Source organism: Neofelis nebulosa, chromosome 9, assembly GCF_028018385.1.
Source record: "Neofelis nebulosa isolate mNeoNeb1 chromosome 9, mNeoNeb1.pri, whole genome shotgun sequence".
NCBI lineage: Eukaryota > Metazoa > Chordata > Mammalia > Carnivora > Felidae > Neofelis > Neofelis nebulosa.
The window spans coordinates 104664525-104808703 of NC_080790.1; the positions used below are offsets into that span (position 1 = coordinate 104664525).

General features: G+C 37.1%; 2 long non-coding RNA genes across 3 annotated transcripts; one reads left to right on the forward strand and one right to left on the reverse strand.

The window, feature by feature from the left end:
- Positions 1–14873: 14873 nt before the first annotated feature.
- On the reverse strand, positions 14874–96377 carry LOC131485408 (uncharacterized). Of its 2 annotated transcripts, XR_009248825.1 has the most exons (4): positions 96223–96377; positions 68945–69088; positions 41989–42050; positions 14874–15061 (listed from the first exon to the last, which is right to left on the reverse strand). It is a non-coding gene; the product is annotated as an uncharacterized LOC131485408 (long non-coding RNA). The 2 variants fall into 2 exon arrangements; XR_009248824.1 differs by lacking the exon at positions 68945–69088.
- LOC131485409 (uncharacterized) lies at positions 22951–82158 on the forward strand. Its single transcript, XR_009248826.1, has 3 exons — positions 22951–23105; positions 29851–29957; positions 82016–82158. It is a non-coding gene; the product is annotated as an uncharacterized LOC131485409 (long non-coding RNA).
- Positions 96378–144179: the final 47802 nt, after the last annotated feature.

Below are 144179 nucleotides of genomic sequence, written 5' to 3' on the forward strand. Positions count from 1 at the left end.
TCACCTATTTCATTATTTGGCACTTAGTAGTCCCTCAGTTTCTATTTGTGGGATTTAGGAAAGAAGAGCCAAGAAGTTCTTGTTCTGAAAACCAAAGGACTGGGCCAGTAAGGGAAGAGCTACAGCTATCATGAAAAATGAATCCCCAAACACTGAAGACACATAGTTTATTGTCCTAGTGAAAATAAATAGATGAAAATAAGCAGATGGTGACTTCACTTCTTATTGCAGAAGACAGTTATGTTTTCTAATATTTTGGGGTTTCCTGACTTGTTTTTTTCATTTAATGTTTTTCTTCCTCTTGGGGTCAGGTAGGGCAGGGACCCTCCTATGGCACTCCATTGCAGTGGTGGAAATATCACTTGAAAATTCTTTTATTTATCTCTGTTGTCTTAGTGTGATGCATTTCAGTCTCTCTCCTTCCTGTCCTTTTCCATTCTCTCCCATGGGAATATATGATGGTTGTTCATTTTTTGTTAACATAGGCCAGGAACAATGCTCCAGAAGTAGAAGCACCTGAGGATACATGGTTTCTATGATCAGCATCTACTGGCCACAGGATAAAAATACCCAGGCTGCCTGCATGTACTGAAGGTTAAAAACAACCTGTCTGTTTTGATTGGTGAGAAAGTTTTATAAATGTAATGCTGTCTTGGGTTTCACAAAAGCAAACACTAGGACTTGTCATCCATCCTTTTCATTTCTCCTGTTAGGGCAGCACATCTTCCCTCTCCTCCTTTCCTCTCCTAAGTTGAGTGACATTTTGGGGGGCAGAGCTCTTCCTGTGGTCACTTTCCCAGGATTTTCAAGTGGTATTTCTGTCACTGTAGTGGAACATCATGACCTGTTTATTTTTATAGCTCTGTCACTACAAGAAAAGAGATCTTCAGTGCTTTCAATTTTTTTAAAATCAAGGTTCTAGTTATTCTCTTATTGACTCAGTCCTTCAGTTTTCAGAGCAAGTATTTCTTTAAAAATAAGTTTATTTATTTGAGAGAAAGAAAGCATGTATGCATTCATGCATAAGTGGGGGTGGAGCAGAGAGAGAGGGAGAGCGAGAATCCCAGGCAGGCCCTGCATTGTCAGCACAGAGCCTGACACAGGGCTTGATCTCATAAACCACAGGATCATAACCTGAACTGAAATCAAGAGTCTGATTCTTAACCAACTGAATCACCTAGGCATGCCCAGAGCAAGCATTTTTTGGCTCTTCTTTCCTAAATCTCACAAAACAATTTCCTACAGAAAGCAAGGTTGTAAATGTAAGAATATGGAAGAGCCACCCAGGCACCCAAAGAGCAGGAAAAAGATCTTATTTTGCCTTAAATTCCACACTTCTATAGGAGAGAATACTCTGGGGATGGCTGGAGGTGGGAGTTACTTAGCTCCTTCCATAATCTCTTAAAGTAACCCCAATTAAACACAATCTCAGTAAGAATAGTGTGCTCACAATGCTACACTGCTTCGAGTCACTAGGAGCAAGAGTGCATTTTGACTGTGTCAAGACAGTTAACTCGTTTTAGATGAACAACTCTGGGGTAGGGGGCTTCTGCTGCTCTGCCTTACCCCTGGAAGGATAGAGCATCTAAGGGGATGAGAGGGTGAGCCTCAGGTAAATAAGATAGAGCCAAAAATGTAAACACAAATAGTGGAAGCTGAAATGAGCCAGGGTAGCAAGGACTAGAAAGTTCATTTTGACTTGAAGAAAGTAAGCGAGGTCTGAAGACACTAAAACTGCAACCAGAAACAACCGCCTTAAAAAAGCATTTGGAATTTTATCAAAACAGAAACATTGAATATATCATAATCTTCCAACTTATTATACCAAAGTCAGCTACTGCCCAGTTGAGGCTGATAGGAATAGATTTGATAAAGAAAACTCAAGAAAAATTGTATATGGTATTTCAGTGGAATGTGGTAATAGGCTTTTTATGTGAAAGCATCCAGTTAAAGGGGGCAGTCCTGCATCATCTTTGATTGGATACATCTGCAATATAACTTTAAATTTTAAAATATAGTATAAACACAGTTTCTTCTCAAATGGTTTTTAGGCTTTAATTTTCAAGAAAGCATGAGTAAATTACTTTGTATAAAGCATGAATGAACCATGACTACTACAATCTTTGAACATCATCTATGGTAAAGCTTTCTGAAAGACAGTACAGGTGGGCTGCTAAGTTAGGACTGTACAACAGAAAGACTCCCACTAAAATGCCATCATACAGCTGCAATATTAGAAATATCAGGAGAATCAGTAACTAATTTTAGTCCTACTTTCAAAGCTTAAGTGCTTTAGAAAATTTACCGATTTTTGAATCTCTGAACAATTCTTCCAAGTAAATAGACAAAAGAACATCAACACCTAATTGAAGTTTGAATGTCTCCTAAGATAAAAACAGTACTATAGTATATAACTGCTTTGGTTTCCTAGAGCACTTTCACCTATATTGGTTTATCTCTTCTTCAGGACCACTCTTTGGGGTGTGTGTGTGTGTGCATGTATGAGATGGGGCCTCCTTTAGAGAAGTATAACTCCAATTCTTCTGATGTCCCCAAATCATTTTTTTCCACAAAGGATGGTGAGTCCTTCTACATGAGGTATAACATAAGAAGAGATCACCTGTCCCAGTGGTTCCCAAAACTTACTTACATTCTGAAATTGCCTGGGAAACTTCAAAAAATGTGGCATCCTATGCTTTTCCCCCTAGAGATTGTGATTTATTGGTCTGGATGCGGTGTAGGCTTTGGCACTTTACAAAGATCCCTATGTCATTCTAATATGCAGACAAACACAGTAGCCATCAAGCTAGACTCTTTGGATCTCCTTTCCCTCACCTGTAAAGTGGATGTGTAGGTGGAGTTGAAAGGGCTTGAAGGTGTGGAGTAATAATTACAGTATTTCCTGAAGTAGATTCTGGGGAATGCTGGTCTTCTCTGATCCTCATGAAAAACCAAAACGGCTTCTCTGATAAAATCACTTTGGGAACCAATGTGTAAACTACATTAGTTGAATGAATAATAATTGTCTTAATGAATGAACCAATCAATCTATCAAGAGTGCTGGTTCATATTCTACCTTTACGACCCACTAGCTATGAATCACTGGATATGACTTACCTCACTGGGACTCCGTTTTCTCATCTGTAAATAAAAGGGGTGACCAGATGTCTTATGCTTCTAACATCCCATAACTCCGTAACCAGAAAATTTCTGAGATCCCTTTTATTTTAGGATTGCATGAGTCAAAAGGAACCAATGATCTTATCTAACTCACTCAAGACTACAGAATTGGGGGAGGGTGCTTAATTGGTCTAATTTTACAGTGAATCATCATTAGGCCCTGAAGCAATATAGCTGCAGACTGTGATTCTTCTCTCTAGTGGTTAAGACTCATTTTATTCCTAAAAGCTTTTTAAAATATTATCTTCCTTACTGTTGCAAATAAAGACAGCTGAGCCTCAGACAGGCTGATTCATAGCTACTATTTCTCAGGCTCATAACTACAGACGACAATCGACACAGGCCTTCCTTTGCCTTTAGCTTTCTTTCTGCCAGCAGACTGTCTGGACCTTGCCCGGGCTGTCTCTGGGCATTAATGAATGCTGCATTCACCCCGCTGGAAATCCAAAGTGACTAATGGGTAGACTATTTGGGATGCCTGCAGTCGCATTCAATGTCCTCTTATGCCATCTATCCCCTTTCCCTCATTTAGCCTGGAAATGGGAAGGGCACATAAAATGCAGCAAGGCCAATAGGAATTTACTGACAGGGAGGAGAAAAGTACTAAAGGCTGCCTCGCCCTAGAGACCGTCTATGTATCGATAGCTTACCAATAGAACAGTTCTGATAAATAGAGATTCCTCTGAGCTGACCCTCCAAGGAAGTCTTGCAAATCATCCAAATACCTGTAAGTTAAACAGTTACTGTGAAAATAAAGGATTGCCCTTGATGCTTCGGTTCAGCAACTAGCAAACTATGGCCCACAGACCATTTCTGTAAATAAAGCTTTATTGGCACACAGCCATAATCATTTGTTTATACATTGTCTATAGCTTTTTTTGTTCTAAAATGGCAGAGTTGAGTAGTTATAACAGAGACTGTATAACTTCAGGGCTTAGAATATTTACTATCTGTTTTAGATTTATACATGTTGTTTGATATAAGCACATTTTGCATTCACTCATTCCTTTATTCCCTCACTCTGTATATTTAATAATGAAAGCAAATAAATAATATAAAAATATAAAGAAGCATAAAATAATTTCCTGTCCTTTCAAAACATACCTAGACATCAATCGTCATCTTGTTGCAATTATTGACGTACAAAATCCTTTAGAAACTCACCCCTGCATACACTGTCACACACATGGCTTCCAGGAGGGAAAGAAAAGCATGCATGTGACTTGATCGTGTATTCCACCTTATTAAGTCAATCAGATAGGATATATATAAATTATAAAATGATGCAACTTAAAGCTAAAGAGGTGATTATTTCTAGTCCATCCTCTCTAGTCAATGTCACAAAACTAGAGTTGGTAATAAATCTAAGTTTTATAATATGCAAGAATCTTGGCTCTTGTGCTATCATTATAATATAAACATATATATGTACATGTACAAATAAACAACCCATAATACATAAATATTTGTGGTATATTTCTAAGTGTTTCAACATGCTAGCTTATTTTTCAATGTCTCCCTCTTAGGACAACTGTTGCCAGAATACAGTTTCTCCTTTTGTAGTTCTGGCATGGACAAAACAAGTAAATACAAGAGAAGTTTTATCTGGGATTTCCTCACTTGAGAGGGAGGAAAAGATTCTAATAAGAACTTAGTTCTAAAGAAATACTAAAACACACCCTTGTTCAACTAACTCAATCCTGTATATTTCTATCCTGAAGCTATAAGATATATTGGAGTCAGGGTTGGTTTCGATAAGATTGATTTTGATTTTGAAGTAAACTTTTCTTCCCCCAAGACAATAGCAGGTCAAAGCCACCTAACTGTATACAAAAACAAAAACAAAACAAAACAAAAAAACAGAAGCCGGAACGAATTCAGAATTAAATATGAATTGGCAACAGTTATAGACTGCTTTAAGCAATGCTGTTTCTACAAATCATTCCCAGGAAATATTTAAGTGTGTACATGGAGAATGTAATTCCACTAACAACTAACACAATGGATGAACCTTAATAATGATGACGATAATGATAATATTATTATTCTATTCCTGGGATACTACTTCTTGGCATCTGAAACTCTCAGTACACATTTGCTGAGGACCAATATTTTCCCTTTTCTAAGTCAGCCCCATATTAGGATTTCATGAGCTAGAAGATCAGATTACTGCTGCTTACAAAAAGCTGCTGGAAAGTGCAAACTAAAGTGCTGGAATTTTAGTGCCATATTTTAGTGGAGTGAGTGCATGGCAGGGGAAGATTAATTAGATTTAAGACAGAAGGAGAGTCCAATTTAATTTTGCCCCATTACTTGACTTGCCTGGAAATTATACTTAGTGTGTGGGATTCTTCCCCCTGAGGGGAATAGCACCAGAACCTTCTCTCTGCCCTGTCAGGCTTTGGGGAGACATGCACAGTTCTCCATCTGCTCATCCTGCTCTGTGCCCTCCGGGGTTTGTTTGTGCCAGAAATGCTCTGGAAGCCAGTGGGAGTTCTTTTTTGGCACAAGATTTTCAAGATGAGAAATGAGCCTCTATACTTAAGATACGTTGGCATGAATCTCCAGCTCTGATCAAAAATTCTCATGGAGGCTTAGGCTCCAATTCTGTGTCAGGAAGGAAAAGCAGAGAGAAGCATATAGTCACATTTCAACCATTTGAAGAGATGTTTGCTTTTGCAAATTAACCCTGGATTAACCAAATAAGGACTTCCTGGGCTGAATCAGGAAGTGTTCCAGACAAAGCACTGTGCCAGGAATGCACCTTGCTCTTCCCCCCCCTCAAGATTTTCACATTTATTAGCCCTTGAAAAGCTCTGTCGTAACCTATTGAAATTCTTTAAGCCCCAACTCCAACTCATTAGTCCTCCATAGTTCTTTTCAATCTCAATCCTCTAAATTTTTAGAGCTTTAGAGCATATAGTGTGTTCTATAGAACTTGACAGTGAAACTCCACCACTTTCCACACCTTCCAAGTTACTTTGAAAGCCATAAGCAAAACTCTGTGATGGGTCAGAGACAGACATATTGACTGCCTACTACCAACAGAGGGTGTGAGCATTTGGAAAAGTTGTCTCATGAATCAACCACTTACATTTGCTAGACAACATTCTCATGGTATATTATGTTCTTAGACTGTTTCCCATAGTAGAGCATAAGCTTTTGAGAACCAGAAGCAGTCATCTTCAACACCTTGATTGTGTTAAGATCTATAATTTCAGTTCTGGTCTGCTTTTCCTTTCAATGACCCCAAGTCTTCACAGCTAACTCTAATGTCAGTTCTCACCCATGGTCCAGTTCCTGAGCTAGTCTAGAGAACCCTGGAAACACCATGTGTTCCTGAATCTAGAATGTCATAAATTTTAAGATAGATCATCAATTTAGTAATAATAATAAAAAACGCTATGTTAAGTGTATCCATTGACTAAAAATGCACTGCAGTTTCAAAAGCAATATGGCTTAAAAAGTAATTGTTACTGGGGCGCCTGGGTGGCGCAGTCGGTTAAGCGTCCGACTTCAGCCAGGTCACGATCTCGCGGTCCGTGAGTTCGAGCCCCGCGTCAGGCTCTGGGCTGATGGCTCGGAGCCTGGAGCCTGCTTCCGATTCTGTGTCTCTCTCTCTCTCTCTCTGCCCCCTCCCCCGTTCATGCTCTCTCTCTGTCCCAAAAAAATAAATAAAAAACGTTGAAAAAAATTAAAAAAAAAAAAGTAATTGTTACTGTAGGACTGATAAATAAGATTTACCAGTAGTATCAGCCCCAAGTCTAGTGGAACTTAGAACTGGGTTGCATTGATAATAGATGGATTTGTGCTTGTGATTCCCCAGAATGGCAATAATTCTGCCCACTGAAATTGGAAGCTCTGTTTTAAGCATCACAGCAAATAATTCTTGGTTTTGCTCTTATTAATCTTGCTTCCCTATAAAGCTGGGTTTCTCTCTGAACCCTGACCTGATTTACTGGGATGTTGTGCCTTGTCAGCTTATCCTGATCTTGTCCCTTTTCCCCTATTGGTCTTATATTTCCCTCTAATACAATCAAGAGAACTTATACAAAAGGGTGAAGCTCCTCAAAATAATTTCCTGTCTATCTAAGGGTATCAAAGGCCCCAATTCATCAGTGCTGAGGTCGGTCAACTGTCTAGGACCTTCAGGTTTTCCCAACTGCCTAAATCAGTAGTTTTCAACCCAGGGCTGCACATGAAGACTCATTGAAATAGCTTTTTAAAGACATCACTGCCTAAGCCCCACTCCTAAGATTCTGATTTTTTGTTCTAGACTAGAGCCTATAACTCATGCTGATTTTTTTCCCTAACTACCCCAGGCAATTCTAGATGCAACTGTGATTCCTTTGGACAATAATTGTGTATAAGGCACAATGCATATAAAACTTAGGTCCTTGAAGTTGACCCTAACAAGCTGATGCAAGAATATAAAAAACACTGTAACTGACAAATATCAAATGAATAAAATAATATTTCTCTCTTCTGCAAAATATCTCAGTTCTATATAACAACAAATACCATACCTTTAAATTCAAAATTGTGCATCTAATTCTGACACTGCAGATTCAGGGACTCAAATCTCTTCTTCTTTCTTATATATCCTATCTTTAGATACAGGACTTTAGTGACTGTCAGAGCTTTGTTTAAAATTATTTAGCATCAGTGAGCAATGACTATAAGCCACATATCAAGAACTTTTCATGTATCTGGATTTAAGGTCACCTTATCCACAGCCCATTTCACTTAGAATTTCCTTTAAAACTCAGTTGATAGAGGAATATATATCAGGAGATTATAAAGTGTTACAGAATGTTATGATATTATTCAATTATTATTTAAAGGAACAGAATTTAAAATGTGATTATTGTAGTGAACCAAAGAGTTGATTGGCACTAACTCTGAGTAATGAAGGATTGGTGACTACAACTGACTTCATTAAAAATTATTGCTGAGAGACTCATACCATTTTAATAATTTAAAAAAAATTAGCTGTCAACGTGTTGATCATCTTAAAATCTCATTAGGAGCCAGATCTCAGGATTTAAGGTATAAAGCCTCTCAGTGGTAAATAGATTCATGGTGGGGACCATTTATTTTATCAGTGTTTAAACTCCCTTATATAACTTCCAAGAGTAATGCTACAGCCTGCTGAAGTTTATTCCTGAGGATTAGAAAAGAGGCTTCAATTCTCTACTACCATTTTGATCCACACCTTTTCCTCTAGTCAGAAGATGGGATCTGTTTCCCTACCCTTTGAATCTAGGCTGGCCTTGTGATTTGCTTTAGCCAAAGAGAAAAGTAAAAATTACCTATGATCCTACCATCCAAAATTTTTTTTTTTTATCTGCTTAGATTTCGTTCTATATTTATAGAAATCTGTCTCTCTCCATACAAAGGAGCATATATTTTTCCAAATGGCAGCACACTGTATGTGGTTTACAAGCTCTCCCCATCCTTTTTAAAAATCCATATATAACAAGGTATTGTAAAACATTTTTCATTTCAGTACATTTACCTCAGCACAATCATTTCTAAAAACTTCATTGTATTCCATTCTATGACACCATAATTTATTGACCTAATGCCTCTGTGGCTGGACATTTATAATGTATGCTCAAATAAAAAATAAATGGAAAAATAAGTGGAAAAAACATGAATTTTTGGCTCACTTGACTCTATTGCCTTAAATGTTCAACAGTAGTTTCATATTATATTTGGTTCAGTCCTTTCATTTTTGTATAAATAACTCTGGAATATGTTTGTGCCACAAGGTTGTGCATTTAGGCACAATTTCTTAGGCAAGTTTTGAAGAATTGAGACTAGTAGATAAAAGTGTATGAACATTTTAAAGACATTTCACAATTGCTTCTAAAATTTAAACCACTCTCAGTTTCCATTAAGTGTATATACAAGTTGTAAAATACATAAGGTTTTATATTTCTTGAGAGATTTTACTTATAAGTTACATTTTTTTCTTAAGAATTTTATTTAAAATTTCTATTTCATTGACATGTGTTCATAATTTCTTAACAGTGTATCTATATTATTTGTGCAATGTTTCCTTACCCCTTCATGATGTTGGTTATTGGTACCTTCTTTCCTTTTTTCTCTTTTAATTTTTCCATTAATTTGTCAGATGTTTTTAAATTTTGTCTTTTAAAGAAACCAAATTTCAGTAATGTTGATCTTCTCTATCATGTTCTTATCACTTTTATTGCTTTTTTTTACTTTGTGAAACTTTATTAGCTCCTTGTAATAAATGCCTAGTTCATTGATTTTCAGCCTCTATACTTTTCTTTACTGATTTTTTTTCTGCCTGTAGGTCTATCAGCTACTTAGAGATATGACAAAACCCTGAGTAGTTATTTTGGGGTGGCTTGATCTTCCAGTTCCTGAGAGTTGTGTTGAAGTCTCCTATTGGATCTTTCTTCAGTTCTCTTGTCTATGTCTTCTTGTGGTTCCATTAATTTCTGATTTATATATTTTGAATCTTCATCATCAGGTACATGGATATGTAAAATAATTACATCTTCCTAGAAGTTGAACTTGTTATGAAGTGTTCTCTAACTATGTCTTTTGCCTTGAATCTGTTATTTAATATTAAAATAGTTACACCAACTATCTTTTGTTTCTTATTCACTTAATGTGTATATTTTTCATACTTTCACTTTCATCCATTCTATTCTTGGATCCAGGACCACATACGGATGTGCACTGTATAACTTTAGGAATACCATCCTCATAAACTATGATATTAATGCCTCTCCTCCAGGAATTATGCTAAGCCAGATTTCATTGGGATTTCCTTTAATCCAAGTTAATGCTCCTTACTTTTGACTGTTTAATCAATCTGTTCACATTTAAATAATTACTAATGTAAAATGTACCATCTTAATATTCTTTCTTTCCTACTTGTTCTGCTTTGTTTCTTTCCCTGCTTGTAATATTTTGGTTTATTTTTTATTCTAATTTTTCCTGATAGTCATATAGAAATGATACCCTAGAGATTAAAATATGAATAGTCACCTAAGTATAAAATTAATCAAAATTTTTATTAACTTCTAAAAAATACAAGGCCCTTAAAATATTTTATTTCCCTTTTATCCATTCCAAGTTAATCTTTCATTTTAATTTAATTTAATATTTAATAAATTATTACTATGTCTAATTACTGTGGGTTTTTTTTATATTTTGTTAAATTTACCCACATATTCATTATGTTCTCTGCTCTTCATTACCTCATGCACTTTAGATTTCTCTGGATTCAACTTGCTTCTGCTTTCAGAACATTTGTTAATAGTTCCTTTACTGTGGGTTTGCTAGTGGCAAATGTTCTGAATTTTTGCTTGTCTGAAAATTATCTTAATTCCTTCTTCATATGAAAGATATTTATATAGGGTATAGATTTTCAGGTTAACAGTTACCTTCTCAAGCACATTAAAGACATCATTCCATTGCTTATTGGTTTTCATTGCTACTATGAATTCATCTGTCAGTCCTTTTTTAAAATCTGCTTTTCTATTGTTTATTCCAGGACTTTTTCCCCCTTTGTCATGATTATATGTAAATAACATTTTATTTACCTTACTAAAGATATGCTAGGCTTCTCTAATCTCTAAATTAGAAATGTCAGTAGTTCTGGAAATTCCTAGTTATCGTCTATTCAAATATTATTGCTCTTTCGTACCCTCATTCATTTCTTAACTTCAACAACTCCAACAGTAGACCTTCTCAATGTCTGCCTTGCCTCTTGGCTTCCTTTCTGTATTTCATCTGCTGTCTCTTCATGCTCCATCCTGGATAATTTCTTCAAAAGTTTCTTCTAATTCTCATTATCTCCTGGATTATATCTAATCTGTTTTTAAATCCATACTTTAAACTTATAATTATTTATCAGATTTTTAAATTCTAGGAATGTTAATTTTAAAAATATGCTGCATCACTTCTTATTTCTTGCAGATATTTTCAAACTTACTTCTTTAATCAAGCAAATGTAGTTGTTTTATAATTTTTCCAGTAATTCCAGTAACATTTTTGTCATTTTTCTTTCTGTTTTTATTTTTAATTTCCTGCCAGTTCTTGCTCCTGATTTTTAGTTTCCTTGGATGCTTAGAAATCTTTGACTTTGTATTCTCATTTTACTTGAAATTTATTTTTATAGAAGTATTTTGAAGCCTATGATAATGATATCTTTCTCTAGTCAGGGTTTGCATTACTTCTTCCATCTGCTTATTGTTATTATGAAGGCTAGTACTCTTTAATGAGCTTAATCTCGGTGTGTGTGTGTGTGTGTGTGTGTGGTGTTTTTTTTTTTTTCATAAGGGAATACCCAGTAATTGCAAATCTGTTGGCAAATCCATGCAAGAGCCACCTTATTTTTGCCTTACCATTTTCTGATCTGCATTCCTCAGATTCCCAACTGAATTTGATGATTGCACAACCTACAAGAGCTCTGGGTTTGATTTCTCTCCTCTCCTTTCCTCCAAGGCTAAATTTCTCAAAATGAAAGTTGACATTTGTCAGTTTTGGCAACTGCCTTCAGTGTAAAATCAAACTTTGCTTTTTGCCTATCTCTTGAGTTACATCTTTTTCCTACAATTTTGGCCTTGTAAATCTTTACTATGTTCTATCAGTTCTTTCACACTTCATAAAAATGATCTTTAAATATTTTATCCATAATTTTTATTGTATTCAGCAAAAGACTGATATGAGTATAACCTAACCTCATATTAGAAACAGAAGTACTACAATTATGTTCTTCATAAGTTAACATTATTAGTCTCTTGTCTTCTTGCCATAAATACTTCTCCAGGTGGTTTTTTGCACATCTTTACTTTTATAGTTGTTTAGCAGTGGAATAGATCGCTGCTTCGTGAGTGAATGAACTGTGAAGCCCATGAGAAAATCACTCACTGATAGGCTTTAATAAAGATTATAAAAAAGATTCCTATAATAAAAGATTGAACTAAATTACAACACTGTCTAAAGTGCTATCTAAATCAACAAATGTGATTCTCTTTTCTCCCTTAAAATATGTTTTCAACAAATTATGTTTTCTTGTTAATACATTCTGAAAAAGGATCCACCTATTACCCCTCTATTGAATCAATATTTCTGCTTGATTATATTTGTCATTTTTTAATATTTGTCTTAGATTTTTTACATGGGCAAGCCTTCCTCCTTAGCTATGTTTTAAAATAAGGAATTGCTTTTACATATACCTTTTTAAATATCTCCAAATCTCTGTCCATTTTTTTCTTGCATGTTAGTAGATATCTAGAAAATGCTCAATTTTATTTGAGTTGAAAAAAATTTATAATAAGACATTGATTTTCTATGTGCTTTACATGAATTATCTTAAATAATCCTCGTGACAATTTTATGAGCTCTAAGTTGTTATTATTTCCATTTTATAGATGACAAAGTTAAGGAATATGAAGTACCTAGACCAAAATTAGGAAGTGGTGGAACCTGGGTGTGCTTTCAGGATGTCCGACTGCAGGACTCCCATTTGTAACCACTGCACAATATGAAATTGTGGAAAGTGATTAACAGCTTATAAATAATTTCAGGATAATAAAAAGAGAAACAATGAAAATACAGTGAGTAGTCAAGAGCTAGAAGGAACCAGCCTTTTTGGCAATGGGATGAAAACAGTATCCTATATTCCTTGCAGTCAATACTCTGTTCTCTGTGTGTTTGTGTGTGTGTGTGTGTACGTGTGTGTTGATGGTTATGTTTGTTTCTTTTAACAATTTTTCTTTGAAAAATTATGTTTCCTCATTCCCTTGTCCTCACCATGTGAAAATAGTCATGCAGGAAGACCCAGTGCCCCTCCCTGGCTGCTGCAGTCCCACTTCCTCTCCCTCCCTGGTTTTTCGGTGCAGTTCCAGCCCTTCAGCATGCTCTAACCTTGACAGCACTGACGTCAAGAATTGAGGGAGTATGCTGAGCCAGACCCAAGCAGGCGGGTTTTGGCTACCAACATTTCCTCTAGAAGCTGGCTTCTTTCTGGCTTAGGCATTCTTCCCCTTCCTGGCCTTATTCCTCCTTGCCAACCAGCCCTCCTCTCTGCTTACACATCATGTGAACCTTTACTAAGCCTGTGATGTTCTTGTCATCTGTATGGTCAGCATCTATGTTAAGAGTTCTGTCACTCTAGGAGGTTTAAAGAGATGGCAACCTACCCCTCTCTACAAACATCAGAGTACCATTTTGTTGCACATCCACAAGCCAAGGTTTGCCATGATTTTTCTTGACCACAGGCGTATTCCAGTGAGACCCTGATTGGTGGAGAATGAGTGAAGGGTCAGTGTGGGTGCTCTACCATCCCAAATTACCACTAGCAGTGTGTTCCTATCATTCAGGGATACTCCAGAGCCCAAACTGAGGAACAGTGTAGCAACTTTGATGTCCAAATCCTACACCATCCTTTCAAAGTGGGACTTGGTGGATACCCAAAAGATCAAAGCCCTGTAGATTTAGGATAGTTCATGAACAAAGCAGACTAGCTACTTCCGGATTTGGGCAGAGGGTAGGAGGACTTGGTAGGGGAGAGAAAAGGTATTGTTCAGGATCCTACAATGTGCATTGTTTTGTACCACCACCTTGCATTATCCTTTCTTACTCTTTAATCTTGCTGAAAAATTCAAGAAGATTATAAGTGACTATATGAAGGGCAATATTATTATCATTATTATTTCTTCTTTTTCCTGCAAAGGCTAATTCAGCACCAACTGTATAATCTCATAAAACTATGGGATGTTAGACCAGCTGGTTTCTTTACATCTAATTCAACCCCCTAACTTGACAAGTGAGAAAAAATCCAGCTCAGAGAAAATAAATGACTTTGCCAGAGTCACATGATTTCCTTATGGCAGTGTAGGTAGATAGGAGCATCCACACCTGTGGACTCCAGACCCAACAGGTGCTTGTTGTAGGTCTGATATCAGAAGGATTAAACATGTGAAGGACTGCAGGCCCTAAAATGCTGTTTCCTTCCCACAGTGACTGTGGACGAATAGCACTTCACTGGTAGGCCATGGTGGCTTTTCGTAAGTCTGCCTATCTATCCTTGAAGTGGATAACTGGGGAAATAATGTCTTTGTGTCCCTCATCCCTTTTCAGTGTGGTCTAGAAAAATTCACCCAGAATTTGTTCAAGTGTCTGCTTCTCAGAGAAGCCTTGTCTAATGAATCTTCTGAAACAGCAGTGTTCGTGCCCTGCCTAGTCCTTTTCCCCTCAACACTCAATAATTGGCTTATGCTGCTTAATTTTTCTCCATAGCACCAAGTATCACCTCACACGGCATAGATTTGTTTATTTTTTTATTTTTGTTTCTTTTTCTTAAATGACAGAAAGAACCCAAAAAAGGGAAGATGCTTGTGAAGAACTGAGAAAATTTTCCTGCTACTGCTATGGTTGTCTAGTGTTGATTTAAAATACTATAGGGAAAAAAAGTTCTGATGAGAAGAGGGTAGGTATGGGAAAAGAGAGAATAAATGTAAAGCAGAAGGGGGAATAAAAAACAATGTAAGGTAAAAGGGGACATCGGACTTGCTCACTAGGAAAGATCTGAATGGGTAACCAAAGAACAGAGACAAGGAAATAGAACATTAAACAGAGGGCAACTATATCAGCTATTTATTGCTACAATCATGCTGTATAACAAACCACCCCCAAACTCTGACTCAAAACAGTAAGATTTATTGAGGCTAGGCTCAGATGGGCCCATTTACATTCTGGAGGTCAGTTAGCTTTTGGCTGATTTAAAATGGTCTCATTTAGGACAACTGGGTAACATGTCTCTGTCCCTCCTGTCCCAACTTCCAGCAGGTTATTCAAGGCATGTTGTCTCACGGCCATGATAGAGGGAACACTGAGTGAGCAAGAGAAAACATACAAGTCACTTAGGGTTTAGACAGAACGCACACAACATAATCCACAACTGGCCCAGGCAAGTAACAGGGACGGAATCGAGGGGTAGGGATATAGACCCCATCTCTTGAAAGGGAGAGCTTCAAACAGTGTACATAGAGGGAGAGGTAAAGAATTGGGTTTTGATTACAGTTTACCAGAGCAACCCTGGAGCTCTTGTGGCACAGAGTGGGGAAAATCTCTGGTTCTCTGTAGTGCCTATCCTTGAAGGTAGGAATGCTCCCCAGGGTACCTGGATTTTTGAAAACTCTGATTCTGCATTTAACTAAGTATGCTGTATGTATGTATAAACAGAGTTTTCAAAAATAAGTTCCCTGGGGAGTATTCTACACACATGCGCGCGTGCGCACACACACACACACACACACACACACACACACATCATTTCCTTTAACACTATCTTACAGCCCCTCATTCAAGTGTATTCTCCAAAGATGTTGAGTGGGCTTCAAGCCCAGTGAAATGGTATCATAAGGAAAATGTAACTTGGATCTATTCTGGCAACACCACAGAATAACATGAGGAACCAATGTATATATGGGTGAAGGGCACTCTATCATCTCAGTCTCCAGAACTCTTCTGGGGTCTAGAAGCATTTGCTTTCCTCTTAGGTTCCCTGCTCCTGAACCTCCAACAACCTATAACAAGCCTATTTATTTATTAAAGAGACTGTGACTATATTGACCCAGAATCCCAGATGTCCTTTCAAGACTTTGGGGAACAGACCCAGTCATTCTTTCCCTACTCCAGTGAAGTGGCTGGCATCAGGGTACACCCTGGATGTCCTTCTGGTATCCTTATAATCAGGCCAGAACCCAGATAGACCCCACCATCCAGACATTGGCATTCTTTAATAGTCCTCAGCTTGGTGTAGAGCTCATCATTATTTAGAAAGGAAAAAACTTCATGTGGACACCTCTGTCTCCCCTCTGTAAGTGTATTATTCTAGGTGCAAAATAAACTATAAAAAAATGAAAACCAAAGTCTTGCTCATCCCCTATGACTCTAGAGGGGAATTCCAATCACACAGAGAACACCCTGTCCCTTCCTCCCACCTTTTCCACCCAACAGAGGAGGAGGAACTAGCCTTGGGGAGGGAATTGTTTTCCTGTTTCACTGTCTGTAAGCACATTTTCCAGATCATTCCTGACTTTTCAATTTCAGAAAGGTCCACTCTAAATGAGGCCTAGTGTTGGACCAGATTCATGATGTACTTCCTACTTCTCATAGGTAAAATGTTTATCAGCCTGAAGGGAAATGGCAAATGCACAGGGCAATAGAGAGAACATGCACAATGTTGGCTGATAAACAGAGTTTTGTTCATGGCAGCTTTGGGGGCAAGCAGTTATTTTCCATGGGCTGTTATCAACAGGAAATCTAACTGTAGTTAATGCAGCAGGAGATTTTGGCTAGTCTCTTGAAATGAACTTTTGAGAGCCCTTAAGATAACTGTCACTCACCTTCCAGACTCATTAATCATTGACAAGCTGAAGCTATCCAGTTAGGAGGAAATGAAGAGGGGGGCGTTGAATACATGTCAAACAAATCACACTCTCAAGCTAGCACCAAACTCAAGAAACTCCATGAGAGACAAAATGTAAGCTAATGTGCCAGATTAATACTAGCACAGTGACTGTGGCTAGGAAAGAAGAAGGAATTGAAGGGTAAATAAATACCATGGTTCTGAGATCAAAAACTTGAAACCTTAACTCTCACTTCTCTTCCCTTTACTCCCATCTCCAAAGAGAATATATTACCCTCCCTGTCTGGGGGAAGTAGAGTGGGAAGGTGAGGGAGACACAAAAAGAGATAAAGCTATAGAATCCTGTGTTCCTAACTTCCTTAGAGACCAAGGTACATCTTGAAAGACTTAATTTTTCCCCATTAACTTTTATGAAGCCTGACTTGGCTGTAATGTTTCTTAAATGCCAGCCAGTTTCCAGCCAGGATTTTCCAAGTGCATCTAATTGCCCACTTTATCACAGGCACTATCAGGTAAATGGCGTTTCACCTCCGCTGGGCCTGCCTAAGGTTGACACCCAGGACTTGTCAGGCAATGGATCACAGAGCCAGTGAGGGGCCCCTTGCACTGCATTCCTGCATGAGGGTGACAGTAAATTATGACATCTGCCAGGAAGATCGGAACATGGCTGTGCTACCGGATGCATCTAAGCTACACAACCAGGAAGGCTTTTAGGATGTAATTGGAAATGCATCTGAGAGCTCTTAAAGGGACAAAGAGCCTCTTTCTCTGGCAACAGTGGATCAGAGATAAACCCTGGACATTTGCTTTTCTCTTTGATGACATTTAATGACCTATTTTTATGTTTGCATACATAATGCTACCTGGAAATTATAAAGTGCCCCAGAATTCAAATTGTGCTTCTGTCCATCCTCTCCAGACCCTTAAAGACACTCGAATAGAAAAGTTCATCATGCCCATAAGTTTAGGATAAAGAAACTGTGGTGGAGCCATGCTAGGTGACTTGGCTTGGATCAAAAGAAATTGATAGAAAGTGTGCCATTGCAGAGGTCTCAAATGTAGGTCTTCAAACCCCTCAAAACAGCCTTCTTCAGTTTATCAAGACATTTTCTACCTTCTTCCTTTCTAAAAGTCTTTTTGTTAATTGTAACTTTAGAAGTACGGGGTTATATATTTGTACACGTATGCCTTTTAAACTTAAATTTTTACAGGACTAACACTGAAATGTGATATCGAAAAAGACAAAACAGACAGAAACAAAACACCAAAACCAAAATGGGAAAAAAAAATCATCTCTTAACTAATTAAACTAGATTTTTTTAAAGGAGCTCATGAGAAGAATAAATGAGGATAAATGACTGGAAGCATGGAATTATGAATGCAAACAATAATTTATTAAAACTTTCAGTGGAATAAGTTGATGTTACAGACAAATTCTACACAAGATGGGAAGGGTAAAGATGTGACTTGAGATATTTTGGGACTTGGGAACTTCCTTGAGTTTGCATCAAAGACTTAAGGAGGCAGCAGAGCAAAGAATCTAAGCCTGACATCATTTGAGATACAGTGCAGAAGATGTTTTTCATTTCAGTGAATTTTTATAAGACAAATACCCAGCTCTTAAACATACAAATAAAAAAGGAGGTGGTTATAAGTGTAGATAACATAAATGCTGATCTAAAATGGTGACTATATACAAATTGTCCATTAGCATCCCAGCTTGTAAATGAGAGACATTTGCCTTATTAAGGCTACACAGAAATTTTATGGTGCAAAGAGACCAAGATTTGGTTTGATTTTCAACATGGTGACTTATTTTGTGATGACCCTGTGCAAGTCCTATAACTTCTCTGTGCTGAATTTTCTGATCTTAAAATATAAGTGGGAATATCTAGTTTGTGGGGCAATAATGATTAAATGAACAATTGGGTGTAAGAGCACTTTGTAAACTAATAAAATGCTATTATTTTCATCTGAAAAGAACCTAGTATTTATTGAAAGTTATGCTATACCCTTCAGGATTGAAAGAAAAACGTCAGTACTGATTTTATTCCACATTAAGTCACCATTTATTGGGTACTTGGCATATGCAAGGTTCTGGTGCCCTCTAAATAGAATATGACATGGTTATGAATCCTAGAATGTTAAATTCGTCTAGGTCAAAACTACCATATATGTATGCATTATTTCCATTCCTTTCTTCCAATGTTTATTGAATAATTTATTAAATAAATTTATTTATTTAATAAATAAATAAATAAATTCCCAGTCCACAAACTGCCAGTCCACAAACTGCCTTAAGAAATTTACAGTGGCTGATGTGTGTATGCATATGTGCACATATGCACAAATAAGCAGATATTACATTGTGACATGTATTATGACAAAATAATTTTATGAGTCTGTCTTATGATAAAATTTTCTGGAAGGAAGTTTCCAAAAAGTTTAATATACACACTTAGTTCTACACCTAGAACTATTTATACATAAATACCATTTTTTTAAATAATAATAGTTCAACATATAATGGCTGGGATAATGTTTTTGCTCACTGTAGTTTTTGGCAATATCAGAGGTAAGTAAAGAGATGGATAACTTAAGTGACCAGGAAATGAAAAGCTGACATGTCATCATAAGCAGGAATGACTGGTAGAATGAGGCTGTTTCGCCATAATTAGAAGCAGTAAAATTCTAGAAAAAATATGAATGGATGTGGCATCTTCTAACCTTCTTACGTCACAGTCAATATTTCAAAACCACTAATACTACCTATACTCAAATGCCTGGTGGATGTATTGAAGTAAAGAGGTATTTTGGCTTTTTTGTTTGCTTGTTTGTTTTTAATGATTCAGTGGTTTCCTTGACATTCACTCTCAAGTTTGAATTCTGAAGTAAGTAACTGAAACCTCCTTTTTTTCTCTCTTCTATTAGTTAAACCTTTCCAGAAAGAGATGTTATCATTGTTTCTGACATAGACAGAAACTACATAATAAATATAATTTGTGTAAATCAAGTAAAAGATAATTATAAATATATTTAATAAGTAATATGTTTTGTACTTTATTATAAACATTCATTTGTTTGAAATTTTACTAAATAATTACTTGTCTGCATTCTTAAGATACATCATGGGCATTATTTTCATGTTAAACATGGGCTTCCCTAAAAAATCCTGTGAATCCTGTCATTTAGGAGCCTGGAATTTCATTGCCAACATTCCACTCCAGTCCACAAGTGCTGATGTCCTTCATTACAGTTGTTAACACATCACGAAAAACACAATAACATAACCAGAATGGACTCTTCAGTTTTTCAAGTGGTTTAAAAAACATTGTCCTTTGATTCTTTTATGAGGATTCCATAATTTCTTGGGGCTTTCCAGCTGCTTTTTGATCACTGGTCCTGCCAGCCTCTCTTCCCAGACAAAAACTGGGACACTTGATGGTGGTTGTGGTGAATTAATAAGGAGAAAAAATAAACAGAAGGCCCTTTTCCCATGTGTTTTTTTTAACTTTGCAAATCTGTTCACTGTACAGTTAATTTGGAGCTTGCAATGCAGGAACTCTGTCTGGCTCTTCTAATTCATCATTCCCTTCTGATGTTATTTCATCCTTAGAGAGTCCACAAGTGGAACTCACAGCAGGCAAATGAATAGATGGTCCTCTCTCCAGGTTCCCACATTCTTCTAGGACATCTGGGTAGCTGGATGCAAAGGCAAAGCAAAACTTTCTAGGATTTCTACCATCCAATCCCATAGGTTTGATATCTAAATTAGTGGTAGGCAAACATTTTCTGTAAATAGCCAGATAGTATATGTTTTTGGTTTTGCAGGGCATATGGTCTCTGTCACAATTACTCAACTCTGCGGTCATAGCATGAAAGGAGCCATAGATAATACATCAACGAATAAATGTGGCTGTGTTCCAATAAAGCTTTATTTATGGACACTACAAATTGAGTTTCCTATAATTTCATGTGTCTTAAAATATTCTTCTTGTGTTGATTTTTTTCCCAACAATTTAAGTCTGTGAAAGCATTCATAGCTTGTGGGGCCATGCAAAAGAGACAGTGGCTAGATCTGGCCCACATGCAGTAGTGTGCTAACCCCTGATTTAAATTATCGGTTCTTCAAATTTATGTCTCAAGCCAGTGCTTACCTTTTGGATCTCACAGTTCATATCTCTACGTATCTGTCCCTCGAACACCTTCAGCACCCAGAATGGAAATTGTGATTCTCTTCTCCCATTGCTTTGTTTGCTCAGGTTTTATCCATCTGATAAAAATAATTTCACACCTACAGCTAGAAAACTGCTAACCATTCTTGAGTTTTCTTTTATTGTACTCCATATCCAGTCCATCACTAAATTCTGTGCATTGTACTTCCACAACTGACCTCAGATCTGCTTGACTCTCTCCTTGTGCTCCAAGCTACTCCCTCCTATTAACTGGATTCCTTTCATAACTCCCTTATTGAAATCTCTCCTTCTCTGTCTTTCCTGTTAGCTAAGTCATTGGAAAATGAGTTGTTTTCACTGTTTCTGAGGTGTATAGAAATTGTGTCATCGATACTGACAGTATGTTAGGCAAATTAGAAGTGTCTACATCTCCCTTCTCTCAGTGCATTTTGCTGTACAAAATCTGAAGTGAGCTTGCTAAATCATTAGTCATGAAATCACTATGATGGCTGTCCTTTTCTCTGAAAAATAATCCATACTTCTAATTGAATTCTTCAAGGTTCTACCTGAGACAGATTCTACTTTCTCCTCCATCTCTTCACCACCTCTGATCAATCTCACCCTTGTTCATTCAGCACACTGGCCTTCTTTCTGATCCTGTCCCTTCCTGGCTCCACACTTTTTCCTCACTCTTCTCTCTAAGGTAATTTTTTCCTAGTTCTTTGCTTGGCTGGCTTACCCTCATCCTTTAAGTTACAACTTAATTATTACTTCTCCAACTGTCCACTTTACCCAAAGTAGGCATCTCCATCTTCTTAGCCTTGATGACTTTCTTTATAGCCTGTATCCCAGTATTTAACAGTTTTGATTGTCCTTTTTTTAAAAAAAAAACAGTTCACTGTCTGTCTTCCATATAGAATGTAAGTGATATGGGGTTCACTATATCCAAAGGCTCAGTCAAGTACATAGCAGCTGCTAAATAAATGACTTAGTAAATGAATCTGTCAATTTAAACCTGTAGCATCACTGTTAGGTGTATGTCAAAAAGATTTTTTTTATGTTTTATTTTAGGGAGAGAGAACACAAGTGGGGGAGAGGGGTGAGGGGAGAGACAGAGATAGAGAATATCAATCTAAGCAGGCTCCACGCTCAGCACAGAGCCTGATGCAGGACTCAATCCCACAATAAGGGTCGGATGCTCAACTGAGTCACCCAGGCGCCCCAAGTGTATGTCAGTTTTTACTTGATATATAAGTGACATTTGGAGAAATGGATCATGGCATGTTTTCATTTTATTTTTAAATGTTTTATGCATTTTTCAATTTACCAAAAAAATGAGTACTTTTGTTAGTAGAAGCAACAGAAATGAAAATATTAAATGGAAATCGCATCCTGCTAAAATTTTTGTCTGTAGTTATCTAATTCATGTTCTTGAAATCTGCATAGTTACACTGGAACATAGAAAATATTCAATGTCTAAGGTAAATAGAGAAGAGTAGTATACTACCAGGAGGCTGTCACAGAAAAACCATTAAGGATCAATTTATCCCTCAAGTGGAGCTCTGGGGAAGACATGGGAGGACTTTGGTTGAGTAACTATGTCTTCTCTGTTGAATCACATCTCTCTCTAACCGATTCTAACTGCTTTTTCAAAAACATCATTTAATTTGAAGGATGATTAAGAAGTGATTTTTAAAAATGTGCATGGATAGGGGCTATGGCATTGGTTGAAATACTGTGTCTTTGTGGCCTATATAATGTGAACCTCTGAGCCCCGATTTCCTTCTCAGAGTCCAAGGATAATTTCTCATTATACTCTTATTTTGAAGACTTGAAATATATTTGTAAGCACCTGGCATGAAATACGACACAGACAAGGTATATATAAAAATAAAGTCTCAGTTTGTGTGTCATAAATACTAGATTTTAAAGGAGCAAGCTCCATGAAATGGAGATGTCTTGTATGTTTGTAATAAAAAGAAAAAGAAATTTGGCTTGGGGAGGATTTGGGCTATTGTAAGTTCCTGAGATGATTTTTTTTCTCACTATGTTCAGAATCCTTACAGATATATAAGATAGTATTACCACATTATGCTGCAATAACCAACAGCTTCTGAAATCCAGCAACAAAAGTTTATAAATGTTTATTTCCTGTTTATTTCATATTCAGGTTGTGGTAGCTGCACATTAACTGTGACCCTGCTCCACATACATTCTTCATCCCAGAACCTAAGGAGAAGAAGCAGCCTTTCCTTGCTACATATCTTTCTCATTGCAGAAGAAAATGAAGACGGTTGAATCGTACATGACTCAAAACTTCAGACATGGTATGTGTTACTTCGCTCACATTTCACTGATGAAAGCAAGTCACATAGGCAGAGTGGTATCACTGAGCCAGGGAAGTCGTTCCTCCAAGGGAAGTCCCTGAAGTTCACATGGCAACACATAAGAGATTTATGATTCTCCTACAAGAGGGGGCTGAATAATTGGTTATAATAAAACAATAGACTTTCCCACCCTAAAATTTAAAGGAAAAAAATAATTAGAATGCCCTCTAGAGTTGGGTGGACATATTTCCTCCACCTGAAATAAAACATTGCTTTGTGGAGCCAATGGGATATTTAGCATAATAGAAAATGCTGATTTTTTAAAAGAGCAAATGAAATAGCACAGTCTAAGAATACAGTTTCCAGTGACTGATATGGCCTTAGCATGACTGGTCAAATAGGTGGATTTAATGTTAGATGGATAGGTCTGGGCAATACTGATTATCACTCTCCCAGGACAGCAGGCAAATTCACAGAACCACAGTAAGCATGATTGCATTGAGCCTCAGACTAAAGGATTTACAGTCTCCCTTAGTCCAACTACAATATATTGATTAAATAATCTGCCAGAGTTTATTAGATTCAGGCTACCCCGAGTTGTCTGTATTATTAGCTAGCAGACTGAATATTCTACTTATATACTCAGTCATCAGTAAACAATGGGAAACCCTCTTCCCCCCCTCCCCATATTGTTTTTCCACCATAAAAATAACATATTTCAGCTCTCCAAGAAACTAGCACTTTCATTCTCATTTTTAAATTGAGAAACTGATATTGAGGGAGTGAGTCTTGTCCTCCGACTCTCAGCTGGTAAGAGAAAGACCAGGAAGGTGCCCTGGATTCTTCATGAAGACCAGTGTACTAGTATGGCTTAGCATTTGAGTTTCCATGTAATTCCACAGTGGTGGAAACCTAAACAGTTTTATTATGAAGAATTAACAGATTTTTGCACAGAGAAGAATTAATCAAAATAGTTTCTTCCCTCCAGAGCTTAACACACTCATTTATAATTGTTTTTGTTGTTGATATGGTTTGTTTTTCATTTTTAATTTTTTAAATGTTTATTTTTGAGAGAGAGAGAGAGACAGAGTGCAAGGTGGTGGGGGGTGCGGTGCAGAAAGAGAGGGAGACACAGAATCTGAAGCAGGCTCCAGGCTCAGAGCTGTCAGCACAGAGCCCGATACGGGGCTTGAACCCACAGATTGAACCAAAGTTGGAAGCTTAGCCAACTGAGCCACCCAGGCACCCCTATGTTGTTTGTTTTTTAAAAAATACTTCCACTTGTGTGGATAATGCAGTCACTTTAGGCCGAGCTGGTTCAAACCCTTAATTAAAAATGGGCATCCGGATGTCTTCTTTAGAGAACATCCGGATGCCCATTTTTAATTAAGGGTTTGAACCAGCTCGGCCTAAAGTGACTGCATTATCCACACAAGTGGAAGTATTTTTAAAAAAAAACAAACAACATGAAAAGATGTTCAACGTCGCTCCTTATCAGGGAAATACAAATCAAAACCACACTCAGATATCACCTCATGCCAGTCAGAGTGGCCAAAATGAACAAATCAGGAGACTATAGATGCTGGAGAGGATGTGGAGAAACGGGAACCCTCTTGCACTGTTGGTGGGAATGCAAATTGGTGCAGCCGCTCTGGAAAGCAGTGTGGAGGTTCCTCAGAAAATTAAAAATAGACCTACCCTATGACCCAGCAATAGCACTGCTAGGAATTTACCCAAGGGATACAGGAGTACTGATGCATAGGGGCACTTGTACCCCAATGTTTATAGCAGCACTCTCAACAATAGCCAAATTATGGAAAGAGCCTAAATGTCCATCAACTGATGAATGGATAAAGAAATTGTGGTTTATATACACAATGGAATACTATGTGGCAATGAGAAAGAATGAAATATGGCCTTTTGTAGCAACGTGGATGGAACTGGAGAGTGTGATGCTAAGTGAAATAAGCCATACAGAGAAAGACAGATACCATATGGTTTCACTCTTACGTGGATCCTGAGAAACTTAACAGAAACCCATGGGGGAGGGGAAGAAAAAAAAAAAGAGGTTACAGTGGGAGAGAGCGAAAGCATAAGAGACTGTTAAAAACTGAGAACAAACTGAGGGTTGCTGGGGAGTGGGAGGGAGAGGAGGGTGGGTGATGGGTATTGAGGAGGGCACCTTTTGGGATGAGCACTGGGTGTTGTATGGAAACCAATTTGACAATAAACTTCATATATTGAAAAAAAAGGGCAATTATTAAAATGACAATTGAAACCTGACTTCTTAATCAAGTTTAATAATAGTTTACAAAGCAAATTAATGATTTTCTTCAGTAAAAACATTTGAGTCAGTTGTGCACATGGATACAATGGTAAAATTCATTTTATGTAGAAGTATGTATTTTTAGGCTTGAACAACCAGAAAAGCAAGAAAATACATGTGGGGTATTTGTCTTTTTATGCATACAGAAAAAAAATAGCAAGGATTATATCTGAAAACTAAAGGTCTCTCTCCCTTGTTTTTAGCAACCCAGTTAACTTTGCTAGAGTCACTCATTTCTCATGTAGACTTCCGGACATAAGCCTATACATCAGTGTTAACTATTGCTGTGATACCTGCTGAAGAGTGCTAAAAGAGGGTAGGGATTAGGCAAGCATTTCAATTTTTCCAAATGTTGCCATCAAGGGCTGGGAAACAGGGGAGCGTGAATAAAAGAAAAAGACCTAAGAAACAGAGCAGCGTTCTGAAGCATTTCTATGCCATTCTGGGTCTCTTGTCACATTATTTGGTATTTTCATTGGGCTCAAAAAAAACTGGGGGCAAAATATTTCTTTTCCAAAATGTTACGGATTTAAATTACAGATTTAAAAAGGGGAGCCGATAGTATCCATAGAGAGAACAAGGAATATGTAAGGCTACCTTTCTGTTGAGAATTGAGAATAAGATTTTAGAAAGAAAGAAAAGGCTACTTTAATTCTCAGGGGTCCTGTCTCTGAGATGAGTAGAGATGAATTTAAGCTTATCCATTCTTTCATAGAAGGAATATTTATTGAACACCTAATATGTGTCTGGTGCTGATGATGTGAAAGTAAGCAACATAAATATGACTCCTATGGCCTTAGATATTCCCCAGATTCAATTAGTCAACAGCCACATGATGAATAGCCCATTTGCTGAAAGCCTACTGAAACACTATCTTGCAAAAAGACCATTCATTCAAATTATACATTCATCAAAAATTACTTTTAATTAACAATTGCTATGTAGAATGTGATAGATTATGAAAATGACAACCAGGAAAATGTAAATAAAAATAACAATGAGATAGCACTACACATTTATTTGAATGCTGGCAAGATTCTGAAGCGAACAGAACTCTCATTCATTGGTGATGTGATGCAAAGTGATACAACTTTGGCAGTTTCTTACAAAGCTAAATACACTTTCCTGTCTTCTTGATGTGGGACCTAGTTATGTGACTTGCTTTCTTCAATGGAATGTAAACTTTCATAATGTATAAACAGAAGTATTGGGCTATAAGGTCGGCTTTAATTCTCTACTTTCTCTGAGCATGGCACAGCTGAAAAGGTCTTCTCCTTCAGCCTTGGTTCCAGAATGAGAAGACAGAGAAGAGCAATATCAAATCAGCTGACATAAAATACGAGCAAGTCATAAATGTCTATGATTGTAAGCCACTGAATTATGGGGAGTATTTGTTACCTCAGCAATGCTGACTGATACAACCTTCCATCTGCATATAAAATAGTAAATAAGAGGTCATAAATCCAAAATGTACCATACCAAATCTGCATTCAACTGTGTCTATTAAAAATATGTAGAAAGTCAGTGACTTGGATTTAAAATGGTGTGTGTGTGTGGTATGTGATGTGTTATTCTATAGTATCCTATTCTTCACTTTGGAACACTGACTTTTCCTTACCATTTCTTGTATGTATGTATGTATGTATGTATGTATGTATGTATTTTCTCTTTATTTTTTATGATATACAGATCACATCACAATGGCAAACTAGTAAAAAAAAAGTGATGATATGAATAATGATATAAGTAATAAATATTACTATTATACTTTGTAAAAAATAAAGTACAATGAAATTACCTAGATTTGGTAGCAATTCACAGATGATACTAGATAAAACAAAAATAACTTCTCACCTTAAGAGCCCAAGATTTCTCGAATGATCAATGTGCATATGCATATGGCAGGCAAGTTGGCTTTCAGCAAATTGCTTGGTGCGTGGGTTTTTTCAGTCAGTTGGTATCCTTCCCCATTTTTGCTGCCCTAGAACTTATATTCTAGATTCAGGAGGAACTGAGCTTAGTCCAAGGATTTTAAGCAGTAAGGAAATATTTGATGTGTTCAACTGTATATTTTTACTTATATAATCTCTAGAACTATCTCTAAGAGAACCTAACCTACATTCACAACGAGTGACCCTAAGAAATGGAAACATGAGTCAAATGTGAGTGGCTATACTAAAAGAATTTAAATGAAATTAAGTCATCAAATCTGTCAGGGACCTGATCAGGGACTGCCATACTAGAGGAAGGAGTCTGCCTTCTCTTACCCTTAACTTAGTAATGTGACAATGAAGTGGAAAAGGTCCAGGACCACAAGTAGGAAATAGATGGAAGTCAGCCTGGACTAACCATATAAGTTCCGTAATGTAAAGAATGCAAAAAATGCTGTCAGCAAGACTGACGTGCTTGGGATTATATTGCTGGAGATCCAGAATGAGCATCTAATGTTTCTATCAGGGATATTACCTGACGATATCGTGCCTTCACTCTAGACTCTAGAGGAGGGGAAACTTGAGATGTGGTTTAAGTTGTAATAAACGATGTCTTTTCTGGTCAGTATGAATTCTAGATTACTATCTGATAACTGCACACTTCCTAGAATTCATAGGCCAGTGGTCCAGAATGAGTAAACACTGAATCTCTGAAGAAAATGACAAGAGAAACATGGGATTTTCTTTGATTGATGATAAGAGTAAAATATCTCCTTACTGTGTGGTGACAGCACACAGACACAGTACATAAAGAGAGGTCTTAGAAAGGCAAGACCTAACCTGAGCTTGAGAATGTTACAAAAGCAAGGAAGTTTGCCACTTTCCTGGGAAGCTTGAAGGGCTACAGTAGATGGCCACTTCTCAACACCTCTGGCCAATCATAACTTTAAACGCCTACATGAAAAATGTATCACCCTTGAGAGATTGTTTGGGACTGGAGTACATATCCCCTAAAATCAAGGTCTCCCATGTGCTCAATTCAGACTGTCAAAACAGTTTGAGATTTAAGTATCAGCATGGACAACCCAAGGTGACTATGGAATAACAAAATTTTTCTGGGTTATATGGACATTATGAACATCTGATGCTATCATTTATGGGTTTATGCTCAGTGGCTAAGAAACGTATGAGAAAAGGAAAAGTTTGGATTAAGAATGTTCAGAAGCCACAAATTCCAGATAGGAGTTTGGTACACCCCTACCTCTCTTAATTTAAAGACAAATGTAAGGATATGTATCAGTGTTCTCAAACTTCTAAGAATAATATCATTCTTGGAAATTTCAAATATTAAATTCTCCCCAAAAAACTATTTTCGGGTTATCTCTACTTGGCTGGTGCAATAAGTATGGCACTAGTCCACCCATGTGATTATCTAGCAGTGAGACAGGCTCATAAATCTTGGCCACTGGTAACATTTGCTGTGAATTTTGTTTCCACAGATCACTGAGCTTGTCTTTCTTGCACTGTAGAATGAGGCTAAACCTTCACAATGATTTCTGAAGTTTTAAGAGAAAAGACTACAAAGATGAACCCATGTTGCATAAAGGCTGACAAGTCTGTTTCTATAATATCCTGAATAAATTTTTAAACCCGAGAGGAACAGCAGAGTTATGGGCTACCTGAGAGAAAGAGGCAGTCAAGACTGAATCACAGTGACTTAGAGATGGGAATGAGCTCAGGCCAATCACATAATACTTGCTATTGTGCTCTGGCTTAGTCACAGCCAAATTCAGGAAGCACATTCCATTAGACTAAATAAAGCCTCGATCATGTGTAAAATTTCCAGCTTGAATAGGCAGCCATCCTATCACTCATCGGGCTAGATGCATTTAATGGGTGTAATTTCTTCCTCATATTTCTATGCATTTATTGTTTCATTTTTATTATAGGAATTTGGACATATTATTAAGTTTATTATTTTGTGTTAAGCCTAGGCTTAAGTAAATACTGTTCTTCAGGGTGTACATGAAAATATGTTTCCTTTAGATTGTCAAAAGAATGGGGCAATCTGATTCAATTTAACTATGAGATTAGAAGAAAGGAAAAGTGAAAAAAACAAAAACAAAACACAAAACTTATCCAGCACCAAGCCAATGTTTGAGAGCTTATACACATTATTTTAGAGGGGGGTTGTAAAAGGTAAATTCCTCAATTCCAGAAGTTCTGATTCTGTAGACTTAAGATGGAATTTAGAAAAAAAAATATTTTAAGAAAGTTTCACAAGTGATTTTTATTTGGTGAACACTGCCTTGGGCCTCTGTAAACTGCATTAAACTTAATTTGCTTAAGTCCTTACATTGCTTAGAGTAAAAGGAAAGATAGAAGATGAATGTTCTTTTTATTCTATGCAGGCCAATTATCTGAAAAGCTTAATGTCAGAAATTATCCTTGCAACATTTTAATTTCAAGACTGGACTTCATTTTTCAGACCTGCTGAACTGCACAGCTCTAAGGACTATATGAGCCAGGCTTCAGCTGGCTGCTGACCAGAGCTTCAGTATGAAGCAAGTGCTCATTAAGCACAACGAAGTTCAGGTGAGTGTAATTACACACACACACACACACACACACACACACACACACACACACATATATGCTGGAAGATGTTCTATGTATATTTTTTTTCTGGCAGATTTTCCAAAGTAATGGTATGCCCCAAACAAAAGCCTAGAAAATATGCCCCAAAGTAGAGATTTAGACCTTCAATAACAGGAGATAGGAGGTGACTTAGTTATTTGGGGAGTTGGAGGGAAGTCAGGTTGAAGCTGTTCCTATTAAAAATTCTCCAGAACTCCCCCAGAAGAGGGCTCTGAGACAAAGATTTAAAAGTAAATTGTACCAGAGGAGATTTCAGGAAGCACTGATAGAGGAGTGAGGAGCAGTGAGACTAGCAATACAAGGCAGCCAATAAGGATGCTTTATCAAGCAAGTGATTGTGGACAACTGGGGCTCAGTTCTAACTGGAGAACTCTGGGAGACAGTGTAAAATACGTGCTTCAGGATTAGCTTCCTCAAAGGTAGCAGGAGCTGGCATATTGAACACTAACTCCCATCAGTCATTGGTTGAAGGCTGCTCCAGGGGAATACTCATTCCCAAGTACTTCCAGTTTCCCTCTTGCACAGGCAAATCAAGCTTCAGAGCAAGTCCTCTGGCCAAGGTGTAGTCTCTGGAATTTGGGATTCCAGCATGTATACTGAGATGTAAGGGCCAAGGATGCAGGAGGAGGACTGAAAGCATCAGCTAGAGAGATCTGGAAAAATTAAATCTTTGAAGCCAGCTACTCTTCCTAGGGTAAAGAACAATGGAAAAAAGGACTTAATAGGCAAGAGGCAAGCCTTATTATGTTTTTCTGTTTTATAAAAACACCAAACCAGGTTAAAGGGCAGGGAGCTACTGGCTGTCCTGATTACCAATCCATGAATAGGTATAAAATTATCACAGTGATGGACTAGAGCTATGGTACCAGTTTACTTGGATTTCCACTTTAGAGTCCTTCTGCCATAACTGGTGAAATGTCAAATTTTCCTTATACCCCAAAGTAGGGAATAGCCTCAGCAGAAATTTTTAAAGCACCTCTTGTTTGAATTCCCTAGCTATGTTAAATGTTTTTGCCTCATTTAAGTGTAGGTTTCATGGTGTAATCTCAGGTGGCTGAGCTTCACCAGGAATATAAATAAAGTGAGCAGAAATTCTAAAACTGAATGACATGTAACAAAATGCTGTTCCCCTACAATTAGTAATTTGTTTTCTAAATGAATATGGATTCATATGCCTCTTATTCAGTTGCCTATGTAAAAATTATGAATTTCTCATTTTAAACAAAGTGAAATTATTTTTTATGAATTTAACTTTCTGCCTCCAAAATACAGAATTATTGAATATGTAAAAAGTATCATGTTTGAAGGAACACCAGTTTTTTAGACCACCAGGAGAAATCTCATGTGGTTTCATATAGCATTTAGGAAACCACCAACTTTGGCTGACCGAGAAAGTGAATAAGAATCTTGTGTTATTTTAAATATGTTCAGTACCTTCTCCCAAAATGTTGAAGGAGTGTCCACAGCTGCACAAACTACAGCTTTGCAAAGAATTAAAACCACCCCTTTGTTCATGAAGGTCAAACAATTACAGTGCTTATAGACATGATGCCCTAAAGCTATATGAATGGAATCATAGAGGGATTTTTTTCCACTGGAGATTTGCAAACTCATCAGATGGAGACAGTGTAGAAAGTAGCTTGCCAGATTTAGATTTCATTCTGCCTCTGGTCTATTCTGAAATTCAGAAGACTTCCTCTTGTGTGCTCTGTGGATCAGAGCAAACCTCTCTCTCTCTCTCTCTCTCCCTCCCTCCCTCCCTTATACACACACACAAGGCATGATTGTTTGTGTCTTTAAATTCAATTTATTCCCACTTCCACATTTTGCCTTACAGCAATATTTACAAATTGTAGAATGATTTCCTGACTATAGTCATGCCTGGGACTACTTTCCAAAGCAACTTAGCTTAAATCTACCAGGTTGGCACTGGGACAATTACATTGAAAGATATCCTAAATTGAGTGTCACTTTCTCTGGTTTTTTATGGTGTGGTCTCTGACACATAAGAGACTCTGCTGTCATTACAAACTATTGTCAAAAACATATTTTCGAAGAGAAAAAGTACTTAAATACCAATATTGTAATTTGAATAGGGGCACAATTTAGCATCTTGGATTTACACTGCTTATTTGGGTACTTTCTCTATTTCCCTCTGGTAACCATCAGCACTCTATAGTCAAGACTGTTTCTTGGTTTGGCTTTTTTTTCCTGTTGCTCTTTTGTTTTGTTTCTTTAATTCTATGTGTGAGTAAAATTACATTGCATTTGTCTTACTCTGACTTATTTCACTTAGCAATATCCTTTCTATCTCCATCTGTGTTGTTGCAAATGACAAAATTTCATTCTTTTTTATGGCTGAATAATATCCCATTGTAAATATACCACATCTTCTTTATCCATTCAACTATCAATGGACACTTGGGCTGCTTCCATATTTTGTAAATAATGCTGCAATAAACATAGGGGTGCAGATACCCCTTTAAATTAGTGTTTCTCTATCTTGGGGGTAAATACCTAGTAATGTGATTACTGGATCATAGAGTAGTCTTATCTATAACTTTTTGAGGAACCTCCATACTGTTGTGCTGCTTGTGGTTTTGATTTTAGCCATTCTGACAGGTGTGAGGCCATATTTCATTGTAATTTTGATCTGCATCTCCCTGATGATGAGTGATGCTGAGCATCTTTTCATGGGTCTGTTGGCCAAATGTAAATCTTCTTTGGAAAAATATCTGCTCATGTCTTCTGCCCAATTTTTAGTTGGATTATTTGTGTTTGGGGTGTTCATTTTTATCAGTATTTTATACATTTTGGATACTAACCCTTTACTGGATATGCCACTTGGAAATATCTTATCCCATTCAGTAGGTTATCTTTCAGTTTTGTTGATTGTTTCCTTTGCTGTGCAGAAGGTTTTTATTTTGATATAGTTCCAATAGTTTATTTTTGCTTTTATTTCCCTTGCCTCAGGAGACATATACATTGCTATGGCCAATGTCAGAAAAATTACTGCCTGTGCTGTCTGCTAGGATTTTTTATGGTTTCAGGTCTCACACTTAGGTATTTAATTCATTTTGAGTTTATTTTTGCGTATGGTATAAGAAAGTGGACCAGTTTCATTTTTTTGCATGTAACTTTCAGTTTTCCCAACACCATTTGTTAAAGAGACTGTATTTTTCCCATTGGATATTCTTTCCTGCTCTGTCAAAGATTAATTGACCATATAATTGTGGGTTTGTTTCTGGGTTTTCTATTCTGTTCTGTTGATCTATGTGTCTGTTTTTGTGTCAGTACCATACTGTTCTGGTTACTAAGCTTTGTAATATAACTTGGAATCTGGAATTGTGATACCTCAGCTTTGCTTTTCTTTTTCAAGATTACTTTGGCTACTCGAGGTCTTTTGTGGTTCCATACACATTTTAAGACTTTTTTAGTTCTGTGAAAGATGCTAGTGGTATTTCAACAGGGATTACATTAAATCTGTAGCTTGCTTTGGGTAGTGCGGACATTTTAACGATATTTGTTCTTTCAATCCGTAAGCATGGAATGTCTTTTCATTTCTTTGTGTTATCTTCAACCTCTTTTTAAAAATATAATTTATTGTCGGAGGGCACCTTTTGGGATGAGCACTGGGTGTTGTATGGAAACCAATTTGACAGTAAATTTCATATATTAAAAAATAAAAATAAATTAAAAATTAAAAAATAAATAAATAAAAATATAATTTATTGTTAAATTGGCTAACATACAGTATCCAAAGTGTGCTCTAGGTTTTTGGGGTAGATTCCCGTGGTTCATCGCTTACATACAACACCCAGTGCTCATCCCAACAAATGCCCTCCTCAATGCCCATCACCCATTTTCCCCTCACCCCCCCATCACCCCTTAATTTGTTCTCTGTATTTAAGAGTCTCTTATGGTTTGCTTACCTCCCTCTCTGTTTGTAACTATTTCTCCCCTCCCCTTTCTCCATGGTCTTCTGTTAAGTTTCTCAAGATCCATATATGAGTGAAAACATATGATATCTGTCTTTCTCTGACTGACTTATTTCACTCAGCATAATACCTTCCAGTTCCATCCACATTGCTGCAAATGGCATGATTTCATTATTTCTCATTTCCAAGTAGTATTCCACTGTATATATGAACCACATCTTCTTTATCCATTCATCAGTTGATGTACATTAGCCTATTGTTGAAAGTGCTGCTATAAACAGTGGGGTACATGTGCCCCTATGAATCAGCACTCCTTTATCCTTTGGATAAATTCCTAGTAGTTCTATTGCTGGGTCATAGGGTAGTTCTGTTTTTAATTTTTTGAGGTGAGGAACCTCCACAAAGTTTTCCAGAGCAGCTGCACCAGTTTGCATTCCCACCAACAGTGCAAGAGGGTTCCCATTTCTCCACATCCTCACCAGCATCTGTTGTTTCCTGAGTTGCTAATTTTAGCCACTCTGACTATATCTTCAGCCTCTTTCATCAGTGTCTTATAGTGTTCAGAGTACAAGTCTTTTACCTCCTGGTTAGGTTTATTCCTAGTTATCTTGTCATTTTTCGTGCAATTGAAAATGAGATTGTTGGGGCGCCTGGGTGGTTCAGTCGGTTGAGTGACTGGCTCAGGTCATGATCTCACAGCTTGTGAGTTTGAGCCCCTTGTTGGGCTGTGTGCTGACAGCTCGGAGCCTGGAGCCTGTTTTGGGTTCTGTGTCTCCCTCTCTCTCTGCCTCTAACATACTCTCATTCTGTCTCTGTCTCTCAAAAATAAACATTTTAAAAAAAGAAAATGAGATTGTTTTCTTAATTTCTCTTTCTGCTGCTTCATTATTAGTGCATTCATTTATCAGTTCTAGTAGTTTTTTGGTGGAGTCTTTAGGGTTTTCTATATATGGTATCATATCATCTGCAAATAGTGAAAGTTTTACTTCTTTCTTACTCATTTAGATGCCTTTTTATTTCTTTTTGTTGTCTGTTTGCCATGGCTTGGATTTCTCGTACTATGTTGAATAAAAGTGGTGAAAGCGGACATCCTTATCTTGTTCCTGACTTTTGGGGGAAAACTTTGTTTTTCCCTATTGTGTATGATGTTTGCTGTGGGTTTTTCACATAGGCCTTTGTTATGTTTAGGTATGTTCCCTCTAGACCTACTCTGCAGAGGGTTTTCATCATGAATAGATGCTTTATCAAATACTTTTTCTGCATCTGTTGAAATAATCATAGGATTCTTATCCTTTTTCCTATTGATATGATGTATCATGTTGATTGATTTGCAAATACTGAACTACCTTAGCAATTCAGGAAGAAATGTCACTTGATTGTGGTGAATGATTTTTTTTAATGGATCACTGGATTCGGTTTGTTTGTATTTTGTTGAGGATTTTTGCATGTATGTTCATCAGAGATATTGGCCTGTAGTTGTTTTGTGTATATGTGGTGTCTTTCTCTGGCTTTGGTATCAGGATAATACTGGCCTCATAGAATTTCGAAGTTTTCCTTCCTCTTCAATTTTTTAGAATAATTTGAGAATAGATATTCACTCTTCTTTAAGTGTTTGGTAGACTTCACCTGAGAAGTCATCTGGCCCTGGACTTTTGGGAGTTTTTTTATTCTTGATTCAATTTCTTTGCTGGTCATCAGTATTGCTCCAATTTTCTATTTCTTCCTGTTTCAGTTTTGGTAGATTATATGTTTTGGTGGATTTATCCATTTCTTCTAGGTTGTCCAATTTGTTGGCATGCATTTTTTTCATAATATTCTATTACAACTGTATTTTTGTGGTGGTAGTTATTTTTTCTCCTCTTTCATTTGTGATTTTGTTTGAGTCCTTTCTCTCTTTCTCTTTTTCATGAGTCTGATTAAAGGTTTATCATTTTTGATCTTTTCAAAGAAACAGCTCCTGGTCTCACAGATCTGTTATATTGGATTTTTCTAAGTTTATCATTTCTTTCTGCTCTCATCTTTATTATTTCTTTCCTTCTTCTGGTTTGGGGTTTTTTCTGTTGTTCTTTTTCTAAGCTTCTTTACATACAAAATTTGGTTGTTCACTTGAGATTTTTCTTGCTTTTGAGGTGGGCCTGTATTGCTATAAGCTTCCCTCTTAGAATGGCTTTTGCTGCATCCCAAGGGTTTTAGACCACTGTGTTTTCATTTGTTTCCCTGTAATTTTTGATTTGTTAATTTCTTGGTTGACCCTTTCATAGTAGCATGTTATTTAACCTCCTTGTATTTGTGCTCTTTCAAGTTGTTTTCTTGTGCTTGATTTCTAATTTCAGTGTTGTCAGAAAAGATGTATGGTATGACATCAGTCTTTTTTAACCAGTTGAGACTTGTTTTATGGCCTAATATGTGGTCTATTCTGGAAAATGTTCCATGTGCACTTGAAAAGAATATGTATTCTGCTGTTTCAGAATAAAATGTTGTGAATATATCTGTTAAGTCCATCTGCTCCAGTGTGTCTTTCAAAGCCACAGTTTCCTTATTGACTTTATTTGGATGATCTGTCCATTGATGTAAGTGGGTAACTTACACTTTTTCACATGTGTCTCCCTTTGGATACAGAAGTGGAGAATGATGAGGGAAATGCAGAGCAAGAAAGGGAAAAGAAAGAGTAAAGTAAAACAAAAACAGGCATCACTGAGGGTTCCGAGTGAGAGAGACAGTGAAAGAATAAACAATCTTCTTGGTCTTAGTACCCTCCCCTGTGAAATGTTGGTTGACTAGGACAGTCTCTAAGAATTTAAATAGTTCTAAATATTTTAATTTTTTTAAATGTGTTTATTTCTGAGAGAGAGAGAGACAGAGCATGAGCAGGAAAGGAACAGAGAGAGCGTGAGACAGAGTCTGAAGCAGGCTCCAGGCTCTGAGCTGTCCACACAAAGCCTATTGCGGGGCTCCAATTCCTAAACTGCGAGATCATGACCTGAGCCAAAGTCAGACACTTCACTAACTGAGCCACCCAGGTGCCCCAATAATTCTAAATAATATTAACAGTTCCTCAGTTCTTTGCTTTTAAAGTGAGAATGTGATTTTAGCCACCAGCCATTGAAATATCTCAAAATGACTATTGTTTGGATAAAAATAACTCCTTGTAAACTGATTTGTGAGAACTGCCTTACAGCTTTTTGGCATTTTTTTTTTATGTACAAAGATAAAATTATCAGGTGTTCAACCTTTATTACCAAGTGGCAGAAAACAGGCTCCAGGTCATTCTAGTTACTTTAGGGCTGCATAGGCCATGATGCCTGCTGATCCTGTCACTGCTCACAAGTTCAGGTATTACCTGCACATAGTCTCCAGGGTGAGTTTGCTGCAATGGATCTGGGATTTGAACCAAGAACTTAAGATTTCTCAGCCTCATGATGCCTTTATTCACCCTCAACATAGCCCTAATAAAAATACTTTATACTGGATAGAGATTCTTTGTACAATAACTTGGTTTGTTTTAATCATTGTTTTAGAGTCCAGATCAAGTTATGTTATCCCCATTTCACAGATGAAGAAAGACAAGCCCTGGAATATTTTTTTTTTATTTTTTATGACCAGTTAGCCAGTGGGAGAAACTCATAGGGGAATACTAACATATTATCTTCTTAAAGTTACCAAAAGCTACTAAAATAGAAGTGCTCAGGAAACAGAGCATATGCATCCATACATACTGAGATGGTTCTGATGGAATAGTAATCATTGCTACAATCTTAAAGGTTCACATTTCTCTGCCTTGGTTTGGACTCAATTTCTTCCATGTAGCCAAAGAAGTTCCGATAATGCTAGCATTATAAACTTTTGAGGCTCAGATATGGAGCACTTCCATACTCAAAATACTAGGAGCTCCTCTGACTTAAGCAAATCTTCCTTGTTGTCACAGGTCCTTCTCTACTCCACATCTGTTAGTAGTAAATAAAAATGTAACTATACCTCAACTAATGGCCACTTGATGAGTCTAGGCTTCCAAAACATAAAGACAAAAAAACAGATTACCAATTTTTATATAAAAAATGTCAGCATCAGGTGATTTAAAATGAAATTTAGGCCTTTCTTGTTTCCTCCAGATTTTGTTGTTTGGAGTAGGATAGGTAATAGGAAAAAACTTTATGGACTACAGGAGGTGGTTCTAGATGTAAAGAAGAAAAAGTGTTTCCTAATTTCAAGGCCAAATGACAACAGAAAAGCTGTATTGTTTGTCTTGTTGATCCTTCCAACTGTGCTACAAATCCCAAGGGGAGTGTCAGCCCAAGCAAATTAAGCTCGTGTATCCACTGTTTCACAGAGTCCAGGTTGGAGTCAGCATCCTGCCAAATGAATATGTCTCGTTAGAGGGGTTTGCATTAATGTACCATCCTCATGTGGTTTGGGTCACCTCAGTGGCCAACCACCACTCCTACATACTAGCAAAGTACAGACACCCACCAGACCACACCATAACATCCCCTGGACAAAGGACAGGGGAAATATGTCAGAACTATACATTTTCGGTTAATTTGTTGTGTAAATTAAATGTATGGCTCATAAGTATGTCAAAAATGGATAAATGTTTACTGGTGGTTTCAGCTCAGTCTCAGGCAACCTAACTGGAAATAAAAAGAACAATTTTTAAAACTCATCCAGACAGAAATTTGAATATTAATTTGTAAAATAATTATTTGTAGACAGGATAAATTTCCCTTTTGTTGAACCATTCTTGTACATTTTATATAGGGTTTGATTTGTCCAGATCTGGTTTAAATGCATTCTTTACAAAAAAGATCTATGACACAAATTTCTTTTGGGTCTTAGAGGAAATAATTTATATTTAACTTGAGTCATAAAACCAAAGCTCCAATGAATTGGAAATGCAGTAAAACTTGTTCCTGTTCCAAAATATGTCTGGAAATCAGGAAGCAAAAGTAGATTTCAGTTGATTGTTGAAAACAATATACCTTGATATAGATTGAGAGAAATTTCATCATGTTTGGTTGTTGAATAATGAATTCCTTATTATCTATAAATGTACAGCATATCTCTCAAAGACAGAACAGGATAAATACAAGACAGACTAGAACAACATCTGGGTAGAGATCCCAAAAGAACAAACTCAATGTCCACAGCATCTTATCACAGCCTAAAAGAGCATGATTAGGTGAGAAAAGGCATTCCATTTGGGAATTCTAGAGAAATGCAATCTTTACATTGCTTACACTCTTTAGAGACTTTTTTTAAAAAGCAGGGTAACAAGCTGAGGCCGTATTTTAGAAATGTTCCTTGAAAGAGCAGTAATTTAGATGGGAAAGAAGTCCTAGGTGGCATTTATTTGGTCACTCAGTCCTGTGTGCATCAAAGCACATAGAATGAGCAAAAAACAACAACAAAAAAACCAACATGAAATGTATAAACTGTGTCTTACCACTATGAGTGTTTTTCTTTTTTGTGAGAAAAAAGAGAAATTCTCCTCAAAGGAGATAGTCCAAGCAACTTAAAGGAAAGAAAACAAGGTTCAAAGCAGCAATACATTAAGTACTTCAAAAGTAGTAATAAGATTGACTTTAGGGCTTGACTTTGCTTTTGTGAAGGGCAAAGTGATATTTGTGTTAGAAAAAGCCAAAAGAAAGCCATAAGAGTCAGAATTATTACATGTGAAAGGAAATGGGTAACAATAGGTTTAAATAGATTTAGAGAACTCAGAAGCAGGGAAATTTGGTGGTTAATTTCAGAAACTAGGAGTCTCAGAAAATGGATGAGATATCACAAAGAAAAGGGAATAATGTAGCATCCAACTGATGGTGGGGTGGGGGGAGGATGGAAAAACTTCTTTCCTTCACTTAAAAAAATTTTTTTTACATTTATTTATTTTTGAGAGACAGAGAGAGAAGGAGACACAGAATCCGAAGCAGGCTCTGAGCTGACAGCACAGAGCCCAACGTAGGGCTTGAACTCACAAACCGTGAGATCATGACCTGAGCCGAAGTCGGACGCTTAACTGACTGAACCACCCATGCGCCCCTTTCCTTCACTTTTTAAAGGTATTACCCTCTTAAAGTTCCCTTAGAATGACCATCCTATTTAAGATTATCACTCATCCTAGCCTTCTTCCCTTTACATTCTTTACCCAGCCTTGTCCGGCCCTAATTTTTTTTTTCTTTTTTGATAGTACAATACCTTCTAATGTATTATATTAGTTTTTCACTTATTTTCTTTATTGGATGTCATCATTTCCCTACCTAGAGTGGAAGCCCACTGAAGGCATAGAGTTGCTTATTCAGTGATGTAACTCAGGCATCTGGAGCTGCCTGTCATACAGCAAGCACTTGAAACACATTTGTTGAATGCATGAAGGAGTGAGCAATATAGTATTCAAGAGGCAAGGTTGCATACTGAACTTGAACTGTGAGATTTCCTATTATAATATAGGGACACTTGATAGTGATACATAGAAGATAGAAGCCCTGCATTACATCTTCTCTTAGAGCCAACCTAACTTTACAGGAAAGTGGCAAACATTATAGACAGAAGATTGCATTAAGTGTCATAAAGAAAGAATATGAGAACTGGGAGTTTATGACATGGCAACTAAAGGTTAAACTTAGGAATCTGCCTTTGTGGTGGGTGGTCTAAGCTGTATAGAATTCTAATAGACCTCTTTCCAATAAACAAAACAAAACACCCATCAAATTTGGGAAACTTCTTCATAGCACCTGGTATCCACAACTTTTATCAGTTAGTATAGCACAAATACAGTGGCATTAAATCTTGATAAAATTTAGTTTTAGGAATACCTGCTGACTTATTGCCTTAGGCTCCTCAGATTTTATAAGACCTCTAATATAAATATGTGTTTAACAACCCCATTTACACCACTTCTTAGTCATTAGCAAACAACAGATCAGTCAAACCAATAAAGATGTTACTGCATGTCCCCTGTAAACTGGAATGGTGGATTTGGATACATATATGATTCTTATCATCAGAAGCTGAGGTGGGTCAGTGTCCCACCCATATCTCCTTGGCACTCACAGCTGACATATTATCTGAAGGCCTCTCTGACTGTAATCAGCTACCTCTTTTGGCTGGAGAGCACTCTCTGGTAGACAGAACATACTTGGTCTGTACATTCCCAGAAGTACCAGGGAGTTAGCTGCTTCACACCAGGCACCACTCAATGATTGACAAAAGTTGGAGGATAAACGTCCCATTTCCTTACCCCTAGGGTGGAACAATTCTGACGTGTGCTCTGCAGATTCTCCCAGAGGTCCTCAGTGGAATCACGTTCCAGTTGCTGGCAGTGGTTCACCTCAGTAATGTGCCTCAAACTTCCTGCCTACTAGTCCCTATCTCACTTCTTCATTCCTTTGTCAGTGCTCCCTGGAATCACATCCTTAATACTCAAACCCTCATCTGAGGTTCTGCCTTTGGGGAATCCCAACCTGAGACAAACTCACAGCCTATTTATGAAGATAGAACAATAGATCTTGAAAGCAAACACCACCAGTAATTAAATGTTGGACTGTGACAGGAATTAACTGCCATGAAAGAAGAGGATAAATTAGGCTGAAGATGACAGATATATTTTGTACTTTGGGGAGGAAATGGGATATTTTTCCAGACTGTGGAGTACATAGTGGTTTTACAGCTGGATATGAGTGGTAAGAGGTATTAAGAGTCAGGAAAAGAGCCTAGAGTGAGGGATTGAGTGGGGACAGGTTGTTTCAGAAACAAGTCTGATGAAAATTGGCCCAGATACCTATTGCTAAGCAGAAGATACCATCATAAAGTATCCTCTGTTATTTCTTGTATGGCCAAGATACAGGTTTAGAGTTTAGAAATAAATGATCCCTCTACTCCCACCACTCTGTGGCAAATCTCCAGGAATCACAATTTGTGTGTAGTGAATACTATTGGTGTACTCACCTGGGTCTGTATTACTGACTGGGGTATTAATTCCCTAGCTATTGCTGGTTACTAATTGCTCTCCACTGCCCCCTTCTCTGAAGTAGTACCTTTGGCTGAGTGGGAGACTCCTTGGCCTGGGAGATTGCTCATTGCTTCTCACAGTGACTTCCTGCAATAGATGATTGACATGAATGAGAAGGGGGTACAAAATGCTGGAACCCCAAGCCTCTAGGTAGTGCATCTCATATTCCAGGGCCCCCGTAGGATCAGGCAAGATGATAGGATCAGGGTAAGATGGCTTACCCTGCTTCTCTGGCCCACTGTTCATTAAAGGCACACCTTCAGTAAATCACATGCAACCAAATCCCTTCTCAGGCTCTGCTTAGGAACCTGATCCAAGATCCCACGTGTATGATAGGAGAAAGCCTTCTTCATAAGCCCACTGGGAAAGGCCTTATGGCTCGCTTAGTCCTTTTCAGACCCCTGTTGGCTCTTTACAGAAGATGAATGACTTTCCACCTTTTTGAAGTAACTACTTAGTCAGCTGCAGACTTTCTCATAATCTGCCATTAACCTAAGCAGAATGCACTGCCTAAAATGACCCCATCCATTCAAGGTCTAGCAGGCTACCGACTGATAAGGTGGACGTGACCTCTGGCAGAAACAAATTTCCAATAATAGTAGCACAAAGACATCGGAACTGTTTTTTGGGCCAAACTACTCCACCCACACACAGTGGAAATAATGAGCAGGTGACTTTCTGAGACGCCTAAAAATGGATCCTGCAGGAAGGCTTGGAAGAAAAGAACCATAAAACTTTTACATACCAAATCCCAGGATCAATTTAAGGGACTGATGTGTGGGAGGCCCTTGTCCCAGGTCCTAAGTGCATTGCCTGAGCCCTCCATCAAACTAAAAGCAAAACAAAGCACAGTCCCACTGTGCCTAATACTCCCCAGATGACTTTAAATGAATACACACGGATTATTAGAACATGTTTTTCTTTCCTGTTTTTGTTTTTTTTCTTTTAAAAGGGCATTCTTCAAACTCATTGTGACACTGTAGTGCCTGTTGTTACTATGTTGTATAATAGGATGTCTCTGCCTCTGCCACTATGGGTTTTTGTTCAATGAACAGAAATGTGCTTCAACATTACCCTTAGCAGGCTAAAACAGGAAGTTTATCTGTAGCTAAAATATACATACATGGGTACTTACTGCATTTCTAATCCAAGAATCAATGGTTTGGCCCCTTGAGGGTGAGAATGTATTTGAGACCCCAGCACCAAATAATAGGCCATTTACATACGAAACATTCAGAGAAGTGTGTTATATAAAACAACCCAACAATTCAGCTCTAGGAATATGTTATCAAAAGACTTATATCAGAGCAGCATTATCTGTAAGACCCCCAGACTGGAAACTACCCAAACGCTAATAAACATTAAACTGTTATATTTGCATACAACGGTTTACCCTACAGAGTGGGTATGAACAGTGTCCACATGTATCTTACTGTCTCAATGAATTTCAAAACAATGTTTATCAAAAGGAGACAGATACAAATAAACAGTAAAATAGGAACAAACTAATCTGTAGTTTTACACTTCTGGATAGTGGTTTACTCTTAAGGGAATGGGAGATAGGAACTGGGAGCATGACGGGGTGGCACTTGGGCACCAATAATGTTCTGTTTATTGTTGTGAGTGCTGGTTACATAGGTGTGTTCACGTTGGAAAAAATCATCAAACTTCATAGGTACAACTTTTACACCTCTGTGTGTGTTATTCTTCACAAAAATTAAAAGTATGTGTCAAATGAACTGAATGTTCTGTTATTTTGGGTCATTCAGACTTCTCTTTCATAAATATCAATAGATTCCTGTTTTAGTTTACACTAAGAAACACTGGTGAACCAACATAAATGATTGATTCATAGGATTCAGGGAAAAATAGGACAACAGAGTAATTGGGTCGGGGGGGAGCAAGGATAACATTAAATTATAGGTCTTTAAGTTGGGAGGAGACTTGGAGAATAACTAACATAGCCCATGCATTTTACAGATAAGAAAACTGACCTCAAGAGGTCAAATAATAGGCCCAAGGTCACATGTGTGCTTAGCAACAGCCCTCAGAGGAGGTCCAAGGTCCTTTTTCTCTAGACCACACAGCGTCCTTGTTTTCCAAACCTTCTAAGAAAGTTTGTGAATACATTTAAAATGTCTGTTTTCACAGTTTTTAAAAATTGACTCATTTATCCCCTATTGGTGCAACATGTAGGATATGATCTGACTCAACACCCTGTGCTCCAGTCTGTCAACAGCCAACAAGTCAGCAGACTACTGGTATTTCTGCTTCAACTTAATAGTTGATTTTAATTAACTCATGGTTTCTGTGCTCACTAAAACCCTTTATTCAGCTCACCCCAACATGCTTAAAATCAACAAATATTCCTAGCAACTAAGACGGTTGAGGCACTCAGGGTTACTTTTCAAAAGCAGTAACATTTTCACAGTTCTTGAGGGAATCACAAAGTCCTAGAGGAAAATATGTCTCCGAAGTTTACTACAGAGATTCACAACCTTAACTTCTTTCAATTATTAAGTGTAGAGAGTTTTAAGCACTGTGATCCTGTAGCCCTCATAGACCTCCCAAGTCAGATTCTCTAGGGACAGGATCTGGGCATCTGAATATTTTAAAATCCCATGAGTGCAAATCATGGTTGGAAAAGGCTGCTCCATTGCTCCTCTATGGTATAACTCTCACCATTCTCTCTGTGATCACTCAAATATGTGAATATTTAACAAGTGAAGCAGTAACTGGCAAATGGCTGTCTCAACGGAACCAAACTAGAGTGTCTATTCTTTCCCAAAGTTCACTGATTACATACCACAGGTTGGTATATTGCCTCCTTGACTGACTGCATCTAGCCAACAGACCAATTAGTGTTTTATGGATTAGTACTGTACATTTCTTAACAATCCACCAAACTACTCCTTTGGGAAGCTTATAATAGCATCAGTAAGGATCATACACAAATTAAAAGGAAAGAAAAAGCAGGATATGAGAATGGTCAAATTAACGGTAAGAGATTCAGCCAGGACTCAGAGTCCAAAGTCAGAGTGGTCTGGGAAGGTCAGAGAAGGCTATGTGAATGAAATAAAAATGGATTGTCAAACTGAAAGTCATCATATTTGAATTTTTGTTACAGAGACATTTCTGCTTATATAAGTAAATGAATGTTACCTTATGTAACTAAATCAGTGTTACTACCACAATATAGAATAATTTTAATTCTATATCTGAGAGGTATAAAATACTGGAATAATTAGTCATCAATAATTACTGCCTTCACTGCATTCCACTATACAGAAGTTTTAAATATAACTGAAATTTTTTTAATGACTCTAAGAATTTTATATGTAGTGGGATGGCAGATGATTAAGTAGGTTCTGTAATATGGTGCCAAGATAAAATTCAAAAACAAGGGCTAAAGATGTACAAAGGAAAGATCCTGTCCCAGAGAGACCTGGTCATGTGAAGTAACTCCTAAGTCAAGTCTCAGGATAAGCAGGAAAAGGCAAAATGAAAAAAAAAAAAGGAGAGGCATCTACTTATGCATAGGCACAAACCCTAGAGCACAGAATTAGGAGGATGCTATTGAGTTTACACATTGTCAGAAAGTTCAATATGATATGAACAGGCTCATGAGTTCAGAAAACTCATCTCCTTAGCTCATCATTCCCATCTTATGTTATCTCTCATCTACACTGGACACGTGTTTTATGAGTTCCTTTTGGACAGGTACCATGTCTACCTGGTTTGCAAATATATCCCATAGCTTACTGTATGGGAGATTCTCAATACATACTTCTGAATGAATTTTTTCCAGCTGCATTCTATTGTAATTGAGGAAGCAAAAGTCCAGGGAGATACAGTGGACAGTCTAAAATCACATACAGTTTAGGGGGCAAAGCAGATATTAAAACAATCTTGGGATCCACTACTATGTCTAACTCTGCCACAACAACTGCCATTCAAATCCTGAATTGTAGGGCTCTCTTCAGCTTTCTGTGAGTGTATCCAAAGAATATTGACAATGGAAAATTTATTTGAATTTTGATTTCTTTTTTTTTTTAACTTTTTTTTTTTTTTTTTTGGGACAGAGAGAGACAGAGCATGAACGGGGGAGGGGCAGAGAGAGAGGGAGACACAGAATCGGAAACAGGCTCCAGGCTCCGAGCCATCAGCCCAGAGCCTGACGCGGGGCTCGAACTCACGGACCGTGAGATCGTGACCTGGCTGAAGTCGGATGCTTAACCGACTGCGCCACCCAGGCGCCCCGAATTTTGATTTCTTAAAGTAGGTATTGGCTATTGGCATTATTGAATTCACCGTAGAAAATGTCTCTAATGAATACATGATTTGGGAATATTATAATAACCAAACCCATCTTGAAGAGGGAGGAAAGCAGGAAAGTAGGAGGATACTAGGCTCACCTCAGCCCACAAACACAACTAGATAACCATCAGATCATTATAAATACCCCAGAAATCAATCTGAAGATTGGCAGAACAAACTCCCAAACTAAAGGTAGAGAAGAGGCCATATCACAGAAGGTAGGAAATGCAGAAATGCAGTTTGGGAGAGAAATCGATCATGGCCACTGCGGTGGGGAGAGAGCCATGGTTGTGGATAGTAGCGAGAGACAAACTAAAACACAGGGGAACATAATGAAAAAACAAATCCCTGTTGCAAATGGCTTGGAAAGTAAGAGGGCCTGAATTTCATGAGTTCTTGTAACCAGTAGGGCTTAAAGCCTGAAGTTTTTAAATATCTGTGTGCTTGGCTCCAGAAGAACTAGGAAGACACTAGCAGAGCTCTTGGAGAGAAGGCAGGGCAAACAGCCCATGGACATATGGCATGGAAACAGTGATCTGAAGAGCACCTAGGGCACACAGTGGGGTGTTAGCTGCTTATCCTGAAGCATGTCCCAGAGAGGCAGCCTTCATAGAGAGACTCTCCTAGGAACAAAGGAAATGGAAGGCACCATTTCCCTCCTCTGCCCCTCCGCATAAGCACAGGGCCACCTGCAGGAACCAGTGCAGCATCAACACTTACTACCTAACTTGCTTACTTCAAGCCCTGCTCCCCCAGACCCCCGTGCTCCAGAAGCACCATGCTTCCCAGTCATGCTTGCCTCAGTCCCAGTGCAGCAGGTACCCTCCCCCAGAAGACCAGCCAAAATCCTTGCCAACACCACATCTCCTGGTCTGGAAGTTTTGTAAAGCCTCAGTTCTGGTGGCAGCAGTGGTGACAGGTCTCATTTCACAAGCAGACTACAGCACACCTAGTTAAAATGTGCCACATTCATGCTAGGGACCAAACATTTCTCAAAACAGGCAGAAAGCCTCTGCAGACAACTGGCCTGAAGGATAAAGCAGCCAGGATACACAGCAGAGCTCACACAGTACACATTGGAGACACTCCCAGAAGTACTTGCTGGGGAATAAGAGGTACCACACTCCAGTGAATTCCAGGACCTCTTCCTCATAAAACCATTCCCCTCAAGAACAGGAGATGTAGCTGATTTTCCCAACACACAGAAACAGTCACAGAGAGTTAGACAAAATGAGAAGACAAATTTGTCCTAAGTGAATAGGAGATGGCCACAGCCAGAGATTTAAGTGAAACAGATATAGGTAACATACCTGATGAAGAATTTAAAGCAGTGATCATAAGGATACCTATTGGACTTAAGAAGAGAGTGGAGTACATCAGTGAGACCATTAACACAGAGATAATAACACAGCAGAGAGAAAGGACTCAATAAATGAAATAAGAAAAACATATTTCATGGAATAAACAGAAGGCTGGATGAAGCAGAGGAATGAATTAATGACCTAGAAGCCAGAGTAATGGAAAGTAATCAAGCTGAAAACAAAAGAGAAGAAGGAAAGTCAGTGACTCCATTAAATATAGTAACATTCATATTATAGGAGTCAAAAGAAGAAGAGAGAGAAAAGGAGGCAAAGAATTTATTTGAAGAAATAATATCTAAACACTTCCCTAATCTGGGAAAGGCAACAGTTATCCAAATCTACCAGACACAGACAACCCCCTACAAAATAAAAATAAAACAAATTTTTAGAAAGATTCACACCAAGATATATTGTAATTAAAATGACAAAATATAATGATAAAAAATATTAAAAGCAGCAAAAGAAGACAGTTACATACAAGGAAACTCTGCACGGCTATCAGCAGGTTTTTCAGCAGAAACCTTCCAAGCCAGAAAGGAATTGCATGATATATTCAAAGTGCTGAATGGGAAAAATATGCAGCCAAGAATACTATATCCATCAAGGCTATCACTCAGAAGGAAATCAACAGTTTCCCAAACAAAAACTAAAGGAATTTATGACCACTAAACCAGCCCTGCAATAAATATTAAAGGGGACTCTTTGACTGGAAAGGAGAGACCAAAAGGGACAGTATAAAGGTATAAAACACAAAAGCAATAAAAATGAATATTTCTATAAAATATTCAAGGAACTCATAAAAGGATGCTAAATAAGAAACATGGGGAGGAGAAGAGTAAAGAATGGGTCAAACTTAGCTATTGTCAACCTAATGTACACGGCTGTGTGTGGAAGATGTTATATATATATACCTAATGGTAATCACAAATCAAAAGCCACTACTAAATATGCAAAGAATAAAGAGAAAAAAATCCAAATATATCACTAAAGAAAACCAGCAAACCATGAAAAAGACAGAAAGACAGGGATCAGAGAAAGTCTTCAGAAATAATCACAAAATGAATAATAAATTGGCAATAAATACATATCTATCAATAATTACTTTGAATGTAAATGAACTAAACACTCGAATCAAAATATACAGAGTGACAGGATGAATAAAACACAAGATTAATCTATACGCTGCCTACAAGAGACTCATTTTTGACCTAAAGACACATGCAGATTGACAGTGAGGGAATGGAGAACAATTTACCATGCAAAAGGATGTAAAAAGAAAGGCAGAGTATCAATACTTATATTGGAAAAAACAGACTTTAAAACAAAGATTGTAACAAGAGACAAATAAGGACAGTATATAATAATAAAGGGGACAATCCAACAAAACAATATAGCAATTGTAAATATTTATGCACCCAACATGAAACACCCAAATGTATAAAACAGTCAATAACAAACACAAAGGAACTAATCAATAATGCAGTAATAGTAGGGGAATTAAACCCCTACTAACATCAATGGACAGATCATATAAACAGAAAATCAAGAAACAATGGCTTTGAATGACACACTGGACCAGATGGATTTAACAGAAATATTCAGAACATTCCACCCAAACACAACAGAATACACATTCTTTTCAAGTGCACATGGAATATTCTCCAGAATAGATCACATATTAGACCACACACACACACAAAGCCTCAACAAATTCAAGAAGATAGAGGTCATACCATTCATTTTTTCTGACCCAGTGCTATGAAACTAGAAGTCTCACACACACACACACACACACACACACACAACCTGGAAAGAACACAAATACATGGAAGTTAAATACAAGCTACTAAAAACAATGAATGGGTCAACCAGGAAATCAAGAAGAAAATTAGAAAGTACACGAAAACAAATGAAAATGAAAATACAATGGTTCAAAACCTTTGGGTTGCGGCAAAAATGGGAGTAAATTAGAGCAATACAGGCCTACTTCAAGAAGCAAGAAAAATCTCAAGCAACCTAACCTTACGTCTAAAGGAGCTAGAAAAAGAACAGCAAACAAACCTAAAATGAGCAGAAGAAAGGAAATAAAAATTAGAGCAGAAATAAATGATATAGAAATTAAATAAACAATAGATCAATGAAACTAGGATCTGATTCTCTGAAAAAAAAAATAAATGAAATTGATAAACCTCCAGCCAGACTTATCAAGAAAAAGAAAAAGGACGAAAATAAACACCATCAAATGATAGGGGAGAAATAACACCCAACACCACAGAAATACAAACAATTATAAGAGAATATTATGAAAAACTATATGCCAATGAATTGGACAACTTAGAAGAAATGGATAAATTCATAGAAACATATAACCTACCAAAACTGCAACAGGAAGATATAAAGAATTGGAACACTGACTACCAGCAAGGAAATTAAATCAGTAATCAAAAAATTCCCATAAAAATTCCAGGGCCAGATGACCTCACAGGTGATTTCTACCAAACATTTAGAGTTAATACCTATTCTTCTTGAACTATTCCAAAAAATAGAAGAGGAAAGAATACTTCCAAATTCATTCTACAAGGTCAGTATTATCCTGATACCAAAGTCAGAGAAAGACACCACAACCCACCCCCAAAAATCTACAGGCCACTATCGCTAATGAACATACATGCAAAAATCCTGAACAAAATACTAGCAAACTGAATCCAATGATACATTAAAAAAATAATTCATTTCAATCAAGTGGGATTCCTTCCTGAGTTGCTAGGATGCTTCAGTATTTGCAAATCAATCAACATAATACATCCTATCAATAAGAGAAAGGATAAGAATCATATGATTATTTCAACAGATTCAGAAAAAGCATTTGATAAAGTACAGCATCCATTCATGATGAAAACCCTCTGCAAAGTAGGACTAAAGGGAACATACTTCAACATAACTAATACCCAGACATTAATGATATATTTCTCTCAGATCCATTGTGTCCTGGAAATAACACTGCAAAATAAGAAAGCTGACAGGAATCTTCAATTGGTGTTTAAAATTCTCAGTGTTTAACTTAGTTCCTTTTCTTCTTGGTTCTGAATCTGGTATGCATAGCTGTATTATTTACAATTGGCCCCTCCCACCCCCAAATATTTTAAAGTGATTTACAACAAAACCATCCATTACAGTCCTTCTGTTGCCTCCATCAGTGTGGCCATGCCCTGGTTACTAACACAAACCATGTGACCAGGCACTGTGGGGGTGCTGGCCATGTTCAGGCTCTATCTAGACTGGGATTGTAAAAGTAGACCCTCAAACAGCTCTTCAGAGCAGAGGGATGTACAAACACTATCCATGAATATAAAGGACTAAAGGGATTTATCAAAGGTATAAACTAGGAACCAGTGTGCAAAGGGGTAAATAAAGCTTACCAGGAGTGGAGGAGATATGGGGAGTCATTTGCCTAGTCTTTAAATATTTAATAGGATTTTAAGTAGAGTGCCCCAAATACTCTGTAAACATGTTTGGATTTTTTTCTATAAGCTGTGAGGAGCTATTAAAGATAAATAAGCATGATTTTTTTGGGGTAATAGCTCTGGCAGTAGGGACAACTGGTGAAGCCAGGATGAAAGGCAGAGTGAAGAGTTAAAGGTTTCTTTATGAGATGTACAGTCCTTGGCACTCATAGCGGCATCTGCATCACCTGGGATTTTGTTGGAAATACAAAATTTCACACTCCATCCCAGACTTACTAACTTATAATCTCTTGTTTTAGTGAAATTTCTACTGTAAGCATCAGTACTCTAATTGACAATGTTGTATATGCCCCGCTTGGCAAGGCTGCCTCTCAAAGAGTTGAGACTGGCCCAAACAAAACCTGAAGTTGATATATGGTCAGGGATAAACTCTGGAAGTGGAGGATTATTTAAAGATTCAAGGCCCCCAAGTGTACATGAAATAGGAGAACTTGCTCAGAAATGAAAGGGCCACAAAACTGCGTAGGCAGGACCAGGTTGTAACTGGATTTAGTCTCTGGACAGATTCCAAAAGGCAACTGATGGAGAAGAGAAACCTTCTATAGAACAACTGTGAAGGAGGCTATCAGTGAGAGGAAGGTTCAGATGAGGTGGGAAGTGGGGGTTTGGGAGAACTTAGTAGATCTAACCTGGGGAACAGAAAGCAGGAAATTTCAGACTTATAATGGAGGAATGATTTATAAGTTTGAGTGACAGATTTCATGCATGGAGTGAGAAAGAGATGCTGAAGATGACACTTACGTTTCCAACCTACTGGATTGCAGGGAGGTCATATCAACTACATGTAAAGTTAAATACCTGAAACTCAGTTCTATGTAACTGATGAATAAAACTGTAGGATATTTTGTTTAGAAAGTGCACACAGTTTGCACCAGGTTAATTTTATGTGGGAATCTTTAAGAATGAGCAGAAATATCTATTTTGTTGAGCATTTTCTAATATGAAACATGATTTCTCAAACCTTTAAGTACCCAATATGAACTTCATAACAACCTCATGAAGAAGGGATTCCAAAGATTTCACAAATGAGGAAACAGGAATGTAAAGGGTTAAAGTAAAAAATTAGTGTGAAAGCCAAGATGTGGACCTGATTAGTGATGTCACAGCCCGTCATTATCACTATGTTGAGCTACACTCATTCCTACCCCACACACGTTGGTCCTGTGGCCTCACTTACAGGGTATTTCTAAGTTCCAACAGGTACCCAATTTTTACTATACCAAAAGTGATAGACAATATTTCAGTTCTTTGGAACAGAGTATATATCTAAATTCCAGGAATTATCTTTATGAATGAAAAGCATTAAAGGGGAATATTTCTTAGAAATAACAAGCCAGCTTGACCTATTGAGATAGAGTCAATTCCTGATTATCTGTGTTAATTAGTGACAGTTTTAGCAGGGGCACTGAAATCCTCCAATATCCCACACACTTGACTCTGATCACCCAGATGGTTAATCTCTTACTACCCTCTAATTTAGATCCCAGGCATTTTCAAAGGTAGCCTAGATGAAAAAGGGAAAACATGAAGTGATATAAAGATACAAAGGTTGGGATAATAAAAATATTGAGTAAATACAAGGTATGGTACTTGGAACCAGCGTTCCTAGTTCATATCCACTTGCCAGCCATGTATCCATGAACTAATCACCTACTGTCTATGCATCAGTTTCTCCATCTGTAAATTGGGGTCAGTGGTAGTATGTACTTCAAATATTGTTGGAGGGAATGACATCATTCAGGAGGAGCGCATGGTAAATAGAGAATGATACAATAATCATCAGATCAATAATCAAACCAACACATAAAACTTAAATTGAAAATGGCTCTTTTATGAACTGTCTGCCAGACTACAGTCTATCTCCATCCACTCAGTCATGGGTTGAAAGATGAAGCCCAGGTTGGCAGGAGAAATCTCCATTCAGTTTTCTTTAAATAAGCTCCAGAGGGCTTTTTTTCTCCTGGCCACTACTGTTTACTCTGGCACTCAAAGTTAGCAGCAAGAACTATTAGCAAAACCCCCCAAATCACATGGATATCAATACAATAAAAATCTTCCAAGATTCCATATCCTGCCTATGCTGCAAATCCAGAAACATCCACTGACCTCCTTTTTGCACTGACTGATGACAATGCAGATATTTCAGGCTGCAGTTCCCTGTTCACTGCAGTCTGTCTGAGGTTGTTTTACCCCTAGACTATTTTTGCTCATATGGTTGCTCTTAGCCACAGACATTCAAATAGAAACCAGAGAGATCCAAATCCTTGGGAGGAACCTATAAACAAATGCAGGAAGAAGCATCCAGTCTGACCATGGCGCCCATAAAAGTTTCTGTAGACAGAATATAAGGGGCTGGATTCCCAAAAGCTACATTTGAGAACTTGCCTAAATCTTTCTTAGAAACCTAGCTACTTCACAAGGATGGAAGGATGGAAATTGACAGGAGCAGGTTGGGGAAAGCTTATTCGTTGTGTGTGTGTATACAAAAGATTTCCCTTTTGGGGGCTCAGAAGAGCTGAGGACAGCTGGGTATCTGCCATTTTGTCCCTAGGTTCTAAAACATAGAGAAAAACATCAGCCAAGTTAAGGTATATTTCAATTAAGAAAGGAAAATGGTAAAAATAGATTTTTAAAATATTTATTTAAGAGTGTGCACGCACATGCAGGTGTGCAAATGGGGGAGGCACAGAGAGAGAGGGAGAGAGAGAATCCCAAGCAGCTTCCATGCTATCAGCATGGAGCCTGATGCAGGCTCGATCCCACTAACTCATGAGATCACGACCTGAGCTGAAATCAAGAGCTGGACTCTTGGGGCGCCTGGGTGGCTCAGTCGGTTAGGCGGCTGACTTCGGCTCAGGTCATGATCTCGTGGTCCGTGAGTTCGAGCCCCGCGTCGGGCTCTGTGCTGACAGCTCAGAGCCTGGAGCCTGTTTCGGATTCTGTGTCTCCCTCTCTCTCTGACCCTCCCCTGTTCATGCTCTGTCTCTCTCTGTCTCCAAAATAAATAAACGTTAAAAAAAATTTAAAAAAAAAAAAAAAAAAAAAAAAAAAAGAGCTGGACTCTTAACCGACTGAGCCACCCAGGTGCCCCAAAATAGACTCTAAATACCATGAGCAGTATCTGTTTGGGGATCAACAAGTAACACCAAACCCAACTTACAAGTATCCAAATACCATTAACCACTAAAAAACTCTCTAATTCTGTAGAACCCTGAAATGTAGTATTCAACCATGTATAAGGCCTTCCAAATTTCTATTCTTTCTCTCAGAGTGTCAGGTTCTTTCTCTTCTCCTCCCCACACCATCCTGATTGATCTACCATCCACCAAGAAATTGACACAAAATAAGGAAAGGAGGGAACCCAAACCATGAGGCTGCTCTTGCAAAATTCTCTGATTTGAGTATAAATTCAACTTACCAGCAGTTTCATTTATCACAACCCTAGGTCACATGAACTAATTGGCACGTTATCACCTTTGAAGGATTTTGAGCCATAAATCCCCAATGCTTCAGTGCTAGAGAGAAACAGAACAGGCAATATTATCTGGAGCCCTACTGTCCTAACTTAATGAGAACACTGAGCCACTGGATCTAAATACATAAAACAAGCAAACAAAAATATCTTTCCCCAAAGCAATAAGAAAACTAGAAAGAATTCTTACTTTCACAAGTGGCCAAATCTTTAAATGTGTGCCTATTAAATACATCTTCTAAGACTACCTGGAAAATAATGTGCAGCTTGCCAAAACAAAATCAGCTTACAGAACATTTTCACCTTTTCGCCTTCCAACGAATTTCGTGTTTTCCCATCCAAACAATAACCTTATTGTTTACACTGAAGTACAGTACATGACTAGTCATGTTAGGAAGTGAATGAATTGTTGTCCTGTCAACAGTTTTTTTTTTCCCCACATACCTATTATATCTAGGAATTCCTTCTGAAGTTAGAAACTTTGAAGAAAATATACACTGCTTTCATCTGTTTTCATTATCCTGAGTTCCACTGGCATATAGACTAGGGTTGCTTAGCAATGTGAACTTAGTAGTAGTTGTAGTATTTGTACAGGTTTCTGAGTATATACTGTTGTATCCTTGTCAAATCTGGTGAGAATTTTGGTCCACAATGCTTTCCGTGTTTTATTTAAGCTCAGGTTAAACGCATGAATGCTCTGTACAGGTTCAGTTTACTTAGTGTCACACGAATATATGGAGACACAGTAAGGACTGAGGCCTGAAACGGGACACTCTAAAATCCTTCCTTTCCCTTTCCTCTCTCACAGCCCCTTGAAACTCAGGAGCCTATTGGTGAAGAGGAGCTAGCAGATGTCCATCCCTGTATGATCTGGATGACATTCCCTTTTTAATTAACCCGGAAAAAGTGAACATAAATAAGATCTTTTCACTGTAAGTCAGAAAAAAAGTTCAGTTCAGTAACATGCAGATGTGAGACAAAAGCTCAATATTCTGTCAATCACAGCACAAACAGAAAAGCACTCATGTCTTCCTATCCTGTTCAACAGCCATAAAGAAAAAGTCTATCAGAGAAACTGATGCATGCAGTTGGATGAAATAAGTTCCATGCAGTATGCATTTCCAGCCTCCTCCAAGGCCATGCCTACACTGACAAACACCTAAACTTTGCCTTCATATGTTCAACTTAAGTGCCCACAAAACTCTTATCATATGGACCAACCAGCTTTCAGCTTCACCCTTCATTTCTATTTGCTTTTTATCCTATTGTCTTCCATTTCTTTGTTTTTCTTAATTGTGGAAGGGGTGACATAGTATGAAAAATAAAGTTTATCTTTAGTTCCTTAGTGTGCTCAGAATTCTAAGGCCAAATAAAATTTTGCCTAAGACACCTATATTCATGTATGAATATGTTTTCTCAAAAGCTTGTTGATGTCTATGTACAAATGATTAATAATGATTCTTTAGGAAAAGTAAAATATTTCAATCTGATTGTTTCCTCTCATGGGTGAGAGACAGGAATACACAGAAACTAAATATCTTTCTCCACCTTACTCTCCCATCTTTCCAACAGGCTAGCCAGGCATGTTCTCATGATGAAGGCAGATGTGCACCAGTGTAACCAGAAACATGTCAGTACAACTGACTTTCAAGGCTCTGCATGTGTCCCATCTGCTACCGTTTCAGTGGCCAAACTTAGTCACATGGCCACAGTCAAAATCAGGAGGGACATAAATAGACTCCATTACCTTATACATCAAAAGGTATGATTACAAGCAGAAGAGAATGGGAGTCATTAAGGCAGTGAATCTACATCAGTCATAGATGTATTCACAGTCACTGATGATAATATAGAGACCCAGAGATTGTGTCAGAGATGAAACTAGAACCCAGGTCTCTCGACTTATGGTTTACTCCTCTTTTTAAGACATTCACTGCCTTTATTAAAGAGCAAGGAAATGACTGACATAAGCATCCCATAATCAGCTTCAGTATTATCAAATATAACCCATACTCTCCAAAATAGTGCCTAAGAATACTGAATTTATGAAATACATGTGAACCAGACGCACCTGGGTGGCTTAGTTGGTTAAGCATCCAACTCTTGATTTTGTCTGAGGTCATGATCTCACGGTTTGTGGGATCGAGCCCCACATCGGGCTCTGTGCTGACAGTGTGGAGCCTGGCACCTGCTTCGAGTTCAGTGTCTCCCTGTCTCTCTGCCCCTCCCCCACTCATGCTGTCTGTCTCTCTCTCTCTGAAAAATGAATAAACATTAAAAAAAATTTAATAAAATAAAATATATGTGAACCAAACATAAAACCTTCATTCCCTGGTCTGGTGTTTTAGGAGTTAAAATATTATGCTATTAGCGCAATGTAGGCAAAGCAACTATTAGAAAAAGAGAACAAACTATGAAGGCTGGAGACATACTCTATTAAGAGTTGCCAGGTGTAGCAAATAAAAATACAGGATGCAGGATGCCTGGGTGGCTCAGCTGGTTGAACTCCTGACTGTTGATTTCAGATCAGGTCATGATCTATGGTTCATGACTCCAAGCCATGAGTTGGGCTTTGCACTGGCAGCATGGAGGCTACTTAGGATTCTCTCTTTCCCTCTCTCTCTGCCCTTTAACCACTTGTGCTTGCTCTTTTTGTCAAAATAAATAAATAAACATTTAAAAAACATTTAAAAAAATACAAGATGCTAAATTAAACCAGAATTTCATAAATAGGGGTGCCTGGGTGAGTCAGTTGGTTAAATATATAACTCTTGATTTTGGCTCAGATCATGATCCCATAGTTCATGAGTTCCAACCCTGTGTTGGGCTCTGTGCTGCCTACTTGGGATTCTCTCTCTCCTTCTCTCTCTGCCCTTCCCCTGCTCATGCTCAAGCTGTCAAAATAAATATTTTTTAAAAATATTTAAAAAATACAAGATGCTAGGTTAAATTAGAATTTCATAAATAGGGGCACCTGGTTAAGTGTCTGACTCTTAATTTTCACTCAGGTCATGATCTCACAGTTATGAGATCCAGTTGCAAGTTGGGCTCCACACTGTGCATGAAGCCTGCTTGGGATTTTTTCCTTCTCTCTCCCTCTGCTCCTCCCCTGCTCACTCTCTCTCAAATTAAATAAAAATTAAAAAAAAAGAATTTCATAAATAACGATTTATGTTTTAATATGTCTTATGCATTTTCTTTGGAATATACTTATAGTGAAAAAATTTCATTATTTATCTAAAATTCAAATTTAACTAAACATCCCTTATTTTACCTAGAAATCTTAACTCTATTAGCAGATTAAAAATACATATAAATCATAACAATATATACATGCATTATATTAATAATTCATTATCAATTTTTTTCAGAGGAGAATTACCATAAGTATTCAGAATAAAGGTACTTTTATAATGAAATTATTGTCATATTTGGCATATTAATAACTTCCAAAACAAATTTTTCCACAGAATTACATAAATAAGAAAAAACAGGGGTGCCTAGGTGGTTCCATCAGTTAAGTGGCCAACTCTTGATTTCTGTGCAGGTCATGATCTCAAGGTTAGTGAGTTTGAGCACTGTGTCAGGGTTCTGTGCTGTCAGTGCAGAGCCTGCTTGGGATTTCTCTCTGCCCCTCCCCTGCTCACACTCTTTCTTTCCTTCTCTCTCTCTCTCTCTCTCTCTCTCTCTCTCTCTCTCTCTCAAAAATAAACATTAAAAAAAAGGAACAGTAGGATTTCATATGCATATATGGCAGTTGATTCCATAATAGGGTTTGAATGCATAGGAACAACAATAAATGTATTAAGATTCTGGAACCTTTGCTGTGCCTTTGATGGGCCAGAAAAGTGAAAACACAGAGAAGGAGCTATCTGGATTCCACAATCACTGTGGAAGAGGTTGCCCCAGATATAATAAGGAGATATGGGTTCATCGGCCTCAGTAATTTCTTCTCAGTGCCCTTCAGTGCTCCACTGGCAAGAAGATATCACTTTGTAGATTTAATTCCTTCTCTCTAGGAACTCCAAACACAATTTTTGTGAAGAAAAGAAGCATATGAGTAGCTGAGAGAGTCCAAAATTGTAAATATATATATATATATATATATATATATATATATATATATATATGTAGGTAGGTATGTGTATATATATGTAAAAATATATACATAAAGTAAAAAATATATATGTATATATGTATATATATTTATAAAGTAAAAAATTTAAAAATTAAATGTAAAAGATTTTTGTCAGTGTGAATCAGTACATGAGATGAAGAGTTAATAACTATCTGGTTCTATCAATAACTGTCAATGGGAAGGAATTAAAAAACAAAAACCAACAACAACATAAAACTTCCTCTTAAATCTAGCCAAACTATCTGTTAAAGCTGGTTCCCATTAAATGTTTGTTAATTTAATTTATAAAAGCCAAAGCCCAATGGATGCTGTCTGCTGTACACAATAGGGGCTGTATGTGTACAGGCTGGCTTGCTGCCAGTATATAGTGTCATACAGACTGGTATCTTGTATGTAAACATTGCATGAATCTTTAATAATCCAAATTTAAAAAAAAATCTTTATGGCTCCAATACTCTGTAATGCAAAGTAAATACTGAACTTCCTGTGTTGACATTGTGGGCCTTCTTACTGGCACATAGTTGTGAGCAGACGTTTGTTTCACCATTTTCATAGGTCAAAGTTTTTACTTCCGTTAGGGAGAGAGAGGAAGTTCCTTCTAAAGGACAATCGTCTCTGTGTTATATGCTTTATTGTCACTGGGCTGGAATATTACATTTAATAAAGCTCCTTATATTATAGAATGCTTGTTTCTAAGTTAAATATTGAATATGTAGAACTTTTGGATACATAAATATCTTAAGGATATATAATTAAGCATTTAATTTTTCTCTGAACTTCCTACCAACCAAGTTGAAATTTTTAAAGAGAGAATATTTATTCTCTTCTCCTGGCTTCTTTTCAGTCCATAATTATCTCCCACACAGCTTTTATCCCTTTCCCTACCCTACAGACAATGCGAGAAGCAGACATTGTTTTTTTCACTCTGCCAATTAGGAAGTCTTTGGTGGGAATCTTCTAAATGCTCTACACTGTGCTAGATAGAATGGAGGATAAAGAGCAAGTGTAAGACATGTCCTGGTCTCTAGCAATTTACAGTCCACTAACAATATCCCCACAATGGCTTTGTGTCGGGGTTTTGTCACTTATATAAAAGCCTCCTATTGGCCATATAATGGCCAGTAATCAATGTGGATCCCCCTGGATGCCTGTGGTGCAAAACACTGAGATACAGGTTAATCTCATCCATCTTTTTAAAAGAATTATTTATTGGAGGCACCTGGGTGACTCAGTTAAGCTTCTAACTCTTGATTTCAGCTGAGGTCATGATCTCACAGCTCATGAGTTCAAGCCCTGCTCACTGGCAGCACAGACTTTGCTTGGGATTCTCTTGCTCCCTCTTCCCTGCTCATGCTCTCCCTCTCTCTTTCGCAAAATAAATAAAGCTTAAAAAATATTTTTTTATTAGTGCTCATCATGACCCACTGCAAACATATTTGTTTAATCTTGAGTGTGGCTGTGTTTGTGTGTGTGCAAGAAAGAAAAAGGGAGAAATTTAACTTATATAGCTTCAACATTAACTTTAAAAATATCAGTCTGAAAGGGTCAATGCAGCGCCCAATGATCCACAACTGGATGTCTACTTTACCAAAGGAAGGGGGCAGTTAAGGGTTTAAAAATCAGAATAGATGTTTGATACAACATTGAACAAACAACAGGTTAACTGACTGTTGTTGTTACTTGTTTTGCTCAGTTTTGTTTTCCAATGTTAACTGGTTGCCATGATATTCTGTGGATGTCATTTAATTCACAGTCCAGGACGTCACTTAGGCATGGGGAGAATGTGGTTTGTTGATGAAAAACTTATCTGTGTGCAATATTCATGTGGACTTCATTCCTATCAAAATAAGATGCTTTATTTAGCCAATGAGTTGGGATTTTTTTTTAAAATTCCTTTGTGCTAAAGTCATCCTTATATCTCACTTCAAAACCAACCCAAATATATTAGAACCAAAGAGAAGCATTCAATCAGCACTTTGTCAAACTCTAGAATGTTGATTTGTTAAAACTAACATGTTTTTACTTTGTTTTCTTATACATACCTCTTAGTTTCATCCAGCCAAGTACTTTTCCATTTGAACAGATGGCAGAAACAAGAGGGTTTGACAAATGTGGCTATTCACACCTACAGTATGGCTTCAAGTGGGTGAAAATTGGCAGCTAAGGTCTATGAGGAACATTTGTGGATTTGGTATCTGAAGACCAAGTTGCAGTGTTGGTTCTGTTTCTTGCCTGATTGACACTGGATAGACCCTTCAATGTCTACTGGGTGTCAATCCTGTCTTTCAGATAAAGATGATACATAAGGCTTGCAGTATTATGGGGGAGGGTTGGATAAGAGATGGTATACAGAAGTGTTTTATATAGGGGAATGCTGCAGTATGGTTTCTGCAACTCCATAAAACGAGGGGAGAACCACCCGCGAAGTCTTCTGAAGATATCACTCAGAGTAAACTTTGTTCTCTCTTGAGTACCAGATCTTGGTCAGTCACTTTGCCTTGTAGTTGCCCTGATGACAGAACCATTGGGAATTTTTGCTGCTAAGCCCTCAAGAAGAGCCAGAATGTACCACAATAAACTTGAAGAGTATTTCTGATTGAAAAAAAAATGGTAAGAAATATTGATGGTTTAGAGAATTTAAGTCAAAATAAAAACTCACAAGTAAATGTTCTATGAGCTTAAAAATACTGGGTGCCTTATTTTTTAAATAACATGTAGTAAGATAATTAACATGAAAGTTGAAATTAAGTGTCCATAGAAAAGGTGGAAATTTTTAGCAAATGTAGTAAACAATTAGACTAATAAAAATCACTGTAAATAGAGGTGGAGCACTGAAATTAAAATCAGAAATGAAAGAGGAGAAATAATAACAAACACTGAAGAAATACAATTGTAACAATATTATGAAAATTTATATGCCAACAAATTGGGCAACCTAGAAGAAATAAATTCCTAGAAACATATAACCTCCCAAAATTGAATCCCGAAGAAATAGAAAATTTGAACAGCTTGATTGCCAGCAATGAAACTGAATTAGTAATCAAAAAACTCCAAACTAAAGTCTGGGACCAAATGGCATTCCAGGCGAATTCTACCAAACATTTAAAGAAGAGTTAATACCTACTCTTCTCAAATTATTCCAAAAAAAATAGAAGGCAAGTTTCCAAATTAATTCTATAAAGCCAGCATTATCCTGATACCAAAACCAGATACAGACACCACTAAAAAAGAGAACTATATGCCAATATCCCTGATGAACGTAGATGCAAAAATCCTCAACAAAATACTAGCAAGACAGATTCAACAAAACATTAAGAAAAGATTATTCAAGGGGTGCCTGGGTGGCTCAGCTGGTTAAGCATCTTGACTCTTGGTTTCAGCTCAGGTCATGATCTCACAGTTTGTGGGTTCAGGCCCCCATAGGGCTCTGCACTGACAGCACGGAGCCTGCTTGGGATTTTCTCTCTCTCTCTCTCTCTCTCTGTCTCTCTGTCTCTCTGTCTCTCTCCCCCTCCCCTGCTCCCTATCTCTCTCACTCTCTCAAAACAAACAAACAAACAAACAAATAAATAAATAAATAAATAAATATCATTTAACACGATTGAGTGGGATTTATTCCCAGGATGCAAGGGATGGTTTAATATTTGCAAATCAATCCACATGATACATCACATCAACAGGAGAAAGAATAAAAACCATATGATCATTTCAAGAAATCCAGAAAAAGTATTTGACAAACATCCATTCATGATGCAAAACCTCTGCAAAGTAGGTCTAGAAGGAATATACCCCAATGTAACAAAGGCTTTATATGAAAAACCCACAACAAACATCATACGCAGTGGGAAAAAACTGAGAGCTTTCCCCTAAGGTCTGGAACAAGACAAGGATGTCCACTCTCACCACTTTTATTCAACATAGTACTAGAAGTCCTCGTCACAGAAACTAGACAACATAAAGAGATAAAAGGCATCCAAACAAGTAAGGAAGAAGTAAAACTTTCACTATTTGCAGATGACATAATACTACATATAGAAAACCCAAAAGATTCCACCAAAAAAGTTACAAAATACTAGAAATAATAAATGAACTCAGTAAAGTCACAAGATACAAATCAAATATACAGGAATCAGTTGCATTTCTATACACTAATAATGAAGCAGCAGAGAGAGAAATTAACAATCCCATTTACAATTATACCAAAAATGATAAAATACCAAGGAATAAACATAACCAAAGAGTTGAAAGACCTGTACTGTGAAAACTATAAAACATCAATGAAATAAATTGAAGATGATACAAATAAATGAAAATATATTCCATACTCATGGGTTCAGAGAACAATTATTGTTAAAATATCTGTACTACTCAAAGCAATCTACAGACTTAATGCAATCCTTATAAAAATGCCAACAGACTTTTTTCACAGAACTAGATTAAATAATCCAAAAATTTGTATGGAACAACAAAGGATCTCCAATTGCCTAAGTAATCTTATAAAAGAACAACAAAACTGGAGGTATCATAATCCCAGATTTCAAGATATACTATAAAGCTGTGGTGATTAAAACAGTATGGTACTGGCACAAAAACAGACACATGGATCAACAGAACAGAATGAAGATCCCCAAAATAAACCCAGGATTATGTGGTCAATTAATCTATGACAAAGGAGGAAAGACTATGCAAGGGAAAAAAGGCAGTCTGTTCAGCAAATGGTGCTGGGAAAACTGTAAAGTTACATGCAAAAGAATGAAACTGAATCACTTTCTTATACCATACACATAAACTCAAAATGGATTAAAGACCTAAATGTGAGACCTAAAACCATAAAAATCCGAGAAGAGAGCACAGGCAGTAATTTCTCTGAAAGTGGCTGTAGCAACATATTTTTGTATATGTCTCCTGAAACAAGGGAAACAAAAGCAAAAATAAACTACTGGGTCTACATCAAAATAAAAATCTATGCAGCAAAGGAAACAATCAACAAAAAGACAACCTACTGAGAAAGAGAAGATATTTGCAAATGATATATGTGATAAGGGGTTAGTATCCAAATATATAAAATACTGATGTAACTTAACACCAAAAAACCTCAGATAATCCAATTTAAAAATGGGCAGAAGACATTAACAGGCATTTCTCCAAAGATGACATACAAATAGCCAACAGATACATGAAAAGATGCTAAGCATCAGTAATCAGGGAAATGCAAATCAAAACCACAATGGGATATGGCCTCACACCTATCAGAATGGCTAAAATCAAAAACACAAGAGACAACAAATGTTGGCGAGGATGTAGAAAAAAAGGAACCCTCATGCACAGTTGGTCAGAATGCAAACTTGTGCAGCCACTGTGGAAAACAGTATGGGGGTTCCCCAAAAATTAAAAACCGAATTACCATATGAACTACTGGGTATTTACCCAAAGAATATGAAACACTAATTTGAAAAAGATATATGCACCCTATGTTTATTACAGCATTATTTACAAGAGCCAAATTGCAGAAGCAGCCCAAGTGTCCCATCAATAGACAAATGGATAAAGAAGATGGGGTGTGTGTGTGTGATATTGAATATTACTCAGCTATAAAAAAGAATGAAATCTTGCCATTTGCAACAACATGGATGGAGCTATAGAGAGTATAATGCTCAGTGAAATAAGTCAGAAAAAGAGGAATACCATATGATTTCACTCATGTAGAATTTAAGAAACAAAACAAGTGAACAAAGAAAAAAAAAGAGACAAATCAAAAAACAGACTCTTAACTATAGAGAACAAAGTGATGGTTACCAGAGGGGAGGTAAATGGGGGGTGAAGTAGATGAAGGGGATTAAGAGTACACTTATCATTAGGAGCACTGAGTAATGTATAGAATGCTGAATCACTACATTAAACACCCAAAACTAATATAACATTGTATGTTAATTATACTGGAATTTAAAAATAAGTCAATAAAAAATTTTAAAAACATCATAATTAATCATTTTTTTCCTGAACTTCCTACCAGTCAAGCTGAAATTTAAAAAAAAGAAATGATGTAATTCTCATTGTAAAACATCGCAATATAAAATATCAGTGTAAAACAACTTTTATTTCTGGGAACAAATTATAAAGAGGATTTATTCTTTTTTAATGAGATATAATTGACATATAACATTGTATTAGTTTTAGGTGTACAACATAATGGCTTGATATGTGCATGCTGCAAAATGATTACCACACCAAATTTAGTTAACATCTGTCACCTCACATAGTTCTATTTTTTTTCCTGTGATGAGAACTTCTAAGATCTCTCTTAGCAACTAAAAATCAAAGTGCTGTTAACTATAGTTAACATGCTATACATTACATCCACAGAACTTACTGATCTTATAACTGGAAATTTGTACCTTTTGACTCCTTCCTTCCCCCCACCCTTTCGTTCTTTCTAGAACCCTAATCAAGATATAATGCTACAATTCTCAAGCTTTGGAGTACATGCCCCTAGGAATGTGTTGATATGCCAAGGGTGTACCTAAAGCCACAGAGGACTAAGAGCAATTGGGGTAAATGACTTAACAATTTGGGGTGAAATTCACCTATGTTTATATTAGTATAAACATGTCTTATCAAACAGGAGCAAAATTTTCACTTGCCTTCATAATAAAAACATGTCTAGAAATGTTCTCTTCTAGATAGCCTACACCCCAAGGCTATACTCCTCTGCTAGTGGAGTCCTTTTGCAGAATTTTCTGATGTTCTGACATAATGACAGTATCATAATAACAGTTTTAGAGAAAATACCAACATATATATAGATATAGATATAGATATAGATATAGATATAGATATATCCCTAAAAATCCAGGGCAGAATATTAAAACATGATTCATAAAGGTGCATATTCCCAGAACCAAAACAGAGAAGCTTGTTTTTGGCCAAGCTGCCTGTGGTCTAACTCTTAAAGAAGCAAGTTAATCTCAAAATATGGTCCTCAGAGCACTTGCATCAGAAAACCCTGGGAATGCTTATTAAGATGAAAATTTAGGGTTGCCTGGGTGGCTCAGTCAGTTAAGTGTCCAACTCTTGATTTCATGGTCTCATGGTTGTAAGATTGAGCCCTGTGTATGTGGAACCAGTACTCCACACTGAGTATGCAGCCTACTTGGGATTCTCTCTCTCCCTCTCCTCTGCCCCTCCCCCGCTTGGGCTCACTCTCTCTCAAAATAAGTTAATAAACATTGTGTGTGTGTGTGTGTGTGTGTGTGTGTGTGTGTGTGTGTGTATTCATTCATGCCCCAAAGGATGATCACTTCTGGAGCAGAGGCCCAGGAATCTTCATAGGAACTTATTAGAGAATTGATACATAAACACACTAAAAGTTGAAAACAATTTAAAATGGTTGGAGGGATGGAATTAAATTTCCCTAGTCCAGCTTTTCTGTATCTTGCTTTTCTCAGCTGGCCTTTTTGCAACAGCATGGTGCAGCTAAACCCCTAACAATTTAGAGCTGATTTAAGGGAGAACCAGAACCATATATTTTGAATACCAAGACTCTACGTGAAAAGTTTATTATTCTACTGGAGACCCTGAGAGCCTGACATACAGCCTCACTCAGCTGGAGAAGCAGTAACATTCACCTGAGAAGGATTATCAGGGTCACCAAAAAGAAGGTCAAACAAAGAGGGTCTAAAACCCCCTTTTAATGTGCTCAAGTGCCTGAACAAATATTTGAATGGAGACCACACCTCAGACCATCTTTTCCTTTCACAAAAATCAAATTCCCCAGGTTGTTAAGAGATAGCATACTAAAATATGGTTCTATAGTCTATCTGACTTCCTCAGAACAGATTTTCTCAGTCTTTAATTTATTAATTGGCAGAGTTTTGAAGAGGAAGGTAAAAATGCAAATATCTTTTTCTTGAACTTACTGGACCAGAGACTCTGTGTTGGACAGAATCTTCTAAGACCAAGTTTCTGTATCCCAAAGATACTCAAAGTAGGATTCAGGAATCAACAAGGATCCACATCAGCATCCCCCAGGAGCTTGTCAGAAATGCAGAATCTCAAGCCCCTATCCCAGCACTACTGAAACAGAGTCTGAAGCTTAACAAAATCCTCAGCAGATCTGTATGTACATCAGAGTCTGAGAAGCAAGGCTAGAGAACACATTTGGAGAACCAGTGCCAAAGACAATGACAGAAATGGTTGTAACCTGGAAAACTTTAAGAATCAGTCTTACAGTTCATTCACCTTGGCTTCTGAAAAACCCTGGTATTATTTCCAAAGAACATCTGCTCTGGCGCAGGGAGTTTTCACTACAAAAACTACATCTGAAGGCTGTATGTAAAGCAAATCCTTCTACAATTTAGAAAAGCCAAGATTTATGCTATGGATTGTATCTTTCTTGGCCTATGGACAGTTTTGATTTGCATCAAACCTGCCTCATGTAGATAAGAGATGCTGAAAGAATTAGAACTTTGTCTGCCATCTGAATCTACTCCTCTGGAGAGAAATAGCCCATTTCCCAGCTGCAGCTGGGAACATATCATCCCATTTTAGCTGACAGATTATCAGAGATTTTCCAAATTACTATTCCCAAGCCACTCTGAGTCCCAAGCACATACTCTGAATCAGGTGCGTGTGAAATACAAACAGGGCTTGAATTGGAAAGAAAAAGCTGAAGCTCAAGCCTTAACAAGCAAAATGCACATGTTAATAAAACCCATGCACGGCTTCAAGTCCATGTAAGGTATGGATCAACCAGCAATAGCAAGGTTCCCATCGGAATCTTCCCAGCATACAGTCATGACTCATGCCCAGAGCCATCTTGTCCTTGTAAGAATAGCATAAATCATCATCCAATATTAAAAATGATGCCAAAAGTGCATTTTATTCAAATGCATTCCTTAAAATAATTGCTGAGAAAATAATGCAAGAGTGTTCAACTGACAACTGACTCTTTAGTGTTCACATCTGGAGGGAAAAATATGTCATGGAGTAGTTAAGTGGATTCTAGAGATGCTGGAAATTCCTAAACCCACAAAAGTCCAAGTACATGAGTTTGTTTTATTCTTTTGAAGAGGAAACTTCTATGCCTCAGTCACACCTACAAACAGTACAAAGAGGTCTCCTACATTTTGTAATGCAAACCTTATCATGTTTTCCTTTCCTTTTCTTCTTGTCTTTCTTCTTTCATATTTTAGCCAACAGCATCAGAAAAAAAAAGTATTTGTCATGGATTCCTATAAGCTCTCTCCCTTCCCTCTCTCACACATTCTTTCCACCAACATTCACACAAGCTCAGAAGTCTTTCACAATTATAATAAACCATCTTTGACTCTGTTTTTCCTCCTGCTACCCCTCTCTTAGGCTATTCTAATTAAGTGTACATTTACTACTCCACTCCTCACCTTCTATATGGTGTGAATACCCCCAGAAACAGCCTCTCAGACAGGGATTCAAGGGTGTGATCCTAGAAAAAGTGATAGGGGAGTAGAAAAGTATGAGGAAGGGCAGAAAGTTCATAGAGGGGATATTATCCAACCAGTCACCACGGGGGCAACTTAAGGTAAGTCCCCTTGGGGGTCTCTGAGAGATAGCATAGAGTTATCTCAATAGAAAGGCAAAGGACTAGGGTATTTAGGTATCAAACTTTTTTCTGTCATTGTTTGATGTCTGTTTCTGGGGACTTTAACTCTGTCATTTTGGCTTGCTCTGTGCTTAGGCTAAGGGTGCTCTTTAGCCAAAATGATGAATGAATGAATGAATGAATGAATGAATGAACAAAAGAATGAAAGGCCTCAAGCAAAGCAACCTTTGGAATATAGAAGTGACTACCAAAGGGATATAAGCAGGCTATCAATACCCGCTACACCTCTGTTCATTTCTCCACTCAAGCCCCTGTAAGAGCTTTAACTAAGTATCAGTGTGGCTAAAGTGCTTAGACTAATTTCAGAAATTATACTACTTGTTAGTCAGTAAAGACTATCAGCCACTGCTTCCTTCTTGAAGCTCCAGGACAACACATCTTTCTGAGTGTTGTCCTTTCTCTCCTGCCACTCTTTTTAATTCTTTCTGGTCTATCTTCTTCCACCTAAACTTAAAATGTTAGGACCCTTTCCTTTCCTCTTCTCATCTTTCTCTTGCTGAGTAAGTTTATCTGTCCCTATGGCTTCACTTACCATTTATATCACAACAACTTACAAACTTGTATCTCTGGTAGCTCAGACCTCCTGACCAATGATGTTGATGGCCTACATGATATCTGACATCTCAAAATTGCTTCAAATTAGGCACCAGACTTCATATTCCATCCCTCTTTTCCCCTAGAAGGAAAAAAAATGTTCCTCATCTACTGTTTTCTATCTCTGTGAATAATACCACCTTCTACTCAGTTGGGCAAGCTGGGAAACTAGAAGTCAGCCTTGACACATGCCTATCTCCTGCCTCTGCAATCTTCATTTAATTATTGGACTTTATCCACTTGATCCTACCAGTAATTTATTCCTTAAATCCATCCACTCCTGTCCAATTCCTGGTCCATCTTTACCTCTTAATATAGCATCCAACTGGTTTCCTCAGATCTGTTCTTCACCATACAGCTTGAGGGAGCTTTTAACAATGCAACTCTGATTGTGTCACTGCCCATGGGATCTGGCTCTTGTCTGCTTCACCTGTCCCATCCAGTACTACTTTCTACCTAGCTTTCTTTCCTGTTCCACCTATGCTTATCTCATTTCTGTTTTGATATCTTATCTCTCTTTTTGCCTCTGACACTGGAATCTTAATAACTCTTGTTCCCTTGACCTTAAAGCCACTTCTCCCAGTATGTCTTTCCATTAACTAACTTCTACTCATCCTTCAAATAGAAGCTTAAACACAACTGCCTCAAAGAATCCTCTCATGCTTTTCCTGATTCCTCCAAGAAAAGAGTTGGTTCCCTTAGTATTCCATTGTTTAGAAAATCTCACTGAAGCTCTTAATTCTTATAATCATAATTAAATATTTGTGTAATGTGTGTTGCCTGTCTCAGTGTAAGCTCCCTGAGAACAGGTAATGTGCCAATTTAATTCACAGCTAAATACCAAGCACCCACAACAATGCCTGGCATGTAAGATTATGGTCATTACTCAAATAAGTTTTTACTAAGACTATTGACAATTCCAAAAATCTGACTAAGTTTAGCTTGGGTTACATTTTCTCTTTGGTTTTATATTCTACACCCCTGTTTCCATTTACAAGATGAACATCATTGTAAAAATAATCGAAAGGTATCTATATTAGTTTGCTAGGGCTACTATAACAAAGTACACAAACTAGGTGGCTTAAACAACAGAAATGTGCTGCCTCACAGTTATGGAAGCTAGAAATATGAAATCAGGGTGTTAATAGGGTCAGGTTCTTCTGAGGGCTGTGAGGAAAGGATCTGTTCCAAGTCTCTCTCCTTGGCTTGTAGATGACCATTTTCACATTTACACGGCATCTCACTATATGTATCTCTGTGTCCAAATTCCGCCTTTTTATAAGGACATCAGTCATAATGAATTGGGGCCCACCCCAATGACCTCATCTTAGCTAATTACATCTGCAATGATCTTATTTCCAAATAAGATCACATTCTGAGGTCCTAAGGGTTAGGACTTCAACATATGAATATGAGGAGGGGGGAAGCACAGAATTTAACCCATGACAATATCCAAGGATTTTAAGCAGGGGAGATAAACAATTAGATTCACATTACTGAAAAGTCATGTTCGCTACAGACAGCATGAAGAAAAGATTGGAGGGGGCAAGACTGAGGCCTGGGAAGGCTAAGGGCCTATTATAATGCTTCCAGCATGCCTATCAGCCTAGTTTCTTTATTAGCATTACCCAGAGTCAAAACTCTGCTCCAATGAGTGGCAGCAGTATGACTTTCACTACACTGGGGTCAGTTTTCTTATCTGTGAAATGACCATAATTTTAGCATCACATAGTTTATAAAGCTGAAGGAAAGAACCAAAATTAAATTGGCCTGTGACCTGACTTAGAAACCTGTATTTCCCCCCAGTTTCCCCCAAGTTTTCAGCATAACACTCAAAAAAAAGTTCAAGTTTTTAAGACAAAATCAGCCATTGAGATGACTTGTGACTTAATTTGCTTATATGATTATCTTTTGTGTCAAAGAAGAAACATGTAGGTTTTATTCTAACATTTCAGTTTTCCGTTAATATGTGGGCATATTATAGGACTATCTAATAGAAAAGTGGATCTTAGATCTTTATAAAGATAAGAAGTATTAGAATGAAATCCAAAGACTCATCACATTTAAAACATCCTCTTCTCTACCTCTGTTCCACTCTAATTCATTCCTTTCTTTCTTTTCATTTCCAATACATACCCTAATTCCCACCCATATTTTTATCACTACAAATAATGCAACTCTGGGCCTTGTCCCTAGAGAAGAATTGTCCAACTTATTTTTTCCCTCCCAGTCCTTGGCAAGTCTGCTGGGTGACCCACTCGGACACCTCAGAGGGTGGTGCCTCCCACCCCCTCAAGCCACAAGCAACAAAGCCTTAGTCATTTCATGCTCTTGGCTTTGTCATCATTTTGATTTTTTTTTACATTACTTTGTCATTAACTCATCTCACTTATGTAAAGAGAACAAGCCAGAGATAGTTAAAGAGGTCTCTGGTGTTCTCAAACCAACACACCAATCAACCAACCAAACAAACAAACAAACAAACAAACAGATAGCATTTCTATTGCCCAATGTCCAGAAAACAATGTCTTGCCAAGACAGAATTTTGAATCACAGGACAATGTAATTTATTTATTCCATGAACTGCACTATGCAGCAAGCCACATTCAGGCCATTCTTTTGAAAAACATTTTAATAATTTTAAGGGTCAACTATCATTCTACCTTCCAAAAAGCAAAGGAAAATGGGACTGTCTTATGTAGGAAGGAGACATAATCTGAAGTTACTGGGATGGCACACATATGCTAACATTAGGTGTTAGGATCCTTTTCATTTTTTGTAAGGCTAATTCATCACCTCTGTCTCCCTTAGAGATGTACATTTTGTAAGATATGAATGTGTGGTACAATTTTTGTGTGTAAGAGAAGGCTAATTTATGTTTTCCTTGTTTAATAGAATTTGAAAATAAGAGTGATAAATAGAAAAGCTACATTGTAGGGGAACCTGGGTGGATTAGTTGGCTGAGTATCTGACTCTTGATTTCGGCTCAGGTAATGATCTCATGTTTTGTGGGATTGAGACCTATGTCAGGCTCAGTGCTGATAGCACAGAGCCTGCTTGAGATTCTCTCTCTCCCTCTCTCTCTGCCCCTCCCTGACCACTCTCTTTCTCTCTCAAAATAAATAAAACAACAACAAAAAAAGAAAAGCTGTATCATAGGTACCTGTTTTGTTAAGAGGAAAATAAATACCATCTTACAATTCCATCAGAAAGTGGGAAAAGATTGATTTACCATTTTGAGGAACAAAAGAAATTTTCATTTGAAGGGAAAGAGAATAAGGATGTCCACCCAAACATTTCTCAATCTTAAATGTGTTTCCAGTTAATAAACAAACAAACAAACAAAACCCTAGGATCTTATGTGAGCAACGGTAACATTGTACCGATAAAAGTGCTATCAAGAGCAGTCCATGTAAAGAGCCCTGGTGGGAAACTCCTGGGTCTGTAAAATCCCATAGAACTAGGTGAAATAGCCATGGGTACAGTTTGAATTCAGGCTTTTACTGTTCTTGTCATTGTTCTTCTGATTCTTTCACATTTTGACATGGCCAAAGCTTGTGGAATAAAAACTAAACCCAGACAGTATCTTCTGTGAATCCCCACCCTTCCCATGCATGATTATTAAGTTGGAATGATTAAAAATGTCAATTAAGTACCCCAAGAAATTGTAACTAAAATATTTAAATCATAAATCTCTACAGACCCAGTGTTTGGAGAAACTAAAATTAGTTTACTTCCAGTGAACTATTTATAGTAGCTATTTTCTCTCAATTCTCATTATCATTCTATTCTATACTACCTTAATTTGCAGACAATGTCTTTGGGTTTCAGAAAAGCCCAAGTTTGTATGTGATCCCATTAGCCCTCTGAGTCATTTTGTACTGAATTTACTCCTACCTGTTCCCCACTAAGGAAACCTTCAGTAGGTTGCAGTGAATGGCTTTTATACCCATCAGTGAGTCATCACACAGGCAACTGACCAATAATTCAATCTGGGTGGATAGAGGACTCTAGCTATACAGAATAATATAGACTTTTGAAAATAACCAATTTACTTTCTTGTGTTTGGAGAAGTCCATAAACTATTGTAATAGTTTATGAGGACTTGAGCTGGACATATGCAACCAAGACATATACTAATTTTAACAATAATTTACTGAGCCTTTGAGTGGATAATGTTGTTATCCCCGCCAATGCCTTTTACTGGACTGGTACACTTGCCTTCAGCTGCTGCAGTTGTTGGTTGCTAATGGCTCACAATTGCCCCCTTTTCCAGATAATTTCTCTTGGCAAAATAGCACCTATTTACCCAGGAGGCTACATCCTAGTCCCACCCCAGGGGCAGGCCATGCCAGTGACTGGTTTACATGAAGAATGCAAAAGGTTAGCCAGTAATATCAAGGTAGGAACAACTACATGATGTAATTCACACTACAGAGCTCTCCACTGGATCAAGCTAAAGGCAGAGTCCAATAGAAACTTATGAAACTATGTCCTGGCTTACTTAGCGCCTCCTCCTACCTAATTTCCTTCACTCCCTCCCCTTTCTCTTAAGACCACTCCAGTAAGTCATGCGAGCCTGAATCCCTTTTTCAGACTTTGCTTCTAAAGAGAACCTAAGTCAAGCCACAGTTCTATATGTACTATGGATACATTGCTTTCATATATTTATTTCATTTAATTTGCAGGACCACCCTATTTAGAAGGGCCATAAAATGGAGACCAGGCTTTACCCCAGGTTTTTTTCTGGCTCCTAAAAATAGTCAATTTTTATTATGCTAAACTGCTGCCTTAGACATTTATAGTAACAACTTCATCATATATCACCAATAAAATTAATAATGTAGTTACAAACTTCAGAATTTGAATGAATGTGTCTTCTCCATGTTAACATGTCCAACAATGAACAGATGTGTCATAGTGTTTCCTTGACATAAAGTGATATTTTTCCATTAGGGTAAAAGGAGAAGGAAAAAGAACGGAGAAGGAAAAGAAATGAAAAAACGAAGAAACAACAAAGGAGGGAGGATGGAAGGAATGAAGGAAAGGAGAAAGAGAAAAGGAGGTAAAGGCAAACAGACAAATACAGAGAAAGAAAAGACCACAATAGATACTTGTTTTAATAGACTTTTAGCTTCTTAGGTGACCCCTGGTCTTGTTCCTTGGCTAAAAATGCAGTGCTGGTCATTTCTCCTTTCTAATTCTTTTCAGCGTGGAACAGTTGGAATCGCTTTAATCATGGGCTGAACTTCAGTGCAGCTCTTGGCTGAGAATCACTTTTCTACTAAGAACTGTGAGGAGTTTCCAGGGAGGGCTTGTAAACTAGTTATCTCTATTGATGACCACATCTGTGTGCACATCTGTGGTACAGAAACACGCCATGTAATAAAGTGTATCTTGTGTTCTGTGACTTTCTGCCATGTGGGCTTGCCTTTCCCACCACATTCAAGACGCCCTTTTCTTATTAAAAAGAATCAGTATAGAGGAGTGATACCCCACCCACAGGGTGAGAAGGAGTCTCTTCTGTTTTTCATTTTGTGTCCAAGCAAGGCAAATATGGAATTCATTTTGAGATTTCTTAAGACTTCTAAAATGAGCTCACTCTGAAGACAATGAATATGTAGAATGCCTACTATGTGCCTGACATGGCAAGAGAACTAAGTATTTTGTATCAACTCAATGGAACCTCACAACAACCACTGCACTAGGCACCCTGGTCCCCATTTTACAGGGGGAAACTGAGAGTCAAAAGGGTAAAATTATTTATCTAAGGTCAAGCATCTAGAAAATGGAGAAACTCAGCTTCAAAGTTGGGTCTGAAGGATACCTCAGCCCAAGGTCTGCTTTATACAGAAGTATGGGCAGTGACTTCTCAGGTACTTACCACTGTCTGAATAAGAGAACACTTTTTCACCTTGAAGAAGTATTATTTTTCTTTGAAATCCACTCTGCTCAATTCCAAAAATTCTACAGACATCTACCAGCCTTCCAAAGAATATGAAGAGAATCACTATGTCATATAGAATATCCCCAAACCACAAGACTGGGTAAGGAAAGCTGGAAGAAAAGGAAACAGGGAAATGGCCTGCTAAACAAGGATTACTCAAGATGACTACAAGCAAAAGAGAAATAAATGCCTTCAGAGAAGACCTTTTTTTGAGCTCATGGGGCTGAAGAAACTAGAAATGAATGTGGTCGCCCCCAAGGAATTTGGGCCCCCAATGCTGTAATTTGGTCTTCCCAGGAATCTGATATCCATCACTGCTTTTAGTAAATATGGGGAGAAGATGACTTAAAGGAGCTTAAAAATAAACTTTATTTTTAAAGAAGAGGAGCAAGCATGTCAATCAGTCAACTAAAAAAAGTATTATGAGTTTGAAATTTAATCATCAAATAGAGGGGAGAACTAAATTATTTCCAAGTTTGCTTTCAATAATACTTTAAGATTTTAGTATGCATCAGATAGAAAAGGTACCTGATAGATGGCAATAGATTATATGAGGTTATAAACATTTGTAGAGAAGCTCAATGACCTTGTAAACCTAGAATATTGACAAATGCTATTTATGTTATTTCTTGAACAGAAATTACTTTACATTCCTTGATATAAATTACATTTTAAGTAACATGACTTTCTCTCTTCCAATTCCAAAAATAAGGGATATGATTCATGGGCTAAAGTGCCCTAGTTAATAAGTTAATGGAAAGAAATAGTGAATAAATTTTTACAGACATATAGAGTTAGTACAGGCATTGTTGAAAGATGATAGATGGCCATTTTGGCAGATGCTCAAAAGTTTCCACTGTTTGTAATTACTGGTCAGGTAGATTGTAATTAGAAGATGTGCTCCTGGTATATTCTAGAAACAGATGAATGCTTTATTATACAACATCTGTAGTCCATGCTTTCTACATAAAAATAAAGTATAATTGCAGTATCTGTTGCTTGTTTCCTTTATCATTCTGAATCTAATTTTAAGTAAGCTTTGGAAAAGGATCAGGACATTTTAAATTGCTGAAACCTTCTGTCCATCAATAAGGATAATAATGTATGACAACAGTGAAACCTTTACCAGCTACTTGTGAGCTCTCTAGCTCAAATGACTAACCTATATCCATGAACAGTAGGCAGAACCACTTGGGTTTATCTAGGAGACCATCATAGAACTGGATATGGGAATCACTGGGACATTAAAAGACATATGTCAGAAAAATGGCTACAGAGTGTTCCCCTGGCTTTGTTCTAGGAACATCCTAGACACACGCCATGCATATCCCTGGGCTTCCACAGCTAGAGTTCACAGACATAACAGTGCTGTACATTTAAGCCTCACAGCCACTTTTACAGGAATGTACTGATATTTTCTTTATTTTCCAGATAGAAGATGAAGGCACAGACAGATTAAAAGACATATCCATGATAGTATAACAGGGAAGTGGCAGAACCAGGATTTGAACTAGCCAGTCTGACCTCATGGTCCATACTCTTTACCACTTCTTATCACTGCTTAGACTCTACAGACCTGGACATTTGAAAGATACTGCTCACAACTTAAATAGAAAGCCAGGGATAAATTATCTCCTCACTGAATCACAGCACCTGCCAACTAGAGGAGATGGATGCAATACCACCTATAACAAGAGAGTGCCTTTAGGATTACAAGAAAACACCCAAGTTAAATTGAAGCAAAGAAATCAGTATGCAAAGGGGAATATGAGGTTATGTTTCCTTACAGCAAATTTAGAAGCGTTAGAACCACATTTCAGGAAGAAGAATAAATGCTTTGAAAAATTTTCTATCTCTTTAAAATTATATATTTGGAAGCATCTTGGTATCTCCAGCAATTCAAACAAACATGATGGCCAATTCGTTTCCAAGATGTCAGTTGGGACCAAGTCAAAATTATCATAATGTTCTAACTTGCTTTTTTAGCCCTTAGTTCAGATCTCACCTGTATCAGTTGAGGGGAGAGAACACAGGTAAATTTCCCACCCTGGATCCTTACTAGCACTGCTACCAACTGGGTGAGGACTGCTGAACTCAACTCTAGTGTGGGTTTCATGGCAACATAAGGACAAAGATAAGGTTGCTGTCTATAGGCTGACACACTGATGGGAAGGGAGGAAATTTAACTGGTGATATGAGAGCTGGAGCCCGGATGTAAGGTTTCTGTAATGAGAGTTTCTGTTCTTCCTCTGGAAAAATTGAGCATTGTCAGAGAATGCTGGAATGAATGTAGCATATCTTTCCCTAGGAAATTTAACATTCATTCATTTATTTATACAAAAGCAACATAATTATTAGGGAAAACTACAGGGATAATTTTTCTTATCCTCTTGTTCCCCATACCTGTTACTATTAATAGAGTTGCAGTCTAGAATGGGAACAAATTGAATCAGTATCAAAGTAAGAGTTTTGAAGATGAAAGTGGCAAACATTAAAAGATAAAATAATAATACCCAGTTGCTCCTTTCTCTTTCTCACATCAATATGCTTTTCTTTTTTTTTTAAGTCTTTATTTATTTTGAGAGAGACAGCATGAGCAGGGGAGGGGCAGAGAGAGAGAGATAGAGAGAGAGAAAGAGAGAGAGAAGCCCAAACAGGCTCTGCACTGTCAGCGCAGTGCATGGGGCTCAGTGTCACAAACTGTGAGATCATGACCTGAGCTGAAATCAAGAGTTAAGCACTTAACTGACTGAGCCACCCAGGTACTGCGCATCAATATGCTTTTCTGACATACAGAGGAATGCCCACCTTCATTCCCTCCCAGGTCTAACTAGCTTATATGTAGATAAAGAAAATCTTATTTTATCCAGCTTTATTGAGATATAATTAACAAATAAAATTGTAAGACATTTAAAGTGTACAATGTGATGATTTAATATAGGTACACTGAGAAAGAATTTCTGGCATCTAGTTACCTAATACACCTATCCCCTTGCATATTTAGTTGAGTGTTTTATTTATTTATTTATTTATTTATTTATTTATTTATTTATTTATTTATTTATTTTGGTGAGTATATTTAGGTTCTGCTCTCTTAGCAAATTTTTCTTCCTTTTTTTTAATTTTAGAGACAGTGAGAGAGAGAGAAAGAGAGAGAGCATGTGTGAGTGGGGGAGAGGGTCAGAGGGATAGAGAGCAGAGAAAGTTTTAAGCAGGCTCCACACTCAGAGAGGAGCCCAATGTGGAGCTCAATCCCACAACCCTGGGATCATGACCTGAGCTGAAATTAACAGTCAGATGCTCAAAAGACTGAGCCATGCAGGTACCCCTTAGTAAATTTCAATTATGCAATATAGTGTTATCAACCATATAATGTAATGTTTTAGTCACCACATTATACATTAGATCCTCAGAACTTATAACTCAAAGTATGTATCCTTTACCAACCTTTCCCTATTTTCCCTGCCTCCCAGACCCTGGTTAACTACCACTTTACTGTTTCCCTGTTTCCTACATGGTTTGTTCATTTTCTTATTTGGGCATATGTCTCAAGAGCCAGTTATGAGCCCTTAGTGGAGACAAGTTACATTCCACATTTAAATGATATAATACAGAATTTGCCTTTCTCTACCTGATTTATTTCACTTAGTTTAATGTCCTTCAAATTTTTCCATGTTGTCACAAATAACAAGATTTCCTTCTTTTTTGAGAATGAATAGTATTTCATTATACATGTAAATATATAATATATTTAATATAATATATAACATATACATTTTTCTTTTTTCTTTACCCACTTTAGTTGTTTCCATACCTTGACTATTGTGAGTTATGCTGGAATGAACATGGAATCAGAAATATCTCTTCAAGATAGTGGATTCATTTAGTTTTTCTTTGGATATATATCCAGAAGTAGGAATGCTGGAAGGACAGTCTTATTTAGGGGAGTGGAAACAACTCCTATGATATTCAAATCATTCTTGACATAGTTCCACTTCCACACAAGGTTCAGTGGGTGTCTGTTTCTATAACATTGCCTCCCAAAAGTTAGCCCATTCTCCAAGTGTCTGAATTAGTGAACCTGTTTTTTTTTTTGCCTTGTTTTCCAAATACCTGATTATAGAACCATATAGCTCTTTACTCATCACCATAAAAATAGTGTTCATTGTGTTGTTCCTCATACTACTTTGTCCAGACAACTTTTAAATGAATCAAATCATGGTATTTCTACTAAATATTTCATTAGGAATAATTTCTGCACTATGGAATTTTTTAACTGTCTGATATTTAGCTTATATTTTAATTTGCTCCATTTCATAAATAAATCTTGTCCAGAACCAGTAGAAGCAAAGAATGAACTATTCCTGATAATTTCCACTTCACCTCAAGGTATAGACACCCTATCTTTTACATCTGTCAAACCACATCCCATAATTTGTTCAGCTTTAAAACACATCTACTTCCAGGTCTTCTCAAATCACCATTTTGATCTACCAGTAGTTGCCTCTGTTTTTCACTCTTGGAAAAACCTGAAAAAGCTGTGAAATAAAATAAGCAGAGGTTTTAATTATTTCAGTTCTGGTGGGACTGTCCAATGGATTTCATGTAGATACATAAACCCTGCCAGAAGCATGAGACTCATTTCTATGTGTTTGCCTGCTGAACCAAGTCCTCAATGTTACTTGATAATCATTTGCTTTCCTCCAAGTATTGGGCAAAACATGAAGCTCCATATATCTTCAAATATAAAAATCAAGAAGCACATAACTGTGCCTTTTACCTGGAGAAGTGAATTTTGCAAAGTTTCAGTGATTTTTTTTCTACCAGCCTGTGAATTTTAAATAACACATATAGTGTTTTTTCTACATGTCATTTCTCACATTTCTCCCTATATCCCTAAGTAGAGAAAGCTAGGGGGATACAAGAAATAAAATATTTACTTAAAGTCAAGCAGAAATTTCTTGTCTACTACGTAAGAAAACACATTTCCAAATGGAGGTTTAAAAAGCCCTCATAGTGTTATTGAATACCATTTCCTGCCATGAGAACCAATATAGAATGAAAATAAGAATAAATTCCTTAGTAGCCAGTCCTAGAATTGAATGACAAAATGAACAAACACTGAATGCCCATGTAGAAACTGTATATGCAAGCAATTTCAGCTATATTCTGGCTCAGTGAGACATCAGTTTGTTCACTTAAAATAACCAAGGACAAGTTGGGTGGTTGACACATGGATGAGAGTATCTTAAGTAAAACCAGGAGCCACAGAAAATAGGATAGATAGTGTAGCAGGCAGGTCCTGTTTTGGGGGGCATGTGAGAATTGTCTTTATCCTCAGAATCCGGATAGAGAATCTACAATATGAAATGGCAGGCCAGGAATTGGGGGACTCAAACTCTGGTGCATCTTTAAAAGATAAAAATAATCTTTTAATGCAATCTTTCTAGATTCTAACTCAAGAAAACTCATCAACTTTCTTTCTTTAGTTAAATAAATCACGCTTTGGCCATTCTCCTGCTTATTTCTGATAATAGGAAGAGTTTCTTTTACGTGAAAAGAACATTTAACAACTGTATGTGTTTAGCAAAACCTATAAACTAATCTGAATCTGCTTCCCTACCTATAAAATGAAAATAATCATTTGAGGATTAAAGGAGATAAGGATGTGAAATGAACCGGAAACTTATAGAAATTATTATTTTTGTTATTATACATATCGTCATTATTTGTTAAGTACAGAATGACAATTTTGTTATTTGTTTAAAAGAAACAACTCATTTAAATAACAGTAAAATACTGCGGAGGTGAGTGGCTACAAAGCTTTAAGAAGTAATTGTTTTCATTTTCTCCTAATATGAAGCTTTCTCTGAACCCCCTCTCTTTCCAAAATCTGGCTTTAGAGTAGAGACATAGTGTTGAATGTCTTCAGCGATAAAGTATTGAGGACAGGTCAGCAAAGGAGCCTTTTAGATTGGTAGATTGCAAAAGACAGCTTGTTCCAAACAGAGGCCTGAGGGCAGATGAGAGAGAAGAAAGGAAACAAAGGAAGCAGTTAGGGACAAGTCTGGGCCCAGCCAAAGGGGAGGAAAGAGGAAGGCATGTTGGAGGAGGCCCACCGGTTCCTCATTCTATCTAAGGACTGAGTAAATGAAGGAGCATCATCTTCATTGCAGCCTCTAGTTGCAAAGTACTGCCTATGTGCAGGGTTCCTTCCTACAAAGAAAGTTTCCCATGATAATGACAAATTCCATTTCAACATATATGGGTTCATGCTTCCTTTAGTCCCTTCACAGCCTCAAATGCATTTGGGGACCATTCTTACATTACAGACTAACAAATTTAGTCATGTCGAACATAGTTATTTTTCAAGGAAAGAAATATCTTCCAGCTGCCTGGGAGTGAGTTTGCCCTTGAGGACAAAGATGGCATAAGAGGAAAAATCCAAAACTCCAAGGGGAGGAAATCAGAAAGAGAACAAGGGAGCTGAGAAAAGGCTACATTTCCAATTACAGCTAAAATTCCCAAAACTTACAGATATAGCATTAGTTCATCACTTGAGCACAGAGTTGGGCAGCTACTGAAGACCCAATTAGCATGAGGGTCTCCAAACACATTTCCACATACAAGTTGGACAATGATCCTATGGGGCCCATCACTGTTTCACTTTCAGTCCATTTTATCCACAATGCCCACTTATACAAAGACTAGAGGGCGGAGAAGAGGCGAAGCACACTCTGTGATTAGCTTCTCTCTCTCTCTTTCTCTCTCTCCCTCAACACCTCTCACTATCAGAACCTTCCCCCTGCCAACCCTTTCTTCGCTAATGAGGATGCAATTTCCTGATGTCCTAGGCAGAGGCAGGCCAATGGTCTTACTTCCACATGGTTTCAGGAAACACATTAATAGTTACCTGGCTTTCACCATATCCCTTTGGAAATCCCCCAGTGTGACTTTTGCCAACTAAAGTTATATAAAGGAAATAAAAGTGGTTTCTTTTGAAATAGGCCATTATTCTTAATTATTCTCACAGGTGATATGAGACTATATCTCTGTCTACAGACATGAATCCACTTCCCCAAAACCCACCTGTGAGCACAGTCATCTCATTTCCAAGCAACGATTAGTTTCTGGTCAGTATCTCGTACCAAAGGTCTGTGGATCTGCCATGGCATCATCATTAAGCTATCAGGTATGTCTTCAACCACAACAGTCATATAAAAGAACTTTAAGTTTTTTCCCTTGAGATATTTTTATTCCTTTCTTTTCCCTACACGATTCGTTTTTTTTTTTAATTTAGTCATATGTCTCAGTAGAGCTAGTTATGAAACATTAGTGGAGATGAGTTATCTTATTCTGCCAAGTATATGTCCTCTTTTCTTACGGTAACAAGATTCTGACAACCCTGTGAGAAACCATTTCAATTTTATTCTTATTCCATGTGACTTGGAGAAGGCATATGACCTAAGTCTGGCCAATCAGCATCTACACAGAACCATAACTATTATTGGTTCAGGGAAAGCATGTGACTGAGGTCAGAGCAATCAGTTAATCTTACCACTTTTGCTGGAAAAACCTATAAGAAGCTCTCTCTCTTCTACTGAGTTACTGAAGGGAGAAAATGTATACATGAAGGTGCTGAAAGCTTAACTGTAATCATAGAGGGAAAGTCTGTTTGAGGAGCCAACACATAAGAAAACAGAGGTGACAGGAGACCAAATACTGATAGCATTGTCAGTTAGTAGATCCAGCCATGCCTGAAGCCAATCTACCTCTGATCTTTTCAGTTCTAAGCCAGTGTGTCTTCTTTTTGACTTCTGAGTTAGATTTTTAGCCAATCTATGTTAGGTTTTCTGCCACTTGCCACCAAATATTTTGTTTTAAAATCTTCCCTTCTGTGCCAGTACTTCACATCCATCTAAGATTTTATCAGCAGTGTTCTCACTTTGCCACTTAAAGTTATGCCTAGAAACCAGGTGATAGTAATGAAAATGACCCACAAGCTATGACATTCATCACTAGCTAAACCTTAGCTTCCAATAAATAGAGGAAGTTGGATCATAATGAAAGCACAGAAACTCATTTCCAATGTGAATAATCTTTGGGACAACTTCATTCCTCTTTAATCCAGAAAGAGACAAGAGTGTCTTCTCATTTGCTCTGATAGATTAGCCAAAAACACAACAGACTGAGACTATGAAATTACTAGTACTATAGAAAATACTACCAATAAATAAGAGCAGAACAAAAAAATGAATATGCTATTAGCTGGATCTTTATAAATCACCACTAAGTGTTTGGATTTAAGTTTGATTATAATTGGTGAAGAATTTCCATGTGGTAAAAGTGAGACTAGGGTAGCCAAGAAGCAGTTGGAAGTTACACAGATTTGTTCTTGGCTTTACAATGGGTGTGGAAAGAGTAGACAGAACTAAAAACACAACTGGAACTCTGGCCCAGTTCCTGAATATTAGCATAGAGGGGTGTGCTTTCCATGCAGAGGGTGTCATCAAGTAACCAAAAGAAAAAAAAACTTGGGGAGAATAGAGAGGGTGGGGGGAGGTGTCCCTTTCACTGTAGCTCTTCTCTAATGTCAAGGAGACTGGCTGGGATTCAACAAAGATCCTCTAAGAATGCCTCTATTTCTTGGTTTTTGGCCAGTTACTCAGAGCAGATGTGAAATGTTTGCTGTGATTAGGAAATATTTTGCATGTGAGAATGTGGATGCTATAATTTTCAACTCAGCCAAGAAGACTTAATAAATGGTGAAATTTTACATCTTTGGGGAGGAGCAAAATATTTTTTAAAAAGTGTTGGTTAAAATAAACACCAAATTCCCAAGGAGAGACTCCAAACTCTTATGATGTGCAGCACTGATCATTTTATTACTGTGGAAAAATTTACTCAGATGGTGCAGCCCACTTCATCCTTTTGTTAATGTCCTCATTCTCCCATTGTCAATGGCATATGAGTACTCATCTTTTACTATCTGAGCTTTTGTTATTGAATGAACCAGAAATTGATGACAAAATATGTCCTTGTTAGCAAACAGTAAATTAAAAAGTGATCTGATGTCATTAAAAAATGAGAAGCCTTTTATTTTACAAATGAAACCAAGTTATCATTGGCAAGAATACTATGCATATTAGGAATACACTTGCATTCTGGTTCCCTAGTATAGCCATCTGTCTGACCTTCAAAGTCACTTTATTTCTCTAAACTTCAGTTTCCTGTTGTGTCAAAGGAGAGAGTTGGGCTACATCAGCATTTCCCAGAGTGTGTATTGTAGAAACTAGTTCTGTGGGATGTTAATGAATTGTCAAAGCAAAGGTAGGAATTCACTGTTTAAACAGGACAAAGAAAGGATTTCAAGACCAAAGAAATAATGTGTGTGAAAGTATAGAGATACAAAAAGCTTTTTACTAATTTGTTAAACAAATATTTACTGAAAACCTATTATATGCCAGGTGTTGAGTGTGCTAGAAGTTGGGGATTCAGTGGCAAATAAGGATGATGAGAAACTTGCCTTCAAAGAGTTTATATTCTTGAGAGATTTATGATTAAGCAATTAAGATGAAATCAAATATACTGAATATTATGATTTTAAAAACAAGCAAAGGCTCTTATAGAAGATGAGGATAAGAGAAGTAAGAGTGGGCTTTCTGGGGGAAATTATATTTGAATCCAAAACTAAAGGATAAATAGTAGTGATCCAGGGAAATAGTGTAGAAGATGAATATTCCAAGCAAAAGGGACACTACCGGTAAGAACATGGGGCTGAAGAAGAAAAGAGAGAGTCTGAAGAACTTGAAATTAAAATATACTATGGCTAAATTTGATGTGAGAGGGTGAAAGTGGCAGGAAATGAGCTTTGAGGAGTAAACGGGAGAAGATCATCTTATATCTCATTAGCAATGCACAATGGTTTGGATTTTATCATACGGAAAATAAATAATGCTAAAGGTTTAAGCAGCTAAGAAAAATGACCATATTTTTATGTTAGAATGCTGACAGCAGCAGCAATGAGAAGATTTTATTGGAGAGGAAAAAGACTAGAAAAAATTATACTAGTTGGGATACTCTTGCTTCTGGCTGTGGCAATGCAGACGGAGAAAAGAGGACAAAGGTGAAACTCATGTAAGAGGTAGAGTTGGAAGGTTTGTGCCTGATTAGATGTTGGCAGTGAATAGAGGGGAAGGTATACAGTTTGGCTCACAAGGTGAATAGTGATACCATAAACCAGAATAGCAATTATGTGACAAAGAGGAGGAAGAGAAAAAGGAAACCGAAAAATGAAGTTGAGTTCTGTTAGGGCATGTCCATCTTTTTATTTCACCAGGTATTTAAATGGAATTATTTGGATACGTCAGTCTAGAACATGAGGAAGTGGACTGAAATCTGAATATAAAGTTAAATAAATGTCTTTAGTTCATGGGTGACCATGGTATCTTAGAGTGTCTGAGATCACCCAGAGTCTGTGAGGAGTAAAATGAGAAGAAAAATAAGACAAAAACAAACATTGAGGGAATAAGCATATGAAACTATACCTACAAAGAGAACAGAGAAGGATAGGCAGAGAGAGAGTTATTTTTAAGTTATTAGTGATGTTAGGGCGCCTGGGTGGCTCAGTTGTTGTGTCCAACTCTTGATTTTGACTCAGGTCATGATCTCACAGTTCATGAGATCAAGCCCCACATCAGGCTCTGTGCTGACAGTGCAGAATCTGCTTGGGATTCTCTCTCTCCCTCTTGCTCTGCCCCTCCCCCACTCTCTCTAACTCTCTCTCAAAATAAATAAACATTAAAAATAGATAAATAAATTATTAGTGATGTTATAGGGATGTTCAAATAAAGTAGACAAGATTGTATTTTGTTGAAATTTTTTCATGATTTCTAATCAAATGTTATAGTATTAGAAAAAATTTATCTAAATTCTACCTCTGGAATATAGTCAATATTTATTATATTTTAGGGTTTTTTTCAAGGCACAAGTAATCTCAAATAGTGAATTAGTTTTAAAACTATTTTGTTTCTAATTCTTGAAGACAGTGTCAGAAACATACACATAATTCCACCTTTATGACCCAAGTAGATGAAATGCATAGATTTTCTATTAAATTTCTCACGGCCTACACTGAAGAGATGCCTTTTAACTGACAAAAACACAATTACATACACACACCATAAAAACAGGCTTTTTCTACCATCTCTCAGCATCTTCCTGAGTTGGCTATATGAATAGCAACCTGGAAACTGCCTAAACAACTAAGTAGAGAAATTACAGTTAATCCAAGGAACAAATCACTGCATCCAGAAATCAAACCAAACACATGTTAGAAAGAAAGAAAGAAAGAAAGAAAGAAAGAAAGAAAGAAAGAAAGAAAGAAGAGAGAAAGAAAGAAAAGAAAGAGAGAAAGAAAGAAAAAGAGAGAAATAAAGAGAGAAAGAGAGAAAGAAAGAAAGAAAGAAAGAAAGAAAGAAAGAAAGAGAAAGAAAGAAAACACTAAGATTTTTCCCCCCAAGTGTTGAACATACTTAGTTTCACTGGGTTCATAACAATGAGTTTCCAAATTTTGGAACCCATTGGACCCTTAGCCTGTCTGATTTTCTGACTAAGCTACAGTCTTCTGGAGTTGATTTCATCAGTGGCTGGTGAAGCATGACTCTGTTTTTTTTTTTTTATAAGCTTTTCTTCTTAAAACAACATTTTGATGAGCTAAGCATAAATTAATCAGAAACATATGGATTAAATTGACTCCAAAATACATATGGGTTTAAAAAATAAGAAAAGTACTCAGGGCAAAACACACTTAGGGTTTTATAATCCCACTATGTTAGAAAACTATAGCAAGGGGATTCCAAAATATGACTTTCCCTTATCTCTGTCATGGTCAGCAAAGTTTTTGTTATCTTCTTATAGAAGAAGGAAGTCAAGAAGTAGATGAGTGCTGTGAGATTGCTCAGCCTTACAACCCACTTTCTAAGGCCGGACATTGTGGTTTCAGTCTGTCTGCTGCTGACTCTTTGAGGAAAAGTGGGGCACTGAGAGAGATCTCTTAGTAGGACACTGGGGTCTAGCACCACCCCTCTAGCTTTATCCTCTCCTTTGAAGACAAAACATCCTCATTTTCCACTTCTGGGCAAGTCTTCTCTAGTATAATTTGTTGTTCCAAATCAACATGTAAATTTAATGAATTTATCATCTCTCCTTATTTCTCGGCCTCCCATCTTCCAGGAACAAAATCCTTATTCCTCTTAATTCCTTATATCCTATCAGTCATCAAGTCCTTCCAAATTGTCCTTTGAAATTCATACTCTCTGCATCCTGACTGCTATCACCTTCATCCAACCCCTCATCACCTCACACCTGGATTACAAGGGCAGCCACGAAGCTGACCCTTACTGATTCCTCCTAACCTCTAGGCCACCCCACACACTACCATCAGTCTACTGTTTAACCCATGCTTTCATCATATCACCCTGCTCCTTCTCCTCTTTTTCTTTTACTATATGTGAAATTTAAGCTCTTCTGTCTGCCTCCCAAGTTTCCTCATAACACAGATATACTCTACCTCTGAAAGCATGTTTTCTATTATTGTTCCATACCCACCACCTCCCAAAGCTTGGCATTAGCCATATGCTATATTCAGTTTATGTTTCAATTTATATTCTCAAATATCATCTCCTAACTACTTATTTCCTCACTTATATTTACCATTCTTCTACATGCTTATGGCATGATAACTATATCATAAAATGCGGGCAAACTCACCAATGTGATATTTAAGTGAATACCTGAATGATAAGAGGACTTATCTCACAAAGAGTGGCAGGGAAATAGCATGTGCAAATGCCCTATAATGTTCTGTGAGTGGGGAAAGGGGTAGGAACATATTTGTGTGTTTAAGAAATTGTAAAGAAAGAAAAAACACAAATAAAGAAATTGTGTTTTAAGTTTTCTTTTAACATTTGTTCATTTTTGAAAGGCAGAGAGAGCACAAGCAGGGGAGGGGCAGAGAAAGAAGGAGACACAGAATCAGAAGCAGGCTCCAGGTTCTGAGTGGTCAGCACAGAGCCCAAGGCAGGGCTCAAACCCAGGAACCGTGAGATCACGACCTGAGACAAAGTCAGATGCTTAACTGACTGAGCTACCCAGGCACCCCAGAAATTGTAATTTAAAATGTAAAAGACCACTGCAGCTGACATGAAGTTTAAAAGGAGGGAATGAATATGAGATGAATATGAGATGAAGTTGGACAATAGTCAGCAGGAATATCATGAATGGCTTTAGCAGCTATGCTAAAGAGTGGATTTTCTTCTAAATTCAAGCTGCTCTAAGGTTATTTACATTAAAGAGGACAGGTCATTTATTGGAAGATAACTCTGGCTTCTTTGTGAAGAATAAATGGCAGTAAATACAACAGTATAAAGGTTGCTTTATTTTTTTAAAATATTTTTTAATGTTTATTTCTTTTTGAGACAGAGACAGAGCATGAACGGGGGAGGGTCAGAGAGAGAGGGAGACACAGAATCTGAAGCAGGCTCCAGGCTCTGAGCTGTCAGCACAGAGCCCGACGCAGGGCTCAAACTCATGAACAGTGAGATCATGACCTGAGCCAAAGTCGGAGGCTCAACCATCTGAGCCACCCAGGCGCCCCTAAAGGTTGCTTTAAAGAAATAGACAAGAGAGAAAGGTGGCTCAGACTTGGAGGTAGCATGAAGTCAGAGAATTTCAAAAAAACATTCTGGAAGAACTGGCAGGATATGCTCAAGAACTGAATGTAAGATGTATGAGAAATTGACAAATCAAGAATGACTCCTATGTTTCAGGCTTGAGTGTATTTCCTCATATAGAGAAGACTGAGTAAAGAGAATAGGGTACACTGAACCAAGATTTTAGTTTTGGATTTAACTCGAGGCAAAATGGATTAACTAATTTTGGCCCATCTCTACTTCCTTAAAAACAAGAAGAAGAACTGGAGAAAACAGTTTAAAATCTCTTTTATCGGCATTATAGAACTATTGAGTCAGTGAAGATATGGAAGGTACACAATCCAAAAAAAAAAAAAAAAAAAAGAAAAGAAATGAAGAAGAAGAAAGAAGAAGATGACAAAACATGAACAAGGAGGAGGAGGAAGAGGTCATCCAGAAACATGATTCAGGCATTTGGTTTCCTCAAGGAATTTTCTCATTTTGATAGTGGACAAAAAGAGGCTGAAAAGAGCAGAGATTTTGCTAGATTTATATTGCTAGGAGGACAAATAATGTAGCACATTGCATGCCAAGAAAATCTTTGGTAAATACCCTAGTCTTTTGATTGGTACCTCAAAGACCAGACCTAGGAAAGAAAGTTGAATTCCAAGTATCCCAAACGTCATAGAGACTGATTAAAATCATGTCAAATCCCAGTTGGATTAAAGTGATTTGGAATTGTTAACAACCCTAAGAAATGCCTATCAGAATTTCTTGGGGAAAGAGAAAAATGAGCCAGGGCTCCAAAATACCCTTAAAAGTTATCAAATGCAATATTTTCTATTAAAAAAAAGCTGACATACTGAAAACCTGAGAGGAATCAAAACCTGAGAGGAAATACAGATGATAGAAACAAACTCAGAGGATATCATGACTATGAAGATACCAGACATGAAATTAACTATTAATGATATAATCAGGAATTTTTTTAAAGAAGAAAAATTTTGGAATAGAATACTTATCTTTTTTAAAATTAAAACTATGGAGCTGAAAAAATATGATAATGGGTATTAAGAACATGATTAATGGGGCACCTGGGTGGCTCAGTTGGTTAAGTGTCCGACTTGAGCTTAGGTCATGATGTCATGGTTGGTGGGTATGAGCCCCACGTAGGGCTCTGTACTGACAGCTGAGAGCCTGGAGCCTGCTTCGGATTCTGTGTCTCCCTCTCTCAAAAATAAACAAATATTAAAAAAATTTTAAAAAGAACATGATTAATAATTTTAATAACTGTAAAAAGGTGAAGAGAAAATTAGGAAAATGGAATAGATCAGGAAGAAATACACATAGCTAAAGCTTTAATTCGTTTTCAAGTTTATTTATTTTTCACAGAGACAGAGTGGGAGCATGAGCTGGGGAGGGGCAGAGAGAGAGAGGGAAACACAGAATCCAAAGCAGACTCCAGGCTCCAAGCTGCCAGCACAGAGCCCAATGCGGGGCTCGAACTCATGAACCGTGAGATCATGACCTGGGCTGAAGTCGGACACTTAACCAACTGAGCCACCCAGGTGACCCACATAACTAAAAATTAAGAAGTTAACAAGAAGTGCATAGGGCATGTGGGTGGCTCAGTCGGTTGAGTGTTCAACTTTGGCTCAGGTCATGATCTCACCATTCTTGAGTTCGAGCCCCACATCTGACAGCTCAGAGCCTGGAGCCTGCTTCAGATTCTCTCTCTCTCTCTCTTTTTCTCTGCTCCTCCCCTGCTCATGCTTGCTTGCTCACTCTCTCTCTCTCAAAAATAAATGAATATTAAATTTTTTTTTAATTAACAAGAAGTACCAAAAAGAATGTAAAAATAGTATGGGAGATATTGAACATACAAGTATTTGGAACATACAAGTATCTGGAATCCAGAAGGAAGGGAGAAAGATAATGTGACAGAATAATGTTTCAAAGATAAATAGCTAAGAGTTTTCCAAAGTGACAAATGAGATTAAGCAACACAATCAAGGCACAAAATACTAGTAAACAAATCACAGACACATTTTAAAAAGATAAATCATCAGGACTAAAATTTAGACTTCATATAACATTTAAAAAATCAATATTGGGGTGCCCGGCTGGCTCAGTTGGTTAAGCATCTGGCTCTTAGTTTTGGCTCAGGTCATGATCTCATGGTTTGTGAGTTTGAGCCCTGCGTTGGGCTCCTTGCTGACAGTGCAGAGCCTGCTTAGGATTCTCTCCCCCTCCCTCCCTCCCTCCCTCATTCTCTCACTCTCAATGTAAATAAGTAAACTTAAAAAAAATCAATATATATAATTTACCACATTAATAGAATAAAGGAGAAAGTAATATAACATTTAAATAGATGTAGAAAAACATTTGATATAAATGACAAGTTTATAATAAAAATTTTGTTAATATGCAGACCCAAAATACCAGAAAGTAGTGAGCAGACTTACACATGATTAGTAACCTGACTTCATCCTATGAAAACACTGTACCCCCAAATTTTAGAAATCACATCTTTCTCAAATGTTTATAGAAATTTTCCAAAATGACACACATTGTACTATATAGAAAATCTCACCAAATTTCAAATTGAAATAATATGGAGGATATATTCTAATTATAGTGGAATTAAGCTAGAGGTCATAGAAAAAAGATAACTAGAAAGTCTCTTTTTTGAAATTAAGGAACACATCTCTAATCCATGGGTAAAATAAGAAACAATTAAAATTAGAAAATATTTTTAACTGAACTAAGAGTTAACCCCCAAACAACACAGAGATTAGGAGTGCCAACTCCTGCACGGTCAAAAATCCAATATAACTTTTACTTCCTAAAACATAACTACTAATGGCCTACTGTTGACCAGAAGCCTTACCAATAACATAAATAATCGATTAACATATTCTGTATGTTAAATGTATTATATGCCATATTCTTACGATAAAGCAAGCTACAGAAAAGGTTACTAAGAAAATCATAAGGAAGAGAAAATACATTAACAGTACTGTACTGTATTTATGGAAACAAATGCACATATAAGTGGACCTGTGCAGCTCAAACCCCTGTTGTTCAAGGGTCAATTGTTTAATATATATAGTACATATTAAAACTTATAAGATATAACTAAAATCATAGTTTAAGGAAAGTTTATAGCCTTAAATGCATATATTTAAAAAGAAAAATGGCTGAAAGTAAATAATCTAAGTATCCATATATCAAGAAGTTAGGAAGCTATACTACAAAGCTGTAATAATCAAGACAGTATGGTACTGGCATAAGAACAGACACTCACACCAATGGAAAAGAATAGAGAACCCAGAAATGGACCCACAAACACATAGCCAACTAATCTTTGACAAAGCAGGAAAGAATACCCAATGGAAGAAAGATAGTCTCTTCATCAAATGGTGCTGGGAAAATTGGACACCGACATGCAGAAAAATGAACCTGGACAAGTTTCTTACACCATACACAAAAATAAACTCAAAATGGATGAAACTCCTAAATATAAGACAGGAAGCCACCAAAATCCTCGAGGAGAAAGCAGGAAAAAACCTCTCTGATCTTGGCTGCAGCACCTTCTTACTCAACATGTCTCTAGAGGCAAGGGAAACAAAAGCAAAAATGAACTACTGGGACCTCATCAAAATAAAAATCTTCTGCACAGCGAAGGAAACAATCAGCAAAACTAAAAGGCAACTGACAGAATGGAAGAAGATATTTGCACATCAGATAAAGAGTTAGTATCCAAAATCTATAAAGAACTTATCAAACTCAACACCCAAAAAACAAATAATCCAGTAAAGAATGGGCAAAAGACATCAATAGACACTTCTCCAAAGAAGACATCCAGATGGCCAACCAACACATGAAAAAATGCTCAACATCACTCAGCATCGGGGAAATACAAATCAAAACCACAATGATATACCACCTTACACCTGTCAGAATGGCTGACATTAACAACTCAGGCAACAACAGATGTTGGTGAGGATGTGGAGAAAGAGGATCTCTTTTGCATTGTTAGTGACAATGCAAGCTGGTGCAGCCACTCTGGAAAACAGTATGGAGGTTCCTCAAGAAAACTAAAAATAGAACTACCTATGACCTAGCAATTGCACTACTAGGCATTTATCCAAGGGATACAGGTGTGCTGTTTCAAAGGGACACATGCACAGCCATGTTTATAGCAGCACTATCAACAACAGCCAAAGTATGGAAAGAGCCCAAATGTCCCTCGATGGATGAATGGATAAAGAAGATGTGGTATACATATACAATGGAGTATTACTCAGCAATCAAAAAGAATGAAATATTGCCATTTGCAACTATGTGGATGGAACTGGAGGGGATTATGCTAAGTGAAATTAGTCAGAGAAAGACAAAAATCATATGGCATCACTCATATGAGGACTTTAAGAGAGAAAACAGATGAACATAAGGGAAGGGAAACAAAAATAATATAAAAACAGGGAGGGAGACAAAACAGAAAGAGACTCATACATATGGAGAACAAACTGAGGGTTACTGGAGGGGTTGTGGGAGGGGGGATGGGCTAAATGGGTAAGGGGCACTAAGGAAACTACTCCTGAAATCATTGTTGCACTATATGCTAACTAATTTGGATGTGAATTTAAAAAAATAAAAAAATTACAAAAAAATTACAAAAAAAATTAGGAAAAAGAAAAACATAGTGAATACAAAGAACATAGAAAAAGGAAATAATATGCATAAAAAAAGAAATGAATTTGTCCTAACTTTCCATAAAGTATGCTGTTCCTAGTCTTCTGATCACTTACAAACAGGATCCAAGAACCTTGTATGGAAGGAATCACACAGTGATTCCCCCTAGATCTTCTCTATCTTTCAGGAAATAAAATGCATGACCATGAGCAGGATATTTTGTTGGCTTTATTTTTACTCAAAATTGCCTTTTCTTTACTCATAGGTGAAAAGACTCTGAACCCAAGGCTCTTAAGACTCAGGAAAAGAATTAAATGCTAGATTTATTAGCAAATGTCAATGCTGGGTTCCTAGAACATTCTAGGGTACCTCAGCCAATTCTCAAAATGTGGGATAGACCTGTGTATGCCAAGAACTCAGAGTTCTCTCCCTGAATGTAATAGTGAAGTAATTAGAATGTCCCCCACAAAGAACCTCAGCAGTTAATTATTCTCTAGAAACCAAAAGATAAGCAACATTCTAAACTCTGTAATGCCCTAGAATTCCAGTCAACTTTGAGCTATATAGTCCCAACATCTGATAAAGTACCTGGCAGAAAGTGGGCCCTCATTAATTCCCTGTTGAATTAATGTCATATATCAGTGAACAGGAAATATAAGCTAGGAAGTAACAAAGCCCATATGAACTCAAAACTGTAAATTCAAAATCAAGTTATGTTTCAACTTACAATGTCATAGTATTGTTTACTAGGTTTTGAACAAAATACAACTAGTCATATTTTCATACCAGGGGTAATAAGTCTGTTACCCCATAAAGATCTAACCTGTCTTCAAGTTCATGTTCTGCCAATTCATGATATTAAGGTTAGTATAGTTTCACTTAAACTGCTGAATATACTGAATTGAGTTCAGAATTCTTTCAAACTCCACTTTCCCAGACCCCAGAATACACTTCAGAATCAAGACTGACTGTCATCATTTTTTGCTCCACCCAGACTAATAAGCCAATCCTTTCTATAGTAACCAAAAAAGGAATAGAAAGAAGTACAACAGGTCATAAAAGTTAGCACAATTAGATATATATGTTGACATGTAAAAACAACTGGCAGTAAAGTGATTAGTATAAATTTTAGTACCCCAATTTTTGGAGGAGTTGCACAACTTTATCACAACCTCACTATTTGTGAACAATGTAGCCATTGCTGGTCTGTGGCAACGAATAAGCTTCATAGCACCCAAACACCATCAGAGGTTCTATATTTACCTTACATCTGCCAACAACCCATGTTCTCTCATTTTCTGTGTAAAAGAGCTCCATGTGGGCCAGATTTAATTTGATGCAGAAATACTATGTCACTTCCAATAAAAGCAAAAAGGAAAGAGAGATTCGCACAATAACTTATCAAGGATGGCAGCTCATGCTGGTATTTGGAATAGTTTGGAGGTATTGTTTTGTTTACTGAACAGTCAAGTTGAAAGGAAGGTGCACAGCCTGATTAGAATGGCCTCTGCAGATCTGTTTTCCAAATAGAAAACATATGCCCCTCTGGGGAGAGAAACATATGTCCCTTAGGGGAGAGCTCTTCATTCCCAGCTACAAGTGAATTTGAAAACAGTTTGACTCTGGTAAGAAGAATATAATACAGCATCTTTCCTTATGTGAGGTAGGTCCAGAGCAAACTTCTAATGACCAAAGTAAAATACATACCAATTGTGACCAAAGGCTTTTACCTAATGCAGAAGCCAAGGGGAGCCTCAGACACCATTATATTCAATCCCCTGTAGATTTCTCTAGGTGCAGATACTGACGCCTAAGGAGATTATTGGATTAGACCTAAAACCACATGGCAAATCCATGGCCAAGTTGGAGTCCCAATGCTGGTGTCTTGATTTATAATTTAGCCCTCAATATTATATTATTCCAACATCAGAATAAATTTTCAAAACTTCATTTGGAGTAAAACTTGAGGAAAAATTAACTGTAATACTTGATATGGTAACAAGACTGGAAAGATATAGAGATAAGTCATTTCTCATTCAATCAGAGAAAAATCCTTATATATGAATCAAATTAATATTTTTCTATGATTCATATAAGACTCCAGGAGCAAGTAAGATGAACTGTCTCTCATTTTCCAGTAGGGCATTTTCATTATTTTCCATTTAAACATGTAAGGAAGTAATATTCAAAATTAACTGAATTATTTTTTTCTGGCCAAATGCAGGACTGTCATCTTACATAAATACATATTAGAAAAACACAAAAATATTAACTTAATGATAAAATAGCTAGTCATGATCTCTTTTCTGTATGCAGTCAACTTCTACACACACATGTATTTTTTCATGAATTGTGATTTTTTAATGAAAAATAATGATTTGAAGTTGTTTAAATAGTCCCAATTCTGAATGAGAAAACTTTTCTTGGAAGCTTTAGACATCAGAAAAGCAACTCTACTGCTTAAAACCCATCCTTTTGTAAGCACCTTCAAGCCTTGAAAAATCTGAATCTTTCTCTAGATGTAGAAGCTGATAAACATCCTAAGATTTTTTTATTGCATCATTACAAAAAAAAAATCTGGGGCAAGCAGACATTTAAAATAAAGCTCTGTTACTAGAAAACAACAGTCTCCATCCTCATTCTGAGTAATGTCTGCCTCTGTTCAGTTCAACAACCCACAAAGAAAGCAATAGACAAAGACATGCCAGATGAAAAATATCACACTCCAAAAGGATACCTAGTGAAGAAACCCAGCAATCACTGCCCAAAGACTGACTTCTGAAAATATGTTAGGAAATGGGGTACTATTTTATTTCATTGTGTTTGTTTTTCTCCATTTAAAATTTGCATGGTAGCCTATTTATTTAATGAAGATTTTACCTTCATTAAAATTGTTTGCTTGGGGTTCCGTCATGGACGCAGTCTGGGCTTTCCCCAGTTTAGATCCTGTAGAGATTAATGTTGACTCAAAAACAAGCTTTCTTTGGCCCTACCTCTGTTGGGTTCAGTCTTTGTCTCTGCCAGTACCCCCTGGCCCATACTGATGATATCACTGTGAATCACTAAGAAGCCTGCATACACATGGCTCAGACATAATAATGATATTGCTCATGACAACACCATTGTTAATAATCTGACCACACAGTGATATGAAACATCACCTGGCTCTGTATTTTAACAATTAAAACTTTCATTCTTCCTAAGCACATACCATCTAGGATTAGACCACACCTACTTTTGCTTTCTTTATCTTATCTCCATCTTTATTATACATTCTTGGCCAGTGTATGAGGAGAAAACCTTTTGGACATCTCATACCCTTTGGTTGACCTCTTCTGACTAAATGAACATGTCTAGGACAAACACAGCTTATGTTTGACACCATTTCCCCTTGAGGTATGAAGTTGTATCCAGATGAAGAAAGAGAAGTAAAAACTAAACTTCGCAAATTTTCTCTTGGAGATGTACGGAATTGCTCTGAGATTTATGTTAAATTTTACCTAATAGTGATATTGATACAATATTTGCTTTAAAAGTTTCAAAGGAATAATTGCTCTCTATAGATGTTATTTCTACATTATTTGTATTTCCATGGATTTACAAACTGGAAATTGCACTAGCATTTTCCAAAAGTCATATAAGTGAATGCATAGAGGTATGTGGATGATGACTATATAGAGTGTTTTCCAAGGCTTTAATGAAATATTATTACACTTAATAAACAAAATATGAGAAATTAATATTAAACCAATATTTAAACACAAGAATGAACTTAAAGCTTAATAGCATTACAGGACACTCTGTACAGAGTCCCAAGACTTAAGCCAATGATTATATCATTTAAGCTTTCAGTTGAGTGACAGAGTCAGAGGTGAACACAGGGAAAATCACAGGCCCAGTATCTTTGAGAATCAACTGGCTGTGTGTAGACAAAACTCTGTTGCTTGGCCTCAGATTATGGTCTTTTCTACCAGACAGAACTAACTATTCATCTACCAAGTATAATTTGAAATCAGTAGATAATATCTACAATCAATAAACTAATTTCAGCACACACATATTTAAGAACATATACCTAAAAAGCACAAGAAATAGTTAAAAGAGTTGCGAATGGCATGCTAATGAGTGGGAAACTGGTATTTTTCTTTATTAATCATTTAAAAAATGTTTTCATCTGTGTACATATATCACCGTAATTAAAATATAAAGTGAAAAATTAAATTATGTATTAAAAACAAACACATGATTGCTATTGCTAGGTGAAGGAAATGGATGGGACAATGTGAAGAATTTAGTATAAACAATTCCTCAGCACAATTAGATGAGAGAAACCATTCATTCTTTCTCACATTCGTCAAACAATTAAGAAGCAATTACTATGTGATTACTATGTGCCATGTTTGGACTAGATGCTGTGAGAATACACAGATGAGTCTGTCATAGTCTTTCTTCTCAAAGACCTTGCAATCAAGTGTGAAGAGAAAGAAATGTGACTATAACATAAAAAATCAAAAATTTTAACTGACATTTAAATAAAAACTTTAAAAAATATTAAAATAGAAAAAACAAAAAAAACAAAAAAAATTAAAATTTTATGTGTCAACTTACTTAAAAAAAAAAAAAGAGGAAAGACCCATTGATATTTGTTGGCAAAACGAAGACAAAGTTCACAAAGAATCATGTGGATTCATCCTTTAACAATAACAACAGTATCTAATATGTTATAGTATTTCCTATGTATGGGGCTAGAATTTAGATTAGTAGGGAAGAGAGGGAGGTATTTCAAATTGGAAGAGAAACATGAGGAAAGGTGAGAATGTATGCAAACACATGACACTGTGTGTGAATGAGAAGGGAAACCACGAGGCAAAAAAGTTAGTACTAGAATCAATGGGAGAGGATTTAAAGTTTTTTTTTTTATTTTTTTTTTTATTTATTTTTGAGACAGAGGGAGACAGAGCATGAGCAGGGGAGGGGCAGAGAGAGAGGGAGACACAGAATCTGAAGCAAGCTCCAGGCTCCGAGCTGTCAACACAGAGCCCGATGCGGGGCTTGAACTCACAGACTGTGAGATCATGACCTGAGCTGAAGTCGGATGCTTAACCGACTGAGCCACCCAGGCGCCCCTGGGAGAGGATTTAAAATGCCATACAATGAAACTCAAAGGCAACATACGACGTAATGGGAAAAGATATTTGCAAATGACATATGAGACAAAGGGCTAGTATCCACAATCTATAAACAATTCACCAAACTCCACACCCAAAAAACAAATAATCCAGTGAAGAAATGGGCAGAAAACATGAATAGACACTTCTATAAAGAAGACATCTGGATGGACAACAGGCACATGAAAAGATGCTCAACATCACTCCTCACCAGGGAAATATAAATCAAAACCACACTGAGATATCACCTCACACCAGTCAGAGTGACTAAAATGAACAAATCAGGAGACTATAGATGCTGGAGAGGATGTGGAGAAATGGGAACCCTCTTGCACTGTTGGTGGGAATGCAAACTGGTGCAGCCACTCTGGAAAACAGTGTGGAAATTTCTCAAAAAATTAAAAATAGATCTACCCTATGACCCAGCAATAGCACTGCTAGGAATTTACCCAAGAAATACAGAGGTGCTGATGCACAGAGGCACTTGTACCCCAATGTTTATAGCAGCACTCTCAACAATAGCCAAATCATGGAAAGAGCCTAAATGTCCATCAACCGACGAATGGATAAAGAAGTTGTGGCTTATATATACAATGGAATACTACTTGGCAATGAGAAAGAATGAAATATGGCCTTTTTTAGCAACGTGGATGGAACTGGAGAGTGTTATGCTAAGTGAAATAAGTCATACAGAGAAAGACAGATACCATATGTTTTCACTCTTATGTGGATCCTGAGAAACTTAACAGAAGACCATGGGGGAGGGGAAGGGGAAAAAAAAAGTTAGAGAGGGAGGGAGGCAAACCATAAGAGACTCTTAAAAACTGAGAATAAACTGAGGGTTGTTGGGGGTGGGAGGGAGGGGAAAGTGGGTGATGGGCATTGAGGAGGGCATCTGTTGGGATGAGCACTGGGTATTGTATGGGAACCAATTTGATGATAAATTTCATATTTATAAATAAATAAATAAACAAAAAATAAATAAAATGCCATACAATGATGCTTATTCTTTATTTTTAGTGATTTTCAAAAAAGGGAAATGATACTTGCCAACTCTGGTGACCCTGTGAAGAAGGGACTGGAGAGTGAGAACCTGGAGGTATCAGTAGGGAAGCTGCTACAAAAGTAACTGGGAGCACAGCAACATGAACCAGGGCATTGACAGTAGGATGAAAGGAAAGAAATACATTAAGTGGCAGTGTGTGTCAATGGAAAAATCAATTAAATTTAGCAACCAATTAAATAGAAGAGGTAAAAATAAGGAATCTAATATATGTTTTTGGTTTGGACAGATGAATTAATGGTGGTGTCAGTAACTGGGCAGAAAACACAGAGATAAGGGATCGTGGAGGGACTATAATTGATTCCATTCAGGACATCTGGGCTGCAGACACTATCAAAACAAGCAATGTGAAGGCTGACATTGACAAGTGGCAAATATTCCTGTTTACATAGAACAAAAACTTGAATCATGGATAGACATTTATTAAAATCTTACTAAATATGCAAAGTATTGAGAAAGATCCTATGGGTGGGCAAAATAGCTTAGAGTATAGACTCTGTCCTTAGGTGCTTTATAATGTAGGTAAATATAAATTATGAAAATATAAGAATTATTCTGAGAAAATTTTATGGGAGAGATAGAAATAAAAACTAGGTGTTGATAGATAAGGTAGAGCAAAGGGGAAAAGAGGCAGGAGTCTCAAGTAAAAGCACTGAGGGGCTTCTGAGAAAGGGGCTTTGGTGAGGCCAAGAATGGTGGACTGGTGGAAGCATGTGTACAAGGAGAAGGAATAAACACAGGCTGGTATGTTGGACTTAGCTTTTGAATATTTAAAAAAAATGTTTATTTATATTTATTTTGAGAGAGATAGAGACAGAGAGGAAATGGGGGAGAGACAGAGAGAGGGAGACAGAGAATCCCAAGCACGCTCCACACTGTCAGTACGGAGCCCGACGTGGGGCTGAATCTCACGAACCGTGAGATCCCAACCTGAGCAGAAATCAGGAGTTGGATGCTTAACGGACTGCACCACCCAGGCGCCCCACTTTTGAATTTTTTTAATATCAAGCAAGTTGCCTAAATATGAGAGAGGCAACAAAATAGTACTTTTGGAAGATTTTCTGACAATTAAGTAAAATGAACACAGTATTGCCAGCCTGACAATTTGAAATATGCTTACATTGCTTTTTCTTTTTTTCATTCTTGCAAAAATGTTTCATGAGTGGCTACTATATATGATCTCCTATGGATGAGCACAAAATTGGATCAGAACAGAACAGCTTAGTCCAGAATTTAACATTTGAATGAGACATAATGTTGAATCCTGGAAACAGAGGAGTCTGGAATCAGCATTTATCTTTCCGTTTAGGCTTCGTCACTTAATAACTGCATGACTTTGGGCAAGTCACCAAACTGCCTAAATGTTTTTACCATTGTTATTTTATATATTTTTGTTTTGATGTTAGGCATTCTTTATAGTATCGTTTTATGTTCTTTGCCTTTTTACCTTCTCTCTCTCCTGCTTGTCACAAAGTTAGAATTTTTATTATAATAAAATTGGATCATATTGGCAGATTTTTATACAACTTGCTTTCCTCTATGGAAAAATTTTTTGAAAGCTGTCCTAATGTACAACTAATTCATATCTAAAGTCCTTTTTTCCTAATACTGGATGTATTTATTGAATATTCTGTTATATCTTCATCTTTCTTTCAGGTTTTTGCCTTGTAACAAAGCTGCACAAAATATCCTTGCCTAGAAATATCTTTATTTCCTAGAGCTTCCTTCTGTGGGAAAGATCTTTACAACTAGGAATGCTGGGCATATATATTTTTAATTTCATTAGGTTTTGCCAATCTGCTTTCCAAAAAGCTTGCAGCAATTTATAGGTTATATAACAATGGTTTATTGCTTATAGGTTTATAGAGCAATGGTTCTCAAAGGTTCGTGTTCATCATAATGTCCTGGAAAGTTTGTTAAAAACACAGCTATCTGGACCTCACCTCTAGTGATATGACCACCTATATTCAGTGATAATGTTATTTTTAATTGTTGGCAGTATAAGAAATATAAAATATCTTATTATACTTGAATTTTCATTGTAATGACTACTACTAAGTGTGAGCATCTTTTCAAATGTTTTTGGCCATTTGTATACACTTTTCTGTATGCTGTTTCCAATGTCCTTTGTCTGCCTTTTTTCTATTAAGTTGCTTATTTTTTCCTAAAGTTTTGTCTCATAGAACATTAGCTATTTCCCCAGTCTCCTCACGTGCCCAATCATTTGGAGGGCCTTAATTGTCTTTCTCCCTTCTTGTTAGCCCAACACTTGAGGTAGATGTAGGTCCAAAGGTCTTTCCTACAAGAAGAATGGGTAAGCACCACTTCAAAGTAGAAATTCAGCATGCTTAAAATAGTATGACTGAAGTATCTTTTCCCATGTGCCTTGCCTTGTCACCTCACAAAGGGAAAATAGCTAAGATCTATCTGTAGATATTCCATCTTATATTCAAACTTAAGTGATGAAATAAAGTATTTATCTGTTTATTAGATACATCTAAAATATCTGTAACAGGAGAAAAAATTTTATAGGTTTCCTGATTCATGTAAAGAGAAATTCTTTAATAAGGAGTCAACAATTTAAACAGGTCCTATCACAGACTAACTTCTGTCATTTTGGAGAAGGTACATTTTCTTATACATATTTTCAGCCATTATAGTATGTAAGGTAATATTTTGAGCTTCATACATGCTCAGTTAGTGACCATATCTTGTATTATCTTTATAGCTAACTATATACACATATAAATATATACATATAAATCTTTATAACTTTATACACATACATATACACATACACAGAGGTTATGACTCAGCCCACAGAATGTTAAAACTTTGCTTTTATAAAATGGGGTTTACTATATTTGTATTTTAAAATTGGACAGTCTTTCCTTCATACCACACCATGCATCAAAGATGATTCTCCAATCTGAAGGCTGTTTCCCCAAATCATCATTTCAAACTAAGAACATTCTGGGAAAAAGTCAAGGCAGGGTGTCTGGAAATGGAGTTCCAAACCTCTAAAGTGATTCAGACTGTGTTTTGTCCTCAGGGATATACTGGGATACAGTTGGAGGCTTTCATTGTCTCAGTCATAATTCCCACCCCCGAGGTTGACCATCACTGAATTGCGGCTCCATATTATGACGAGGGCATAACCCAAGTTTAGGAGCTGCCAGCAGTTTGTGGCACAAATGTCTGGTCACCAAGGGCAGAAATCCCCAGCCATCTGGGGGCTTGTGGTTCAATGGGATATGTACTTGCCAATTCTGCTCTAAAGTGATTTTTACTTTGAACAACTTGTTGAGCACTATCAGTATGCTACTGGTATAGAAGTAGGAGTGTTTGTTTTGGTTGTTACTTGCTTTGTTTTTAGTCTGGGAATAAATTCAGGGCCACACAGTGTACACTTTGCAAGATTAAATGCTTGCAGGTAGGTTGTAATAGATTGCAAAAATGGCCAAAATACTTTGCAGTCTCTCCTGTCAAGAGATAGAGCCTATTACCTCACTGTTTGAAACTCAGTTTGTCTCTCTTACTTGCTTTGGATAATAAAATACAGAAAAGTGATGTCGTATGAATTCCAAGCCTAGGACACAAGAGGCCTTGCAGTTTCTGTTCTTGTGCCCTTAAAACCCAGAGTCTTCCATGGGGAAAAGCTCATGTAGCCTGCTGGATGATGAGTTGGCCCAGAAATACATACTGCCCAGGTGACTGCCTGCCAACCCCAGAAACAGAGCTACCTTGCTAAATGGCAGTTGACCACAGATGGGTAGGTAGGACTAAGCCCATCAAATTACTGACCCCAAAATGTTGAACTGAGTAATTATTTGTGCTTTTAAGCCATTATGTTTTGGGGTTGTTTGTTACATGACAAAAAACCAACTAATACACAGGTACATACATTCATATATATAAACAAGGTAGTAAAGAGTGGCAAGGACTGTGGTAAACTGTGGTAACACAGGTCTGTCTAGAGGAATTCAAATACAGATTTTTAAGAACTCTGCTTGCCATAGGAAACACATCTGGAAGCTGCCTGCCAGCCAAGAGTGTTTGCCTTCTGAGCTAGCCAATTCCCTTACTCTCACGAATGAGACAATTGGTCCAGAAAGTGACTTACTCAAATTGCTATGGCTAGTTTATGCCAGAACAGAAATAAGAGTCCAGGTCTTCTGGTATCCTATGTAGAACATTTTCTTTAATAAAAGGCTGGCTTTTCCTATCTGAAACAGGCATAACTTGAAGATAAGAAAGGACAGCATAGAGCTAAGATTGTTCAACTCTTTATAAAGGGGTCTTTAAATTTTATTTTATGGATATTGTTTCAATGATAAAGAATGGATCCTATAATTTAATTTTAATAAAAAATTCTTAGAAATATTTATAGAGCTTAAAATTTTCTGTCCAATGAACACTTCACCCTCACTAATTAATTATGTTTTTGTATGTTCTGGAAACCAAAACAAAAAACAAAGTTCTCAAATCTTAAAATTGAGGGAAAATGGTCCTGTTACATAACTCTTTGAGAAACTTACTCCAGTCAGGTTACGCAAGAGGATAATAAAACCCATACTGCATGTCCTCTGAACACATAACACCGCCTTTTTGTAGATGTGCAAATTACTACCCTTAAAAGGAGTTTCACCATTGATGACATAAATCATATTCTAAAGGATAAACAGATGTTTCAACAGGTATCTGGCACTTGACTATAAAAAAAAGTGAGCTAGAGAGTCCAATTTCATTCATTTCCCTTCTATGAAGTTTTCATAAATCAAATTATTTCTCACATAGTATGTTTATTTGGTATTTCTTCACAGAATTTTACCTAAATTTACCCTTGATGAAAAGCCTCTCTTGCAGAAAGCCACCAAATAAGAGTTAGGAAATAGGTTAAATTTAAACTCTTTTTCCTGTCTGTGTTTTGCCCATCCTGAAAAGGTAATGTTGTTATTCTCAATGAAGCCCAAGAGTCAAAACATTTAAATTAAATTTTAAAGATCAACATGGCGTTGGCATCCTTCTGTGTGTTTAACATCTGTGCATTGTGAAGATATTTTAAAATGCCTTTTGGAATGTGTGTGTAAGCAAGTACACCTAAGTTCACAATGGAGACATGGGAAGCACTGTGAAGGAAAATGGGGTGGGAGGCATGAAGCAGAGAAAAAGAGCACAACCCAATTCCCATTACTTAATAGAACACATTGTGAGGCCAGAGCCTTGTGGGAGCCAATCACCAGCTGACAAAATTAGATTCTGAATCATGCTTTGTAATTCTTTCTAATGCCAGCCAGAGATGAGAGCCTTCCCTGGGAACTGGTTCCTCCCAGGACCTACCCCCCACCCAGCATTCCTTATCAGCCCCTAGCCAGCTGCCAGCTCTTAAGGTTGCTAGACAGAGGATTTAATTCTCAATGTTGCACATTAATATTCAAATTCTTTCTTATCCATAGACTGTGACTTAAGTATGAACTTTTTTTTTCCATCTCCACCCTCTTTCCTGCATGAATTTCCTTTCATAGATTTTACCCAGAAACTTTTGAATTGAGTGGACATAGAAAGGAGAGTCATTTACAAAATTTGTACTGAGTCTGTTCTTCTGCAGTATAGGCATGTTCCCAGAGCAATGCTTCTTATTTCCCAATTACAAAATCTAATCTTACTAAACATCCTTTAAAATACATCTCCACCCCCAAATCTTTACCCCTCTAACAAGTGTTCAGCTGATGTCTAAAGTTATTGGCAAGTAAACTTGAATTCGTTACAGTGGAAAATAGAGTTATCAAAATGTAGCCAGATATCTCATATAGCTTTAGATGGCCCTGGTTTTCACATGAAGGCCTTAAGAATATGTAGTTTAGGCAAAACTTCTCAAATGAACCCAACAACAAAAATATATCTGCCGGTTTATGAAGAATCACAAAACTGAAAAATATGCATTGTGAAAGATGTGAAGGCATATACTACTTCGAGTCAGAAAGTATATTTTTTTTAATTTATTTTTTATTATTTAAATTCTAGTTAACATACAGTGCCATACTGGTTTCAGGAGTAGAAGTCAGTGATTCATCACTTACATACAACACCCAGTGCTCATAACAAGTTCCCTCCTTAATATCCATCACCCACCTAGCCCATCTTCTACCACTTCCCTCCATCAACCCTCAGTTTCTCTATCTTTAAGAGTCTCTTGTGATCTGTAGGGGCACTTGGGTGGCTCAGCTGGTTAAGTGTCCGACTTCGGCTCAGATCATGATCTCACGGTTTGTGAGTTTGAGCCCCATGTTGGGCTCTGTGCTTGGAGCCTGGAGCCTGCTTCAGATTCTGTGTCTCCTTCTCTCTCTGATCCTCCCCCACTTGTGCTCTGCCTCTCTCTCTATCAAAAATAAATAAATGTAAAAAAAATTTAAAAATAAGAGTCTCTTGTGATCTGTTTCTCTCTTTTCTCGCCACCCCCCTTTCCATATGTTCATCTGTTTTGTTTCTTAAATTCCAAGAGTATTTTGGCTTCAACTATCTTACTAACTAAAAGAAAACATGATAGTATATTAGATTATTTAATGCAGTGTTCATTATCTGTGCAAAGCACCTTGATGTTCCACCTTACTTTGTAACCACTTTACTTTTCCACCACTTTACTTTGCCCAGTGTAGAGAAGTCCCCTTTGCTGCACTGAATAAACATGTATCAGTGGCAAACTGCATAAAGCACTTTAAAGGATATAGGAGGATGCCTTCATGGATTTTTTATTATAGGGAGTCAGGTAGATCTTTTCCAAATTCTCATCTAAAGCATCCACTAATTTTATGATTTTAGGTAAGTAATTTAAACCTAAGCTTCAGTTCTCTCATCTATAAACCAACCACCTCAAATAGTTATTGTTAGTCTTAAAGAAACCCATACATGTACACCAGTTTTAACACACTGCCCAAAACACAGTAAGCAATAAATAAATGTTATCTAATATTGTTAGCTATTCTGATGAGGAAACAAACTTATCTTTCAGAAAACTAACAATTTTAGATCATATGCTGGAGCCCAGAGTCAGATTTTAGAAACATTATAAAGCCAATGGGTTCAATCATCAGTATATCCTTGAATGTCCTTAAGATATATATGCCTTTCCTTGTCTGAGAGATATAATTCAGGTAACATGCCCTCGGGGTTATGGAAATTGACAGACATGGCCTATTACAGAGACAAGTTTATTCTCAACTACCTACATTTTAGCAAAACCCACCTGAATGTGTGCCATAGACTCAAGGCTCCACTTTCTCTCACGTTAGTATGATAAAATAAATCAAGAATGATGACTGGGACCAATGGGTTTTGTACTATCGCTTACAAGAAACAGAGGACATCTTAAATATCCTCCAGGATGTTATGCCTCAATTCTAAGTACAGAATAATGTCAGGAAATTTAGGCACCTATATGATTTTAGGGGAAGAATCAGGTGCCCATGAAACCACCCTGAAGGGTAGATATCCATGCATCCATTCCACTTATATAAAGTAGAACTGATATTTTTAAAAATAGAAGCTAATACAGAAACCTAATGGTCTAAAACCAGAATGGATAGGATTATCTCACTTTTCTTAAGCATAATCCTTCCCTAACTTGGTGGGTGATGAGAACTAAAGATCACCCTATAGCTAATCAAAGCAACATTTGATAAAATTAACTAAAGCAACATAATCAAAGCAACATTTGAGAAAAATAGCCAATTTTCCTTTGTTATCAGTATATGATAAAATGGCCCCAGATATGGTCTTCTGTTTTTTTAATGGTATCAGCATATGAAAATTTTCATTAAATTTAATTATGTGGCTTGAAATGCTTAGTATTATATGAAAGTTAACCTTGGAAACTTTCTATATTCCAATTAAAGCTTATAATTTTATAAGGCTTAATAATTACCTTTGGTAACAGCATTAGAAACAAAATGAATTTGCTTCTTGTCACTCATTTAACCATAAGATGACATCTGATCTTCAGTCTCCTTCAAACTTCCTGACTACACTATACTCTTCCTTAAATCCAATTATTGATCTATTCCCATGCCTGCACCTATGCAATTGAATGTGGCTGCAGAAAAACACATGCCTATGATAACTGTTCTTAGTTTAATAATGAGTAACCTTATGTGGTACCTCAGTGCTGTCCAGCAAACATACTGTATTTCCCTAGTCCATTCAATCTCCCACTCTTCAAAGAACTGTTTGATCCCTTCTCTCTCCTTAAATATCTAATACTTCCTCCCTCATCTTCTTGGGTAGCTAATACCCTTGCTTCTACTTCCTGGAGATTATAGAAGCAATCAGCTTAAACTCCACAAGCTCTTACCACCATGCCTACTCTCTGACTTCTTAGTACTACAGTAAACTGTCATGTGCCCATTTAAGGCCAACTCCTCCATTCTCATCTGCTAGAGGATGTTGCTCTGGTGATTCTCCCTTCTTTCTGCTGCATTATCAATGGTTCCTCTTCTATGGATGATTCCTATCACCATAATCAGGCCCTTAATATTTCTCATCATTACACAACAAAACTGTCTATTAATCCCACTTCCCCCTTCAGAAAAGACCCTTTCTCCCTTTACAGCAAACCTTCCAGAAAGAGGTATCTATATTCCTACTGTCGAATTTATCTTGTTCCATTCTCTTCTGAACCCACTCTATTCAAGATTTTTCCCAACTACTCTACTAAATGTGAAGGTTATCAATGGCATAAAGTTTGCTAAACACAGTAGTTAATTCTCATCTAATCCAGTCAACAGCATTTGATTATTCTCCTCCCTGAAAGAACTTATACATCTGGCTTCCAGGACATCAAACTCACTTGATTTTCTTCCATCAGATTTTCTGGTTCCTCTTGGTCTTCCTAAACTCTAATCAGTGTCCTTCTTAGGTTAAGTCCTTAGGACACTTCTCTATTTTATTCACTTTCTTGGTAATCTCATCAAGACTCATAGCTTTACATATTTCTAAGCATGGACCTCTCCCCAGAACACTAGTTTCATACATCTAACATCCTACTAAGCTTCTTCATTGATGTCTAGTATGTATCAGAATGGAACATGTCCAGAAATTAAATATCTATATTTACCCCACCCACACCTTACCCTTTCACTTTCTCCACCTCAGTAAATATCAATTCCACCCTTCAAGTTGTTCAGATTTTTTAAAACCCAAAAAACAGAAAACGAAAATCTACAGTCATCCTTACTTTGTTTTATTCCTACCCCATATTTTATCTATCAGCAAATTCTATCTGCTCTTCAAATTAAGAGAATCCTACATATCTCATCACTTCTATCACAGATATCCAGATATCTTCCATTTTCTCGTCTCTACCCTTCCTCTAAATTAGCTCCCTTGATCCCTGTCAGTTAGGTTCAACCATGGGAAGCATTGACAAGAGCTCGAGAGAATGGAAATAGTTCAGGGGAGTCATATTCCTAGTCCCCATCATGCAGTCCTCCTAGGCTCATGAGTCTCTAATTGAAGGTTCCTGTTCCTCCCAAGGCAGCCTACATGATGCCACTTTCTCCTTCTGGGTTCCAGTAACAGTCATCCCAATCCCTTCTGACCAGGGATGATAACAAATTCTCTGGTAATTACAACAGTTCATCACACTATCCCTTTTAGTTTCCCTATAACTCACTTACATCTTTGTAAATAGTCATATTGTGAATAAACCTTCTTTATTTTTTTTAAGTTTATTTATTTTGAGAGAGAGAGCAAGTGAGCGAGCATGAGTGAGGGAGGGGTGGAGAGAGCGGAAGAGAAAGAATCCCAAGCAGGCTCTGTGCTGTCAGTGAAGAGCCTGATGTAAGGGCTTGATCTCACGAACTGTGGAATCATGACCTGAGCTGAAATTAAGAGGTGGACACTTAATACTTAACCACCCAAGCACCCCAGACCTTCTTAAATTATCCTAATTTGAATATGGCACTTGCTTCCTGATTGAGAACTTGAATGACAGTAGTTACTATCAAAAGTAACTCAAAAAGTACCTGAGTGGTTCAGTCAGTTGAGTGCCTGACTTTGGCTCAGGTCATGATCTCACAGTTCGTGAGTTTAAGCCCCTCATCAGGCTCACTGCTGTCAGTGCAGAGCCTGCTTTGGATTCTCTGTCCTCCTCTTTTTCTGCACCTCCCATGCTTGTGCTCACTCTCTCTCTCTCTCAAAAGTAAAAACAAAACATTAAAAAATTAGGGGTTCCTGAGTGTCTCAGTGAGTTACGCATCCAACTCTTGGTTTTGGCTCAGGTAATGATCACGGTTCATGGGTTTAAGCCCCACATTGGGCTTTGTGCTACCAGCACGGAGCCTACTTGGGATTATTTCTCTCCCTCTCTTTTCCCCTCCCCTGCTCACTATTTTTCTCTCAAACATATACATACATACATACATACATACACACATACATACATAAAGTAACCCAAGAAACAGACTTTCAAAGTGATATTCTGTGATTGGATTTAACAAAGGAAAAAATGAGACATGAGGAATCCAGATCAACAGTAGCAATATTTCTCCAGTTAACATGGTATGCAGTGCAAATGTAAGGCAAGGTATTAGGAAATCAAGTGACTGCAACACTTTGTCATTGTGTCAACACTAGTGATTATAAAGACTATAATAAAGGAAACTTTATTTTTATTATGGCTCAAGAGAATAAACATGAGAATGATAAAAACCATAAACTATATGTATAAAATTAAGAAAATGAGAAAAATCAAAAGACCTTTATGGCAGAATCTTTTATCCCCTAAAGTCACAGAGCAAATATGGTTGACGGTTATAAGAGCTAAATAATTTCAGTGCCTTTTACATGTTCAACTCTACCAGGTCTCTTATGGTAAAGTAAAGGTAATATTGGGGAAGGATTAGAACCATTATGTATAGCATGGGGATACTTGGGTAAATACGGGTGAGGCTAAGAATCTTTAAATTCCAAATTATTCTGAGTTTCCTTACCAATAAAGGTAAAAGAGTGTACCAAAATATTCATCATATTCCTGAGAAAATTACAGAGGTATGCTTGAGAAATGCAGAAGTGATCATTTCTGTTATGTGTCTTTTAATTCACCTTTTTGGTTTAATAAAAAAAAGAAAAGAAAACAATACCAAGTGGCTCTGGTAGAATGAAAGTAGATTATCAAAATTTAGTCATCAAAATTTATGAGAATCATAAATACAGTTACAAAATGGTTAATCTCTACTACAACAAATCAACACGAGGTGTGGCACCTGATATGCAGCTATTGATCTCATATTTTCCTTCCCTTTACAATCAAGAAGGTTAACACTTGTCCCAGGGTTATATTAACTCCCCTGTTCTCTATCATAATATAGTCTCTAGGGAATGTGATTAACCTAAAATCCTATAAAACATTATGCCAATCCAATTCATTGATCACATTATATTGATTGGACCTGGTTAGCATGAAGTACCATGTTCCTTTGACACCTTAGGAAGACATAGGTACTCCAGATGGTGAGAGAGAAACTTTGCCGAAGTTCAACAGCCTACCACTTTGGAGTTTTATAGGAGCTCAGCAGTAGGAGTCTTGGCAGAATACCCCTTCTAAAGTGAGAGACAAATTTCTGCACCTTGCACCACTTATCATAAAGAGAGAGTCACAGTACTTGGGAGACTTGTTTGGATTTCAAAGGTAATATGTAACACAACTGGGTTTGCTGATTTGAATCATTTACTTGATAACCCATAGGACCGTCAATTTCAAATGGGGCTCAGGGCACAAAAAAAGGTTCTGCAGCTAATATAGGCTTTGGTATAAACTTCCTTACCACTTGGGCCTATGACCCCGCCCAACCAATAATAGTATAGTTGTCTGTAGTAGATTTGTTGAATGTATCCTCTGGAAAATCCCCAAATATAGAATCTTATACAGATACCTAGGGTTTTGGAGTAAAGACATGCTCTCCTTTGTTGATAACTGTTTTCTATTTGAAAAGCTATTTTTAGAGGGAGAAGCCAAGATGGCAGAACAGCATGGGAGTTTTTCGTGTGTCTCGTCCATGAAATACAGCCAGATCAACACTAAACCATTCTTCACACCTAGAAAACTGATTTTAGGACTAACACAACAATCTGCAGAACTGAACCATAGAACTCAGCAGGTGTGTAGCACAGAGAGGTAAACTGGGGGATAGAGAAGCCACGGAGGGCAGGGAGATGTTTTTGCTTGTGAATAGAGGACAGAGAATGGGAAAAGCACTCCCCCAAAAGCAGCTGGAGAGAAAGTGGAAAAGCTGAAACAGCCGTAGAGACTGAACTAAAAACAGAGAAATGAGAGGGTTTAAAATTCCATTAAGACTCTGTAAACAGGGGGAGTGCAGAGTCTGAAACTCCGCTGCTCCATACCTGACAGTGCTCTGGTGAAGAAGGGTACATCCCCAGGAGCACAGTGAAGTCCAGGGGTCCTTGGGCCACATGTAGAGAGGCAGTTCCCCTTCTGGGAGGACATTCAGTAGAGGCTGTGCAGCACCCCCATAGGCAAAGGCCCCAGTGGACCCTGGAGAACAACCATATTCGCTGGTGCTGGAACAAGGTTGTTAAGGGTGAAGCCTGGTGCCAGATGTGTGTTGTGATTTTCCATAATCCCCGTAGCTCCTGCTACACAATCGTGTGAACTTTTTCTGCTGTGGGCTGGCACCCGGTCGCACTCTCTGACATCAGCAGCAGCACAGTCCTGCGAATGTTCCTGGGTGTGGCCAGCACCCAGCATTGCTCAGTGACACCCTCCTGCAGGGGGCAGAAAAGGTAAAAGCCGCAGTCCCTCAGAAGTAAGGGGTCAGGAAAAACAGCTGCATCTGAGATAAAACTCAGGAGGGAGGTGTGCCTGGCAACTTGACAGCTTAGTCATGGACAGTGTAAAAGCGGGGAGCGGACAGAAGCCAGAGACAAAGGACAGGTGCTCAACTGCTGATCAGGAAGCAGAGTTCTGATACTAGAGACTGGGTAGCTAGGTGACGCCATTTTCACCCCTCCCGCACGTGTGTATACACAGCTACAAGTGCCACAACAATCCACCCCAGTAAGCAAAGCAGTGCCATCTAGTGGAGAATGGAGCCATTACACTAAGCCCCACCTGACTGGGCTAACCTCGCTCTTCAGTAACACTACAAGTCTCTGCCTGCTTAGTTTATGGACTATAAAGTGCTCCATAGTTTGACTTCTAGGGGAAAACGATATAATTTCAATCGTATTTCAGTCTGTTTGCTGGTCCATCTATTCAATGTTTTTCTTTTCTATTTCTTTTCTTTTTCTTGAATACAGAAAGAGAAAAATTTTATTTTTATTTTCAATTTTTACTATTTTTTAAAAATTTTTTCTACATTTTTTTACTTTTTTGTAAATTTTTCAAATTTTATTTTACTTCTATCATTTCATTTCATTCTATTTCATTGTATTCATTTTTTCAAATTTTCAAACATTTTCCTTTTTTTTTTGGTTTTTTTTTCCCCCTTATTTCTCTAATCTATCAATCCCCTTTTAACACCTGGACCAAAACACACCTAGGATCTAACATCTTTTATTTGATTTGTGTGTGTGTGTTTAATTTTTTAATTGTATTTTTTTTATTTAATTTTTTTTTACCTCAATTCCTTTTCTTCCTTCAAAATGATGAAATGAAGGAGTTCACACCAAAAGAAAGAGCAGGAAGAAATGACAGCCAGGGACTTAACCAACACAGATACAAGCAAGATGTCTGAACCAGAATTTATAATCATGATAATAACAATACTAGTTGGGGTCAAAAATACATTAGAATCCCTTTCTGCAGAGATAAAAGAAGTAAATGTTAGTCAGGATAAAATTTTTCAAAATGCTATAACAGCTGCAATCTCAAATGGATGCCATGGCGGCAAGGATAAATGAGGCAGAGCAGCGAATCAGTGAGATAGAGGACAAACTTATAGAGAATGAAGCAGAAAAAAAGTGGGAGACTAGGCAAAAGAGCACAACTTAAGAATTAGAGAAATCAGTGACTCATTAAAAAGGAACAACATCAGAATCATAGAGGTCCCAGAAGATGAAGAGAGAGAAAAAGGGGTAGAAGGGTTATGTGAGCAAATCATAGCAGAAAACTTTCCTAACCTGGGGAAAGACAGACATCAAAATCCAGGAAACACAAGACTCCCATTAGATTCAACAAAAAACCGACCATCAACAAGGCATATCGTAGTGAAATTCAAAAAGTACTCAGGCAAGGAAAGAATCCTGAAAGCAGCAAGGGGGAAAAATGTCCTTAACCTACAAGGGAAGACAGATCAGGTTTGCAGCAGACCTATCCTCAGAAACTTGGCAGACCAGTAAGGAGTGGCAGGATAAATTCAATGTGTGGAATCAGAAAAATATGCAGTCAAGAATTCTTTATCCAGCAAGGCTGTCATTCAAAATAGAAGGATAGATTAAAAGTTGCCCAAACAAAAATTAAAGGAGTTCATGACCACTAAACCAGCTCTGTGAGAAATTTTAAGGAGGACTCTCTGAGTGGAGAAAAGACAGAAAAAATCCATGAATAAATAAATAAATAAATAAATAAATAAATAAATAAATAAATAAATGAATAAATGAATGAATGAATGAATAAATAAATAAATAAATAATACCAAAAGCAACAAAGACTAGAAAGGACCAGAAAACACCACCAGACACTCCAACTCTACAAGAAATATAATGGCAATAAATTCATATCTTTCAGCATTCACTCTAAACATCAATGGACTAAATGCCCAGTCAAAAGATATAGGGTAACAGAATGGATAAGAAAACAAGATCCATCTATATACTGTTTAGAAGAGACCCACTTTAGAACTAAAGACACCTTCGGTTTGAAATTAAGGGGGTGGAGAACCATCTATCATGCTAATGGTCAACAAAAGAAAGCTGGAGTAGCCATACTTATATCAGACAATCTAGACTTTAAAATAAAGACTGTAACAAGAAATGAAGAAGGGCATTATATCATAATTAAGGGGTCTATCCACCAAGAAAACCTAACAACTGTAAATATTTATGCTCCAAATATGGGAGTAACCAAATATATACATCAGTTAATCATAAACATACAGAAACTCATTGATAAAAATACCATAATAACAGGGGACTTCAACACTCCACTTACAGCAATGCACAGATCATCTAAACAGAAAATCAACAAGTAAACAATGGCTTTGAATGACACAGTGGACCAGATGGACTTAACAAATATATTCAGAACATTTCATCCTAATGCAGCAGAATATACATTCTTCCCCAGTGCATATGGAACGTTCTCCAGAATAGATCACAAACTGGGACACAAATATGCCCTCAACAGGTACATAAAGATCAAGATCATACTGTGCATATTTTCAGACTACAACCCTATGAAATTTGAAATCAACCCCAAGAAAAAATTTGGAAAGACAACAAACTTGGAGACTAAAGAACATCCTACTAAAGAATGAATTGGCTAACCAAGATGTTAAAGAGGAAATTAAAAAGTACATGAAAGCCAATGAAAATGATAACACCACAACCCAAAACCTCTGGGATGCAGCAAAGGTGGTTATAAGAGGGAAGTATACGGCAATCCAGGCCTCCCTAAAGAAGGAAGAAGGGTCTCAGATACACAACCTAACCTTACACCTTAAAGAGCTGGGAAAAGAATAGCAAATGAAACCCAAAACCAGCATAAGACAAATAATAAAGATTAGAGCAGAAATCAATGCTATTAAAGTGAAACAACAACAACAACAAACATTAGAACAGCTCAATGAAACCAGAAGCTGATTCTTTGAAAGAATTAACAAAATTGATAAACCAGTAGCCAGTTTGATCAAAAAGATAAAGGAAAGGACCCAAATAAAATCAAGAATGAAAGAAGAGAGATCACAACCAACAGAGCAAAAATATAAAAAATAATAAGAGAATATTATAAGCAACTATACGCCAATAAAATGGGCAATCTGGAAGAAATGGACAAATTCCTAGAAACATACACACTACCAAAACTGAAACAGGAAGAAATAGAAAATTTGAACATACTTATAACCATTAAAGAAATCAAGTTAGTAATCAAAAGTCTCCCAAAAAACAAGAGTCCAGGGTCAGATGGCTTTCCAGGGGAATTCTACCAAACATTTAAGGAAGAGTTAACACCTATTCTCTTGAAGCTGTTCTGAAAAATAGAAATGGAAGGAAAACTTCCAAACTCTTCCTATGAAGCCAGCATTACCTTGATTCCAAAACCAGAGAGAGACCCCACTAAAAAGGATAACTATAGACCAATTTCCCTGATGAACATGGATGCAAAAATCCTCAAGAAGATATTAGCCAACCAGATACAACAATACATTAAAAAAGTTATTCACCATGACCAAGTGGGATTTATACCTGGGATGCAGGGCTGGTTCAATATCCACAAAACAATCAATGTGATTCATCATATCAATAAAAGAAAGGACAAGAACCACATGATCCTCTCAATAGATGCAGAAAAGCATTTGACAAAATACAGTATCCTTTCTTGATAAAAACCCTCAAGGAAGCAGGGATAGAAGGATCATATCTCAAGATCATAAAAGCCATATATGGAAAAACCCAATGCTAATATCATCCTCAATGGGGAAAAACTGAGACCTTTCCCACTAAGGTCAGGAACAAGACAGGAATGTCCACTCTTGCCACTTATTCAACACAGTATTGGAAGCCTTAGCCTCAGCAATCAGAAAACACAAAGAAATAAAAGGCATCCAGATTGGCCAGGAGGAGGTCAAACTTTCACTTTTCACAGATGACATGATATTCGATATGCAAAATCCAAAATATTCCACCAAAAAACTGTTAGAACTGACCCATGAATTCATCAAAGTTGCAGGATATAAAATCAATGCACAGAAATTGGTTGCATTCCTATACACCAACAATGAAGCAACAGAAAGAGAAATCAAGGAATTGATCCCATTTACAATTACACCAAAAACCATAAAATATCTAGGAATAAGTCTAACCAAATAGGTGAAAAATCTATACACTGAAAACTATAGAAAGCTTATGAAAGAAATTGAAGATGACACAAAAAATTGAAAAATATTCCATGAACCTGGATAGGAAGAATATTGTTAAAATGTCAATATTACCCAAAGCAATATACATATTCAATGCAATACCTATCAAAATAACAGCAATGTTCTTCACAGAGCTAGAACAAGCAATCCTAAAATTGTATGGAACCAGAAAAGACCCCAAATAGCCAAAGAACTCTTGAAAAAGAAAACCAAAGCAGGAGGCATCACAATCCCAGACATCAAGCTGTATTTCAAAGCTGTATCATCAAGACAGTACGGTACTGGCACAAAAACAGACACTCAGATCAATGGAACAGATTAGAGAACCCAGAAATGGACCCACAAACATATGGCCAACTAATCTTTGACAAAGCAGGAAAGAATACCCAATGGAAGAAAGATAGTCTCTTCAGCAAATGATGCTGGGAAAACTGGACAACGACATGTAGAAAAATGAACCTGGACAAGTTTCTTACACCATACATAAAAATGAACTCAAAATGAATCAAAGACCTAAACATAAGACAGGAAACCATCAAAATCCTGGAGGAGAAAGCAGGCAAAAACCTCTTTGACCTCAGCTGCAGCAACTTCTTCCTCAAAAGGTATCCAGAAGCAAGGGAAACAAAAGCAAAAATGAACTACTGGGACCTCGTCAAAATAAAAAGCTTCTGTGCAGTGAAGGAAACAATCAGCAAAACTAAAAGGCAATTGACAGAATGGGAGAAGATATTTTCAAACTGCATACCAGATAAAGGGTTAGTATCCAAAATCTATAAAGAACTTATCAAACTCAGCACCCAAAAAACAAATAATCCAGTGAAGAAATGGCCAACTGACACATGAAAAAATTCTCAACATCACTCATCATCAGGGAAATACAAATAAAAACCACCATGAGATACCACCTCACACCTGTAAGAATTGCTAATGTTAACAACTTGGGCAACAACAGATGTTGGTGAGGATGCGGAGAGAGAGGATCTCTTTTGCACTGCTGGTGGGAATACAAACTGATGCAGCCGCTCTAGAAAATAGTATGGAGGTTCCTCAAAAAATTAAAAATAGAACTACACTTTGACCCAGCAATTTCACTACTAGGTATTTATCCAAAAGATACAGGTATGCTGTTTCAAAGGGGCACATGCACCCCAGTGTTTATAGCAGCACTATCATCAATAGCCAAATATGGAAAGAGCCCAAATGTCCATCGATGGATGAATGTATAAAGAAGATGTGGTGTGTGTGTGTGTGTGTGTGTGTGTGTGTGTGTGTGTACTCCAGTGTGTGTGGAGTATTACTCAGCAATCAAAAATGATGAAATCTTGCCATTTGCCACTACATGGATGGAACTGGAGGGTATTTTGATAAGCAAAATTAGTCAGAGAAAGACAAATATCATATGACTTCACTCATATGAGGACTTAAAGACATAGAACAGATGAACACAAGGGAAGGGAAGCAAAAATAATATAAAAACAGGTAGGAGGTACAAAACATAAGAGACTCTTAAATATGGAGAACAAATAGATGGTTACTGGAGGGCTTGTGGGAGGGGGGTGGGCTAAATGGGTAAGGGGCATTAAGGAATCTACTCCTGAAATCATTGTTGCATGGTATGCTAACTAACTTGGACATAAATTACAAAAATAAAAATAAAACAAAAATAATGGAAAGCTGATTTTATATTGCTAGTGGGTCTGTATACAAAATGGAGATAGAAGTTGTAAATCAACAGCATAGTTTTTCTCTCACAAAAGCTGATCTGGCTACTACCACTATGGAGTGTGGCCAAAAAAAAGAGGCAAATGCTGACAATCAATATTGCACCATCCCTGAAAACCCAGTCATCCACTTGGTGGCACTTGACTGCATTGGGTATCTTCTGTCATGGAGAGGAGAGACACAGTCTCAAAAAAATAGAAATATTAATGATACTGATTTGCCTTCCCTACCCATAAGGTTCTATAAGCACAGGCATTTGTGGACTTACAGAATACCTTCTTCATTACTAGAGCATCCTGTACAATGTTGCTTCCAACTAGGAGATTGATTTTATAGCAAAGCTCACACTCATAGAATCACCACATGGCCCATCATCCAGAAGGGGTTGGCTTGATAGAAGCCTGGAATATCCAGCTAAAAGAACAATAACAAAACCAGCTGGAAGTTAATATCCTAGAATATTGAGTGCTCTACCAAAGATGGAATATATGCTTTAAACATATGGCCAATACATGTTGATGTTTTTTTTTTAACTTAGCCTAAATGTATACATTTAGGAACCAAATAGTGGAGTGACCCCTTTCACTATTATACCAATAACCCACTTATAGGGTTTGAAATTGGAATTGAAATTTTCTTCCTTTCCATTCCCACAACCTAAGTTTCACTGTGTTTAGAGATCCTGGTGTCTGAAAGAGGAATGCTTCTACTGGAAAATAAGATCATGGATTCACTGATTTAAAAAATGAGAATTTTCCCTGCTCATTTGGTTCCTAGTACATAGAACCAATAGTCAGAGAAGTACTCTATACTAGCCAAGGTGATCCATCCTAATCACCCAGGGGAAAATGAGTTATTGCTACATAATGAGAGCAAGAATATTGTTTTAGGAACCCATGCATTTGGTGGGTTACCTTTTCATACTTCTTTGACCATAAGTCCTTTTTTTAAAAAAAAAATCATGTTTATCTTTGAGAGACAGAGAGACACAGAGTATGAATGGGGTAGGAGGGGCAGAGAGAGAGGGAGACACAGAATGCGAAGTAGGCTCCAGGCTCTGAGCTGTCAGCACAGAGCCTGATGCGGGGCTCGAACCCATGAACCATGAGATCATGACCTTTGCCAAAGTCAGATGCTCAACCAACTGAGCCACCCAAGTGCCCCTACCAAAAGTCTTTAACCAGTGGAAAACTGTGGCAACCCAAAAAAAAGGCAAGACAATCAAGGGCTCAGATCTTACCTGAATGAAGTTTTGTGTCATTCTACCAGGTAGAAAACACTGACCATATAGTGGTAGCCAACAGAAAGGAGAAGTATGCAATGTTCTGTGGAAGACTATTGTGATTACCAATTTTGGCTCAAGATCAAATACAGAAACATAGTAGCTATGTTCTATGTCATTTAATTTTTTTCTTTCCTCTCTCTCCCTACCACCTGATATGAATAATACAAGTGGTGCTTATTATTATAGATGGTAGGTAGGAAGATTACTGCATGGACAACATCCACAATGATGTGGTATCTTATGGGATTTCATGCATTTCCTGGGTTGAAGACCACAAACTTTTCACACAGAAGAAAGAAAAGAGAAGCTGGAGGACAAGAGTAGACTGTGGTGAATAACTTCTACTTGTCTCTCCAGATCTACTTTTCATCTGCTTTCTGCCCCAGGAGCCTGACCTTGTAAAGACATTGATGGTTCCCTTGCCCTGTAGCTCCTGACTGAGTTTAGTCAAAGGATAGACTTTGACAGTATATTGGATGGATGGAAGAAAGTGAGGTCTTGATGTCTATTGCTGTGGCTCACCCTGTGAAGTCCCTGCTCAGAGGGACTTTCTCTACACAACTTTCTCCTGTTCTGGAACTCTTTTCTTCCCTTATCCTTTTTGGCTTAGACACAGTAAGAGTTACTCACCCTGGATTACTACACCATCTCTTTTGGTTCCCCAATATGCCATCTACACTTTATAATTAATCCCTTTGTGAAACAAACAAAATTCTATGAATTATCAAAATTAAAGTTTGCTACCTGTTTCTTGTTGGGGACTTGACCAAAACTTCTCACTAGTCTAAACCACCATCATCACTACCAGAATTACTATAATAACCTCCTAACAGGTCCCACTTCTTTTGCCCTTATCTGCCTCTATACTGTTCTCAACACAACCACCAGAATGATCTTTTTAAAGCATACATGAGTTCAAGACACTTGGCTATTAAAAATCTTCCAAATGGCTTCCTGATTCACCTAGAATAAAAGCTTTTTGTTGACCCACAAGGTCCTACATGATCTCCTCACTCCTCACCTCCTATTCCCACCTTCATTCACTTTGCCTAGCCAGTAAGAGCTCTGCCAACGGTTCTAACCATGTGTCATTTGCTTCTTATGGAAAGCTTATCCCCCATATATCCATATGGCTCCCTCCCTCACTTCCTTCATGCCCCCCACTCAAGTAGCATCTTTCCAAGGTGATAAAAAGTGAAAAAATCCTTGAGCACATTATCTAAAACTTGTAACCCTCCTCCAACATGACTTATTCTCCCTTCCTACTTAATTTTTCACCTAAGCCACCCTTAATCTTATTTATTTTACCCATCTTTTTTCCTCTTTCTCTCCTTCTAGGATATAAACACAGAGTGCAGGAATTGTTGCTCAGAACTATTAACTCAACATCTAGAAATGTGCCTGTCACATAATAGGGGTTCAACCAATATTATCTGAACCAATTTATTCATTCATTTCCAGTTTACTCAGAGTAAAAGCCATGGTATTTTGGCTCAACTACTGAGTTCCTAATCAATCTGAATTAAATTATCAAGTATCTCGGCTTGTGAGCCATTAAAGAACATACAGGCATTTACTTCTTTTCAAAAGAGAAATAGCATTACCGTATTTGATTACATAAATTAGGGACCAGACTTTTCACCCCATCACATATTTTCCAAAGATCATTATCTCCCTTCCAGAAGATGATTTGCAGTACAGTTTAGGCTGATAAAGTGATTGTGCCTGATTGTAACTTCATAAAAGAAAGTCAAGATTATTTTAAGCAAAGGCAGCATTCTTTAAATTTGTCTAAAGTCCCTAAATTGACAACTTGAAGTGACAGTGTGAATTAAGAAGTGATATGGAAAACTAAGCCTCATTACTCTACTATCACAGTGTTATAGATATCAAAATCTTGTAAGTTAACTTGAAGTAAACATCCTTAATTTATACTTGAGCTGAATTTGAAGACTTGGAAGGGAGAGAGCAAGTCTTCTATGATCACTAAGCCTACTGTCCTATTAAAGAAAGTGCATGAAATGCTCAAAAATAAATGGCTGTCAGAGATCTGGAGCTTAAAAACGTACCAGACTAGATATTTTGATTAATTTTTTATAAGTATAGTTGATACACACTACATTAATTTCAGGTGTACAACATAGTGATTCAAAGAGTTTATGTTATGCTATGTTTACCATAAATGCAGCTACCATATCCCACCATACAATGCTATTACAATATCATTGACTATATATGCCCTATGCTGTATCTTTTATTCCTGTGACTTATTCATTCCAGGATGAATGGATGTTTTAATTAAAAACATCAGCTTGTAACCTAGTTTGTTCTTGTTGCCAAAAGTCCTGTAGAGAAAACTCTATATACCTATGTTTACTAATAGCAGCAAAGGATTGTGGCATCAGGGTTATTTAAATATTTCAAGTTTGCTCTTGACTAGCTGCTAAAGGATGAATATGCTTCTGCAGGGAGAACTAGATTGTTGAGGAACTGGCCCTGACTATGCAAACATCACAACTTCTATAAAGTGAAGCCTGTAACTCTACCCATAACTTTCTCCTTCTTAGATTCAGTTTACATCATAGGAAACCTTAGTAAGTTTCATTTTTACTTTAAAAAAAACCATAAAGTGAAATGTATCAGTCCACCAAACACTTCCTGGAAGTGTAATACATCAGGAATCATATTTTAAATACTGACCTTATGTCATTTACTTTATTATGTGGGCCATATCCTTTTGCTGTTTAGTGTTTTCCTAGCATTGTAAGAGGAGTATGTGTATTTTCAATGGCTTTTCTCAACTAAATAGTTTTATTTACAAGGTGACCTTTAGAATAGAAAAATGACCATACTGCATATTGAACTATTCACATGTCACAGATACTCAGTGAGCCTGGGAGAGTTGACAGTTCTCTTGGGTCTCCAACAAGGACTTCAATCTAACAAGTAAAAATATACTCTCATTTGCCAAAAACCCATTACAGCATATACCAGGAATTTCATGACTATAATATGGGAAATGCAAATGTCTGAGATAACACATATAATTTGATTACAACACATGGAAGATCGCCAGTTTAAAAAGGTATCTGTAATCTACGAAGTATCTGTTAATATGGATAAAATTTTGATTTTGTGATTCAGAAAAGATGAAATTATTTTTCTTGAGCGTGTTGTATAAATCCCTGATGCATTAATTTCATGTTTTTCAACACAACAACACTATAATAAAGGCATGTATTTCCAATGCCTACAAAGAGGAAAGAGACAGAAAACACTGCTCCATTGATGAAGGTACACTGGATTTTCAATTTGATACAGTGGTATGATTATCTTTGGTTTTACAATTGGTTATACTATTTGCCAAATGTAACTGTATGTGATCATAAGCCAGGTACTAGAACGTTTTTTCAACTCCCATTAAATCACTCTACCAGTTGAACCACAGATCACTGGTAATTATTATAGCCATTGTAATGAGAAATTTTCTAGACAAGCACTTGGAAATCTGGTACTTCAGAAACATAAGGGTTTTCATTTCTCTGCTTTTTTCATCTTACGATATGAATGTACAGTTTTTGAATTTCCCTTTTCAGGTACTTTCTGATAACTGACTCAACCCCTCTATGTCTATCTTCTGGTGGTGGGTCACATTTTGGGATAGGAGGATTAGGAAGTATATATATGTGGTAGGGGGTAACTTTCCGAAGATCCTATTGTAGAATTCATCCAAAAAAGGGTGGGGTTACTGAAATTAAAATTAAACTTTTGAAAAAGGTGGAGAAAAGGAAGAAATGCTTCTTTGAAAACTAAAGATAAGAAAGAAACTTAATGCTGTGACTGGGCAGAGCTCTGTGTTAAAGTACCTATTGTCGATACCTTATAAAAAGATGAAACAATGCCTAGGCGTTCTCAGGAAGCTGGATAAGGGGTTTTCCCAATTCCTCCCCATATTCCTGCCCCATGTTTAAATGTTAACAGTACCTTGGTTTCCAGGATCCAAACTACAGACCTGAATATTTATGATTTATTTTATTATCAATTTTTGTTCAAAGGTCTTTTTAGCTTTCTCTTAAAAAATCTCTCAAAGAATTGCATGGCCATTAAGAAGTTCTTTAAAATGGCCGTTTTATTAATGTAATGCAAAGAAACAGATGGATTAATTTTCCTTTGAAATAAATTTGGTTTAAAAGTACTCAAGGAAAAATATGTATTTGGTCCAATGTATTTCAGTTTTGCTGAGAAACATACAAAGGCATTAGCCAATTTGAAAATCTAATATCTTTCTATGGGAGTTAACTTCCCTCTTCCAGTTAATATTTGAAGGAAACTAAAGAGAATTTTGATCTTTACCAAAATATAAAAAATATAACTTTAAATCAAATATAGTGTGCATACTTCATAAATACTGGCACCCTTCCATGGTAAACACAGGTTTAATGAACATCCATTAAGAGATAAGCACTGTACTACTCACTGGAATATTAATATGAATATAACTCAAACCCTACCTTTAAGGCAATTTTAATTTCACAGATTTTTAAGAAACAGAAACATGTTCAAATTGTACCTATCTTCCAATACTTAATCATGAGAAACAGTTGCAAGCCAGTTGCTCCAAAATGCTTATCTGATCATGACTGTTAACTATTTCAGTTGGAAAAACCATTAGAATTACTCAGGGCAGCTACTGATGCCTTCTCTGGATAAGTCAGTCCAAGAACCATCTTTCTTTACAAATATGGGTGTCTCTGTGTCAGTGTGTCTAGGCCTTACATAATTTAAATTCTGGCCTCATTACTCCACCTCCACTCAGGTGTGTATAAGGATAAAGAATAAATTAAAATCTGAAGGCAAAGAGTGGTGGTTCTCAAACTTTGGTATGTAACAAAATCACCTACAGAGCTAATATAGAACACAGAGGCCCAGGTCCCCTAAAGTAGGGTGGGGCCTGACTCTTTGAGAATCACTGACCTACAGCTGATCTCTATTCCTAGCCTGAAATTGAGCTCCAACATATTTATGATTAAAATATTAAACTTATATATCTATAGTATAGATTTATAGTATACCTACACTGATGTTCATACAATATAAAAATTGAATAAGGAAGACTTCACTTGAAAGCAGTGATTTGAAAACAACCCGAGGATTTAACTGATCATAAACTTAACAGGAGGTAATAGTGTGGTGCCTCTGAGCAGAAGATATAATGAAGTTGTCTGCTGCATTAAGCGGCATGCAGTATGTATAAGAACCTAATATCTCATAAAAGAAGGGGCTCATAACATTCGGAAGAGACAAATAGTACGTAAAATTGAAGAAACTGGCTTTTGGGGAAAGAATATATCACTTTGGAGCCACTCTTCCCAGTATTCCTTGAGATAAGCTCCAGATATGTATTTTTTAAATGTGAAACGGAAGAATGAAAAAATATGTCAAACTAACAGAAAATATGGGAATATAAGTGAACAGGTTCGCAATGGAAAATAATCTCCAAACTTAAAAATATTTGACTGCTTAAAAAGGTAAAACTTTGGTGAATGAAAAAACCACTATTTGGAAAATTAAATGCCATCAATAATGAAATATATGATGGATTGTTATGCTTCCATAACCCCATCTCCTCCTTGCTCAAACTACTTGGTTTCTTTTTTTTCTATCAAAATTCTCAGAAGGGCAATCTAGTTTTTCTGCCCTTACTTCTATCAACCTCCAAGCCACAAAAATCCTCTTTACGAGTCACACTCCAGTAGTGATTCTCAAATTTCATCTTACAATATGCAAATTGAGGGGTCCCATACCTGAGTTTCTGATTTAGTGATTCTGAGTCAAGCTTGTGATTCTGCATTTCTAACACGTTTCTAGATAATTGGATGCTACTGATCTGTGGACCACACTTTTAAAATCACTGTCTTACAGAAATTCTCTTGCTATGGCAATAGAGCTTTAATAACTAATAAAACCACTGGATTTCAACCCTTGTTTTACTTAATATCTCAGCATTGTCTGTCATATTTTCCCACTCCCAATTTTTTTAAAGTCTGTCTTCCTGGGTTTTGATGACATTTATTTTGAATTCAGTTGTTTGTAACTCAGAATTCTCATCTATATACCTGGCATATGTCTTCTATAATGTAAGCTCTATTTATCATGTCACCTTAGCTTTTATTGCCTTCCCTCCTCAATCCTTGTGTGGCACCCACACTGGCTTCTCTCCAAACCTTGACAATTAATGTGTTATTATACTTCTGTGCCTTTGCCTGGGTAGTTTTCCTCTTCTCTGCCTGACAAATTCCCTATTTACCCTTCAAGTCTCTGCTCAAATGACCCACACTTTGAGAAAGGATTCTGCTAGATGGAATTTTGTCTCTTAGATTTTCCCAGCATTTTACATATAAATTATTATAGCACCTAAGGTATTTAAGTCTATGTATTTATACCAAACCCATTAAAATATTAATTCATGACAGAACTACTTCATATGCAAGGGTCTAGCACAGTGTTGATTCAAGGAAATTGCCAGTGTTTAATGAATGAATCAGTGGGCCCAAACCACCAAGTAGTGGTAAACATTGCTTAGATCCAATATTAAAGGCTGAATTATTTACAGACTCATTCTATTTCTTCACTACAGAACACATTTCTGTCAGCTTATTATAGGATCTGATCAGGACATGAATGATTAACTTATTTTGCAATGTATCTGGCACATCAATGCCAACAAAAATGTATTTAATAAACTCATATAAAATGAGAAAGATGAAACAGATAACCTTTTCCTCTTAATTTGTTAGAGTGTACACACTATTAATTTCACATCAACATCGACTTCTAACAGACCAAAATGAGAAATTAGGGGGGTAAAATTACGAGAGATTTATAACTCAGCTATAGGACACATTTTGAAAAACGTATTAATCTGAGGTAATTTTCCACAAGAGTAATTCAAATAAATTTTAAAAAGGTTCAGTGTTTTCAAACATCCCAACCTTGGGATCATCTAAACATACCTCATGGTCCCACAGGATAAGAAAATGCACACCCCCCACACACACACACGTAAGTAACTCAAATTTTCTCATCATTGTTCTGTCTAATTAAAAAGAAAAAAAAACTTCCTAGAAGTATCATATTAAAATACATGTCACTTATTAATAAGTTAATGATAACTCAAACTGAAAAGAAATTGCACTTTCAAGACAAACAATGAGAAATAATTTTAAGTTACACAGTAGACATAGAAATAAATGTCTTAAAATGTGGACAAAAGGTGTATTCAATTTTGCTTAGAAAGCTATCATTAAAACTTATCACTGTTTAAAAAATACTTTTAAGTTTACTTTATGTTTTTCTTTAAATTTTTTAATGTTAATTTATTTTTTAGAGAGACAGAGACAGAATGCGAGTGGGTTAGGGGCAGAGACAGAGGGAGACACAGAATCCGAAGCAGGCTCCAGTCTCCAAGCTGTCAGCAAAGAGCCTGACGCGGGGCTTGAACTCATGAGCTGTGAGATCATGACCCGAGCTGAAGTTGGACACTCAACCGACTGAGCCACCCAGGTACCCCAGTTTACTGTATGTTTTTTAAAAAAATAATCTGCTACAGGTATTACGTTGAAATGTTGATTATAAAACTCTTGCCTAGTGTATCAGTTAGGATTCAATTCATAGCAATTATTTTTGTTTAATTTAATTTTTTAAATATAGTTTATTGTCAGATTGGTTTCCATACAACAGCCAGTGCTCATCCCAACAAGTGCCCTCCTCCCTGCCCATCACCCACTTTCCCCTCTCCCCCGCTCCCCATCTACCCTTAGTTTGTTCTCAGTCCTTAAGAGTCTCTTATGGTTTGCTTCCCTTCTTCTCTGTAACTTTTTTTTCCCCTTCCCACCCCCATGGTCTTCTGTTAAGTTTCTCAAGATCCACATGTGAGTGAAAACATGATATCTGTCTTTCTCTGCCTGGCTTATTTCACTTAGCATAATATCCTCCAGTTCCACGCATGTTGCTGCAAATGGCCAGATTTCATTCTTTCTCATTGCCAAGTAGTATTCCATTGTATATATAAACCATTCGTCAGTTGATGGACATTTAGGCTCTTTCCATAATTTGGCTATTGTTGAAAGTGCTGTTATAAACATTGGGATACATGTGCCCCTATGTATCAGCACTCCTGTATCCTTTGGGTAGATTCCTTAGCAGTGCTATTGCTGGGTCATAGGGTAGTTCTATTTTTAATTTTTTGAGGTACCTCCACTGTTTTCCAGAGCGGCTGCACCAGTTTGCATTCCCACCAAGCAGCACAGCATTTGTTTTGGGGCATCCATTATTTACAAGATTTCAGAAAGATTTCAGCATAGATGAGTAAGAAAAAATGTTGACACCAATATGCATATTTGGAAGGGAGCAATTTTCTTGAGGAACTTCAGCTGTTTATATTTTCACATAAGCATATTCCTGAGTGCAGAACAAAGATTTGAAAGAAACCCAACAAATAACCAGCAAAGGATTCTTACACCCTGACAAAGGACATAATGGTGATGATTACTTTCCTTAATAAGGGGACATCCTCAACTTTTTTTTTTTTCAACATTTTTTATTTATTTTTGGGACAGAGAGAGACAGAGCATGAACGGGGGAGGGGCAGAGAGAGAGGGAGACACAGAATCGGAAACAGGCTCCAGGCTCCGAGCCATCAGCCCAGAGCCTGACGCGGGGCTCGAACTCACGGACCGCAAGATCGTGACCTGGCTGAAGTCGGACACTTAACCAACTGCGCCACCCAGGCGCCCCTCAACTTTTAATTCAAATATTTTAAGTAGCAAGTTCCACACTGACTTCTCATATTTTGTATGAAATATTTTGTTGTGTTTATTTGGATATAAATGATGAGTTCTTATGTTCCTGTTCTAAATTATTTCTACTTTGACAATCTTAATGAACTTATTTTTTATTTGAGTACAGTTGACACATAGTATTATATTAATTTCCGGTGTACAGCAGGGTGATTCAACTTCTCAGTACATTATGCTGTGCTCACCACAGTGTAGCTACTACCGGTAGTTATACATACAACACTATTACAATATCATTGACTATATTCCCTATTCTGTGCCTTTTCCTCTCATGACTTATTCATTCCATAACTGGAAGCCTCTATTAATCTCAATGAACTTCTTGATCAAAACTGATCTCACACTTTTTCTCAACTGTATTCCAGCATGTAGCTAACTGAAGGGTATTTCCTTATTTGCCAGTTTTGTGGATCTGTGAATCACTTGAACATCATAGCCCCAATTTTCTCTTTGGTTCTTTAATTCTTTTGTTTGTTCAAAGCATTATTGAGGTATATTTGAGATACAAAACTGCACTTACTTAATGTATACAATTGATGGCATATGCATACATCAGTGATACCATCACCACAATCAAGGTGCTTTAATTTTTTATTTAGTGTTGAGTTTATTTCCCTCTGTTTTCTTCTTGGTTTTTCTTCAGTTTTGTTTATTGATTGTCTTTCTCAATGGCTCTTACCCATGTACCCTCTTCCCTACATCACCTCTGGGTACTTATTTTGTTCACATCTCACAAAGGGCCAAGCTATCAAGAAAGAAAACTGATTTCTCTTGGTTTCATTTCTTTGCCTGCTTTCTCTTAAAGCGCTTTCTTAGAGAAAACTAACTCTTTCCATGGGCTCCTCCTTTCCTAAGCAAGAAACTGAATGAGGGTTCCATTGGTTCCATCAGGAACATAGTGCCTAATTAACTGCTTGCTCTCTTCTGACTCCACAGACCTCTAGAGCCTTCTTCGTCTCCATCTCAGCTAGGAGACACTGGAGATATACATTGCTCCTTACCCAATATTGCCACATTTTACAGATCTGTGGCAGCTAGCCCAGAAACAGGGATTGCCAGAGAAGAAGGCATGGAGGATGTGTCTGTCTAATGCTTTTACAATAACTCTGCTCAGTTGTCAGGAATTACCCTGCCACGCCTTCCCCTGACCAGCCATGGCTGCACATTACCCTTCTATATTCCATAACCATCCACACTAACTTTGATCATTCAGTTACTCTTTAGCCCTGTCTCTTGTCATTCTTAGCAACAATTCCATGGTAAAGTTGATAAACAAGTATTCCTTACCAATGTCTGTTTAATGTTATGTATGCAAATTCCAGCCAGCATTACTTTATTTTTTCCAAGTAAATTTTAAATGGCCAGAACTAATAGACTTCTTTGATCCCATCCACTAAATCCTCATTACCCACAGTGTGGTTCAAAGGCCAGCAACATCAGTGTTACCTGGGAGCTTGTGAGAAATGCAGATTCTGAGGCCCTACCATAGACTTTCTGAGTCAGAATCTGAATTTTAGCAAACTAGCTGATTTGTGTGCACATTAAATTTGGAAGACACCACCCTAAAGTTCTCCAAGAATGCCTTTGGGTTAAATCTAATAGTAGTAACTAGATCCTTTCCTGGAAGCACTTATTTTTAATGTTTTTATTTATTTTTGAGAGAGAAAGAGAGAGACAAAGCATGAGTGGGGGAGGGGCACAGGGAGAGAGAGACACAGAATCTGAAGCAGGCTCAGGCTTTGAGCTGTTAGCACAGAGCCGAATGCAGGGCCCGAACCCACAAACCACAAGATCATGACCTGAGCATAAGTTGGATGCTTAACTGGCTGGGTCACCCAGGTGCCCCACTGGAAGCACTTTTAAACTTACAATTCTGAAAGCATTTTTCACTAATTCTACTACATTTTCTTGGCTTTAGAATATTCTACAATGTCTTCTCTTTCTCCTGGGGTCTTAGCAGTGCTTCTCAAACTATGGTTCCAAATTAACACATATTTAAGGTTCTATTTAAAATGCATACATCTTGACCCATCCCAGTGAACTACATATAAAATCTCTAAAGATAAGGTTGAGTAATCTGCATTTTAACAAACAGTTAAAATCTTATATACATTAGTGTTTGCTAAAAATTGCCTTCAGGAAATCAATAGACAGCATATCAGGATTTGGCTTTCTTGGGCAGTTGCCATTTGCTTGCTCCCCAATTCTTCCATCTTTTCTCTTTCCCTTTCAGTTTTCACAGGAAAAAAGACCCTCCTAAGTATTTTCCAAAATTAAATAAATAAAAAGTTCCATTTTATTTTGCTCATTTTCTTTAACGCATCACCCATCTGTTTCTACTTCTTCTGTCTTAGAATTCCCATCTTTTCTTTTATCACCCTGTTCCATACATTCATATATCCACTTTGTTATTTCCTGTGAACCTCTCTCTGATCTTCCAGATGCACACAGTGCAATGATTTACTCAGTAAGGTCTATGGCAGCTGGTGATGATTGCTTCATTGTATAGCAAGAAAAAATGGATTCAGGAAAATGCACTGCCCAAAACGAGGCAACTGGGCTTCTATCCAAACAAAACCTGACTGAATGTCCCATTCACATTCCCATTCGTGAATGTCCCATTTTCTCTTCTATTTTTTTTTTTACCTGTAAACCTATGAACCAGGAGCATTAGCTTCACCTGAGAGCTTATTAGAAATGAAGAATATCAGGACCCACCCCAGACCCACTGAATCAGATCCTAAATTGCAGTAAGATCTCCACTTAATTTTTTGTACATATTAAAGTTTGAAAAGGGTTTATACTGCATATAGCACTATCAAAGGTAACAAAGAATCATCAATTTATGGATCCATTAACAAAATTTAAATAAGAGTAAGATACTTCTCATTTGTATCAGACTCCAATATTTGAAAGAAGATACATTTATCTTTGATATGCTGTAGCTGAAACTGCTGTTTTTCAATTATATAGGTTCGAACATCCTGTAAACATGTTGAAATATTTTCATTTAAGAAACAACAGTAATCATCCCAATGGGTGCTTTCTCTAGGCCTAACTCCTAGATGATTGAATCTACTATGAAAGGTAATGGTAATGTAGAGTAAGGATTATAGATTATTGGATTGAAAAGGATCTTAAAAGTCACAGAAACCCAAATCCCTAATTTTTAAAAGGTAGGAACTCACTCTTGGATCCCAAACCCCTCTATCTAACTCTCTAATAGCAGTATATTCCTAGGTAGCCTTCTGACATATCCCACTGAAACTATTCAAACTGGGCCCATTTTATAGCCCCACCTCCTGTCTCTTCCATTCTTCCTTGCCAGTATCAACTAAGCAACACAAGTCAAAATCAGAAGATCATCCTATGTTTTTATTTTTCTACCCTCCAACATCAAATCAGCCACCAGGACCTTTTTACACTTTGACACATACATACCTCTAGGTTTTGCTCCTCTATCCATCCCACTGTTCACTTGGATTATCACATTTTCCTAAAAGTTCTCCATGTCTTCTATCTTCTATTCCTCCAAAGCACCTGTCATCATACTGCTGTCCAAGAGAACTTTCTAAACACCAATTCTGAATACTTCGATCTCTCATATGTCTCTTCCACAGTATGTTCTTCACCTAGAATATTGATCTTCAAACATTTTCGATGGAGATTATAACTGATGCTGTTGATGCCATGCCTCACACCATTTGGCCCAACTCTGTTTCTACCTGTGACTTGGAAGCTAGTACCCAGCATGCTGACACAAGTTCCTACCACAGGCACTATGGCCTCATCTCACTCCATGAGGACTTTCCCCAAGTCCCTCTATCCCTGGATAGAGGGATCTTGCATAGGTACATTTAGAAGCAGTTTGGATAAGCTAGTAATTAAATGCCTTCCATGGGTAAACTTCAAGAAATGAGGGACATGAGTCAGTGAGAAGTATTCCAACAGTTCTAGTTCTCAGTGAGCAATTCTGAGGTGCACTCACATGGTTATTTAGACATACCCCAACAGGATTGAGCACTAGCTATCCACCTTGCCCACACCATTTATCAGCATTTCTCTCTTCCCTGTTTCACTTCCTCTCTCTCTTTCATGTGTTTTACCTGATATCATCTCCCACACAAACTACCTTGCCAGTCCTTGTATCAGAATTTGTTAATGAGAGGGGAAAAAAACTTTGGCAAGTATCAACAACGCATGCATATGTATGTATGTATATATGTGTGTATACATGTACATACATATGTATATTCATTTGCTGATAAATTATATACATATACCACCATACTAATATATCATATGTATGGTAAAACTAAGTCAAGAAATAGAAATATGAAAGAAATATAAAATAACACACTATTTCCAAATAGCTTGCTACCTAAAATTATTTCATATTATGAATAGCTAAAGAAACAGTGCCAACTAAAGGTATGGCATGAGCTATATTTTTAATAATAGTAGCTTTAAGTCCATATTTCAAATAGCCTTCTTGATTATTTCTATTTTTTGGCTTTTTTTGGGGGGGGCGGATATCTACTTCTTGCCATACTTGATTATTTCACTGTTTATAATCTCATGACAGGATGGATGAAGCAAACATTCTAAGAGTAGGACAGAAGTCAATGGTACTGGCACTGCTGTTTTCTTATCATTGCTAAACTGGTATTATCTTGAATGTGATGGTTCCTTTCATGAATCCTTTTCAATGTACCTGTCCACTTTATTAGGAGAAGTTCAATGAAAACCCAATAATTAAATCCATGATTACACCCAACCCAGTGTACTTAACTAATCATATATTAAAATAGACTAAGAATAAACAAGAGAGGATGTCACTGACCACCACATTGCTCTGTTAGGCTCCCATACCTTCTACAAGCTTCCTCCAAGATTACGTGTAGCATTTGATTTTATGTTACCCAGACTAAATTCAGGTGTTATAATACAGGCATATATTAAATAGTTGTCAAGTTCAATTTCTTTATTTTTTAAGATAAAAAATATATGTCAGAAACTCCACTTTGGACACTATTCACATAGACTCTCTGCTCTAGAAAGGTAAAACTTAAACTCCACAGAATGACTCTTGGATCTTCATGATTTGTCTTCTGCTTATTATATCCAGCTTTATCTTGATTCACCACTTCTTATTCTGTGATCCAACATCACAGACAACTTAAGTTTCTAAAATCAACCTTGATATTTTATATCATTGGACATTTGTAAACTCTTTTCTTTATGTCTGTTTGCATTTTCATTATTTTATCAACCTAAAATATCATAGTATTTACCACATTACCACATTCTATAGGAAATACCTCTAGTGTTTCATAATTCTACCTCTTGGCTTACCACCTATGGCAGGTGAATTTGAAGGGAGACTTCCAAGTAAGTTCATTCTACCTCATCCTACATTGTCCCACTTCAAGTATGCCAGAAGGCATCTTTTAGTTCTCTGCCCTGGAGACTTTGCTATTCTGGCTCCCATGAGCATCATAGTCCCTGGAGGAAGGTCTCTACCAATGGAGACAGAAGCCAATGGTATAAGTGCTCCGGTTTCCTGTATCTCAAGTGGACCATTTTGGAAAGCATTGTGTTTCTCAGGAAGTCCTAATGGAACCAAGCCCACTGCCCATAGGGGAACCCTTGTTAAGCTACCCTGACAGTGGCTTTCCCCCTTCTCTGTCTTGCCTACCCTCATTAATGCTTCCTGGGTCCTACTGCCAAAAACCCAACTTGCACCCAAATCCTTGTTTCAGGTTCTGCTCCTGGTACAAAAGAAACAGACACACGTTCATCTGTAAAAGTATCCTTGAAACCCTGAACCCCTCCCTCCCCACAAGTAGATTGATGTATCTGTGTTCTCTTTGCTACTCTCCAACCTTGTATATATATCGTTTTTTTTTTCACTCACCACAAACAGATATAATTGTTGATTATCACACAGACTCTAAGGTAGCTCCTCTGGCCCCCTGCAAGCAGGCTATCCATCCACATAGAATGTCACATATACTCACACATGTCTGTTCACCCTGGCTCTGCTGCTTATCTGATGTGGCATTCTGGAGCCCTTGATGTCACTCTACTTCATGGGCACTGTGGTTTTCCTTGACACTGACACTGGCCCAAATCTAGTCTTCCTGGTACAACTCTCACTAGACTCAGCTCTCCTTCATGTTGCTCCACCAGGCAGAGCAACCAGGCTGATACCAGACTGATACCCATGGTTGATCCCTCAAGTGTCCTTGCTCATATCTTGGGCCTCCAGGCCGCCACAGCTCCAAGATGCCGGTGGCAGATTGCTAAAGTCTCAAAGTTTTTCCCATTCAGTGAAACAATTGTTCTATTTTAATTTCACTAAGATACTCTCATTCTTTTAAAAAGTTAGACAAGGGATAGGTTCAATCAAAAGCTGCCCTTCTCCATTTAAAATTACTACTCTCCTTAATCTCCCTAAATGACTAATAGTTTATCACTAAGACAAATTCAGTTTTCTTCCACTATCCCTATTCCCATTAACCTGCATGGCTTAATCAAGTTATTTAACTTCTCCTGACTTTAAAGTGTTCATTTGTAAAATGGGAGTAATGGTTACTTACATACTGAAAGACAATATATATAACAACGACTCTTGAGTTTAACTCTTAAGTTTTCTTAGAACTCTAAGCTAGAGTTTCTCATTATTGCCACCTAACTGTATGATTTTAAGTTATTATTATAATACCATATCAAATACATGCTCTCTCTTATATGCACCCTCTCACACAAACACACACACACACACACACAGAGGCAATATCCTCCTCTACTCCTTGACTGATGCTGTCATCCTTCGAAGGATATTTCAGCTATATACCTGAAATGGATCCACAAATATAATTGCTGACATCGATTTGTTCCCCCCAAAAAGCCTATTATAATGGTGCAAGTGTGTAGCACTCAATAAAGGATGTGACAATTGCGGATATAAATTCAAACTCTGGCATGCCAGTGTTACAGCATCCTCATATTTAGACTTCAAACAAGACTTCCCTGTTGTACAAAGCAAAGGAACAGGAAAACATAGACCACTCAGCATGACTGCACTGGCTCCAGCAGGTCAGAAGGCTGCTTCTTCAGAGGATGAAAATACTCATGCTTCCTGTGTTTCAGGAAGAACCTGGGTCCATCTTGGCAACATAAAGCTCCTTGGTGCTTAAAAACAAGTATGCCTCATATCCACATCATCAGTTCTGAAATTGGGAGTGGGGGTTAAAAGCCTTGGATTCCACTGAGAGAAGGAGACATTAAGAGAATTAAACCATAAACTATGAAAACATTAAATAGTTAGGGAGCAGGAATTAGGATGAGCTTTTCATTTACTCATCCTGGATCATTTACTTATGCTTGTTTTGGGATCTTTTTGCTCTGGAATCATGGGGGATAAGAAAGGCTTGATCTAACCTTGAACTCAGGGTAAAAATATTCGTTTTGCAGAATGACTGCATATGTGAAATTTATTGTGAAGCAAACCATCAACACACAACTATTCCATATAAAGCACAAAGGACATAAAGAAAATAAAAAGGGGGATAGGATAGGGTGGGATGGTCATTAGTTACTTATTTAGAACATTCTTATTGTGAACAATTCCAATATACAAAAGGAAAAACAATATATAATGAATCATCACGCTCCATGTTCCCACAGCTTCAACAATTACCAGCCTGGGGGCACCTGGTGGCTCAGTCGGTTAAGTGTCCAACTCTTGATTTTGTCTCAGGTCATGATCTCACAGTTCCTGAGACTGAGCCTCACATCAGGCTCCATGCCAACAACGCAGAGCCTGTTTGGGATTCTTTCACTCCCTCTCTCTCTCCCCCTCCCCTGATCATTTTCTCTCAAAATAAATAAATAAAGACTAAAAAAATTTACTAGCCTGGTATGAACATTTCTAGAGTTATAGATACTTAGGCTACACAAAGCTCAGCCAAGCCTGACAGCAGTGCATTTGGCATTTTTTGGCACATGATTCTCTTTTTTTTCTTCTCCTGCCATTTGTAGCCACTATAAATCCACCAAAGGGAAAAGTAGGCCAAAGCTATGTGGGTGTGTGGGTGTTTTCCCATGCATTCTATTTGTTTTTATTCATATAGTCCAGTCCCCAGGGAAATTTTTTTTTTTAATTTAGTTTCACTCTTGAAGATCCAAAGAACTCAGCATTTTACAAGCTCTGGGTCGTTAATCCTTATAGCTACTTACCTATGACGTCAGTAAGTGGGAAGTGTTATTATCCCCATTTCACAGATGAAGAAACTGAGGACTTTTATGAGTATATGTCTCATCCGGAGCCAAACTGTGCTGGCAAGAGAATCAAGGACTTCCAATAAAGCTCATTTATTTAGCCTTTAGATGAGCACTGTCCAACAGAAATATAGTATGAGTGACATGTGATTTAAAAATTTTCAGTAGCCATATTACAAAAAAGTAGTAACAGGTGAAATTATCTTTAATATTATTCTTTATTTAGCCTATATCCAAAATATTATCATTCTAACAGTATTTTAAAAACTATTAATGAGATAGTTTAAATTCTTGTATTTATACTAAATCTTCAAAATAAATGTGTATTGGACATTTAAAGCACATCTCAGTTTGGATTCACCACATCTCAAGTGCTCAATAGTCATAGGTGCCTACTAGCTCTCATAATGGGCAACAGAACTCTACACCATAAGCTCTTCTCTCACTGGGCCATGCTTCCTCCCACTAGACAGCTTAATCAAGATAGGCCCTGTCTTTTGTTGACTGTTTAGGATGCCTTCAATTTTGTTTGAATATCACTTTGGTTTGGGTTAATTTAACCAAATTATACACATGAATTAAAGCCCTTAGAAAGTAATATGAAATCCAACTCTAGGAGCAAAATGGGGGGAAGTCTCACAAATTTAGAATATTTAGGATATAATGTATATTATAATTCCAGTTCCTATAGTTTAGAGGGTTTAATAGAATTAGGAGTAGAATAGAATTAGGAATGTGCTTGTGGCAGGCAAGCAAATCAATTGCTTGTTATAATATAAGGGCTGCGAAGCTATGATTTTTGGCATCAGTTAACAGGCAAATATATAAAACATCTTTTTCTGTTGAAAACTCCAATAAATTCCACAAATTACAATAGCGATATAGTTACTAAATAATACGATTTTAGGGGAAAAAATAACCCATTTAGCTCACTCCTTAATGGTATTCACATAGGGAGAGCTTTGCCTCTTCTAGTTAGCAAGTACTTGCATTCCCCATGGTAGGGGGTTGCCCTTTGAACACTGACCTTTATACACCACACAAAACCACAAGCAGATTCATCTGAATCTCTTCCTTCTTTCACTGGCAGTCCCTGAATTTGGTGGTGACATTAAACAAAACATCTGACATCTCAAAGTATTTCACAAAGTCAAAAATCCATGGCAACCTAAGGAGAAGTTAGCATCTGGATTAGAGGGAGACAAAGCAACATTTCCACAGGCAAAAAAAAAGTAACTATAGCCATTATTCCACAAGTGTTGCCACTATGATATGAAGGAAAGCCTGAAGTGAAACAAATCCAGTTTGCAATCATCAAAATACATGACTTACTAGCACGTGACTCTAGGGTTAAGGAAACCATTACACAAGAAATTAAAGGTTTATAAGGTAATGAATGCCAATAGCAGGTTTAAAACTATTTGTGATGGCTAACAGTAACCATCGAAGTATCTCAATACTAGGGTATATTTTAAATCTTAAGTTATTTCAGAGAATTTTTTTGAGGTAGACGGTTTAGAAGAGTTTCCCCTATAAATGTTCTATACTGAAAGCCAATAAAGGAATTTCACTCTATTTTTATGTCTGTCTATTCATCCATCCCTCTATGTACATATCTACCTATGTATGTTCATTCCTAAATAAATAAATCATAAAACTATAGTATAATGCAGATTAACAGATTATGAAAATGTTAACATATATAAATAATACTGAAAAAAAGTCCACCCGATTTGCTGAATAAAGACCTATTCAATAGATAGAAAGAATGTAGTAGGTGATAGGTAATTATTCCTCATTAATAATAATAATAATAATAATAATAATAATAAAGGAAATCCTGCTATTTGCAACATGGGTGAACTTTGAGGGCATTATGCTAAGTGAAATAAGTCCGATAAGGAAAGACAAATACTGCATGATCTCACTTCTATGTGGAACCTCAAAAACCTAAGATGATAGAAAGAGAGAGTAGATGGTGGTTGCCATGGGGTGGGGGAAATGTGTAGATGTTGGTCAGAAGGCATAAACTTCAGTTTGAAGATGAATAAGTTGCAAGGCTCTAATATACAGCAGGGTGACTATAGTTAACAACACTATATTGTATCCTTGAAAGTTGCTACAAGAGTAGATACTAAATGTTATCAACACCACAACAAAAATGAATAGTAATTAGGTGTTAACTAGCCTTATTATGGTAACCATTTAGCAATAAATATATCCATGTTTCAAATCATCACATTGTACACCTTCAACTTACACAATGTTATATGTCAATTTATCTTAATATAGCTGGGGGTGAAGGAGATCCATTCAAGAGACAAATTTTCAAAACAGCTTTATCTTAGTCAAGGCTATTTTGAAATTCTTCAAAAACTATAAAATATCTCCAGAATTCACATCCATTTGAAATATCTAGTAATGAATTATATAACTATACTTACTTGAAAATTTCAATAAAGGCTAATCAATCAAGGAGTTTGCCTTTTTGCTTTTGGATTCAGAGTGATTATCATTGCTTTAGCTCTGATTCCCTAGACTTCTCCCACAAACCTTTTACCTGGTTAAAGACTCTCCTTTTCCAAACAAATTCATTTGACTTTACAAGAATTCTTGCATTAAGTGAAAAAATGGGCACCCACAAGAAACATGTAACATGCATTTATTCACACATATTAGAGGAACCTGGATATATCACCAAGCCAAGTGGTAAAGCCAATGGAAATCTCAACTCTCCTAGTAGGAAGTCAGCCAATGATACAGGAATAAATGATTCTCCCTTATATAATTCTTGCTTTATTTCCAGAGGATCAGATCATCAAATCTCTAGAATTGCTCCTTTGAGAATTTCCCTGACTCCCATTTGGACAAACTCTGGCCTCTCAGAAACTGTCTTAAAAGTCACCCTGATAAATAAATAGCTAAATGATTAAAAATTGTTCCGTTCTAGATGAGCACACTAGAAATAGTAGTAAATTACCAACCACATCATCGGATTATTTAATGTTCTTTCACATTTGTGCCTTGTGAAAGAAGAGAAAGGAAAGGAGAAGGGAAGGGAAGGGAAGACAAGGGAAGACAAGGGAAGGGAAGGGAAGGGAAGGGAAGGGAAGGGAAGGGAAAGGAAAGGGAAAAGGAAAAGGGAAAGGAAAAGGGAAAGGAAAAGGAGAAAGGATAGGAAAGGAAGCCTTTATTTCCTGTTTCTTGGATAATATACGTAATACTTATTTTGTATTTTATCATGCTAAAGCAACTCATCATGTTCTTTGAGCACATGTATTACTATAAAGCCGGGCAAGTTTTAAAGCATCACACATTTATTAGGTATATGAAGTGTGACAATGGTGAATAAAAAATCCCTGAATCCTAAAGAAATTTTTGACCAAGAAAATATTTGCTTTCATATGAGCTTCCTTTTCTACCACAGACATTTCATAATCTGAAGATGGAAAATCAAGACGCCATTTGTTGAGGTTGGATATCAAACACACAGGCTCTGCAGCCCTTAGGCAGTTTACTTGGTGGCCCCACATCACATCTGGGTTGCAAATCTCCCTCCAGCATAGCCCTTATATTCAGGCCACCAGGTTTACACAAAGAGACCGCCCAGCTGCTAGCTGGTAAAAGGCTCCCAGGGTCTCATGTAGTCCCTGAGAGCTGCGTAATTCAGTGCAGAAGCCGTCCGTGCAATTACATGTCCCTGTAGATTACAGGGTAATTACATCAAGGAGATGAAAAATAATTGCTTGTAACTTGCACTGTGGCTGAGAAGGCATAAATAATCACATGTGCACTATGTAATGATGTGTGATCATTTTGCCACTACTGTGTCACAGCTACCACATATTTAGAAGACCAAGTGACTAAAGATGAGAAAAAGTACTGGAGGTTATTTGTAAACTGAAATGTAAAGAACTGAAGACCTGACAGCTACACCTTGCCTTTCCAGAGGATTGCCCCAGGAAAAATTTTCTAAGACCCCTCAACCTGCATTCACAATGGGAGTAAAAAGTGAGTAGTGTATTAAGTGTTGCTTGATTTGCACATTTCAGTTTGACTTGTGCCACCTGGCCCCTATTTCCCAGGTTCCAACATTTGATATCTAGAAAGGTATAAATAAAACTATGCAAGTTGTTAAAAATTCTACCTATTGCAGAATTGGTATTTGAGAGATTGAGTCATTTTACATGTTTAATTCATAACATCCTAGATATTATTTACTAAGATTAAGTCCTAATTCTCTTTAGTAAACAATTCCTCAGTCTCATTCATTGTTTTAAATCAAGAAAAGAAACATTCTAACCCCAAACAACATAAAGTTTTAAGTAGCTTTGCTGTATAATTTATGCCTGGTTCATTAACAACTATAAATTACTTAATGTATTTAGGAATAAAGTGAAAAAATATGTATGTCTTTGCATGACTCCTTCCAGAGTAGTGTTGTTTGATCTCTTTGCTTAATCAGATCTTGTTTCAATAATTGATGAAGCCTGGGAATAACTCAAGTATTAAATTAGATGCTTTAAAATCCCATATTGAAGTCCATTTTGATAAGATATTACATTTATTCTATAAAATAATGATCTTTCCATTGGAGAATACAACATCCTGCTCACTTTAGAAGTGGCAATAAAAATTCCTGCAAGAAACTCAAGCTTAATCTCTTTCTAATGGGGACTGGCATAGAAAACCAATGTTAGTAAGCAAGGTAGCTTGAATTAAGAAGAAAATATTCTTAAAATTAATTTCGAAACTACACAGATGGGAAGAAATAAGAGTTACCATCTAAACAAAATCTAAACATTTGAATGTATTCTTCATTGTAGGCACTTACAATCCCTTTTGCACCACCAGTCTTTTGGCAATCTGGTGAAGTCAATGGTCTCCCCTAAAAATAATGTCTTTAAAAGTATTAGATAAAATAGGAATACAAAGGAAACGAATTATATGAATGTAATTAAAAAAAAATATTTGTGATGTAGTAAAACACAGGTTTTTTTGTTAATGAATATGTGACTGTTAAATGGGTCTATTAGCTGCTGTATTTTCAAAGGAGTGAAGAACATAATATGAGGTTCTCAAATCTTATTAATAACTCTCATGCAATATGACAATAATCCATATCCTAGTATTGTGGTTTGTTGTTCACATTCATTACTGAAATGCTCAATTTTGAATAGAACTTACAAAGAATAAGATGTAATTTCCCCCTTGCAATATACAGATCCCTTGAGCCCTATTCACAGACCCTTTTGGAGGGTGAGGGTTGCTTTGGTTGCTACATTAAAGGTCCCTGATTTTATACCAGTTTCTAAGAAATATTAAAAACATAACTGTTTAATGTTGTCATTTTATTCTTACCATCCCTGAGATTAAAAGAAATGGCATAATGGGTTATTTGTTTGTTTTACAAAGAAACTGGGATTAGAAAAACATTTAATGAATTATCAATTTATAAAACTCTTCTGTTATTCAAGATAAGGGCATATCTGGTGTATGAAGCCTACTTTTCACAAGTATAAATTGTGTAAATATGGGGTGATAAAACAGTACAGGGAACAAATTCATTTCCTCAACCCTTCATTACTTTATCTACAAAATAAAGTAAGTGGTCTAGATGATCCTCATCTGATATGCTAATACTAAATCTGTGCTGATCTGAAATTGAGACTGTGATGGAACTATTTGCCCATTGCTATCTTCCCCACACCATCAGGCTGCTTATTTAACCACCTTAGTGTTCCCTTCAATTCCAGTACAGCTTGGCATTATAAAATCATTATAGATATTCCTGTTCTCATTTCCATTATTGCAAGTATGTGGCTGCAATGCCAACATTTGAACTTCCCCAACTCCCTAAAAGATATTAAATGCTCATATAGCCAAGCCATGTAAGTAGGGGAGGGAAAATTCCTATTCCCATATATAAATACCCCCTCCCATGGGATATTTCTCCTGAAACTTCTAAGTGCCTATCTCTTGATGATTATGCCATTATTATTTATTGAGCTGTGAAAAGTGGTTCTCAGTACACATAGCAGAAAGGAACAAGCTTGCAATTTTAATAAGGCCCATAAGATAATTAAGACATACAATCTCTTCTCTAATGCCAGGCCAGGAAGACTTTTCAATCTGTAATATGAATGACTAAATGCTTTCATGTTTGAATTTATACATGGCTATAAAATGTATTTTGACTTTTTTTTAGTCTGCCCTTTCATTTGTCTTAATTTCCCCCAGGCAAAAATGAAACATCCCACATCTTGTTCCACTAAAAGTGGGGATGTTCAATTGGGCTGCAACTCCATCTATTTCTTTCTTTCAAATGTATCCTGAACATTGTGTTCTTGGTCACTCATCTGCTCATGAAAAAAATAACACCAAACTACATCTTAGAATAGCTCCATATATTTGTGCAGTCCTTCCTCCAAATAAGGTAGGTCCATGCTCCTGTGAAGTAAGCAAGAGTGAGAATGACTAATTTCATTTTATAGATTCAATCTTGTAGTCAACATATTTCTGGAGTTCCTACAGTGGTGGATTCATTGAGGTACATAAAATATGGACACCCTTCCCTCAAGGAAGATGCATCTAGTATGGAGCATAACACACAAATATGAATGCAATGCAAGGACCTCTGTTAATTACCCCCTGTTAAAAGTCAAGAATTGATATTAAGGAAGTGCTTAAGGAAGGCAGGGGAAAAGGAGACAGTTTTAGTGTTGAGGGATCAGAGAAACTCCCTGGAGGTAATTAAACTTGAAAAAGGCTTTGAACACAAGGAGAACTTCATCAGGCAGAGTCTGACATGAACAAGATTAAATGGGGGTGGGGGGGAAGGGGTGTCTGTGACTGACACAGAAAACCCATTTGAGATCCTTGAACCAATGATTTCTGTTAATATACTCCTAGTGGGCCATTTCCCTGTACATAGAATCAAGATGACTACAGAATAATCCAAGATATAGATACCATTTAGAAGCTGCATTAGCAACTAATTTAAATTATGGTCCATAGGAAAATCTGAACTGTTGGAAGTATTAGAGTGGAAAAAAGAATAGGTAGTACAAGACGTGAAAAAGCAAAGTTATTCAAGAGCATTATCATACAGTAACTACCTCAGAAAATGTAAAATAAGATTCTGAAAAACTAGTGATAGGTCCAAGTAAAACTATCTAGTGTTAATCATAATCAATATGTAAATTTATGCTCCTAACCATGGAGATACTTTGTACCAAGATAGATGGCCTCAGTGATATCACAGTGGGCATGCTCCATGAAGAAGATAGGTTTTAATTTTAGTCTTCAGAGATGTTGGGGGGCAGGGAGTGTAATTCTCCCAATGGGGAAAAAAAAGACAAG